The sequence below is a fragment of the Mauremys reevesii genome, linkage group 12 (assembly GCF_016161935.1).
Source record: "Mauremys reevesii isolate NIE-2019 linkage group 12, ASM1616193v1, whole genome shotgun sequence".
In the NCBI taxonomy this organism is placed as follows: Eukaryota; Metazoa; Chordata; order Testudines; family Geoemydidae; genus Mauremys; species Mauremys reevesii.
In genome coordinates this window covers 38,859,010-39,000,903 of record NC_052634.1, presented here as the reverse complement: position 1 = coordinate 39,000,903, position 141,894 = coordinate 38,859,010, and the positions used below count along the sequence as shown (strand labels likewise).

General features: G+C 52.9%; 1 protein-coding gene, 1 long non-coding RNA gene, 7 other non-coding genes and 1 pseudogene across 9 annotated transcripts; 2 read left to right on the top strand and 8 right to left on the bottom strand.

The window, feature by feature from the left end:
- Positions 1 to 35,185: 35,185 nt before the first annotated feature.
- Positions 35,186 to 35,257, bottom strand: TRNAE-UUC. Its single transcript has one exon. It is a non-coding gene; the product is annotated as a tRNA-Glu (tRNA).
- A 3,111-nt stretch (positions 35,258 to 38,368) lies between these two features.
- On the top strand, positions 38,369 to 38,441 carry TRNAY-AUA. The gene has a single exon. It is a non-coding gene; the product is annotated as a tRNA-Tyr (tRNA).
- Positions 38,442 to 41,475: 3,034 nt separating this feature from the next.
- TRNAG-UCC lies at positions 41,476 to 41,547 on the bottom strand. Its single transcript has one exon. It is a non-coding gene; the product is annotated as a tRNA-Gly (tRNA).
- Positions 41,548 to 60,113: 18,566 nt separating this feature from the next.
- On the bottom strand, positions 60,114 to 60,185 carry TRNAA-UGC. The gene has a single exon. It is a non-coding gene; the product is annotated as a tRNA-Ala (tRNA).
- Positions 60,186 to 61,804: 1,619 nt separating this feature from the next.
- TRNAE-CUC lies at positions 61,805 to 61,876 on the bottom strand. Its single transcript has one exon. It is a non-coding gene; the product is annotated as a tRNA-Glu (tRNA).
- Positions 61,877 to 66,117: 4,241 nt separating this feature from the next.
- Positions 66,118 to 69,245, bottom strand: LOC120375403. Its single transcript, XM_039496023.1, is given in 3 exon segments — positions 66,118 to 66,216; positions 67,076 to 68,357; positions 68,359 to 69,245. Coding segments are annotated over 3 exon segments (2,268 nt in total).
- Positions 69,246 to 98,144: 28,899 nt separating this feature from the next.
- Positions 98,145 to 98,238, bottom strand: TRNAI-UAU. Its single transcript has 2 exons — positions 98,201 to 98,238; positions 98,145 to 98,180 (listed from the first exon to the last, which is right to left on the bottom strand). It is a non-coding gene; the product is annotated as a tRNA-Ile (tRNA).
- An 8,199-nt stretch (positions 98,239 to 106,437) lies between these two features.
- TRNAG-UCC lies at positions 106,438 to 106,509 on the bottom strand. The gene has a single exon. It is a non-coding gene; the product is annotated as a tRNA-Gly (tRNA).
- Positions 106,510 to 112,684: 6,175 nt separating this feature from the next.
- On the bottom strand, positions 112,685 to 125,502 carry LOC120375401 (annotated as a pseudogene).
- Positions 125,503 to 129,264: 3,762 nt separating this feature from the next.
- Positions 129,265 to 138,984, top strand: LOC120375415. The gene is made up of 3 exons (XR_005586542.1): positions 129,265 to 129,285; positions 138,461 to 138,574; positions 138,935 to 138,984. It is a non-coding gene; the product is annotated as an uncharacterized LOC120375415 (long non-coding RNA).
- The last annotated feature ends 2,910 nt before the right edge of the window (positions 138,985 to 141,894 follow it).

The window sequence follows — 141,894 nt, the reverse complement described above, 5'->3', positions numbered from 1 at the left end:
AGACTCTGCTAATGCCCCTCACTCCCGACCCGCAGCCCCTGCTATCCCAGTCCTGACCTGCTGTGATGGAGTAGGGGCTGTCTGTGTGGGGGTTGGGAGAGCCAGGGAGGATTTTAGGTGAGGGACAGGTATTCAGCCTGTACCATGAGCTAGGCGGGGGGAGGGGAGGTCAACACCTTTGCCCGGGGAGCTAGACAAAGCCAGGGAGCCGGCTGGAGGGGGTTGGGTCAGTTTCGGTTTGGGGCTTGGGGGGGAGACTTCAGGGAATCCTATGCTGGGATCCCTGCACCCTGAACCCCAGAAGGACTCGATTGAGGGGTCCTGGTTGTGCTGTAGCCTGTATTCCTGTTGTCCAATAAACCTTCTGTTTTACTGGCTGGCTGAGAGTCACTGTGAGTCCCAGGAAGAGGGATGCAGAGTCGGACTCCCCCACACTCCGTTACAACTGGTGGCAGCGGCGGGACCTACTGCACCCCGTGGACGGCGCTTCCTGCAGTTAGTGACTGGGGAGCAGCAAAATGAAGGGGGAACTGATGGGGACCAGGTGGGCTGAAGAGACAGAAAGAGACAGTTTCAGGAGGCGATTAACGCCTGGGAGTGTGTGACCAGAGAGAAGGACTTTGCAGTAACAGGGTCCCCCGGGGGATCGCAGGAGCAGTCCCAGGGGCGGAGGAGTCTGCAGCTCGACCCTGGCAGAGAGGTGGTGACCTGAAGAAGGGCTGGTGCACGAGGGGTCTCCCTGGAACCGGTGGGAAGCTGAGAGCACAGGCCGGCGAGTGGCCAGCAGGAAGATGTTTGCTAAGCACCTTAAGAGCGACCTGGTGGAGCTGTGCAGGCAGAGGGGGCTGCGCATTGGGAGGTCCACCAAAGACCAGCTAATTGCTCAGCTGGAGGAGAAGGATCGCTTGGGTGAACCGAGCCCTGTCCCAGAGGGAAGCCACCCAGTGGACACAGTGTGGGCCCCGGGGCCTGACATGGCTGGGAGGGGCCAGACTGCTGCCGAGGACACCCCGAGACCTGCCCACCTATACCTAGGGGAGGGGTTGGGGGAAGCCCAGCGAATACCGAGGGCACCTGGACTGTGGCGGCCAGCAGGGGATCGTCCCGGCGGAGCTCCCCGTCCCTGGAACAGATGCGGCTGGAATATGACAGGGAGGCGCTCGAGTTCAGGAGGCAAGAACTGAAGGAGCGGGAGAACCAGCGTAAACACGAGGAGAACCAGCGCCAGCGTGAGCTGGCACTGGCCCAGCTGAGAAGCAGCGGGGCCCCGGCTGCGGTGAGTGAGGGGGGACCCAAGCCTACAAAGAGCTTTGATAAGAGCTTCCTGACCCGGCGTAAGGAGGGGGAGGACATAGATACCTTCCTGACGGCCTTTGAGAACGCCTACGAGCTGCACTGGGTTGACCCTGCAGACAGGATCCCGTTTCTCACCCCCTTACTGGACTCCACCGCCGTGGAGGTGTACAGCTGAATGAAAGGGGCAGAGGCAGGGGACTACTAACTGTTCAAACAGGCCCTGCTCCGTGAGTTTGGGCTGACTCCTGAGATGTACCGGAAGAGGTTCCGGAGTCAACATAAAACCCGTGAGGTCACATACCTACAACTGGTCAACCGTGCGCAGGGGTATGCCCGCCAGTGGACAGCCGGGCCCAAACTAAAGAGGACCTGCTTGACCTATTCATACTGGAGCACCTGTATGAGCAGTGCCTGTCTGACCTGAGGCTGTGGGTGATGGACCAGAAGCCGGAGAACCCGCAGCACGCAGGCCAGCTGGCCGACCAATTTGTGGACAGTCGGGCCGGGGATAACAGGGAGGAGTCTCAAGGAGCAGGTCTGCCTCAACGCAGAGAGAAAGTCACCATGGGACCTCCCAGCGGGGCCTATGGAGAACCCCACCAAAGGGGAACATCCAGCGTCAGGTCCATCCGACCCACTCGAGGGGACCCACGAGACATGGGCTGCTTGCACTGTGGCCAATGAGGCCACATACGGGCCCAGTGCCCCAAGCTCAGGGACAGACCGAGCAGACCCAACCCGCAGAGGGTTGACTGGGTCAAGACCCAATCAGATGAGGGCAACATTCCCAGGAAAGGGGGCTGGCCGCGTACCACCTGCGAAGGAGGGAGGAGGGCCCCAGGTCTGCTCCTTTGGGGGGCTGGATGCTCCAGACTCCGGGTTTTTGGTTTACAGGGTGGGCACGGGGCTGCCCCTCCGGAACCAGTGCCTTGTTCCCCTGGAGGTGGATGGGAGGAAGGTCACTGGGTACTGGGACACGGGCGCAGAGGTGACGCTGGCCCGGCCCGAGGTGGTGGCCCCAGATCGGATGGTGCCCGACACCTACCTGACTGTGAGGGGTGTGAGCGGGACCCCATTCAAGGTGCCCGTGGTGAGGGTGCACCTGAAGTGGGGGGCCAAGGAGGGCCCCAAGGACGTGGGGGTACACCCACATTTGCCCACGGAGGTGTTAATGGGGGGGACCTCGAGGACTGGCCAAGCAACGCCCGGGGTGCCCTGGTCGTGACCCGTAGTCAGAGTCGGTGCAGGGCACTGCGCCCTGACAACGGGGAAGGTACTCTGCCCGAGGTGCCGGACCCTAACCTGCTGGGGAGGGAACGCCCAGGGACACGACCCAGAGAGGCTGCTACCTCAGTCCCAGCTGGTGAGAGAGAGCAGGTCCCCTTCCCTGTCCCAGCTGCTGAGTTCCAGGCCGAGTTGCAGAAAGACCCCTCCTTGCGGAAGCTCAGGGACCGGGCTAACCTCAGTGCAGTACAGACCATGAGGAGAGGTTGCAAGGAGAGGTTCCTGTGGGAGAAGGGGTTCCTGTACCGAGAATGGGCTCCCCCCGGGGAAGTAGAGTCATGGGGGATCAGGAGGCAGCTGGTGGTTCCCCAGAAGTTTCGCCACTAGCTCCTGTACCTGGCCCATGACATTCCCCTCGCAGGGCACCAGGGAATCCGGCGCACCAGGCAGAGGCTGCTACAGAACTTTTACTGGCCTGGGGTCTTTACCCATGTTCGACAGTACTGCCAATCCTGTGACCCCTGCCAGAGGGTGGGGAAGGCCCAGGACAAGGGGAAAGCAGCTTTGAGGCCTTTGCCCATCATAGAAGAACCTTTCCAGAAGGTGGCCATGGACATAGTGGGACCTCTCAGCAAGGCGACCCGGTCGGGGAAGAAATACATCCTGGTGGTGGTAGATTTCGCCACTCGCTACCCTGAGGCGGTGGCCTTGTCCTCTATCGAAGCAGACACCGTGGCAGATGCGCTGCTGACCATTTTCAGTCGGGTGGGGTTCCCCAAGGAAGTCTTAACGGACCAGGGGTCCAACTTCATGTCGAGCCTGCTCCAGTCCCTGTGGGAGAAATGTGGGGTCCGGCACAACTGGGCCTCAGTGTATCACCCCCAGACCAACGGGCTGGTGGAGAGGTTAAACGGGACGCTAAAGATGATGCTAAAAACATTTAGGAACCAGCACCCACAGGACTGGGACAAGTACTTACCTCACCTGCTGTTTGCATACAGGGAGGTACCCCAGGAATCTACCGGGTTCTCGCCTTTTGAACTGTTATATGGGAGGCGGGTAAGGGGGCCCCTGGACCTGATGAGAGACGAATGGGAGGGGAAGGCTGCCCGATGGCAAGTCAGTGGTGGAGTATGTCCTGACTTTCCGGGAAAGACTTGCCGAGCTCATGGGCCTGGCCAGGGAGAATCTGGCCTGAGCCCAGAGGAAGCAGAAGGTCTGGTACGACCGCACGGCGCAGGCCCGCGCCCTCGCCACCGGGGGTCAAGTGATGGTTCTCATCCCCGTGAGGAAAAACAAACTCCAGGCTGTCTGGGAAGGGCCCTTCAAGGTTATCAAGCAACTAAATGAGGTAAACTACGTGGTGGAGCTGTCTAACCGGGCTCATCACTGCCGGGTGTACCATGTGAATATGATGAAGCCATACTATGACAGGGGGAATGTGGTGTTGGCCATGTGTGGACATTGGGAGGAGCCGGGAGATGACCCTTTAGTGGATCTATTCCCGGGGACAAAGGCTGGTTCCCCCCTGGAGGCGATTCCCCTCTCTGATCAGCTGACCCTGGCCCAGCAGGCTGAGATCAGAGGGGTGCTACATCTGTACCGACAGCTGTTTTCCAACCAGCCCGGGCGCATTAATTTGACTGTCCACCAGGTGGAGACCGGGTCAACCACCCCCCCCCCCCCCCTACGATGCTCCCCTTTTCAGGTCACAGGAAAAACTGCCCAGGACCTAGAAAGAGAGGTCAGGGACATGCTGGCTTTGGGGGTGATCCAGCCATCTTCCAGCCCTTGGGCCTCGCCTCTGGTCCTGGTCCCCAAAAGGGATAGGTCGATCCAGTTCTGTGTGGACTATCGAAAGCTCAATGCCATCACTGTATCTGATGCCAACCCCATGCCCAGGCCTGACGAGCTCCTAGACAAGCTGGGAGGCGCTCGGTACCTCACCACCATGGATCTTACAAAGGGCTACTGGCAAGTGCCGCTGGACGCAGATGTCAGGCTGAAATTGGCCTTTATCACCGCTCTGGGGCTCTACGAGTTTCTGACCCTGCCCTTCGGCCTCAAGGGAGCGCCGGCCACCTTCCAGCGTCTGGTGGATCAGCAACTGAGGGGGATGGAGAGTTTTGCCGTGGCGTATATTGACGATATCTGCGTCTTCAGCCAGACCTGGGAGGACCATGTGTCCCAGGTTAAACAAGTGCTGGACCAACTCCGAGAGGTTGGGCTAACCGTAAAGGCTGAGAAGTACAAGGTGGGGATGGCTGAAGTATCTTACCTGGGCCATCGGGTGGGGAGCGGCTGCCTAAAGCCGGAACCAGCCAAGGTGGAGGTGATCAGAGACTGGCCCGCTCCCCAGACCAAGAAGCAGGTCCAGGCCTTTATTGGGATGGCAGGGTACTATCGAAGGTTCGTGCCCCACTTTAGCGCCATAGCCGCCCCCATCACTGAGCTGTGCAAGAAGGGGAAGCCAGACAAGGTGGTCTGGACCGAGGACTGCCAGCAGGCTCTCCAGGCGCTGAAGGAGGCTCTGCTCAGTGGCCCAGTTCTGGCAAATTCAGACTTTGACAAGCCCTTTATGGTGTTCACTGACGTCTCAGACACGGGGCTGGGGGTGGTGTTGATGCAGGAGGATGAAAAGGGGGAGAGACACCCCATCGTGTAACTGAGCAAGAAGTTGCTACCCCGGGAGCAGAACTACGCGGCCATCGAGAAGGAATGCCTGGCCATGGTGTGGGCCCTTAAGAAACTGGAGCCATATCTCTTTGGGCACCACTTCACCGTGTACACAGACCACTCTGCCCTGACCTGGCTGCGCCAGATGAAAGGAGCCAACGCCAAGCTCCTGAGGTGGAGCCTGCTCCTGCAGGACTACGACATGGACGTGGTCCACATGAAGGGAAGTGCCAACCTGATAGCAGACACGCTGTCCCGGAGAGGGGGCCCTGAACTTCCCCGGGTCACTGGACAGAGTGACCCCGCTCAGTTCAGTCTCGAAAGGGGGAGAGATGTGATGGAGAAGGGGCTGTCTGTGTGGGGGTTGGGGGAGATGGGGAGGACTTTAGGTGAGGGACAGGTATTCAGCCTGTAACCTGAGCTAGGCAGGGGGGAGGGGAGGTCAACATCTCTGCCAGGGGAGCTAGACAAAGGAGAGAGCCGAGTGGAGAGGGGGAGTCAGTTTCAATTTAGGGCTGGGTGAGGGGAGTTCAGAGAATCCTAGGCTGGGATCCAAGCACCCTGAACCACAGAAGGGCCAGATTGAGAGGTCCTGTCTCTGCCCACAAGCTCTGCTGTAGCCTGTGTTCCTGTGTCCAATAAACCTTCTGTTTTACTGGCTGGCTGAAAATCACTGTGAGTCCCAGGAAGAGGGGTGCAGAGTCGGACTCCCCCGCACTCCAAGAGGCAGCGGGGATCAATGCACGCGTCCTCCTGCGGCAAGGAAGCCGCGGGACCTCTCCTGGCTTTGCTTGGGTTAGAGGAAAGTGGTGAAGATAAGAACGGCCCTCCTGGGTGAGACCGATGGTCCATCTAGGCCACTATCCCGTCTTCTGACAGTAACCGATGCCAGGCGCTTCAGAGGCAATGGCCAGAGCAGGCAATCGTCAAGTGATCTATCCCTGCGTTGTCTTCTGAAGCTTGGTGCTTGTTTCAGGGGCTAACTCTCAGCCCAGACACACTCCAGGGAGGGAGCGTTGGTGTTTGTGCCGAGGAGCGTGGCTGGGACTCGGACCCCCTTCCCCAGCTCTGGGTAGTGCCCCGCCCCCATTTCAGGCTGTGTTCTGCTTAAGGCCACAGAGCCCTTGCCTTTTTTTGCCTGGTGCCTGAGAGTCAGGCCAGCTGCGGGGAATTAGCTCAAGCGGCAGAGTGCTCGCTTTGCATGTGAGAGGTAGTGGGGGACGCTGCCCGCATTCTCCGAGCCTGTTGACTAAGGGCTCCTGATGAGCGTGGTGGACGGGAGAGCCGGCCATCTGACTTTTGGCCTTGCTGCCCGTAGCGGTCAGGCCGAAAAATCAAAAGCCATCCTCCCCAGGCCCACAGCCACCCAGCCTCTGCACCATCTTACCTGAGCGGGTGGAAGTGGAGCCTGGAACTGAGCTGATGCGCTGAGGGTTATTTGCACTGCGCGCTTCACACGGAGGTGAAAACACGGGGCACAGATCTTTGAGCACAACCCTTGTCCTGAGCAATGGGTGAGTGGGGGGGGGGCTGCATAAAGAGAAACCGGCTCTCCCTGGCAGGGCTGCAGCGGCTCTTCACAGGGGCAGTCCCACGGCCAATTGGTACCAGAGTTTTGCCGGCCTCCTTTCGTGGGCTGACCTGGCTCCTCTCTCTCTAGGGCGACTGGTGACCCCAAACTTCCCAGAAACCATCATAGCAAGGCCAACCTGAGCACAGACACCTGCTCAGCACCCCGGGGTGCAGCCCTGAACTCCAGCAATCAGCTACGCTCAGCTGCCCACCCAACAAGCGTTACACGCAGGAGCCTTCCTGCCCCGCGTGTTCAGGTCCCTCCCAGCGCCAGCTTTAAACTCCGCTGCTCAGTTCTAAGCTTTGGCCACACGGGGGCAGCCTGGAGCTCAGCCAACGCCTCCCGGTGCTGGTTGCGTTTCCCGCTCCTCGTGGCAGGTTCACACCCCGCAGGCAGATCTCTGAATCGGAGCCGAACCGTTCCCCAAATCCAGCGCTTTAGCAGCAGCTTTGCTAGGAAAGCGCTGACGTCCCCAAGTAACGTAAGAGCCAGAGCGCTGTGTCCAGGATCTTCTATTGGGCCCCTCACCGTGGTGTCTGTCAGGCGCAAGGAGAAACCAGGGAAATGTTTTCATGGCGTTTAAGGGCAGAAGGGGCCATTAGCTCAGCTAGTCTGACCCCCGAATAACACAGAATTACACCATGACACGTATTGATCCCACAGACCTTAGACAGATCAAAGCGTTTCAGCCCTCAGGAAGGAGGCTAAACTGGGTGCCAGAGGCAGCGAACAAGGGGCCCCCAAGGCAATGGCAGGGAACTGACGAGGTGAAATATGCCCCGATGATCCCAGCAGGCGACCCACCCCCATGCCACAGAGGTGGGAGTCCCTGTTCCTCCTGCCCTTAAGAATCTCTGGTGGTAAGTGGGTCCCCCCAGTTCCCCAGATAAGAATCCTCCATGTGGTTTCCCTGGCTTCACCTCCAGATAAGAACATTGTGTGGAGGGGGTGGGAGGAAGGTTGTCTGGCAGAGATGTAAAGGGGGACTGTGTCTCCCTGTCTGGCCCAGGCTCCTGGGAGGAAGTGATCTCAGTGTGTCTGGCTGTCTCCATTCCTCCCACCCATAAGAATCCCTGGTGTGTGGGTGCACCCTAGACCATTAAGGATCTCGGGTTGGTGGTGTCTCTCTCCCCCTAGTCAGGATCTCTGGGGCGTGGCTGTATAAAAAGAGACTTTGACTCACCCAGGCTGGGCTGCCATCATGGAACAGACCAGGTCCTTCTGTGGAGGGTTTGCGTTCCTCCAAGGACGTGATCTCAGTGTGTGTGGGTGTCCCTGTCCCTGTCCCTTCAACCCTTAACAATCCCTGGTGCGTGGGTGCGCTGGGCCCCATTACAATCCCCGCTGTCTTACCCCCCATGAGGGATCCGGTGGATGTGGGTGTTCTCCACGCTACTGGGGGTGTCTGGTGCCCCTGTCCCTCCTGGTTAATAGTGGAGTGTGTGGGTGTCCCCCAGCTCGTTAAGGATCCGTGTTGTGCGGATGCCCCCATTCTTCTCATTAAGAAGGTGCAACGGAGCATATGGGTGTGTCCCCCACCCCATGAACTAGCTCCCGTGTGTGGTTCCCCTGCCCCCCATCCAGGCTCTGTGGTGTGTGGGTGTCGCTGTTCCTCTTTTCAAGATCCGTGTGCAGGGGGGGGTCCCTCCCCCCAAGTCAGAATCCCCAGCATGTGGGTGCTCCCATCCCCCCCTCCAGGCTCTGCGGGGGGGGGGGGGTCTTAAAAGAGACCGTGTCTCACTGTCTTGCCCAGGCTATGCTGCAGGGGCTACTCACAGGCACAACCCCACTACTGATCGGCACAGGAGTTTTGACCTGCTCTGTTTCCGACCTGGGCCGGTTCACCCCTCCTTAGGCAACCTGGAGACCCTGAGCTTCCCAGGGATCACCCTATTGAGGCCGAGCTTAGTGCGGACACTCAATCGGCACAGCCCCCTGCAGCCCAGAACTCCTGAGCTCAAGTGATCCGCCAGCCTCAGCCTCCCCAGGAGCTGGGATCAAAGGCACCAGCCAGGGAGCCCGGCTTATTTTGCTGCCTGGCAGCTGGAGCTTTAAACTCTGCTTGTGAGCTCTGTGCCTGGGCCAGACGGGGACAGCCTGGAACTGGGAAATGCTCCTGCTTCCCCCGCCCCCGTCTCATGTCGAGCTGCAGGCGCCGCTGTCCTGCCAGGTAAGATCCCGGATGTTTAGGTGCCCCCTTCCCCCACCCAGGAGCCCAGGTGTCCGGGTACCTCTGCCCCCCATACAGAATCCTGGATGTGTGGGTGTCCGTCCCTCTGCAGAGGATCCCGGAGTGTGGATGCCCTTATCCCCCCCTACAACATCCTGGGTGTGTGGGTGCCACTCTCCCCCCCAGCAGATCTCTGGTGGGTGGGTCCCCAGGGTGTGAGTGCTCCCATCCCCCGATATAGGCTGGGGGAGTGGGGGGTATAACTGGCTCTCCCTGTCCTGCCCAGGCGGTGCTACAGCAGCTGTTCACAGGGGCAGCAACCCCACTGTCACCCTGCTGCTTTAACCTGCTCCAGGGGTGACCTGCTTCATCCTCCTGTGGGAGCCTGGGGACCCCGAACTGCCCAGAATCACCTGATTGATGCCGAGCTTAGCACAGAGACCGGCTCAGCATGGCAGGGAGCTGCCCTGAGCCCTGACAATCAGCTTCCCTCCGCCTCCTGCTGCACAGCGAGGATCCCACGTGAGAGCCTTTGTGTCCCGCGTGTCCTGCCAGGTCCGTCCCAGCTTCAGCTTTCAACTCTGCTTGTGAGCTCCTCTCTCCGGCCACACGAGGCAGCACTAACGGCCTCATCTAAATTTGACCCTTCAGACCGCAGATTATAACCCAGCGGGCAGATTATAGCCCAGGAAGCCAAATCCTTCCCCAAATTGACCGTTGAAGCAGAAGCTCCCCTTGGAAAGATCAGGATTTTTGCCTTTAAAAACAAGGAAAATGTGCATTGCCCTCTTCTGTCTACAGCGAGAGATTGAAGAAACTCAATTGATTTCATTGACTGGAGGTTAAGAGGGGATTTAGTCACTGATTTTAAATACACAGTTTTAAAAATTCCCAGAGGGGGGAATATCTGATTTGAAAGGGTTCTTTAATTCACCAGACAAAGGTTGAACACGACCCCATTGGTTTGCAGTCAATGTCACAAAATGCCAACTGGAAATGACCATTTTTTAACTGTGAGGCTAATTATCTAGTGGAACAAGTTCTGCGCAGGAATTGGTTAATTCCCCATCACTGCCCTGTGTAAATCAAGACCGCAGCTCTTGCTGCAAGACACCTGGTGTGTGGGTGTCCCTGTTCCCCCTTCAGAACCTCTGGTACATGGTGCTTCCCTGCTCCCAGTTCAAGATCCCCATCATGTGGGTGCTCCCATCCAGGATCTCCGGTGGGTGTCTCTGTCCCCCACCCCATGAACTAGCTCCAGTGTGTGGTTTCCCCTGCCTACCCCCATCCAGGATCTGTGGGTGTCTCTGTTCCCCTTTTCAAGATATGTGTTGCTTGGGTGCGTCCCTCACCCCAAGTCAGAATCCCCAGCGTGTGGGTGCTCCCATCCCCCCCTCCAGTCTCTGCGGGGGGTGTCTGTATAAAAAGAGACTGTGTCTCACTGTCTTGCCCAGGCTACGCTGCAGGGACTATTCACAGGTGTGATCCCACTACTGATCAGCAGGGGAGTTTTGACCTGCTCCATTTCTGACCTGGGCCGGTTCACCTCTCCTTAGGCAACCTGGGGACCCCAAGCTTCCCCGGGATCACCATATTGATACTGAACTTAGTGTGGACACCTGATCGGTACAGCCCCCTGCAGCCCAGAACTCCTGAGCTCAAGCGCTCCGCCAGCCTCAGCCTCCCCAGGAGCTGGGATCACAGGCACCAGCCACAGAGCCCGGCTTGTTTTGAAGTTTGGCAGATGGAGCTTTAAACTCTGCTTGTGAGCTCTGTGCCTTGGCCAGATGGGGACAGCCTGGAACTGGGAAATGCTCCTGCTCCCCCCGCCCCCCTCTCATGTCGAGCTGCAGGCGCCGCTGTCCTCCCAGGTAAGATCCCGGATGTTTCGGTGCCCCCCATCCCCTGTCCAGGAGCCCAGGTGTCCGGGTACCTCTGCCCCCCATACAGAATCTTGGATGTGTGGGTGTCCGTCACTCTGCAGAGGATCCCGGAGTGTGGATGCCCTTGTCCACCCCCCACAAGATCCTGGGTGTGTGGGTGCCACTCTCCCCCCCTAGAAGATCTCGGGTGCGTGGGTGGGTGCCCCTGTTCGCCCTTACAGCATCCCTGGTGCACGGGGGCCTCCCTCCGTCCCAACTCAGGGGCCCCAGGGTGTGAGCGCTCCCATCCCCAGATACAGGCTGGGGGGGGGTATAACTGGCTCTCCCTGTCCTGCCCAGGCGGTGCTACAGCAGCTGTTCACAGGGGCAGCAACCCCACTGTCACCCTGCAGCTTTAACCTGCTCCAGGGGTGACCCATGCGGGTCGGGAGTGAGGGGCACCAGCAGAGCTGAGAGTCTGGAGGTCAGGACTGGGATAGCAGGGGCTGCGGGTCGGGAGTGAGGGGCACCGTCAGAGCTGGTTGACGCCTAAGGGGCTGCGGGTAGGGAGTGAGGGGCACCAGCAGCGCAGTAACTGGGGAGCTCAGCGAGGAATCGAGGGGGCTGCGGGTCGGGAGTGAGGGGCACCAGCAGAGCTGTGAGGCTGGAGGTCAGGACTGGGATAGTAGGGGCTGCGGGTCGGGAGTGAGGGGCACTGGCAGCGCAGTAACTGGGGAGCTCAGCGGGAAATCCAGGGGGCTGCGGGTCGGGAGTGAGGGGCACCAGCAGAGCTCTTGGTGTGGAGATCAGGATTGGGATAGGAGGGGCTGCGGGTCGGGAGTGAGGGGCAGCAGCAGAACTGTGAGTCTGGAGGTCAGGACTGGGATAGCAGGGGCTGTGGGTCAGGAGTGAGGGGCACCACTAGACCTGGGGGGAACCCAGGGGTCTGTGGGTCAGGAGTGAGGGGCACCGGCAGCACAGTGACTGGGGAGCTCTGCGGGAAGCCCAGTCGCTGCAAGTCGGGAGTGAGGGGCACCAGCAGAGCTGTGGATCTGGAGATCAGGATTGGGATAGGAGGGGCTGCGGGTCGGGAGTGAGGGGCAGCAGCAGAGCAGGAGGGAGACCAGGGGGCTGCGGGTCTGGAGTGAGGGGCACCAGCAGAGCTGAGAGTCTGGAGGTCAGGACTGGGATAGCAGGGGCTGCGGGTCGGGAGTGAGGGGCACCGTCAGAGCTGGTTGACGCCTAAGGGGCTGCGGGTCAGGAGTGAGGGGCACCAGCAGCGCAGTAAGTGGGGAGCTCAGCGAGGAATCGAGGGGCTGCTTGTCGGGAGTGAGGGGCACCAGCAGAGCTGTGTGTCTGGAGCTCAGGACTGGGATAGTAGGGGCTGCGGGTCGGGAGTGAGGGGCACTGGCAGCGCAGTAACTGGGGAGCTCAGCGGGAAATCCAGGGGGCTGCGGGTCGGGAGTGAGGGGCACCAGCAGAGCTCTTGGTCTGGAGATCAGGATTGGGATAGGAGGGGCTGCGGGTCGGGAGTGAGGGGCAGCAGCAGAACTGTGAGTCTGGAGGTCAGGACTGGGATAGCAGGGGCTGCGGGTCAGGAGTGAGGGGCACCACTAGAGCTGGGGGGAACCCAGGGGGCTGCGGGTCGGGAGTGAGGGGCACCGGTAGAGCTGAAGGAAGCCCAGGGGTCTGTGGGTCAGGAGTGAGGGGCACCGGCAGCACAGTGACTGGGGAGCTCTGCGGGAAGCCCAGTCGCTGCAAGTCCGGAGTGAGGGGCACCAGCAGAGCTGTGGATCTGGAGATCAGGATTGGGATAGGAGGGGCTGCGGGTCGGGAGTGAGGGGCAGCAGCAGAGCAGGAGGGAGACCAGGGAGCTGCGGGTTGGGAGTGAGGGGCACCGTCAGAGCTGGTGGACGCCTAAGGGGCTCCGGGTCGGGAGTAGGGGGCAGCAGCAGAACTGTGAGTCTGGAGTCAGGACTGGGATAGCAGGGGCTGCGGGTCGGGAATGAGGGGCACCGGCAGAGCTGGAGGGAGACTAGGGGGCTGCGGGTCAGGAGTGAGGGGCACCAGCAGAGCTGTGAGGCTGGAGGTCAGGACTGGGATAGTAGGGGCTGCGGGTCGGGAGTGAGGGGCACCAGCAGAGCTCTTGGTGTGGAGATCAGGATTGGGATAGGAGGGGCTGCGGGTCGGGAGTGAGGGGCAGCAGCAGAACTGTGAGTCTGGAGGTCAGGACTGGGATAGCAGGGGCTGCGGGTCAGGAGTGAGGGGCACCACTAGAGCTGTGGGGAACCCAGGGGTCTGTGGGTCAGGAGTGAGGGGCACCGGCAGCACAGTGACTGGGGAGCTCTGCGGGAAGCCCAGTCGCTGCAAGTCGGGAGTGAGGGGCACCAGCAGAGCTGTGGATCTGGAGATCAGGATTGGGATAGGAGGGGCTGCGGGTCGGGAGTGAGGGGCAGCAGCAGAGCAGGAGGGAGACCAGGGGGCTGCGGGTCTGGAGTGAGGGGCACCAGCAGAGCTGAGAGTCTGGAGGTCAGGACTGGGATAGCAGGGGCTGCGGGTCGGGAGTGAGGGGCACCGTCAGAGCTGGTTGACGCCTAAGGGGCTGCGGGTCGGGAGTGAGGGGCACCAGCAGCGCAGTAAGTGGGGAGCTCAGCGAGGAATCGAGGGGGCTGCGGGTCGGGAGTGAGGGGCACCAGCAGAGCTGTGAGGCTGGAGGTCAGGACTGGGATAGTAGGGGCTGCGGGTCGGGAGTGAGGGGCACTGGCAGCGCAGTAACTGGGGAGCTCAGCGGGAAATCCAGGGGGCTGCGGGTCGGGAGTGAGGGGCACCAGCAGAGCTCTTGGTCTGGAGATCAGGATTGGGATAGGAGGGGCTGCGGGTCGGGAGTGAGGGGCAGCAGCAGAACTGTGAGTCTGGAGGTCAGGACTGGGATAGCAGGGGCTGCGGGTCAGGAGTGAGGGGCACCACTAGAGCTGGGGGGAACCCAGGGGGCTGCGGGTCGGGAGTGAGGGGCACCGGTAGAGCTGAAGGAAGCCCAGGGGTCTGTGGGTCAGGAGTGAGGGGCACCGGCAGCACAGTGACTGGGGAGCTCTGCGGGACGCCCAGTCGCTGCGAGTCGGGAGTGTGTGGCACCAGCAGAGCTGTGGATCTGGAGATCAGGATTGGGATAGGAGGGCTGCGGGTCGGGAGTGAGGGCAGCAGCAGAGCAGGAGGGAGACCAGGGGCTGCGGGTCGGGAGTGCGGGGCTCCGTCTGAGCTGGTGGACGCCTAAGGGGCTCCGGGTCGGGAGTAGGGGGCAGCAGCAGAACTGTGAGTCTGGAGTCAGGACTGGGATAGCAGGGGCTGCGGGTCGGGAATGAGGGGCACCGGCAGAGCTGGAGGGAGACTAGGGGGCTGCGGGTCAGGAGTGAGGGGCACCAGCAGAGCTGTGAGGCTGGAGGTCAGGACTGGGATAGTAGGGGCTGCGGGTCGGGAGTGAGGGGCACCGGCAGCGCAGTAACTGGGTAGCTCAGCGGGGAATCCAGGGGGATGCGGGCCGGGAGTGAGGGGCACCAGCAGAGCTGTGGGTGTGGAGATCAGGACTGGGATAGCAGGGGCTGCGGGTCAGGAGTGAGGGGCACCACTAGAGCTGGGGGGAACCCAGGGGGCTGCGGGACGGGAGTGAGGGGCACCGGTAGAGCTGAAGGGAACCCAGGGGTCTGTGGGTCAGGAGTGAGGGGCACCAGCAGAGCTGTGAGTCTGGAGGTCAGGACTGGGAAAGCAGAGGCTGCGGGTCGGGAGTGAGGGGCACCGTCAGAGCTGGTGTACGCCTAAGGGGCTGCGGGTCGGGAGTGAGGGGCACTGGCAGAGCTGTGAGTCTGGAGGTCAGGACTGGGATAGTAGGGGCTGCGGGTCGGGAGTGAGGGGCACCAGCAGAGCTGTGAGTCTGGAGGTCAGGACTGGGAAAGCAGAGGCTGTGGGTCGGGAGTGAGGGGCACCGGCAGAGCTGTGGGTGTGGAGATCAGGATTGGGATAGGAGGGGCTGCGGGTCGGGAGTGAGGGGCACCGGCAGCACAGTGACTGGGGAGCTCCGCGGGAAGCCCAGTCGCTGCAGGTCGGGAGTGAGGGGCATCAGCAGAGCTGTGGGTCTGGAGATCAGGATTGGGATAGGAGGGGCTGCGGGTCGGGAGTGAGGGGCACCAGCAGAGCTGTGAGGCTGGAGGTCAGGACTGGGAAAGCAGGGGCTGCATGTCGGGATTGAGGGGCACCGTCAGAACTGGTGGACGCCTAAGGGCCTGCGGGTCGGGAGTGAGGGGCACCAGCAGAGCTGTGGGTGTGGAGATCAGGATTGGGATAGCGGGGGCTGCGGGTCGGGAGTGAGGGGCACCAGCAGAGCTGTGAGGCTGGAGGTCAGGACTGGGATAGTAGGGGCTGCATGTCGGGAGTGAGGGGCACCGGCAGCGCAGTAACTGGGGAGCTCAGCGGGAAATCCAGGAGGCTGCGGGTCGGGAGTGAGGGGCACCAGCAGAGCTCTTGGTCTGGAGGTCAGGACTGGGATAGCAGGGGCTGCGGGTCAGGAGTGAGGGGCACCACTAGAGCTGGGGGGAACCCAGGGGGCTGCGGGACGGGAGTGAGGGGCACCGGCAGAGCTGTGAGTCTGCAGGTCAGGACTGGATAGCAGGGGCTGCGGGTCGGGAGTGAGGGGCACCGGCAGAGCTGTGAGTCTGCAGGTCAGGACTGGGATAGCAGGGGCTGCGGGTCAGGAGTGAGGGGCACCACTAGAGCTGGGGGAACCCAGGGGGCTGCGGGTCGGGAGTGAGGGGCACCGGTAGAGCTGTGGGGCTGGAGGTCAGCACTGGGATACCATCCAGCCTGATGGTAAGTGATGCCCAGCTGAGCCCATGGCCAGTACGTCCTGCTCCACCCACGGCCGGGCTGGGAGCCAGGACTCCTGGTTCTTCTCCCCAGCTGTGGCAGGGCAGTGCAGGCTAGTGGTTAGAGTGGGGGTTGGGAGCTAGGGTATCCGGGTCCCACCGCTGGCTCTGGGAAGGGAGTGGGGCCAGTCTTGTGCACCCCCCGGCTTGAAGTGGTTTCCATCCTGTGCAGGGTTTACAGTTTTGTTCACTGGCTCTCAGCACCTCCCGCTATACAAATTGTCCCAGTGCCGCTGGGTCTAGTGGTTAGAGCCGGGGAGGCCGGGAGCCAGGCAGGGGCGGTGGGTATAAAGGGCCCGGGGAGGCACCTGGCCCGTGCTCCACCCAGAGGCCCTGCTCCCGCGCGTCCTCTCCCCCGCAAGGCCCCATCCTCACTTCGCCCTTTCCCAAGCTCCATCCGGCCACAGGGGGCCGTGGGGGGAGAGGCGGGGGGTGCAACCGGCAGTGTGGCTGGTGGGGGGGGCCTGGGGGTGGGGGCGAAGAGGCACAAGTGGCAGGGCCTCGGGGGAAGAGACGTGAGAGGTGGGCGGGGTCAGGGAGTGGAACAAAGGGGTCCTGAGGGGGTGTGGGCGGGGCTGAAGGGGGCGTGTGGGCGGGGCTGAAGGGGGCGTGTGGGCGGGGCTTTGGCAGGAGGAGGCTGAGTGGCAGCAGGCCTTGGGGCAGGGCCACAGTCCGGGCCCGCCCAGCCTCCCCAAGTGGAGGAGTCCCAAGCTGCCCATGGAGCCAGGACTCCTGGGTTCTATTCCTGGCTCTCCCGCAGACTCCCACTCTGAGCTGGTGCAGCCCATCTCGCCCTCCCTGGTGCCTCAGTTTCCCCCGTGTGAGACGGGTCCCAGTGTGAACGGCTGCAGCGCCGTGGAGAATCTCGTCCCTTCTCCTGGCGGCTCCTTGGTAGCCCTGGGGAAGCAGCCAACTGCTGCAGCCCTTGGCTCCCGTCTGGGCAGCCCGGGGTGGGGGTGGGATCTGGGCAATGGGAAGAAGGAATCCCCCCTTCCCCCACCCCACCCCGGGGACATGGGGGGAGGCTGGTGCTGCGGGGGCAGGGAGTCCTGCAGCCCTCGCAGGAGAAGGGCAGGTTCCCGGCTTGGCTGCTGATGGGGACGGGGTGGGGGGCACTGCTGGACTGGGGGCTCCCCCCTGCGGGGTGGAGATGGAGCACGGCCTGCTGGGAGCGGACGTCTCCTCTGGATGGGGGAGGGTGACACTGGCCAAATTGTGGGAGCCCCTGTCCCCCCCCCCCAGACAAGGGAGGGGCCTCTCAGCCTTGCCGGCTCGTCTCTCTTTCACCAGGATCTGCCCAGCACCTGGCCTGGCCCAGACCCCCCTTCCTCAGCGCCAGCAGCTGCCCATTGTGGGGAGAGGAGCGGCCGGGGTGGGGCCTCTCAAGCCCCGGGGCGCCGGGCCGGGCCCCGGGGGGCCGCGGCTGCGCGGGGGGGCGGGGGGGGGGAGCGAGGTCGGGGGGTGAAGCTGGGACTCAGGGGGGGAATGGGGCAGGCTGCAGGGAGGAAGTGTGGGGCCACCGGAGGAGCTGGGGGCTGGGAAGCTGCGGGAGGGACACAGCCGGGGGTAGTTGTGACACCGCAGGGGGGGCTGCTCAACAGGCAGTGGGCTGGGGGGCAGGGTGGGAGCTCGGACAGGGGTGGGGGGGTCAGGCTATTGCGGGTCTCCCTGTGAATGGCACCAGACTGCAGGGAACCCCCGGCCAGCAGCCCCCCTGCTGGGGTCTGGTCAGTGCAGCCCCGATGCACCCTGCTGGGGGTCTAGTCACTGCAGCCCCCGCTGCACCCTGCTGGGGTCTGGTCACTGCAGCCCCGATGCACCCTGCTGGGGCTCTGGTCACTGCAGCCCCCGATGCACCCTGCTGGGGTCTGGTCAGTGCAGACCCCCTGCTGCACCCTGCTGGGGCTCTGGTCACTGCAGCCCCATGCACCCTGCTTGGGGCTCTGGTCACTGCAGCCCCCCCCGCTGCACCCTGCTGGGGGCTCTGGTCACTGCAGCCCCCACCCGATGCACCCTGCTGGGGGCGCTGGTCACTGCAGACCCCCCCGATGCACCCTGCGGGGGGCTCTGGTCACTGCAGCCCCCGCTGCACCCTGCTGGGGGGTGTGGTCACCGCAGCACCCCCCCCCGATGCACCCTGCTGGGGGCTCTGGTCACTGCAGCCCCGATGCACCCTGCTGGGGGTCTGGTCAGTGCAGACCCCCGCGCTGCACCCTGCTGGGGGCTCTGGTCACTGCAGCCCCCCCCGATGCACCCTGCTAGGGGCTCTGGTCACTGTAGCCCCCGCTGCACCCTGCTGGGGGCTCTGGTCACTGCAGCCCCCACCCGATGCACCCTGCTGGGGGCTCTGGTCACTGCAGACCCCCCCGATGCACCCTGCTGGGGCTCTGGTCACTGCAGCCCCGATGCACCCTGCTGGGGCTCTGGTCACTGCAGCCCCTGATGCACCCTGCTGGGGCTCTGGTCACTGCAGCCCCAACCTCACACTGGAACTGGGCGCCGCCCCAACACCCCGAGCTCCCTCCCCACTGCCGCCCATCCCCTCTCTGCCCCGCCCCCAACCCCTGAGCTCCTCCCCACTGCCGCCCTCCCCACCCTGCCCCGCCCCCAACCCCCTGAGCTCCCCTCCCCGCTGCCGCCTCCCCTCTCTGCCCCGCCCCAACCCCTGAGCTCCCACCCCGGTGCCGCCCCTCCCCTCTCTGCCCCGCCCCAACCCCTGAGCTCCCCTCCCCAGTGACGCCCATCCCCTCTGCCCTGCCCCAACCCCGAGCGCCCCTCCCCACTGCCGCCCATCCCCTCTCGGCCCGGCCCCAACCCCCTGAGCTCCACCTCCCCACTGCCGCCCATCCCCTCTCTGCCCCGCCCCAACCCCTGAGCTCCCCCTCCCGGTGCCGCCCATCCCCTCTCTGACCCCGCCCCAACCCCTGAGCTCCTCCCCACTGCCGCCCATCCCCTCTCTGCCCCGCCCCAACCCCTGAGCTCCTCCCCACTGCCGCCCATCCCCTCTCTGCCCCGCCCCAACCCCCGAGCGCCCCCACCCCACTGCCGCCCTTCCCCTCTCTGCCCCGCCCCAACACCCCCGAGCTCCCTCCCCACTGCCACCCTTCCCCTCTCTGCCCCGCCCCCAACACCCCTGAGCTCCCCTCCCCAGTGCGGCCCCTCTGCCCCCACCCCAACCCCCGGAGCTCCCCTCCCCAGTGCCGCCTCCCCTCTTCTGCCCCGTCCCCAACACCCCCGATCTCCTCCCACAGTGCCGCCCATCCCCTCTCTGACCCGCCCCAACACCCCCTGAGCTCCCTCCCCCCAGTGCGGCCCCCTCTGTCCCCGCCCCAAACACCCCTGAGCTCCCCTCCCCAGTGCCGCCCCTCCCCTCTTCTGCCCCGTCCCCAACACCCCGATCTCCCCTCCCGGTGCCGCCCCTTCCCTCTCTGCCCCCGCCCCAACACCACCCCGAGCTCCCTCGATGCCGCCCATCCCCTCTTCTGCTCCGCACTCAAACACCCCGAGCTCCCCTCCCCAGTGCCGCCCATCCCCGTCTCTGCCCCACCCCCAACACCCCGAGCTCCCTCCCCAGTGCTGCCCATCCCCTCTCTGCCCCGCCCCTAACACCCCCAGCTCCCCTCCCCAGTGCCGCCCATCCCCTCTTCTGCCCCACCCCAAACACCCCTGAGCTCCCCTCCTCCAGTGCCGCCCATCCCCTCTCTGCCCCGCCCCAAACACCCCTGAGCTCCCCTCCCCAGTGCCGCCCATCTCCTCTCTGCCCCGTCCCCAACACCCCTGAGCTCCCCACCCGAGTGCCGCCCATCCCCTCTCTGACCCCGCCCCAAACACCCCTGAGCTCCCTCCCCAGTGCCGCCCATCCCGTCTCTGCCCCGTCCCTAACACCCCAAGCTCCCCTCCCCAGTGCCGCCCATCCCCTCTTCTGCCCCAACCCCAAACACCCCCGAGCTCCCCTCCCCAGTGCCGCCCATCCCCGTCTCTGCCCCGTCCCCTAACACCCCCAAGCTCCCCTCCCCAGTGCCGCCCATCCCCTCTTCTGCCCCAACCCCAAACACCCCCTGAGCTCCCCTCCCCAGTGCCGCCCATCCCCTCTTCTGCCCCTGCCCCCAACACCCCCTGAGCTCCCCTCCCCAGTGCCGCCCATCCCCTCTCTGCCCCCGCCCCAACACCCCCGACCTCCCTTTCCCCTCTCTGCCCTGTCCCCAAACACCCCGAGCTCCCCTCCCCAGTGCCGCCCATCCCCCTCTTCTGCCCCCGCCCCAAACACACCCCGACACTGCTCCTGGTTTTGGGAGGGGAACAGGAGAAAGGACAAAAGAAGCAAGAGATGAAGAGAAAGGAGGGAGGGAGGGATGGAGGAAAAGGTGAAACAAAAAGAACAAACCCTAATGTCCCCAGTGATTTTAAGGGACAAAATCCCAGGTACGGAATAAAATTCTGCCTCCTTAAGCTTGTGTTTTCCATGCCTAGAATTCAACTGTCACCAGATGGATCAGACTGAACAGGTTTCAAACCTCGAGGAGGCTCTTACCTTCTAAACAGGGACGGCTGTTTTCTAGTAAAATCAGGAAAAGGGAAGGAGAAAACTCAAAAGAGGTTCCTCCTGGCGCTCACGTACGTGAACCCGAATACTCTCTCAGTCCTCAAAGAGAGACCTGGAGAAGGAGACTTGCTGAAGCAAAGCCACAGGGGTCTCTGAGGTTTCCCTGGCCCCTCGCCCCTGTCCTGCCTGGCTGATGTCAGCATCTCTCTGTGAGGTCACCACCTCCCCACCACCTTGGACCAATAGTCTGAGGTCCTGCAAAAGGCCTTTGTGATGTCACTGCCACACCCCTCCCTTCCTGTGCTAATGTCCTGCCCCTGGCCAGGCACTGTGGAGGTTTGAGCTACTCCCTGTGGATCACCCCACTCAAGGAGCGTTCGTTCTAGGCAGCAAGCCGGCTAGACAGGAAAACATCAGACGCTGCTCCCAATACTACACTCAGTTTTTCAGAAATTAGTCGACTTTATGACCAGAAGAGACCATTAGAGCATCTAATCTGACCCCCTGCATATCACAGGCCTCCTGTATGACACAAGAGCTACTTTTGAGGCCAACACATTCCAGAAGGGCATGTGGTCTTCATTAAATGACATTAAGAGATGGTGAATCCACCTCTTTCCTTGGTAGCTTGTTCCTGTGGTGAATCATCCTCGCTGTTGAATATTTGTGCCTTAGTTGTAATATGAATTTGTCTCTTTTCACCTTCCAGCCACTGGGTCTTGTTATGCCTTTCTCTCCTAGATTCAAGAGCCCTTTAATACCCAATCTATTCTCTCCATGAAGGCCCTTCAACACTTCAATGAAGTCACCTTTCAATCTTCTTTTGATAAGCTAAAGAGGTTGAGCTTGTTCAATAGCTCACTAGAAGGCATTTTTCTCCATCCCTCAGAACATTTATTGGCTCTTTGGTCATCAGACTCCTGAACTGTAGCTGGATGTGGTTCTTGTTCTTCTGCACAACACAGCTCCTGGAGAAGAGGGATCTTCAAATGTACATTCCTATGATACCTTTGTTTAATTGATGAAAACATAAACTAGACAGTTAGAGGATTGGAACTGATTTCAGCTGATGGACAGCTTTGCTAGGTTTTTGTGCATTTGGACAGTGAAATGTTGAGTGTTTACATTCATATCAAGCACCCCCGTATAGTGGAGCTCCTGAACATAATGAAGAATGGAAATGAAAATGTTTTCCTTTTTTTAAAAAAAAGAAAGAAGGTTATAAGAGAACACTGGGGCTTGAATCAAGGATCACTTGATCTACCATCAAGCACTGTACCACTAAGCTATACCCCCATGACCATGGACTCATGATCTCCAAGACTTTGAAGGACAGACCCTGCTTCCTCGAGATCCTTTGCCATTCCCAGACCAGAAGTGGTTTTAAAAATGGGGTTTGATTAAACTTCTTAAATGTGGTGAACACCACAGCTTGCGCACCCACCGATATAGCTTCTCCCACTGACATAGCTGCCACCTCTTGGGGAAGTGGATTAACTGCACCCACATGAAAACTCTCTCCCCTCAGCATAGAGCAGTGGTTCTCAAACTGAGAGTCAGGACCCCAAAGTGGGTCATAACCCTGTTTTAATGGGGTCACCAAGGCTGGCATTAGACTTGTTGGTGCCTGGGGCTGAAGCCAAAAGTCTGAGCTCCACCACCCAGGGCTGAATCCCTCAAGCTCTGGTTTTGCCCTCCCCCAACTGGATAAGAGGGCACAGTGTGAAATGTTTGGGGACCACTGTTTTAGGATGACGTTCTCAATCACTTCTATGAAGTCCAATAAAAGCTATTCCTCACCCACCTACCCCTCCATCAGGACCGACTAGGTATGTTCTGCTGCCCTTCACTCATGCAGGAAGGATAATAACATTTCATTCCACTCAATCCTAAAGTGATTTGTAACCCGCCACCAGCCAAAACTGGTCATTCTGGGAAAGCGGCCCCATCATGCTGCATAGCTAGGCAGAGTAGGTGTGTCTGTGCAAACACCGTCTGTTCCTGAAGTCTTTCCCCCAGCTCCTCACTAGATGTGAAGGGGGAGCTCATTCAGCCTCTGCTTCCGCTTAGTATTTAAAAACTCCTTATTGTCCCTATCTCTGCTGACATTAGATTTCTCCTCCTGTCTTTTCCTTGATAGTTCTGATGAGGTGGCTGAGTGGTTAAGGTGATGGACTGCTAGTCCATTGTGCTCTGCATGCGTGGGTACAAATCGCATCCTCATCGGATGCATTTAGTCATTACTCCTCCTTTGTAGACAACCATGTCCCCGTTTGGTATGATGTTGCTTCTTGCAAACAAAAACCTTCTCAGAAACTCAGAACTCTCTTGCTTTAAATAAAATGTCTAAATCCCAGATTTCTTAAAAAAAGAAAAATTCTCTAGTCCTGTATTTCTTAATTTATATCTCAAAAGGTAACATCCTCGTCATCTCCTCCAAACACCCTGGGACCTGCCCAAATTATTAAAATACCCTCAACCCGAGCAAGGCCAGAGCAGTGAACCAGAGCTAGTGTCTAGGCCAAGCTGTTCTGAAGGAGGCAACTCAAACATTTTCTCCCTGCTTCCCTTGGCAAGGTCTGACTGGGAAAAAAAATTCCCCAAACTGAAAAACCAGTACTAATCTGTTTGGGGACTTTGGTTTGAAAGTATTATTGTTATTATTCTCTTCTGAATCAGTTCAGTTGAGTCTTTGTCCTCCAGGTGTGTTTCCAGCTAAAACCACATTGAGGGTACTGGACCGCTGACCTATCAGCTCTTAACACCCAAACTTTCAGTAACTCTTTATCAGTGACTGCGAGTGTAATTTAAACCATAGGTTCATCTAGCTCTGAATCTTGTCTTCTGACAGTAGCCAATACCAGGTGCTCCAAAAGCCAGTCTTTAAGGTACCACCGGGAGTTGAACCCAGGGTCTCTTGTTTACAAAACAGGTGCTTTAACCAGCCAAGCCATGGTACCTGCTGTTACTTAAAGCAGTGTGTTTGCTCACACCTGACTCTCTGCCAATCCCCACTGGGCCCTTACAAGTGTTGCTCGTGTTTGGCTTCTGTAAAGCAGAGGAGCAGGTGAAGTTTTGCTCCCAAGGTGTGTGTGCGATTCTTTGGACAGGTCTACACTATGAAATTAGGTTGGTGTAATTACATTACTTAGGCTGGCAATGCAGTTCTATCAACCTAATCCCGGAGTAGATAGCAGCTCAGCTGTCAGAACTTTCTGGAGCTATGAAAGGAGAGAGGTCCGGCCTCTGTAGCAGGAATGCAGGGCAGGCGAGTTCATGGTGGGATACTGGTGGAGACCAGTTATGGTGATATAATGACCAGCAGCATTTACACTGACAATTTGGCACAAAGCTCTAGGCCTCTTGTCGAGGTGGTTTTATTTTGTCGCCAGACGTGGCATTGCAGTGTGTGCACCAGCCAAAAGCTGCCGACCGAGGGAGCGTTGTGTGTTTTTCACACAGCTGAGCAATATAATGATGCTGAAATAACTTTGTAGTGCAGACCTGGCCAAAGATTCACTCACACACAGCTTGCAAGGAAAACCTCACCTGCTCCTCTGCTTTGCAGAATCCAAACACAAGCAAAGCTTGTCAGGCCCCAGTGGGGATGGCAGGGAGTCAGGTGTGGGCAGAGAGTGTCCCTGAGCCACAAGCAGGCACCATGGCTTAGCTGGCTAAAGCACCTGTCTTGTAAACAAGAGATCCTGGGTTCAACTCCAAGTGGTGCCTTGTTGAGTACCTCTTGGAGCACCTGGTATTGGCAGCTGTCAGAGAACTAAATGGGCCTTTGGTCCAGCCCAGTAGGGCTGTTTCAATTACACTCACAGGCACTGATAACGGAATTACTGAGAGTTAAGAGCTGATAGGTCAGTGTTCCAGCCTGTCACAGATAACTCCCCTCCCTCTGGGACAGGGGCAGGTCTGGGCTCTCACACTAAATGCTCATTGTGGCTGCCAGAACCTGTGGGCAGCTCATTTAGTTTGCACTGAGGGTTGAGTCCTGCTTCATGCACCATGTGTGAGAATGAAAATCCTAAACCACCCTTTGAAATAACAGATGCAGCAGGACGTGTTATTGTCCCTGCCCCAAAGCAGACAGACCAATGGAGAAATGCCATCGAGTCCAGGGTAATACTCCACTGCCAGTTTATCTTTTTTGCTTGCTAAACTCCCTTCCAACCTTGAGGGCTCCCAGAGCCCAATATTGAGCTTGAGCTGAGATGTCTACAGTGCAAATTTACCACCCCACAGCCCTAGCCTGGGAGCCTGCACTGGCACAGGAAAGCCATGAGTGTTTCATTGCAGTATGGACATAGCCCCAGCCCAATCAGCTTTGGAACCCATGTCCCCTGCCTAGCAAGTGCTATTTAACTGAGGGTGAATCCCTCAATCAGGGTCTGCCAAGCACAGTTGTGCTGCCCTTGGTTCACACAACAAGGATAACAACCCTTTATTTCTCCTGCCCCTGTAACATGGAGACTGGGAATCCAACACCAGCCACCAGTGATCATTTCGGCTAGCAACCCAACCTATTTCCAACATACTGTAAAATCCACATGCAGACTCATACACGAAACCTTGCAAGAAAATCTTCCTGAGGGGGTCTGAAGCACCTGCTGCTGGAGGGAAGTAGGGAGCTGTGGGTTGGGATTGAGGAGCAGCGGGAATAGGAGGGGGCTGTGGGTTGGGACAGAGGAGAAGGGTGAAGAGGAGCAGGCTCTGGTTGGGAGTGAGGAGCAGTGAGCATAGGAGGGACTGAGGGTTGGGACTGAGGGGCACTGGGAAAAGAGGGGACATGGGTTTAGGCTGAAGAGCATCTTCATTTGGGGATCCAGCAGGACAGGGGAAGGCAGCAGGTGATTCTAATTCCTTAGGGATATTCTGTGTGTTTGTGTGTGTCTGTGTGTGTGTGTGTGTGTGCAGGGGAGGAACATGCTATATGCCCAGAGGCCTTTATTCCTCCAGGCTGCAAGGACAGAGGGGCTGTCAGGAAGTTGCCCCTTCAAACCCACACACAAAAAGGCCCTTCTGAGGAAAGAGAAAATCCTGAAGAGAAAAAGTAACATCAAAGAGGACATGGGAAAGACAGTGTAAGATCTTGGTGAGCAGTTTATCACCTGACCAGGGACTTGAACCCTGGACCTTCAGATTAAAAGTCTGATACTCTACCAACTGAAAGCAGCAAAGAGTCCTGTGGCACCTTATAAACTAACAGATGTTTTGGAGTATGAGCTTTCCTGGGTGAATACCCACTTCAGCTAGCCAGGCTCATGAAGAAAAAGAGCAAGTTGGTGCAGAGGAGAAACTAGTAAAGAAAACAAGAGCGGGAAACAATATGGGAAACCTGCTGCTCTCTCTGGCCCGGTCAACACTGTGAGTTTATATCGAATTTAGCAGCGTTAAAGGGCATTAACCCTGCACCCATCCACACAACGAAGCCCTTTATATCGATATAAAGGGCTCTTAATACCAATATCTGTACTCCTCCCCGACGAGGGGAGTAGCGCTGAAATCGGTATTGCCATGTCGGATTAGGGTTAGTGTGGCTGCAATTCAATGGTATTGGCCTCCAGGCACCATCCCACAGTGCACCATTGTGACTGCTCTGGACAGCAATCTGAACTCGGATGCACTGTAAAATCGGAATAATCCCGTAGTGTAGACATACCCTGTGATTAACAACATTGGTGGCTAATTGAAAGGCTGATGGTTGAAACCCAAGTGAAGATGGAGGTGGTTTTTTTTAGTCATGAGGGTTTTTTTTAGTGATGAGAATCCAGTACATTTTAACAGGCAGAAAAATCTCTTCAACGCTGGTCTAACCTCATTAGGCAAGCATAAGTGCCACTTTTGCCAGATGCATTGGTGGTATAGTGGTGAGCATAGCTACTTTCCAAGCTAGTTGACCTAGGTTCAATTCCCAGCTAATGCAATGATGTGATGTTTTCTCTGCTGGGAAGTGATTTAATTTCAGTCACATTGTATCAGTTTATCAATGGAATGAGAGAATCCATGTGCTGCAGGTCATTCAACACACAATGGAGGAAAAAAGGGGCAGGACTATACAATGAGCTGTTGGAGTTATCCTGATATTACAATGTTTGGTTTATTTTTTAAAAAACTTCCTTTACTTCCATCTCCCTTTTAGACTCAGAGGCTTTAAGGTCAGAAGGGACCAGTGTGATCATCTAGTCCGACCTGCTGCACCTTGCAGGCCAAAAGACCCCACCCACCCACTCCTGTAATAGACCCGGGAGGGGAGGCAGCTCTGTGCTCTGCCCCTCCCCCAGGCAGCACATGGAGGCCCTCTGCTCCCCTCCCCCCATGGGTGTGCAGAAATGTGCCAGCAGCACTGAGGTGGCTCCCTGCCCACTCTGCCTCCGTCCCTCCGTGCCACTCTCAGAAATGGCCGGCATGTCCCAGCATCCCCTGGGGTGGGCGGAGTGTCTCCATTCACTGCCCCTGCCCTGAGTACCAACTCCACAGCTCCCATTGGCCAGGAACTGCAGCCAATGGGAGCTCTGGGGGCAGCGCCTGCAGGCAGCGGCGCACGGAGACTCCCTGGCCCCGCCCACCTAGGAGCTGCTGACGCAGGGTTGTGTGTACGGGTCAATTTGGGAGCTGCAGTGCCCAGGGTAAGCGCCACCCCTCCTGCACCCCAACCCCCTCCCCCAGCGCAGAGCCAGCACCGTGCACCCAAATTTCCTCCCAGAGCTTTGCTTGTCTTCCTTTCACCCAGAACTGTCCTTCTCCTGGGCTGCAAGTAGCCATCCCTGGGAAGCCAAGAGGCAGGCACAGGATTCTACCTCCCAGCAGCCAACCGCACCTCCCCAGGCTTTGCAGAACGAATGGTGGCGCTCTACTAACCCCACTTAGCCGCACTGAGACACTTAGCTTCTGCCCTGCCTTCCTCAGCTTGACTTTCCTCTTTTGCCCCATCCCTGCCTCACTCCCTCCTTTGGCAAGTCACACAGAGGAGCCAGCAGGAAGAGCCGGCCGCCATAGGCCAACCTCCATGTGCAGAGGAGACCAAGCCACAAGGCTTCAAAAGGTGACAGGCCAAGATCCTCTAGCTTTCCCCTGATGATGCCAAGGCTTTTTCCTCAGCTCATTTCATCACCCTCTGTCCTGCAGGGGTTGGGGTTATCGCAGGTGTTACCCAAAATTGGGTCAACTAGTAAGTGTAAGGAGGACAAATGACCCACCAGAGTTTGGCAGAAAGCAGCACATTTGTTATACTGACAGCTAAGCTCAAAATAAGCGGGGGCAGGGGGTGTCACACTCGCACTCGCATACTCACACTCCCAGGACGGGCACAGCACTGGAGATGTCAGGATTCTGCAAGGTAAGTGTCCCACAGCGCAGCTATGGACGGTGCGATGAAGGTAAGTCTCCCTGAGGCACAATGAAATGCAACGCAGAGAACCACTGGCCAGGCGGTCCGGGCGAAGGGCATTCACTGGAGGTACAAGCTTGTGAGTGCTCTCCTGAGCACAGGGTCCCTTCCCCTTTTAAGGGCCTGCACCTCATGGCCTGCGACCAGAGATGACTTGGCTGCATCTGGTTGGTCACACTCCACCTTGGGCAGTGTCCATGCTCTGGGTGTGTGAGTGCTGCCTAATTAGAGTCCCAGACACCTTGTCTACCTGGGAGCTCTTCTGCTCTTCAACCAGCCCATTCATCCCACAAGCATTCCAGGAGGGAGCGGGAGGGGAAAAGCCACTTCACAGGCATTCAGAGAGGGAGAGGAGACAAAAGTGGGAGTATAACAGACCTTCTGAGCATAGAAATCACTGCTGCTCCTACAACAGCAGGGACAGGTCAGTAGGAGCTGGGAAAGTTAAACCAGCATGTTTCTGCCTGGTTTCAAACTAGGGACCTTTTGCATGTTAGGCAAACATGATAACCACTACACTACAGAAACTCTGTTGTGGGGCTCTGCCCCTCCCTTCATAAGAACATAAGAATGGCCATACTGGGTCAGACCAAAGGTCCATCCAACCCCACATCCTATCTGCCAACAGTGGCCAATGCCAGGTGCCCCAGAGGGACCGAACCTAACAGGTAATGACCAAATGATCTCTCTCCTGCCATCCATCTCCACCCTCTGACAAACAGAGGCTAGGGACACCATTCCTTACCCATCCTGGCTAATAGCCATTCATGGACTTAACCTCCATTAATTTATCTGCAAAAAGAACAGGAGTACTTGTGGCACCTTAGGGACTAACAAATTTATTTGAGCATAAGCTTTCGTGGGCTAAAAACCACTTCATCGGATGCATGCAGTGGAAAATACAGCAGGAAGATACATATATATATATATATATATATATATATATATATATATATATATATATATATATATATATATATATATATATATATATATATATATACATGGGCGCCAACTTATATGGGCTCGTGGAGCTAAAGCCCCAGGAATAGTCAAAATCAGGGGCTCTGCTCCACCAATATTTGGAGCTAGGGTTTGCCCCTTTAAATCCCAGCCGCGGCCGGGAATCAGAGGGCTCTGGGCTGCCTGCAACCGCGGGGAGCCCAGAGCCCTGTAAATCCCAGCCGTGGCTGGGAATCAGAGGGCTCTGGCCTGCCTGCAACGGCAGGGGCCCCAGAGCCCTTTAAATCCCAGCCGCGGCCGGGGCTCAGAGGGCTCTGGGCTGCCTACACGCGCGGGGAGCCCAGAGCCCTATAAACCTCCGCCGCGGCTGGGAATCAGAGGCTCTGGGCTGCCCGCAGGGGCAGAGAGCCCAGAGCCCTTTGAATCCCTGCCGCGGCGGCTGGGATTTAAAGGGCTCAGGGCTCCCGCGGCTGCTAGCAGCTCAGAGCCCTTTGAATCCCAGCCCTGGCCGCTGATTGCCCCCTCCCAGACCCCTGCCCCAACTGCCCCCAGGACCCCACCCCTATCTAAGCACCACTGGTCCTTGTCCCCCGTTACCCACTCCTGAGACAACTGCCCCTAACTGCCCCGTGGGACCCCAGCCCCTATCTAAGCCTCCCTTCTCCATGTCCCCAACTGCCCCTCCTGAGACCCCACCCAACTTTCCCCCAGGACCCCACCCCCTACCTGTCCCCAGATAAACCCCCAGGACTCCCATGCCTATCCAATTGCTGCCTGTCCCCTGACTGCCCCTCCAAACCTCTGCCCCATCCAACCCCCCCTGCGCCTTGTCCCTTGACTGGCCCCTGGAACCCCCTACCCCTTCTCCAACCTTGTAATCTTGTGGCACTGACATGTTGTAGCTTCATTTTATATCGGCTTACAGGGCGGGAGTGGGGGGGGCACCACCATTTTGGGCCCCACCAAAAATTATACAAACCTGCCGCCTATGTATATATATACACACAGAGAACACGAAAAAATGGGTGTTGCCATACACACTATAATGAGAGTGGGCAGTTAAGGTGAGCTATTATCAGCAGGAGAAAAAAACCTTTTGTAGTGATAATCGGGACGGCCATTTCCAACAGTTGACAGGAAGGTGTGAGTAACAGTAGGGGGACAAATAAACACGGAGAAATAGTTTGACTTTGTGTAATGACCCATCCATTCCCAGTCTTTATTCAGGCCTAATTTAATGGTGTCCAGTTTGCAAATTAATTCCAATTCAGCATCTCTCGTGGGAGTCTGTTATTGAAGGTTTTTTGTTGTAATATTGCGAATTTAGGTCTGTTATCAAGTGACCAGGGAGATTGAAGTGTTCTCCAACTGGTTTTTGAATGTTATAATTCTTGATGTCTGATTTGTGTCCATTTATTCTTTTATGTAGAGACTGTCTGGTTTGGCCAATGTACATGGCAGAGGGCATTGCTGGCACATGATGGCATATATCACATTGGTAGATGTGCAGGTGAACGAGCCTCTGATAGTGTGGCTGATGTGATTAGGTCCTATGATGGTGTCCCCTGAATAGATATGTGGACAGAGTTGGCAACGGGCTTTGTTGCAAGGATAGGTTCCTGGGTTAGTGTTTTTGTTGTGTGGTTGCTGGTAAGTATTTGCTTCAGGTTGGGGGCTGTCTGTAAGCAAGGACTGGCCTGTCTCCCAAGATCTGGGAGAGTGAGGGATTGTCCTTCAGGATAGGTAGTAGATCCTTGATGATGCGCTGGAGAGGTTTTAGTTGGGTGCTGAAGGTGACGGCTAGTGGGGTTCTGTTACTTTCTTTGTTGGGCCTGTCCTGTAGTAGGTGACTTCTGGGTACTCTTCTGGCTCTGTCAATCTGTTTCTTCACTTCAGCAGGTGGATATTGTAGTTAAGAACACTTGATAGAGATCTTGTAGGTGTTTGTCTCTGTTTGAGGGGTTGGAGTAAATGCGGTTGTATCTTAGAGCTTGGCTGTAGACAATGGATCGTGTGGAGTGGTCTGGATGGAAGCTGGAGGCATGTAGGTAAGTATAGCGGTCAGTAGGTTTCCAGTATATGGTGGTGTTTATGTGACCATCGCTTACTAGCACTGTAGTGTCCAGGAAGTGGATCTCTGGTGTGGACTGGTCCAGGCTGAGGTTGATGGTGGGATGGAAATTGTTGAAATCATGGTGGAATTCCTCAAGGGCTTCTTTTCCATGGGTCCAGATGATGAAGATGTCATCAGTGTAGGGCAAGTAGAGTAGGGGTGTTAGGGGACGAGAGCTGAGGAAGCGTTGTTCTAAGTCAGCCATAAAAACGTTGGCATACTGTGGGGCCACCCATAGCAGTGCCGCTGACTTGAAAGTATACATTGTCCCCAAATGTGAAATAGTTATGGGTGAGGACAAAGTCACAAAGTTCAGCCACCAAGTTTGCCGTGACATTATTGGGGATACTGTTCCTGACGGCTTGTAGTCCATCTTTGTGTGGAATGTTGGTGTAGAGGGCTTCTCCCTCCATAGGGGCCAGGATGGTGTTTTCTGGAAGATCACCAATGGATTGTAGTTTCCTCAGGAAGTCAGTGGTGTCTCAAAGATAGCTGGGAGTGCTGGTAGAGTAGGGCCTGAGGAGGGAGTCTACATAGCCAAACAATCCTGCTGTCAGGGTGCCAATGCCTGAGATGATGGGGCATCCAGGATTTCCAGGTTTATGGATTTTGGGTAGCAGATAGAATAACCCTGGTCGAGGTTCTAGGGGTGTGTCTGTGCAGATTTGTTCCTGTGCTTTTTCAGGGAGTTTCTTGAGCAGATGGTGTCATTTCTTTTGGTAACTCTCAGTGGGATCAGAGGGTAATGGCTTGTAGAATGTGGTGTTTGAGAGGTGCCTAGGAACCTCTCGCTCATATTCCGACCTATTCATGATGACGACAGCACCTCCTTTGTCAGCCTTTTTTATTATGATGTCAGAGCTGTTTCTCAAATACATTTGTTAGTCTGTTAGGTGCCACAAGTACTCCTCATTCTTTTTGCTGATAAAGACTAACATGGCTTCCATTCTGAAACTTACTAATTTATCTAGTTCTCTTTTAAACCCCCTTATAGCACCAGCCTTCACAACCCCATCAGGCAAGGAGTTCCACATGTTGACTGTGTCTGTGTGAAGAAGAATTTCCTTGTATTTGTTTTAAACCTGCTGCCTATTAATTTCATTTGGTGGCCCCTAGATCTTATATTATGGGATCAAGTAAATAACTTTTCCTTATTCATTTTCTCCTCACCACTCATGATTTTATAGACCTCTATCATATCCCCCCTTAGTCTTCTCTTTGCCAAGCTGAAAAGGTCTAGTCTCATTAATCTCTCCTCATATGGGACCCGTTCCAAACCCCTAACCATTTTAGTTGCCCTTCTCTGAACCTTTTCTAGTGCCAGTATATCTTTTTTGAAATGAGGAGACCGCATCTATATGCAGTATTCAAGATGTGGGTCTACCATGGATTTATATAAAGGCAGTAAGATATTCTCTATCTTATTCTCCTTTTTTTAATGATTCCTAAAATCCTGTTTGCTTTTTGACTGGCACTGCACACTGTGTGGTCGTCTTCAGAGAACTATCCATGATGACTCCAAGATCTCTTTCCTGATTAGTTGTAGCTAAATTAGCCCCCATCATATTGTATGTATAGTTGGGGTTATTTTTTCCAGTGTGCATTACTTGACATTTATCCACATTGAATTTCATTTGCCATTTTGTTGCCCAATCACTTAGTTTTGTGAGATCTCTTTGAAGTTCTTCACAGTCTGCTTTGGTCTTAACTATCTTGAGCAGTTTAGTATCATCTGCAAACTTTGCCACCTCACTGTTTACCCTTTCTCCAGATCATTTATGAATAAGTTGAATAGGATTGGTCCTAGGACTGACCATTGGGGAACACCACTAGTTACCCCTCTCCATTCTGAACACACAGATGGGCCAACCTGGAGAAAGTGGTGGCAGTCCTCGATAGATCAGCTGGTAGAGCAAAGGACTGGAGCCGGCACTCAGGAAGTCATCCTTATGTCACCCTTCTGACTCCAGCTTGAGGCAGAGCTTCTTTTTCTTCCCCTTGCTGAGAAAGAGCAAGAGAAGAAAGGTCAGGTGGGCCAGCTCGGTGCACAAGTCCATGCTGTCTTTTCTTGCTTGGGAGCCCAAAATAAGGAACTCATGGTGGGTAAAGGCACTGCTGTGCTTCCAGAAAACATCCCACCACAGCACACAAAGGGACCAAAAGAGCATGCCAAAGCCTGGGATTGAACTAGGGAACCTCTAGCTCTCCAATGCTGAGCTATTTCAGCATGTAAATGGCACTTTTTTGGTCTGCTGTTTCTCTGTCTGGGATGTTTTTGTCAGCCCTGGCACACAAAAAGGGCATCACTGCGAGTGCCCACGAAGGCGAGATGAATTTTTGCCTGCTTTGCTCAGCTTGACTTGCTTCCTCACCCCATTCCTGCCTTAGATCCTGGGTCACCTGGTGGCTGAAGATGGTCCATTGTCTCAAGCGGTGCCAGAGCCTGACACAGTGCCCCGGGCAGCCTTTGCTGTGCACATGCCGGCCGTGCAGATTTGAAAATACTTTAAAGCTCCTGTCAGTAAGTTCTGGGGACAGTTGCTCACCTTCAGAGGAAGCTCCCTAAAATTGGCCTGTCTCACCCAGTGGTACATTGACCTCTGTTCAGACTGAGCCAAAGGGGAGGGGGCGGGGCTCGCTGCTGTGGCCGCCGCTGCTGTGAGAGCGGCCGCTGTTGCGGATGAAGCCATCCTGCAAGCACTTTCCACCTAGCCACCCACTGAAAATCCTGTAGGATGTAAGGTGGGAATAGAAGAACATCGGGAGAGGAGGGGCTTCCTAATCTCCTCCCCCTTCTGCCACCATCAGCCATTCCATACCCGGTGCTGCACCCAGTGGGGTAAAAAGAAAATGTGGCCATATCGGAAGAGTCAGTTGCGTTCTTTGCGGTTGCCCCGCCAGTCCCCTCGGGCCTGACCTGCCCTCCAGCTCAGCCACTCACTGAAAATTGAAACACAAAACAGTAGAGCCGTAAAAGGCTTCAAGGCCCACCAGGCCCAACCCCCCTTCTCATACGGCAGAAAAGCCACATTTCACCTAACAAGGTAGGGACGTCCTATTGCCCCGCAAGAGGTGGAAGGCCATCGTGTTTGGTCTCAGCAGTACTCGTGGAGCAGGGGGAAACACCTGGCTGAGGAAATTCCCCACAGGTGGATCTTGAGCATGACAACCTTGTAGGTAATGACAAGGTCCACTTACGGCACCGGCTGAGCCATTCCTCACAGGCCAGCAACCATTTCTCCCAGTTCGCGTTCCCCACCTCGTCCCCAACCGAACACTAGAAGGCCCAGCCATCAACCTGCCCACTCTTGCAGCCCTCCTCTTCCGCCCTGACTGATAGGGGGGAGTATTAAGCCTCCCTTCCTTTGGCCCTTCAGCATCCCTGGGGAACACCAACACCGCCCAAGTGACTTTGGGCCAGTAGGTCAACCAATAGGGCTGCCTCCCAGGCCAGGCTGCAGCCCAGCTTCAGGACTCAGAGGAAATGGAGCTCACATCCCTACCTACAGGACTCCAGGCACAGCCAGGCTTCTGGATCAAATGTCCCCTCTTGTGCTCAAGTCACAACAGCTAGCGGGCAAAAGACAGGCTTTCATGGCATTGGAGAAAGCAAGATAGAGCCTTGGAAGAGCCCTTCTATCTGCAGCAGCATTAGCCTGTGTCAGTGATTAATGAGGTGGATCTAGTTGTAGATTGTTATTCATTCCCCACCTTGACAATTCACACAGTCCCTTTCCCACTCAATCCCCAGCACCTCAGTGATCCTGGTAGCAGGGGTTGGGGCCTGAGATTTTCAGGGTCCTTTTTACCCTCCACCTGGAGTGAACTCAGCTTTTCCCCCATCCCAGACTATCCATGAAATAACAACAGAGGCATAAAGAAAGAGGGGAGGGAACATGTCACGGCCAGGGCTGGATGTGCCCAGGGCCCCCTGCTTGTCCATTGTTTCCATGGAATTTGGCCCCCTGCTTTGCACAAGGGACAGAGAAAGATCTTGCTTTTCCTGTGTCTGTGCAAAGAAAATTGTGCTTCTGTATGAAAGAGAGGAGGGAAATGGCCCCATGGTGGGACAATATCCTCAGGATTAAGACCTAAGAACTCAGGCTGAGAACTGATAGAACTGCACTCATCTGGGATTTAACAAATTGTCTTCCATGGAGCAGGGCCAGTTCCAGTGTTTTTGCCACCCCAAGTGGAAAAAAAATAAAAAAGCTGCAATCAACTGCAGCTCTACCTCTGCTGCTTTTGGCCACAAGTCCTTCCCTCTGAGAGGGACGAATTGCTGCTGAAGCCTCCCCTTTCCATTGGCCGCCCCAGGCACCTGCTTGCTGGGCTGGTGCCTGGAGCCAGCCCTGCCATGGAGACACTGGGAAGATGGGGGAATCAGGAAAACACCACAGATTCGTTTATGTTGTAAGTGAAGAATAACAAAAGCAGTTCTGGTTTAAAGTCACTTTTCCCTGACTGGGAATTGAACCCAGGCCTTGGTAGTGAAAGTACCAAATCCTAACCACTAGACCACCAGGGAGGGGCAGATGCTGTTTTTCTTCTCACTTATGTTACACTTTCTTAGGCTACTTTCTATCCAATTTCTGAAGTTGCTCCATTGTCCATTCCCTGAGGGGCTAAGAGCAGAGAGTGCAGGAATCCCTGTACTCAGGGTCACAACCTGAGCCCAACTCAAGCTACTGAAACAAGCACAAATGATGCTTCCTCCAGCAGGATCACAGAGCCACACAAAGAAAGCCCATGAGGAACAATCCTCCTCTGCCTTCATTTACCCCATTGCAACCCTCTCAGCAGCCAACTCTTGCGGGAAGGACACTGAACTGATAGGAGCTCTGGCATAGAGACCAAGGGAGGGGAGTTGCACCCCTTCAGTGAGAGCTGGTCACATTCTGACTCTGGAGGAGGAGGGAAAGGCCATGGCCACATGATGGGGCCAGTATGTACCACAACATGGTTCTTTTATGTGGGATGACTCTGAACATTGACTGATCTCCACTCCCTTGGATTTGAAGAGATGTTTAGTTGGGCACTTAGGAACCTATAAGGCTGAAGCAATGTTATGGATGGTGACACTACGATTGAAGGGTTATTTAATGTTGTAGAAATTGTTAAAAACACTGAGCTTTAACTGGAACTGCCTGTTGTTAAAGGCTGGTTTCTCCACGTCAGTTCCATAAGCTCTGCTAGAAACACCCTGGGTTCTCTCCTGCCTCGGTGGGAACTGCAGGGAATTGTCCCCTGCTGCCCTTGGCTCCAGGCTGGTTTTTCTGGGGAGGGGGCGTGGAATTGATTTGTTCGCTGTTGAGAAGGGAGCCGGGCCAGTTCTCAGGGAACGAGAACTCCCAGCATCTTCCCAGCCCAGCCCAGGCTGCTGCCCTGTCCCAGCCTCTGTTCCCCTGGGGGCCCTGCGTGTTTGACTCTAGAGCAGGCCGGGAGCAGCAGCTGAGGCAGAGGACAGCCTGGGCCGGGCAGATAAGAAGGAGTTTAGCAAGCAAAAAAGGTAAAATGGCAGGGGAGTGTTACCTTGGACTCGACTGCATTTCTCCATTGGTCTGTCTGCTTTGGGGCAGGGACAATAACACGTCCTGCTGCATTCGTTATTTCAAAGGGCGGTTTAGGATTTTCATTCTCACACACGGTGCACAAAGCAGGACTCAACCTTTGCTGTAAACTAAACAAGCTGCTCACAGATTCTAGCAGCCACAATGAGCATTTGGGTGAGAGCTCAGACCTGCCCCTGTCCCAGAGGGAGGGGGTCATCTGTGTGGGGACTGGACCACTGACCTACCCGCTCCTAACTCCCAAACGTTCAGTAACTCTATTATCAGTGCCTGTCAGTGTAATTTAAACCATAAGAAAAACCACACTGGGCTGGACCAAAGGCCCATCTAGCTCAGAAACTTCTCTTCTGACAGTAGCCAATACCAGGTACCCCAACATCCAGCCAACAAGGCACCACTGGGAGTTGAACCCAGAATCTCCTGTTTACAAAACAGACGCTTTAGCCAGCTAAGACATGGTGCCTGTGTGTGGCTAAAGCACTCTGTGTGCCCACACCTGACTCCCTGCCATTGCCACCAGGGCCTGAGAAGCTTTGGCTTGTGTTTGGATTCCGCAAAGCAGAGGAGCAGGTGACGTTTTCCTTGCAAGCTGTGTGTGAGTGAATCTTTGGCCAGATCTGCACTACAAAGTTGTTTCAGCAGAATTATATTGCTCTGGTGTGTGAAAAACACACAACACTCCCTCGGTCGGCAGCTTGTGGCTGGTGCACACACTGCAATGCCACGTCTGGCGACAAAACTGCCCTGTTTTGGTGACAAACTAAAACGACTTCGATGAGAGGCCTAGAGCTTTTTGCAGCAAACTTAAAGTAACAGAGTAAACGCTGCTGTTCATTATATCACCATAACTGGCCTCCTCCAGTATCCCACAATGCCCACCATGAACTCGCCTGCCCTGCATTCCTGCTACAGAGGCTGGGCCCCTCCCCTTTCATCGCTCTGGGAAGTTCTGACAGCTGAGCCTGCTGCTCTGCTCCAGCAGCCAGGAGCAAATCACTGTCGTGGATGCTGCTCTCTCCCGCCCTGCGAACACAGAGCAGGTGGCGAGAGTTTCCTTACAGTGTAGGGGGGCCACTGAAATCCGAACTGTGACATGCCCAGGACATCCCTTCCCTCGAGGAGGCTCTTACCTTCTACACAGGGACATGTGTTTTCTAGTAAAATCAGGAAAAGGGAAGGAGAAAACTCGGAAGAAGTTCCTCCTGGCGCTCACATACGTGAACCCAAATACTCTCTCAGTCCTCAAAGAGAGACCTGGAGAAGGAGACTTGCTGAAGCAAAGCCACAGGGGTCTGTGAGGTTCCCCTGGCCCCTCACCCCTGTCCTGCCTGGCTGATGTCAGCATCTCTCTGTGAGGTCACCACCTTCCCACCACCTTTGACCAATAGTCTGAGGTCCTGCAAAAGGCCTTTGTGATGTCACTGCCACACCCCTCCCTTTCTGGGCTAATGTCCTGCCCCTGGCCAGGCACTTTGGAGGTTTGAGCTACTCCCTGTGGATCACCCCACTCAAGGAGCGTTCGTTCTAGGAAGCAAGCCGGCTAGACAGGGAAACATCAGATGCTGTTTGGATGGACAGGGTGGGTCTCAGGGGAGAGGCAGAGAGGGTGCGGGGGGGAACTGAACGCAATGCCCCAGATGTGGCCTCACCAGTGCTGATTAGAGGGGAATAATCACTTCCCTCGATGTGCTTGCAATGCTCCTACTAATCCAGCCCAATATGACCAGTTACCCATATTGAATGCAGACACAGCAATATTTGATACATTGGTTCCTGTCCATTCAGGAGGTTATTTCCCACCTATTCATAAATAATGAAGATGCTCTAAGCGGAGGGGAGAGAACTGTCCCGTCTGTGCAGTTAACCCATCTCCCCGAGAGGTGGTAGCTATGTCAGTGGGGGAAGCTATGTTGGTGGGTGTGCAAGCTGTGGTATCTACATGTGTATATAAAGTTTAATCAAACCCCATTTTTAAAACCCCTGTGGCCTGGGAATAGAAAAGGAGCTCTCTGAGGCAGAGCCCATCCTTCAAAATCCTTAAGATCACTGACTTGCCAATGCAAATGTTATGGGGGTATAGCTCAGTGGTAGAGTGTTTGACTATAACTCAAGTGGTCCTTAGTTCAAATCCAAGTATACCAATTTCTTAAATAAAAATAATTCTATTTCCAGTATGCTCAGGAGCTCCACTAAATAAGGATCCCTGAAATGAATGGACACACTCAATGTTTTCCTGTGCAAATGCATAAAAACCTAGTAAACATGTCCCCAGCTTAAATCAGTTCCAATCCGCTAAGTGTCTAGTTTTGTTTTCATCAACTAAACAAAGGCACATGAAGACACATTTGCAGGTCCTTGGCCTCCATGGGCTACAATGTGCAGAAGAACAAGAACCACATCCATGTGGGAGGCATGGCCTAGTCTGTATTACATTTGGTAAGTAAGTTGCCATTGGGACTGAAAACTCTACTGGGGGTGGACAGGAGCCTGTTACAAAACTAAAATAACCAAGATTTACAAACTCCCTGTTACACATTCAATCCTCTCTTTGTGCACACGGCATCAACTGGGGCTCTAGTAAATGGCAGCCTTCCTTTAACACAGATCGTTGTTCCTTGTGACTTTCAGATACATTCGAATGGCAGCTGTTCAGAGGTCATGTGCTGCTAGTTCAGAGCAGCAGCAGAGTCTCTGTACGTTTACCAACCGTAGAGCTGGGTGTGTCTGCATCCAAGTAACTGCAGAGTCAGTGTAGTCCCAGCCAGTTAATTGCACAGTCTCACTTTCTGGTCTCATTGATCATTTGGGTAGAAACAGCAACGGTTTGGTGGGTTTTGGTTTTTTCCCCCTTCATTTTCTCCTAAGGAATGTGTGATCTTGAGCATGTTAGTTTAAGTTCCCTGCGGGTCAGGAAAATTCCATCTCTTTGAAATAGCTGGGAAGTGACCTGTTTGTATCACCTAGAATAAAGGAGCTTTTGTAAAGCAGTTTTGCCTTTAAATATACTGGGATAAAAATAGTAAATAGTAAATTCCACAGCCAGACACCAGGCCAGGATCAATGGATGGGGCCAGGATCAATTAATTACAGAAGAAACAAACTCTTGGGAAGTAAATGTAATTTGTCCCCAAACCTTTCCTTGTTCTCATATGCTATCAGGGATTCTCTTCTAGAGGGCAGAGTTAAGGTTATCTGGGCATGTACCCTTACTCTGTATTCCCTGTTTTTCCAGAGTTTGAGTTTTACTGAAGTTGATGTTCTGGAAGGTAAGAGATAGTCACAGTCAAAGTTAACTCTCTGTTAACAAAGGTTTTGTTATTGACAAATAATGAGACTAATCCTTCACTGCAGTAATTCCACTGACTTCCTCTTTCCTCATTTCTAGTTCCAAAAAAATAAGCAAATTAAAACAATATTGAGAACTAAAATGCTGTGAGAAAATGGAAATTTTAGTAGCTCAGATTTCAGTTTCTTCTGTGTCTTGTGCGTGTGTAAATGGCACAACATGTTAATTTATAAGCACATCTTTCTTAACTTCTTTAAATATTCTGTAGTACATTAACTATATCCAGTGGGTTGTTCAATGCAGTGAGGTTTTCATGCATTGACCAAAACATATTTTTCATGTTATGTAAATGAACACAACTCATTGAACACAAAATTGTGTATTTCATGCTGTGAACTGTGTCGGTAGCTCAGATTAATAGGTTTGTTTTTTCTCTCTCTCTCTCCATGAAAAAAGGAAGAAACCGTGAAAATACCCATGGGAGAGAGGGGGTTTCTGAGAGCTGGGAAAGATATGGAGATATTTATGAAAGCGGGAGAGGCCAAAGTAGGGCCTTAGCTGGAGCAAAGGGGGAGGTTTTTTGTGCAGGTTCATTTCAGCCAGCCTCACATCCTGTAGTCCCTACTTCCCCACCCCCCCAACAAAGCCACCTGTGACTCCTGAGACAGCCCCACTGCAAAAACTGCAGAGCCTCCAGCACTCCCTCTCCTAGCTGGATCCCCTGGCAGCCAGAGCTGTCCGCAGAACTGCTGTGATTGCTCCCCTGGGTCTCTGGTCAAGGACGGCTACCGGCTTCTCCTGAGAATGCAGCTGAGAAATGATTCACCCTTCTCTAGATTCTCGCCTGTGGGCTGTGAGAAGCAAGATGGGGCCTGTATGATAAAGTCCAGGCAACATTCCCCTCACATCCCAGCCCTGGTATGTCACCAGTAGCTGCTGTCCCTGCATAGCAGCAAAGGATGTTTCTCGTCATTCAGGAGATCCAAGCTTGGGACTAAAGTCAGGGAGGTGCGGTTGGCTGCTGGGAGGCAGAATCTTGTGCCTGCCTCTTGGCTTCCCAGGGATGGCTACTTGCAGCCCCGGAGAAGAAGGATGGTTTTGGGTGAAAGGAAACAAGCAAAGCTATGGGAGGAAATTTGGGTGCGGGGTGCGGGCTCTGTGCTGGGGGGGTTGGGGTGCAGGAGGGGTGGCGCTTACCCTGGGCACTGCAGCTCCCAAAGTGACTGGGACACACAACCCTCCGGCAGCAGCTCCTAGGTGGGCCATGCCAGGGGGTCTCTGTGCACCGCTGCCTGCTGGTGCCGCCCCCAGAGCTCCCATTGGCTGCAGTTCCTGGCCAATGGGTGCTGCGGAGTTGGTACTCGGGGCAGGGGCAGTGAATGGAGACACTCCCCCCGCCCCAGGGGATGCTGGGACATGCCGGCCATTTCTGGGAGTGGCACGGAGGGATGGAGGCAGAGTGGGCAGGAAGCCACCTCAGTGCTGCTGGCACATCTCTGCACACCCATGGGGGGAGGGAGCAGAGGGCCTCCATGTGCTGCCTGGGGGAGGGGCAGAGCACAGAGCTGCCTCCCCTCCCGGGTCTATTACAGGAGTGGGTGGGTGGGGTCTTTTGGCCTGCAAGGTGCAGCAGGTCGGTCTAGATGATCACACTGGTCCCTTCTGACCTTAAAGGCTCTGAGTCTAAAAGGGAGAGGGAAGTAAAGAAATTAAAAAAAAAATAAACCAAATATTGTAATACCAGGATAACTCCAACAGCTCATTGTATAGTCCCGCCCCTTTCTTCTGTGTTGAATGACCTGCAGGACATTGATTCTCTCATTCTATTGATAAACTGATACAACATGACTGAAATTAAACCAATTCCTAGCAGAGAAGACATCACATACCTGCATTGGCTGGGAATTGAACCCAGGTCAACTACTTGGAAGGCAGCTATGCTCACCACTATACCACCAATGCATTTGGCAAAAGGACCACTTATGCTTGCCCAATGAGGCTAGAGCAGCATTGAGGAGATTTTCTGCCTGTTAAAATGTACTGGATTCTCATCACTAAAAAAAAAACCTCCATCTTCACCTGGGTTTGAACCATCAGCCTTTCATTTAGCCACCAAAGTTATTAATCACAGGGTATGTCTACACTACAGGATTATTCCGATTTTACAGAAACTGTTTTTTGGAAACAGATTGTATAAAGTCGAGTGCACGCGGACACACTAAGCACATTAATTCAGCGGTGTGCGTCCATGTACCGAGGCTACTGTCGATTTCCAGATCGTTGCACTGTGGGTAGCTATCCCATAGCTATCCCATAGTTCCCGCAGTCTCCCCCACCCATTGGAATTCTGGGTTGAGATCCCAATGCCTTATGGGGCAAAAACAGTGTTGTGGGTGATTCTGGGTAAATGTCAGTCAATCCTCCCTCCGTGAAAGAAATGGCAGACAATCATTTCACGCCCTTTTCCCTGGAGCCCGTTCAGCCTTTTTTCACTGTCACCGTATCTCTACTGGATGCTGCTGACAGACGCGGTACTGCAGCGCTACACAGCAGCATCCCCTTGCTTTTTGCAAGTTAGCAGAGATGGTTACCAGCCATACCGTCCCACTGCTGCTTTGCAAGTTGACAATGACAGTTGCCAGTTATACTGTACCGTTTGCTGCTGTCATGGGTGCTCCTGGCTTGCCTTGGTGAGGTTGGCTGGGGGTGCATGGACAAAAATGGGAATGACTCCCCAGGTCATTCACTTAAGTTTTGTCTAAAGGGAGGGTCAGTCCTGTCTAGACTATCAGACAAGCCTACAAAAGAACCAGAGAAGCAAACGGCCGCTCCAGGTCAGAGCCCCAGACATCCCGCAGAAATGATGAGCTGCATGCCATTCTAGGGGTGCCTGCAATAACCCCACCCATTGCTTCCTCCTCCCCACCCCTCCTGGGCTACCGTGGCAGTTATCCGCCCCTTTGTGTGATGAAGTAATAAAGAATGCAGGACTTTGAAACAACACTGACTTTATTGCCTCTGCAAGTAGAGCTCAAAGGTGGGAGGGGAAGGCAGCCTCCAGCTGCTATGATATTCCAGGCAGGACTGAATCTCCATTAGACAAAGCTTAAAGAAGAGAATGACCTGGGAGTCATTCCCATTTTTGCCCAGGCACCCCCAGCTGACCTGACCAAGGCCAGCCAGGAGCACTCACGGGATGACAATGACAGATATCAGTCCTACCATAACATCAGTCCTGTAGTACCGGGAAGGGAAGGGAGGGGATGGTGTTGTGTAGCGCTGCAGCACTGCGTCTGCCAGCAGCATCCAGTAGACATACGGTGACACTGAAAAAAGGCGAGAAATGATTTTTTTCCCTTTGCTTTCACGGGGGGGGGGGGGGACGACATATACCCTGAACTACCCGCAACAATGTTTTTGACCCATCAGGCTTTGGGAACTCAGCCAAGAATTCAAATGGTTTTCGGAGAGTGAGGGGAACTGTGGGATAGCTACAGCTCCTTAAGTTTCAGCACTGTATTGAGTCCCTGTTGTGGCCTCTGTCTATCATGGCCTTGGAGATTTTGTCAAATGTTTAGGCATTTTGTCTTTTGGAACGGAGTTCTGATAGAACAGATTCATCTCGCCATACAGAGATCAGCTTCAGTATCTCCTGTACGGTCCATGCTGGAGCTCTTTTTGGATTCTGGGACTGCATGGTCACCTGTGCTGATCGGCGCTCCACGCTGGGCAAACAGGAAATGAAAATCAAAAGTTCATGGGGCTTTTCCTGTCAACCTGGCCAGTGCATCCGAGTTCAGATTGCTGTCCAGAGCGGTCACAATGGTGCACTGTGGGATAGCGCCTGGATGCCAATACCGTCGAATTGTGGCCACACTAACCCTAATCCGACATGGCAATACCGATTTCAGTGCTACTCCCCTTGTCGGGGAGGAGTACAGATACCAGTATTAAGAGCCCTTTAGATCGATATAAAGGGCTTCGTTGTGTGGATGGGTGCAGGGTTAATGTGATTTAACGCTGCTAAATTCGATATAAACTTGTAGTGTTGAATGAGGCTAATCATCTAGTGGAACAAGCTCCGCAAGGGATGTGGTTAAATCCCCATCACTGCCTTGTGTAAATGAAGACCGCAGCTCTTGCTGCAAGACACCTGGTGTGTGGGTGTCCCTGTTCCCCGTTCAGAACCTCTGGTACATGGTGCTTCCCTCCTCCCAGTTCAAGATCCCCATCATGTGGGTGCTCCCATCCAGGATCTCTGGTGGGTGTCTCTGTCCCCCACCCCATGAACCAGCTCCCGTGTGTGGTTTCCCCTGCCTGCCCCTATCCGGGATCTGTGGGTGTCTCTGTTCCCCTTTTCAAGATCTGTGTTGCTTGGGTGTGTCCCTCCCCCCAAGTCAGAATCCCCATCATGTGGGTGCTCCCATCCCCCCTCCAGGCTCTGCGAGGGGTGTCTGTATAAAAAGAGACTGTGTCTCACTGTCTTGCCCAGGCTACGCTGCAGGGGCTATTCACAGGTGCGATCCCACTACTGATCAGCATGGGAGTTTTGACCTGCTCCATTTCTGACCTGGGCCGGTTCACCCCTCCTTAGGCAACCTGGGGACCCCAAGCTTCCCTGGGATCACCATGTTGATGCCAAGCTTAGTGCGGACACCTGATCGGCACAGCCCCCTGCAGCCCAGAACTCCTGAGCTCAAGGGATCCGCCAGCCTCAGCCTCCCCAGGCGCTGGGATCACAGGCACCAGCCACAGAGCCCGGCCTGTTTCATAACCTGGCAGCTGGAGCTTTAAACTCTGCTTGTGAGCTCTGTGCCTTGGCCAGACGGGGACAGCCTGGAACTGGGAAATGCTCCTGCTTCCCCTGCCCCCATCTCATCTCGAGCTGCAGGCGCCGCTGTCCTCCCAGGTAAGATCCTGGATGTTTCGGTGCCCCCCATCCCCCAGCCCAGGTGTCCGGGTACCTCTGCCCCCCATACAGAACCCTGGGTGTGTGGGTGTCCGTCCCTCTGCAGAGGATCCCGGAGTGTGGATGCCCTTGTCCCCCCCTACAAGATCCTGGGTGTGTGGGTGCCACTCTCCCCCCACTAGATCTCTGGTGGGTGGGTCCCCAGGGTGTGAGTGCTCCCATCCCCGATACAGGCTGGGGAGGGTATAACTGGCTCTCCCTGTCCTGCCCGGGCGGTGCTACAGCAGCTGTTCACAGGGGCAGCAACCCCACTGTCACCCTGCAGCTCTAACCTGCTCCAGGGGTGACCTGCTTCACCCTCCTGTGGGAGCCCGGGGACCCCGAACTTCCCAGAATCACCTGATTGATGCCGAGCTTAGCACAGACACCGGCTCAGCATGGCAGGGAGCAGCCCTGAGCCCTGACAATCAGCTTCCCTCCGCCTCCTGCTGCACGGCGAGGGTCACACGCGAGAGGCTTCGTGCCCAGTTTGTTCAGGAGTGTCCCAGGCCTGGTCTACACTAGGACTTTAATTCGAATTTAGCAGCGTTAATTCGAACTAACCGCTCAACCGTCCACACCAGGAAGCCATTTAATTCGAACTAGAGGGCTCTTTAGTTCGAATTTGGTACTCCACCCCGGCAGGTGGAGTAACGCTAAATTCGACATGGCTAGCTCGAATTAGGCTTGGTGTGGATGCTAATCGAACTTAGTAGCTCCGGGAGCTATCCCACACTGCACCACTCTGTTGACGCTCTGGACAGCAGTCCGAGCTTGGATTCTCTGGCCAGCCACACAGGAAATGACCCGCGAAAATTTGAATTCATTTTCCTGTCTGGGCACTTTGAATCTGACGTCCTGGTTGCACATCGGGGCGAGCTCCGCAGCACCTGCAACGATGCAGAGCTCTCCAGCAGAGGAGTCCGGGCAATCCCAGAATAGAAAGAGGTCCCCAGCATGGACTGACCGGGAAGTCATGGATCTGATCGCTGTGTGGGGCGAGGAGTCTGTGCTCTCGGAGCTGCGCTCCAGCAAGCGGAATGCAAAGACCTTCGAGAAGGTCTCTAAAGCCATGAAAGAGAAAGGATACAGCCGGGATGCGATGCAGTGCCGCGTGAAAGTGAAGGACCTAAGACAAGGGTATCAAAAAGTCAGAGCGGCAAACGGACGCTCCGGAGCACAGCCCCAGACATGCCGCTTCTACGAGGCACTGCATGCCATTCTAGGTGGGTCTGCCACAACTGCCCCAACAGTGACGGTGGACTCCGGGGACGGAATAGTGTACCGGGACAGTTCCTCCTCGATGTTCGCCGATGGGGAAGATGAGGAAGGGTCTTTTGAGGACGGCGCAGGCGACAGCGAACACACTCCCGCTTTCCCTGACAGCCAGGATCTCTTCATCACCCTCACAGAGATCCCTACCAACCTCCCCTGCCATTAACCCGGACTCAGAATCAGGGAAGGATCAGGCGGTAAGTGCTACACACGTATAAACATTTATTTTTATAACATTGTTATAGAAAAATAGAAACAGTATTTACAAAATTCTAAATATTAAACTATATGAAAAGAAGGTCCACACAAATGGGGATAGAATAATAATCCTCTATCGACAATTCCACGAAGGTGTCATTCAGTTCCTCGCAAAGCCTCCGCAGGAGGTTCGTCGGAAGAGGTGCTTTGTTGGGCGCTCCGTGGAAGCAGACTCTTACACGCCAGGACATCCGAATATAGAGAGGACTCATCGCCTCTACTAGCATTGCTGCATATGGTCCTGGTCTGTGCAGTGCGTCCCGTAACATCCTGTCTTTCTGGGCACGAGTGACCCGCTTCAGGGTGATCTCGTTCTGCAAATATCAGAGGGGTAGCCGTGTTAGTCTGGATCTGTAAAGCAACAAAGAATCCTGTGGCACCTTATAGACTAACAGACGTTCTGCAGCATGAGCTGTGGGTGAATACCCACTTCTTCAGATGCAAGTGGTGGAAATTTCCAGGGGCAGGTTTATATATGCAAGCAAGAAGCAAGCTAGAGATAACGAGGTTAGTTCAATCAGGGAGGATGAGGCCCTGTTCTAGCAGTTGAGGTGTGAAAACCAAGGAGGAGAAACTGGTTCTGTAATTGGCAAGCCATTCACAGTCTTTGTTTAATCCTGAGCTGATGGTGTCAAATTTGCAGATGAACTGGAGCTCAGCAGTTTCTCTTTGAAGTCTGGTCCTGAAGTTTTTTTGCTGCAGGATGGCCACCTTAAGATCTGCTATTTTGTGGCAATGGAGGAAGAAGTGTTCTCCTACAGGTTTTTGTATATTGCCATTCCTAATATCTGATTTGTGTCCATTTATCCTTTTCCTTAGAGACTGTCCAGTTTGGCCGATGTACATAGCAGAGGGGCATTGCTGGCATATGATGGCATATATTACATTGGTGGACGTGCAGGTGAATGAACCGGTGATGGTGTGGCTGATCTGGTTAGGTCCTGTGATGGTGTTACTGGTGTAGATATGTGGGCAGAGTTGGCATCGAGGTTTGTTGCATGGGTTGGTTCCTGAGCTAGAGTTACTATGGTGCGGTGTGCAGTTACTGGTGAGAATATGCTTCAGGTTGGCAGGTTGTCTGTGGGCGAGGACTGGCCTGCCACCCAAGGCTTGTGAAAGTGTGGGATCATTCTCCAGGAGGGGTTGTAGATCCTGATGATGCGCTGGAGGGGTTTTAGCTGGGGACTGTATGTGATGGCCAGTGGAGTCCTGTTGGTTTCTTTCTTGGGTTTGTCTTGCAGTAGGAGGCTTCTGGGTACACGTCTGGCTCTGTTGATCTGTCTCCTTATTTCCTCGTGCGGGTACTGTAGTTTTGAGAATGCTTGGTGGAGATTTTGTAGGTGTTGGTCTCTGTCTGTGGGGTTAGAGCAGATGCGGTTGTACCTCAGTGCTTGGCTGTAGACAATGGATCTAACCCTATTGTCATAAACAGATAGCTAAGGGTTAAAGTCTGTTTTACCTATAAAGGGTTAACATGCAGTACCTGGTGACCACCTGACCAAAGGACCAATCAGAGACGAGATAATTTCAAATCTCTGTGGAGGGAAGCCTTTGTCTGTGTTCTTTGTTAGTACTCTTTTTGAATCTAAGAGAGACAGTCATGTCTCCAAGTTCTCCTGGAGTAGTTTCTACTAATTAATAGTGAGTATTAATTAGAAAGGTGAATTAGTCTTATGATTTGTTTTCTACATTTGCAATTGTGTGTTTGCTAAAGGAAATGCTTTATTCCTGTTTGCTGATATTGCTTTTTACTGAGAAAGGGGGAGGGGGGATTCTCTCCAGAGATTGATAAGGTTATTCCCTATGAGTGTCCAGCTTGGGCTCATAGAGATTCTGTATTTTCTTTTTAGGCTTTAATAAATTCTTTTCTATTAAGGACTTGTTTGGTCTTTCCTTGGGTGGATTCTCAGGGAAAGATAAGGGGGAGGTATCCCTCTGTAGTTAGATCCCGGTGTCTCTCCTGAGAAAAAGGAAGGGGGGAGGAAGCAGGGGGAATGGTTTGTTTCTCCTGGGTGTAAGAACTCCATGGATTTGGGGCTCTTGGAATCCCCTAGGATTTTGGGGAAGGACTGTGTCTCAATCCACATTTCCTGATTGAGTGGTGGCAGCTTACTAGATCTAAACTAGAATTTTAGTTTAGAGGGAAACCAAGTCAGGTCCCCACATTGGAGCCCAACAGTTCCAAGTGGGGGTGAGACCTTTGACATGGTGGCAGCGGAGTTTCGAACCCATTGTTAGAAGGAGTTTTTTTCAGCTGGGCTACGCTGAAGGAAGCTATTCTCTTCTTCTAGAGCAGGAAAGCAACCTGAGAGAAGAGGGAATTAAGTTTTCCAGCAGGCTTTGTTCAAAGCAGTTTTCTTTCGGGTGGCATAGAAAAGCACCTTGGAGGAAAAGGAGGTGTGTGCATTCCTTAGGTGGGGGGAAGTGCCCTCACAGGTTTGCTGGGGAGATAAGGATTCTCAAGCCAGAGGTTTTTAGCTCTGGTTGCAAGGAGGTGTGTCCCTCCTTTGTGTGATCAGGATTCCTTGGGTGGGGGGAGGTGCTCCTGGGAGCTCACCCCGTCCAACAGGGAAAACAGGTTTGGTGAGGAGAGAGAGCTCCTGCAGCCAGATTTTTTTCCCTGTGTCTTTTGAAATCCTCTGGAGCCAGGGAATACAAATCCCTGAGAGGATTTACTAGACTTTTCTCGCAGGTACTAAGTAGCACCAGCCGGTCAGCTGGGCTTATTAGTACCACAGCTCAGAAGGAGAGGAAGATTGTTTTTTTGGAAACAGATTTTCAGCTGGGTTTAGCTGGGGGAAATAAGGTTTTCTAACGGGCTGTGTTAGAAAAGGATTTTTTTTCTTCTTCTTTTCTTTTTTCTTTCTGTCCGCTTAAAAACAGCTAGGAAAGAGGTGCAAGTTTCTAGGAGGCTTGTTAGAAAGGACCCCCACTGTGAGGTACTTAGCAAGTGCTAGAAACAGGACAAACCAGTTTTTTTTTGCTCTTCTCAGTATATCAGCAAACAGCAGCTACACAAATGCAAATACAAAGTTTTGTTTTTTTTCTATTCAGTCTCTTCGTGAATAGAAAGGGTTAGGAATTGGGGAAACCAGTTCACTGACTGCAGAGGGGTGTGGCCAGCACCAAAAAGCAACACCAGCAAGCCACACATAAAATTCACTGACTGCAGAGGGGTGTGGCCAGCACCAAAAGGCACTGTTCCCCATCCCAAGAAATTTCCCACCTACATGGCAGGTGAGAACACTGAGGCCTTCTTGAAAAATTTTAAAAGGACCTGCCATGGGTACAGCATCCCTAAAGACCAGTACAAGGACTGGTCAGGGACGTGGACTTTTGCTGTCTATGACAATTATTCTGTCCCCATGATCCTGGGCAACCACTTGGCCCATCACGTTGAGCCGCCAGAAACAGAGGGAGTGGTTACACGCAGCCAAGCCAGACGAGCTGCTGCACCCATCCCTGTTCCTGAGCCATCCACCAGGACCCCGTCTGTGTTACCACAGACCCAGACAGAGGTGGTGGAACCGGATCTCATGCCAACAACTACAGCAGCCATAGTACATCCAGTCCCAGGACCGGAACTGGAAGAGCAACCAGCGGAAGAACCAGCGCCAGCACTGACGCCAGCGCTTGCAACTCCACCGCCAGGGGGCGCCAACGGGCCTAAACTGGCAGAAGCAGCAGGTGTTGGTCTCTGTCTGTGGGGTTAGAGCAGATGCGGTTGTACCTCAGTGCTTGGCTGTAGACAATGGATCTAACCCTATTCTGCAAATACTGCATCTAAGTAGGGCAATTAGTGTAGTGTTACTATTTTTAATGGTTTAAAATTAGGTTGCATAACAATGACCCTCGCCTAACAGCCACGTGCTAGAGGCCACAGAGAACAAGCATCCATTGATCGTTCCCGTGCACTGGCGGGAGGGGCTGCAAAAGGCTAATCCTTTCTGCTTTGCACATTGCCTTTAGCAGGAGAGCACAGCTATCCACTAACTGATAAGCAGTATGTACTGTAAGGCTTACCAGGACTTTGTGCAAGAGGGATGCAGCTGTCTTTCCTCGCTTGTGCGCTCTCCAGTGCAATGGCGCCGCCAATGAGAGCGTATTCCAAAATCTCGAACTGGTTCTGAGATCTCCTGAGACTTGGTGCCCTGTATGGTCTTGTTCACTGAAACTGACTAGACTGTGTTCACTGTTGGCAAACATGTATGTGTTCAAGGAAATCACCTACTTTTTCGCATCACACAGCTTCGGCTCTTTCCCGGACTGCCCCGGCATCCCCCTCGCAGAGGCTGGCTCAGATTAGACGGCGAAAGAAAAAGACTAGGGACGACATGTTCCAGGAACTGATGGCCTGCTCCAGAGCGGAGGCGGCAGAGCAGAGACAGTGGAGGGAGACCCTGTGTCAGCAGCATCGCACACACCTGGAACGGGAGGATAGGTGGCAGCAGGAAGACCAGCAGGCGACTAAAACGCTGCTTGGTCTAATGAGGGAGCAAACGGACATGCTCCGGCGCCTTGTAGATGTTCTGCAGGACCGCAGTCAGGAGGAGAGAGCCCCCCTGCACTGCATCTGCAACCGCCCTCCAACGCCAAGAAGTCCTGTCCCCCCCTCACCCAAAGTTACAAGAAGGAGGGGCAGTAGGGGCCGTGAGAACTGTCACTGCACCGCAGCAGAGCGCTAATGTTCAAGACACCTCTCGCGCTGTAAATTTGTACAAGTTCTTTCCTTACAGCATCACCCAGTCCCAACTCCAAGTTTCAACCCCCCACTGTGTACTACATTATTAAAAGCGGTTTGGTGTTACTCACTGTTTCCGTCACGTTTCTCGTGTCAGAAGACTTTCTGTGTGTGTGTGGGGGAGGGGAATTGTAATTTCAGTGCATAGCCCACAGTACCATGGTACAGACTTGGGGGCAGGGTCAACTGCAGGGCACACACAGACTGCAGTCACTAGGCACCAGGGTCAGTCTGTGTGGTGTATGCTGCCCGGTCTTTCGTTGATGTGTATGCTTGTCCAGGGTCCTGGTGCCTGCCACCCCGAATGTAAAGGCAGGCTTCCTTCACATGCACTTCGACCGTAGCCACGATCCTCCCGCTGCCCTGAGCCCCAAAGAGCCCTCATCCAGGGACAGATACTCACCCTTCCCCACACCCTCACCTTCCAACGCCCAAACCCACAGCCCACAGCCGTCATGCAAACCCCTATCCAAAGACGGCACCCCTCGCCCCTTCCTGCAAACCCACCCCTTCCTGCAAAACCCCTACATGCACAACCACTGTAAACCGTCCCCCACCCCACAGACCTATGTAGGAGCAGGAGGCTGTCCGTCCTGTTTTGGACAACCGGTCTGTACATCAGTGCACACCGAACCCAGCACAGTATGCTTCCGTGTTTCAACCAAGAAACAGAAATGCAAAGTCAACGAAAGATTTATTATTAATTACTGTAACATTTCATTAGTTTTAAATCGTGCTTTGCAAGTGGGGGAAACTTGGAGAACCGGGTTTGTGAGCTCAGATCTAACTCGACCCATACAGACACAGGCCCATGATCAGGCTCTCTTAAAATCAAGTGGACAGTCACAGGTTACCCTGCTCTGCGAGGAAACTAGCTTTCAAAGCCTCCCGGATGCACATCGCTTCCCGCTGGGATATTCTCGGCACGGGTGTCTGGCTGATCGTAAACAGCAGCCAGGCGATTTGCCTCAACCTCCCAAGTGGCCAAAAAGGTCTTGCCCTTGCTCTCACAGAGATTGTGGAGCACACAGCAAGCAGCAATAACTACGGGGATATTTTTCGCTGATGTCCGAGCGAGTCAGTAAGCTCCGCCATCTCCCCTTGAGACGTCCGAAAGCACGCTCCACCACCATTCTGCACTTGCTCAGCCGATAGTTGAAGAGTTCCTTCTCACTGTCCAAGGCGCCTGTATAGGGCTTCATGAGCCAGGGCATTAGTGGGTAGGCCGGGTCCCCGAGGATCACTGTAGGCATCTGCACATCCCCAACAGTTATTTTGTGGTCCGGGAAGAAAGTACCTGCCTGGAGGCGTTTGAACAGACCAGAGTTCCTGAACACACATGCGTCATGAACCTTGCCCGCCCACCCGACGAAGATGTTGGTAAAACGTCCCTATGGTCCACCAGAGCTTGCAGCACCATTGAAAAGTAGCCCTTTCGGTTAATGTACTCGCTGGCCTGGTGGGCTGGTGCCAGGATAGGGATGTGAGTCCCATCTATAGCCCCACCGCAGTTTGGGAATCCCATCGCGGCGAAGCCATCTATGATGACCTGGACATTTCCGAGAGTCACTATCTTTGAGAGCAGTTGCTCAACGATTGCGTGGGCTACTTGAATGACAGCAACCCCCACGGTAGATTTGCCCACGCCAAAGTGGTTCGCTACTGATCGGTAGCTGTCTGGCGTTGCTAGTTTCCAGAGAGCTATGGCCACTCGCTTATGCACACTCAGGGCTGCTCGCATGCGTGTGTCCTGGCGCTTCAGGGCAGGGGACAGCAAGTCACACAGTTCAAGGAAAGTGCCCTTACGCATCCTGAAGTTTCGCAGCCACTCTGTGTCATCCCAGACCCGCAGCACTATGCGGTCCCACCAGTCTGTGCTTGTTTCCCGGGCCCAGAATCGCCGTTCCACACCATGAACGTGACCCATTGCCACCATGATCTCCACTGCGCGGCGTACCCTGCTTTCTGAGAGGTCTGCGCCACTCTCCTCACCGCGCTGCCGGAGCCTCCTCGCCCGGTTTCTCAGCAGCTGACTGTGGAAGAGGTGGACGATAAGGTGCGAGGAGTTGACAACGGCCATAAGTGCAGCGATGATCGCAGCGGGCTCCATGCTCGCAGTGCTGTGGCGTCCGCGCTGTAACCGACCAGACAAGGGCGCGAACAGATTTCCCGCTGGCGCTTTCAGGGAGGGAGGGCGTGATTGACGGTTCAATGACGACAGTAACCCAAAACCACCCTCGACACAATTTTTCCCCCAGCAGGCATTGCGAGCTCTACCCAGCATTCCAATGGGCAGCGGGGACTGCGGGAACTGTGGGATAGCTTCCCACAGTGCACCACTTCCAAAGTCGACGCCGGCTCCCTTAATGTGGACTCAGAAGTTCGAATTACTGTATTTAGTGTGGATACACAAATTCGACTTCATAAGGTCGAATCCACAAATTCGACTTAAGTAGATTCGAAATAGTCTTGTAGTGTAGACAAGGCCCCAGGCTCCAGCTGTAAACTCTGTTGGTCAGTTCTAGTCTTTGGCCACACGGGGGCGGCACTAACGGTCCCATCTAAATGCTGTTTGCGTTCGACCCTTCGGATCGCAGATTGTAACCCGCAGGCAGATCTCTGAGTGCAGCCAAATCCCTCCCCAAACTGAACATTGAAGCAGCAGCTCCCGTTGGAAAGATCAGGATTTTTGCCTTTAAAAACAAGGGAAATGTCTACAGTGAGAGACTGAAGAAGCTCAATTGATTTCATTGACTCCATGAATGTTCCTCTGTGTCCCCCTAGGAGTCATGCCCCACGTTTTGGGGACCACTGAACCCTACTCGCTAATCATGGGCTAGTGATGCCAAAGCCCAGGGAAAGGGAGAACAAGTGTGGGGCTCCCAGCACTGGAAAAAAGGGGGGCACAGGAGGGGGCAGGAGTTAGGGGTGAAGGAGGCGCAAGGGTTGGGAGTGCAGGAGCTAGCGGTAAAGGGGGAGGGGATCATCCAGGGGCAATGGGGAAGTGCCAAAGTACAAGCTTTGCCCAGGGCACCATTTCCCCTAATGCTGGTCTGAGCAAACAATTGGAAATGACCCTTCAGTGAGACCAGAACCATCATGTAGAAAAGTCCCTTTGTTAAGTGGTGGTGGCTGAGGGCTTAGGGAGATGGGTTAAAAAGCAACAGGCACTTGTCTGTGGAGGTTTGATTCTTGCCTGCTAGGCAAGACTGGTGTGTGGTGTCTTCATGGCTGTACTTTCAGTGTCTGATCTACCACAGGGAGCCAAGTCTAGACATACTCAGAGGCTCTATGCCAGGGTTCCTCAAACTTCCTTTCACTACAACCCCTTTTTGCCAAAAAAAAAAAAACCAAAAAACTTACTACATGACCATAGAAAGACGCACCAAGCCCCTCTACACTGAGCACAGGCAGAGGAGACAAAGCCTGAGCCCTGCCCCAGTTGGGGGAGGGCAAAACCAGAGCTTGAGGGATTCAGCCCTGGGTGGTGGGGCTCAGACTTTTGGTTTCAGCCCCAGGCACCAACAAGTCTAATGCCAGCCCTGGCGACCCCATTAAAACAGGGTTATAACCCACTTTGGGGTCTTGCCCCACAGTTTGAGAACCACTGCTCTAGGCTGATGGGAGAGAGTTTTCCTGTGGGTGCAGTTAATCCACTTCCCAAGAGGTGGCAGCTATGTCAGTGGGAGAAGCTATATCGGTGGGTGTGCAAGCTGTGGTGTTTGCCACATTTAAGAAGTTTAATCAAACCCCATTTTGAAAACCACCTGTGGTCTGGGAATGGCAAAGGAGCTCGATGAAGCAGGGTCTGTCCTTCAAAGTGCTGGACATCATGATTCCATACTCCTGTTGTCATTGGGGATATTGCTCAGTGTTAGAGTGCTTAACTGCAGTTCAAATAGTCCTCAGTTCAAACCCCCATGTTGTCTTATAACCTTCTTTCTTTTTTTTTAAAAAGTTAAACATTTTCATTTCCATTCTCCATTCTGTTCAGGGGCTCCTCTATACAGGAGTGCTTGATAACAATGTAAACACTCAACATTTTGCTGTCCAAATGCATAAAAACCTAGCGAAGCTGTCCATCAGCTGAAATCCGTTCCAATCCTCTAAGTGTCTAGTTTATGTTTTCATCAGTTAAACAAAGGTATCATACGAATGTACATTTGCAGATCCCTCTTCTCCGGGAGCTATGTTGTGCAGAAGAAGAAGAACCACATCCAGCTGCAGTTCAGGAGTCTGATGACCAAAGAGCCACAAAGTGTTCTCAGGGCTGGAGAAAAATGCCGTCTAGTGAGCTATTGAACGAGCTCAACCTGTTTAGCTTATCAAAAGAAGATTGAAAGGTGACTTCATTGAAGTGTTGAAAGGCCTTAATGGAGACAAAAGATTGGGTATTAAAGGGCTTTTTAATCGAGGAGAGAAAGGCATAACAAGAGCTTGTGGCTGGAAGGTGAAAAGAAACAAATTCATATTAGAAATAAGACACAAATATTCAACAGCAAGGATGATTCACCACAGGAACAAGCTACCAAGGAAAGTGGTGGATTCTCCATCTCCTGATGTCATTTAATGAAGACTAGATGCCTTTCTGGAATGTGTTTGCCCCAAAAGTAGCTCTGGTGTCATACAGGAGGCCTGTGATATGCAGGGGGTCAGATTAGATGCTCTAATGGTCTCTTCTGGCCATATAGTCGACTAATTTCTGAAAAACTGAGCGTAGCATTGGGAACTGTTTCCGATGTTTTCCTGTCTAGCCGGCTTGCTTCCTAGAACAAACGCTCCTTGAGTGGGGTGATCCACAGGGAGTAGCTCAAACCTCCAAAGTGCATGTGCAGGGGCAGGACATTGGCACAGCAAGGGATGGGTGTGGCAGTGACATCACAAAGGCTTTTTGCAGGACCTCAGGCTATTGGTCAAAGGTGGTGGGGAGGTGGTGACCTCACAGAGAGATGCTGACATCAGCCAGGCAGGACAGGGGTGAGGGGCCAGGAAACCTCAGAGACCCCTGTGGCTTTGCTTCAGCAAGTCTCCTTCTCCAGGTCTCTCTTTGAGGACTGAGAGAGTATTCGGGTTCACGGACGTGAGTGCCAGGAGGAAGCTTTTTCGAGTTTTCTCCTTCCCTTTTCCTGATTTTACTAGAAAACAGCCGTCCCTGTTTAGAAGGTTGAAGCCTCCTCGAGGTTTGAAACCTGTTCAGTCTGATCCATCTGGTGACAGTTGAATTCTAGGCATGGAAAACACGAACTTAAGGAGGCAGAATTTTATTCCGCACCTGGGATTTTGTCCCTTAGAATCACTGGGGTCATTAGGGTTTGTCCTTTCTGTTTCACCTTTTCCTCCATCCATCCATCCCTCCCTCCTTTCTCTTTGTCTCTTGCTTCTTTTGTCCTTTCTCCTGTTCCCCTCCCAACACCAGGAGGGGTGTGCGTATGTGTCTCAAGGGAATGCTCTGCAGCTCCCACTGTAGGAGGTCCACCCGAAAATGTGGGGCTGAAATAGTGCTCGGGCAGTGATCCCCACCGGTGACCTGGGCCATCCTTTGGGCTCTCTGGTGAGAACCCTCAGCCTCCCGTCCTCAGTCTCTACCCTGATTGGCTGAGCAGGGGGTTATTGACAGGGAGGAGACTCAGGTCCTTGTTGTTCTCTTTTAAGCCCAAGGAAATAAGTCATAACCAGTCATATGTTTGATGAATTTTGCTGCTTCGCTGCATTAATGGTCTCTGAGCAGTTCATGATTCTCTCTAACATTGCAGTTCTCCTCAAATACTTGCTGAATAATTACTGTGCACTGTTGTTGGTCTGGAGCTCATCTGAGAGCACTTTATTCAGGTCATTCAGTGTCTGAAATTCAAGATCCGATGGTTAGTTTGAAAATCAGGGCTCTTGGGTCCTATTCCCAACTCTGCCACTGACTGGCTGTGTGACCTAAGACAAGTCAATTCTCCTTTCTCAGCCTTAGCTTCTTCCTCTTTCAAGTAGGGATAATAATGATCCTCTCCTACCTACCTCACGGTGGGTGGGGATCCATTGGAGAGTGTCACTAGGAGTAGTGCATAATATGCGGTGTCCTATCACGTTTACTCAGAGCAGATTATGACATAATAGAATAGCTGAAATAGTCTATTTGATTTGTATTTTTTTATTTTGAAATTGTTAAGAGCAGCAATTACTTAGCTCAGACTGAAGCATCTTATCTAATGTTTGAGATCTAAGTGTCTCCTCTTTGTGCGACGAGACAATTTAACACACTGTGACAAACAGGAGATGCTTTTGTTTTGCAACAAAATATTTTTGCAAAGAACTTTCATCTCACTTGTTTTGATTTCGAGAAACAAACTGGTTTAGTCTGAAGGGGATTTTCTGACAGAAATGGTTTCAATGAAATTTCCCCACCATCTCGATTCCTGGGCGCTATCCTTTTCTCTGGGTTTTTTTTTTTTGTCCATTAGAACAGGAGTCAGGACTGTTGGCTTCTCTTTCTGGCTCTGTCACCACCTCGCTGTGTAGGCCCTTGGGAAGGTCACTTCCCTTCTTTGTACTTCAGGCTTCTCCCCATCTGTCCAATGAGAACAGGGACAGTTCTCGAACTCTGGGCAGTCATTTTCGGCCGGGCCCCGGCAGGGATAACTAAAAATTTATATAGATATAGATATATATATATGTATATATAAAAAAGACTTTCATTCCTTAGGAACCGGTTCCCTATAAAAAGTTCTGATTTAAGGGATGTGCCACAGTATGTATTTTTTGTACCAATAGCGTTACCATGCGTCCGTATTTTCCCAGGAGGAATTTTTAAATTTTAAAAATTCCTCCCAGACAGTGATTTAAGAACCAAAAAGCCTGACATGTCCAGGAAAATACGGGTGTATGTTAACCCTACCTAAAGTTCTTTTTTAAAAAGATGGGCCTGAACCAGAAACGAATTCCGTTTCACATGTGTGGGTCCCTGCCACTCCCTGGGGCTGTGCTAGGGTGACCAGATGTCCTGATTTTATAGGGACAGTCCCAATTTTTGGGACTTTTTCTTATATAGGATCCTAATAACCCCCACCCCCATCCCGATTTTTCAAACTTGCTGTCTGGTCACCCTACGGTGTGCACATGTGTGGGTTCCAGCTGCTCCCTGCCCCCCTCATTGAAGCAGGTGTGCAGGGTTACTGCCCTGGGAACTGCAGGCACCAGTGGACATGGGGCTGGCTGGAGGCAGGGCAGGGGCTGACTGGAGGTAGGGTCTGGCTGCAGGCAGGGCAAGGGGTGTGGGGCTGGCTGGAGATGGGGTGTGCAGGACTGGCTGGCTTCAGGCAGGGGGGTGCAGCAGGGGTTGGCTGGAGACAGGGCAGGGGGTGCGGGGCCGGTGGTGTAGGGCTGGTGCAGGCAGGGGTGTGTGGGGCTGGCTGGCTTCAGGCAGGGCCGCAGGGGCATGCGGCAGGGATTGTCAGGGCTGGAGATGGGGTGTGCGGGACTGGCTGACTTCAGGCAGGGGGGTGCAGCAGGGGTTGGCTGGAGACAGGGCAGGGGGTGCGGGGCCGGTGGTGTAGGGCTGGTGCGGGCAGGGGGGTGTGGGGAGCTGGCTGGCTTCAGGCAGGGCCGCAGGGGGTACGACAGGGGTTGGCTGGAGACAGGGCACGGGGTGCAGGGCTGGCTGCAGGGGGTGCGGGGCTGGTGCAGGCAGGGTGTGCAGCAGGGACTGGCTGTGAGCAGGAGGTGCAGAGCTGGCTGGAGACGGGCTGGCTGCGGGCAGGACAGGGGGTGTGGGGCTGGCTGGAGATGGGCTGGCTGCAGGCAGGGGGTGTGGGGCTGGCTGGAGGCAGGGGCTGGGGCAGGCAGGGCAGGGGGTGAGGGGCTGGAGGCAGGGCAGGGGGTGCAGGGCTGGCTGGAGATGGGCTGGTGCAGGCAGGGGGTGTGAGGCTGGCTGTGGGCAGGGGCTGGTGCAGGCAGGGCAGGGGGTGCAGGGCTGGCTGGACATGGGCTGGCTGCAGGCAGGGGGTGTGGGGCTGGCTGGAGGCAGGGGCTGGGGCAGGCAGGGCAGGGGGTGAGGGGCTGGAGGCAGGGCAGGGGGTGCAGCAGGGGCTGGCTGCAGGCAGGGGGTGCAGGTACAGAGGGTACAGCCCACCCTGTACGGTAAGTGCCCCCTCCTCCCTCCCTCAGCACCGGGGTAGCAGCAGCAGCCCGGGGCTTGGGGGCTATTTACATGGCCCAGGGCTCCCATTTCCACTGCCCCGGCCCTTTAAATAGCTGTGGGAGCCCTGGGGAAGCGGCGGGGCTCTGGGGGCTATTTAAAGGGCTGGGGCGGTAGAAGCAATGGGAACCCTGGACTTTTTAAATAGTCCCCAGCGCCCTGCAGCCCTACCCCAGCCCTATCCCAGCCCCTGCTGGGAGCCCCAGGCCCTTTAAATTGCCCCCTGGGGAAGCTGGGCCACCCTGGTACAGTGCACCAGTTCTTGCCAGTACGCAGTACCAGGGCTTGGGCACGGGGCCCTCTTAGGGGTGGGGCCCAATTCAGGGGAATCGGGAGAATCGGCCTAAAGCTGGCCCTGTGTGGGGGTGGGGTGGGGTGGGGTGGGGCAGGACTTGCTCCCATTCTGGGCACCACCAAAAATTATACAAACCTGCCGCCCCTGTCCAGCCCAACCTTCTGCTGACGCACCTCAGCCCACACCCCTGCAGGGTTTGAAGCTTCCATTGCTTAAACTCCAGGACACTGAGGGATTTCAGCTCCCCTTAGCCCAGCGGGAACCTTCACCCCACTCCCAGCCAGGTTCTTGTCCATGGGATCACTGTAGGGGGGCTGGGTCCCGCTGTGTCTTTTCTCTCTCTGTGACGGGCCAGGGTGCAATAACTGGGGCATCTGAGCACCCAGGACCTTCTGTGGGGCTGTCGTTCCCCTTCCCCTTCTGTGGTCTCATCAGTCATTGACTCCAGCCTTTTTTCTATCCATCGTCAGCACCATCCCAAGCAAGCTGCACTCGCCTCAGAAAGAGAGTGTCCCCTGGTGGGTGTAAATCACTGACCTCTCTCCTCTCTGAGCACTGACTGCCCCTCTGTTTCCTGGCCTCTGAGTCTGTACAGATGGGACCTTTCCCTCCAGTGCTGGAGGATTCACCCTTCTCATCTACCCTTGTCCCAAGCAGCACAGCTGGTGGGAATCTTACATGTACTGAGGTGACTTAGGAGCAGAAACCCCCCCAGACCTTCCATGCAATTGGCACTTGCCCCTCACTGAGCAGGATTGAAACTCCTGTAGGGAGATTGCTGGGCCACATCCCCTCTGGGCATGAGCAAAGCAGCAGGGTGAAAAGAGCTTGGAGATGCTGAGGATTGAACCCAGGACCTCATACATGCAAAGCATGTGCTCTACCACTGAGCTACATCCCCAGATAGTCTTTGCTTGCTATGGGTTACACCAGGGGTAGGCAACCTATGGCACGTGTGCTGAAGGTGGCACACGAGCTGATTTTCAGTGGCACTCACACTGCCCAGGTCCTGGCCACCAGTCTTGGGGGCTCTGCATTTTAATTTAATTTTAAATGAAGCTTCTTAAACATTTTAAAAGACCTTATTTACTTTACATACAACAATAGTTGGTTATATATTAGAGACTTATAGAAAGAGACCTTCTAAAAACATTAAAATGTATCACTGGCATGCGGAACCTTGAATTAGAGTGAATAAATGAAGACTCGGCACAGCACTTCTGAAAGGTTGCTGACCCCTGAGTTACACTCAGAGCCCTCTTGTTTCCAGAGCACCCAGTGGCCTAAGAGCAGCATGGGGGACACATTCCCTGCTCTGAGGGCCAAACCTGCTGTCCTGGAGATTGCTGGTTCTTAGGGTCACTTTGCAGCAGGGCCAGATTCGATGTGTGGGGCAGAGAGAGTGGGTGCCCTGCACTCAGGGTGCAGAGATACAATCAGGCCTCTCCCCTGCATTGGGTGAGGGGTGCTGCCACCCCCTGCTGGAAGGTAATGGGAGGGGAGGGGGCACTGTGAGTCGCTCAACACCTGACCCTGGTGGCAAGAGTGGTGTGGGGAGCTCCAGGTGTTTCTAGGATCTGCTTTTTCCACCTGCCTGTGAAGTCCAGCTTTCCCCAGCACATTCACTGCGCTGCAATTGGGTCACTGTTTCCATGGCTGAGCAGCAAAGAATTTCTCCCAGTTTCCCTTCTATCGGCGGCAGGATTAGCCTGTGTCAGTGATTAATGAGGTGGATCTAGTTGTAGATTGTTATTCTTTCCCCACCTTGACTATTCACACAGTCCCTTTCCCATGCAGATTCCCAGCACCTCGGTGATCCTGGTAGCAGGAGTTGGGTCCTGAGACTTTCACGGTTCTTTCCCCCTCCACCTGGAGTGAACTCAGCTTTTCCCCCATCCCAGACAATCCATGAAATAACAACAGGGGCATAAAGAAAGAGGGGAGGGAACATCTCACGGCCAGGGCTGGATGTGCCCAGGGCCCCCTGCTTGTCCATTGTTTCCATGGAATTTGGCCCCCTGCTTTGCACAAGGGACAGAGAAAGATCTTGCTGTTCCTGTGTCTGGGCAAGGAAAATTGTGCGTCTGTATGAAAGAGAGGCGGGAAATGGCCCCATGATGGGACAATAGCCTCAGGATTAAGACCTAAGGACTCAGGCTGAGAACTGATAGAACTCCACTCATCTGGGATTTAACAAATTGTCTTTCATGGAGTAGAGCCAGTTCCAGTGGTTTTGGCACCCCAAGCGGAAAAAATAAATAAAAAAGCTGCAATCAATGGCAGCTCTACCTCTGCTGCTTTTGGTGGCAATTCCTTCCCTCTGAGAGGGACTGAGAGGGCCGAATTGCCGCTGAAGCCTCCCCTTTCCATTGACCAGCCCAGGCACCTGCTTGCTGCGCTGGTGCCTGGAGCCAGCCCTGCCATGAAGACGCTGGGAAGATGGGGGAATCTGGAAAATAAATGGATTTGTTTACATTGCAAGTGAAGAATAATTGAAGCTTTTCTGGTTTAAAGCCACTTTTCCCTGGCTGGGAATTGAACCCAGGCCTTGGCAGGGAGAGTACCAAATCCTAACCACTAGACCACCAGGGAGGTGATGATGGTGTTATTCTTCTCACTTATGCTACACTTTCTTAGGCTACTTTCTAGCCACTTTCTGAAATTGTTCCACTGTCCACTCCCTGAGGGGCTAAGAGCAGAGAACCCCTGTGCTCAGGGTCACAACCTCAGCCCAACCCAAGTCACTGAAACAAACTCAAATGATGCTTCCTCCAGCAGGATCACAGAGACACACAAAAAAAAAACCCATGAGGAACAATCCTCCTCTGCCTTCATTTACCCCATCGCAACCCTCTCAGCAGCCCGCTCTTGCGGGAAGGACACTGAGCTGATAGGAGCTCTGGCTTAGAGACCAAGGGAGGGGTGTTGCTCCCCCTGGGTGTGAGCTGATCACATTCTGACTCCATGTAACGGGGCTCTGAGCTTTGCCATCTTGTGAGTTCTGAGCACTGAGCCCCCCGGACCCTTCTGCTGGGAGCATGGGGATTGCACAACAGCTGCAAGCCCTTTTCCCGTCTCCTTGTCCTCCTCGGCTTCCCCAGACCTTCCCCACAAATGGTTCTATCAGATGATGGAGGGATCTACGGACCTGCAGGTTTCCCTCACCCACCTCTTAAGGCAAACAGTGATTCCCTTCTCTGACACTCCTGGGCCAGGCTTCTTTTAAGTTTTTCCTCAGGGGACCTGATTCCCTGTGAAAATGTGTGTGTGGGGAACTGGCTTGTCTACCCCCTCTCTGGGAGCTGAGAAGCTTTTTCAGACTCTCCCCCACTAGATGAGTCCAACAGCACCTCCCACTGGTGGGAGAATCCTAAATTCCACCCTCCCCGCTGGTTACTCTGACCAGCTGATGGCGACAGCATGTTAAATCAACCCAGCTCTCTGGGCTAGAGAGCAGCATCTAACCAGCCTTGTGACAGCTCCGGTTTTCTCGCTGGAGACATAATGAACCAGGAAAGAAGGCAAATGTCAGACAGGGAACCTCAGCTCCGCAAATAAATGCCCTCAGGGCTCCTTCTACACTGCGACTGGGCACTTTACTGACTTCAAATCCGGCCAGCCCAGTTGGTAGAGCATGAGACTCTTAATCCTACCAGCATAAGTTTAAGCCCCATATTGGGCAGCAGCAACAGCTCTTAGGTGTCACTCTTATGCTTATAGTCACAGCCCAAAATGAAATAAATTCTCTGTCCGCTCTACAATCTAAGGCAGATCAGGTTCCTTCCTCTCTGAGCTTCAGTAAAACATGAAGTAAGAACAAATAGAATTTTCTCCTCTTCCATTCTACCCCAGGCAAGAAGAGGGGATAATAACCATTTAATGGATGACTGCAGAGAGAAAAGTTTGGTCTTTATAAATAGGACAATGATCAATTGTTCTCCATGTCCACTGACAGTAGGACAAGAAGTAATGGGCTTAATCTGCAGCCAGGGAGTTTCTCGTTAGATGTTGGGAACAGCTTTCGAACTCTGAGTGTAGTTAAGCTCTGGAATAGGCTCCCAAGGGCATCTGTGGAGTCTCTGTCCTCGGAGGTTTTTAAGAACAGGTTGAACAAACCTCTGTCAAGGATACTCTCCATATACTTGGTCCCATAGACAACCTGCTCTGGCTCTGGTTCCCTCCTTCTGCTCCCTGCCTGGGCCAGCTGCTGTGGGCACTTGATCCCACATGGCCCTGACGCATCGTCTCTGCTTGGCCCTGCCTCAGCAGAGAGGGCTGGATTTCATGACCTCTCCAGGGCCGTTGCAGCCGTACAGCTCTGTAATTCGATGCCATCGCAATATAATATAAACAACAACAAAAGTGGAAACACCCCAATCTAACATCTAACAATTCAGCGTGAACTGACATTCCACAGCACAAAGTGACAACACGTAGGAGTGCAAAGCCCGACAATTCAGCACCATGCAAATGAACGCCCCAGGGGCAAAATGACACACTGCAAAAGAGCTCAGCTCAAACCAACGCAACACAAGGCGGTGCAAAGACCATACAACATGAAGCAATGCATCAGAGTGCAAAGTGACACTGTGCAAAACAGCTCAGCATGGAACAATGACACAGCACAAACCCCCACAACAGAATCATATAGAAAGGTGGGGCAGGGAAGGACCCCGAGAGTCAGGGCCAAGTCTCCCTAGGCCACCCCGACAGGTGTTTGAAGAACAGGGAAACAAAGGGCACCAAGAACTCATGTTTTTTGAATGAGTGAAGAAAAGGGAACAGCATTGTCCCCCTCGGGCAGCCCCTGTTCAATTCCAGGTCAGAAAGCAAAACTCTTCTGCAAGAATATCCAAAAAATGTTGTGTTTCACTTCACTTCATAAGTACAGTTGTGTGGCAATTAAGTGATGACCCTAAAGTTTCATAAAAGTGTGGGAAATACGGACGTATCTGAGAAAATGGCTTGGAATGAAGGAAGACAAAAATTGATGGGTCGAGAGAACAGGCCCTGTTTCCCCCTGGTTTGGAGCTTCTCTCACAACTACTGGAATAGCAAAGCTAAGCAAATGGGGTTCTATTGTTGCAAAGGAGATTGAAGTGAGGCCATTTTCTCCAGATAGAATTAAATGGTAAAATGTCAGGAGTGGGATGTTGTTGTTGCCCACAAATTAGCCCAAGGTACTCTGTAAGAACGAGACCGACTCCACACTGAGAGTAATTGGTTTTTAATGAAGGATACCGTGACACACCGGCAACGGGGACTCCGCTCGTTGCGGCCACTGATATGGGGATCCCAGCACCCTACCAGTCGGCCTGGGTCGAAGTCCAAACTTAATAAAAACAAGCTTCTATTTAATCCCACTAGCAGCAAAGCAGCATAGACATAATAAAACATAACTCTCTACTTCACACACCTGTTTCCCATGGCCCACCGCCAAGGACTCTTCACTTGGCAGTCTAAACCGGTCATACTTGGCTAGAACTGATACAAAATGACCGATAATAACCGGAGCTGAGAAAGCGAGCATAAACAATGCCTAGCTCTGCCGTAACAATTTCTTCCGCAGCTCCCTGCTCTGCTACAATCCTCCCCTCGCTTTCTCCAGCGACTCCAAGGACCAAGAGGGCCTTACCAGGGCGTGGGCCATACCACAACAACGTCTACTACATAGGCAACATACATACAAGCAAGCAAGGCTAAACAGACATATAATACCAAGTATTACACCCTGAACTATATGAGCAGTCCATCCACGCAACGATGATGACAACCAGGACCACAGCCAGGAATCCTCCTGCTGCTGACGAATGCCGTCTGCCAAACGCTGAAGGTGCTTTACATCCTCATTAACTGCAGGCTCTACATCTGTAATATTAAAACAACACATGCCAGCAAAATCCATACAGGAATGACCATGTCTCAATAACAAATAATCAATAGCCATACGATTCTGCAACACCCCTCGTCGAACTTCTCCAAGTTCCTGTGTCAATAAAGCAAGAGCAGTAGAGGTTAAATTAAGAGCCTTGGCCACAACACAAGCAAGATGCACTATAGCATGATAATTATGTGCTACCATGCCTGGAAGACCAATCAAGGTAAAAGTAAGGGCTGCCGCCTCTTGTTCTGAAAACAAAGTAACTTCTGCCTTACAGGTGGAATCTAGAGGAATACTCCCCCGCCGATAACGGTATCGGCCTTTAGCACTTTCCTCCGGATGGGGAAAAAGAAGGGGGGCTACTCGACCAATAGCACATGGACCCCCAGAACTATTGGCAGGAACATATGTAAACGCAGTACGGCCGCACAGCAAAAACCAGCCTGTAGGTAATTTCATATGCCCATATGCAAAAGATGCCTCACTTTTATGGCGGCAAATTAACTCATTATTGGTGTGATTCACTGCCACCTGTCGAGCATTCACAAAATACACACACATTCCAGCGGTTGTCACATTGGCTAAGCGAAAGGAATACATGCTTGCATCCATGGTGTATGTAGCAGCTCCAGGACCTAGGGCATACAAATTCTTATATGACCAATCTTTGGGAATTGCATACAGCCACGAGTGTTGTCTTAACACATCCAAATCAGTACAAACACCCACAAAACAAGTTTCCATAAGGGCCCCCACAGCATACACTCGAGGGAGGCAAAAGGCAGTTGCATTCACAGCATTTTGTGCCAACACCATCCAGGCATTCTCAGATAATGTATCACTGTAAGCAGTGCTGCCCCTTACAAGGAGCGCTGTGACAAACGTGGTAATGAAACCATTCGGGGATAATCCTCTCCGTCTGGTAAAATATAAGTCCAGCCATCTCCTGTTGCTAGAACCACGGCAGCTTGCGGATCGCGTTGTGGTATCGTCCACCACACGCTTGCCAGAACGTGCCATGCTGTATCACTCGGGGCTTGTAACTCCACACCTGCAGGAGGTAACGGAATAAGTTTACATAATGCCTCCCCTTGCTCCCATTGCACAGGCTCAGTGCCCTCATTCGCACATGTAAAGCAACTTAAGGAGCGATCAGTGCTCAGCCAATACGGGGGATAGCACCTTATATCCTTAACAATCGGTGATACATAAAACAGGCAGGGAGGGGTACACCACAACTGCGACTGATCAGGCCAGGGGACCACTGTGTGTCCCACCGGCACAGTACAGGTGCTCTGGGCATGTAACACCACTATACCTTGCGTTGGGTCTACAACTCCTGGTGTATTCTGGAGTTCCATCCGCAAAACAGTTGGTATCTGGGGGGCCACTGCTAACCGCTGAAAAGGTGTTTGGCCTCCCCCCAGCAGGCGATTATTAAGCAACCAGATCGCCTGCTCCAACACCCCCGTCCACCCTCGTAGTGTATGAGTGGGTGTAAGACGGCGAATTTGGTCCTTCAAAAGCCCATTGAGACGTTCTATGAGACCACTTGCAGTTGGCGCATACGGAAGATGGTAGTGCCAGTCAATACCAACATCAGCAGCCCAGGTACGAACAGACTGAGCTGTAAAATGGGTACCTTGATCACTTTGCAATGAATGAGGGGTCCCATAACGAGAGCACAACTGTTGCAGCACAGTCAATGTAGTTGTTGCTGTTGCTGATGCGCTTGGGTGCACAAATAACACTCCAGTATAGGTATCCACTGCTGTCAGTGCATAACACCAATGTCGTTCCCGGGGCAACGGACCAACATAATCTACCTGCCAATCTTGGCAGGGGCCGGTGGCCCGATAAATGTGGCCGGTTGGCCCCGGAAGGGCCAGGGGCGTTACATGGGAACATACTGAACAACTCGCACGGGCAGTACGGCATGCGGCCAGTGGGAGATAAACGCCATGTCTTGATGCTGCATATCGGGTTGCATGGGCTCCGCGATGGCCCCCCTCCACATGGTAGCGCTCTGCCATCTGAACCGCCTCACTACGAGTCATTTCATCAGCTGCGGCATTCCAGTGGGCCTCCGTTGTATCAGCTTTGGTATGAGTGTCCACATGACGTACAGCCAGAGGGGCTCGTTTGGCATACTCTAACAGCTGCTGCCAAAGAGTCGCCCCCCACAAAGGCCGGCCAGCTAGTTCCCAATCTTTAGCTTCCCAGGCTGTTATCCAAGTACGGAGACCTTTGTACAGCGCCCAGCTGTCAGTGTATAAATACACACGTGGCGGGGACCCTTCAATAGCCAAGGTCGCCGCCCTCAATTCCACCCACTGGCTGGATCCAGCTGTTCCCCATGCCATAGCCACAATGTCCGCGTATGGGGCATACGCAATGGCTCTCCATCGCCGGGTCCCCTGGGCAGTGTAGGCTGCTGATCCGTCTGTAAACCACACATAACAGCGTTCTTCAACCGACAGCTGGTCCACTGACGGGGCCTCCGTTACAGGTGAGGGGGGTGCTGGGTCCTCCACGGGGGGCAAATCATCCGTAAGGGAGGGCACATGTTCAAAAGTAACCGCCCCCAACAATATAGCATGGGGGGTGGAGATTGCAGGTCGGCCGAGCAACATGCGCTTTTGCAGGTAATGCTGCCACTTAAAATGAGTGGAACTTTGCGCCACGCCAGTCTGCACTTGGCCGGAATCCTCTTGCACCCAACGGCCCAACGGGATGGGCGTCCGCACCACTACTGGCGTGGGGCCGGTTATGCGCTCGGTATCCTGTAGCGCCCACACAACTGCCAAAATTTGCTTTTCCAACGGAGTATATCCAGGTTCTGCCCCTTTTAGGGTTCGGGACCAAAAACCTATTGGCTCTTTCTGTTGGCCCCCCACTGGCTGCCACAGCCCCCAGGACGCCACATCTGCCACAGTGGTAACCTCCAACTCAAAAGGAACCCCTGGCAAGGGGGCGTGGAGCCGGGCATGTGTTAACAACGCATCCTTGCACAATTCAAATGCAGTCTGATGGCTGCGCTCCCACTTCCAGGGAGCTGCTTTACGAACGAGGGTCTGCAGTGGCCGCATCAAAAATGCAAGGTGAGGAATAAAAGCCCGCCAAAACCCCAAAAGACCTAGAAACGCTTGTAATTCCCTCTTGGTCTGCGGCGGGGTATCCCTGGACCGTTTGCCGCACCTTCTGGGGAATTTGCCGCTCCGTTCCTGCCCACATAATCCCCAAGAAAATAACAGTCTGAGCCGGACCCTGTATCTTCTGTGGGTTCAGGGTCCAGCCTCGACCCTCCAAGCCGGTAGCTACTGCATGCAAAGCATCGGCCACTACTTCCCGGGAGGGGCCAGAGACCATAACATCATCAATGTAATGGTAACTGTGGGTCATAGGAGGTAGTTGCACTCGGGCCAAATCCGCACTGACCAGCTGGTGACAAATTGTGGGGGAGTGCTTCCATCCTTGGGGCAATACACAAAAGGTATACTGACGAGCTTGCCATAAAAAAGCAAACTGATCCTGACAGCTGGGGGCAATAGCAATTGAGAAAAAAGCATTAGCAAGGTCCACAACAGCATGCCATGGCTGGGCAGCTGCTGCTATATGCTCTATCACGGTTACTATGTCCGGCACAACAGCTGCCAACGGGGGAGTCACTTTATTAAGCTCTCTATAATCCACTGTCATTCGCCACGTTCCATCTGGCTTTCTCACTGGCCAAATGGGGCTGTTGTAGGGGCTCAACGCAGGTCTAATAATCCCAGCGTCTAGCAAGGCATCCACTGTCTGGGTAATTTCTTCCTCCCCTCCAGGGAGACGGTACTGTTTCCTGTAAACCACAGCTGTTGGGGGTGGTAAGATCACCGGCTCCCAGCGTGGAGCACCCCGCAGAATAGTCAGTAATCGCACTTCTTGTATTCGTGCTGCATTCACATACCGAGGGTGGCCAAAGGCGAAGAGACCGTACTGCGTATCCACAGACCGGCCTCGCAAAACATCAATACCCAAGATATACTCCCGTATAGCTGCAGCTAGAATTGTGGCCCGAAATGGGGGTGCCTTCCCCATAGTCAACGTAACAGTAACTTCATATGCCTGAATCTCGGCCCCTCCAAGGCCCCTCACCATGGCCACACGGCCGTGAGTCTGCGCTGAATGCAGAATAGTGACCTCAGCCCCTGTATCAATCAATGCCAATACATGCTGCACACCTCCCCTCGGCCAACGTATCGTGAGAGGTACATAGGGGCGTTGGTCCCCCGCCTCCCTCCCTGGTGCGACCGCTGCCACACGCGGGGCGGAGGACCCGCCCCCACCTCAATAGGGTCTCGGGAGTCGCCATTCAGCTGGTGGAGGGGGCAACTCACTTGTATCAGTGTGATCCACTCCCTTTTCCCCCTCGGCCCCAACGCTTCTCTTCGAGGGGGGCAGCTGCATCCACCGTTTGTATAAGTCTACGGTCGGCTTGCCATTAATATCATCCCTGGAAACACCAGCTCGCAACAGGTCTTGCCACAAAATCTTCTGGGGTACCCGCACCTCCCCTTTTTCCTGCCCCCCCCGGCGGGCTCCTTCCCTTGCTGTCCTTTAGAAGCCCGAACGGCTCGCGGCCGCGTTCCGGCTAACGCCGTTTCTAACTGTGTAAAAGTAATCGCCAATTCACCCACTCGCCCATCTGCTGCCATAACGACCGCAAGGAGGGAGGGCTTCAATTAATCCGGGGCTAAACGTAGAAGAGTGGCTTTAGTCGATTTAGAGACCGGAATGTCGTCAGGTCCCTCTGTGCCCCCCATCCCGACAGCCCACGCCATTCCCAACTGTCGGAGGGCCCGCACCCCTTCAATCATGGTCTTCCAGGGAGTTACTAGAGCCTCTAGCTCGCCCACTGACGGATAGGCTACATCTACCGCCACCGCTAGCCAGCGGTACAGAGATGGGGCTTCTATCTCAATCCCGTTCTCCTGGGGTTGCGGGGGATTTGACAGCTGTGCGCGTACCTGTGAGTCTTGAGAAAGGACTCCTAGCTGCTGCAACTCCATCTGGAGAAGTAGGACCGTGTTCCCCGCGCAGTCCCACACTCTGACCAGCCAGCCTAAGACATTCTCACCCGGCTCTTGTCGAAATGTTTTCACAATCTCCTGTAACTCCGTTGTTTTGTACGTCCGCCAGACCGGGGGCTGCAGCTGGTCACCTTCTGCCCGCAACTCCCGTACCGGACGGGCGCGGGCTATCATAAGTTTTGATTCCCCCTCCTCCTCATCTGATGAGGAGGAAGAGTCCCATATATTACCATCCCAGGTGGCGGGGTCCCAAGAAGGGGCCGCAGTCACCGCCCGCACCTGCGCCGTGGTCACCGGCCGGCGCCCCAACTTAAGCCGCCGCTTATTCGCCATGCGGGCCACCAGCACTTCGCATCGTCTTGTCAACTCCTGGGCTCGTTCTGCTTGGGAGGTAACAACCTCCTGAGCCACAGCACGAGCTTCAACTAAAGCCGTGCACTCGGACGTTTTCCCCTCCAGGGCCCGCCGCAAGCGGAGCACCTCTTCGTCCTGAGCCCGGAGCGCGGTAAGGAGGAGCCATCCCAGCTCCCCCATTGCTCGCCGCTCTGTCCCAGACCGCCGGCCTGTCCGCAGCCGCTGCAACCCCTCGAGTAACCGCTATGGGGTAACCTCAGCCGACTTCTGGAACTCCGGCCAATCGGCTGGAGCCGCCCAGCCTGCCAAAACCCGCGCAACCGGTCCCCAACGCTCCGACTGGGGCCACCCCGGTATGCGCTGTAGGGACAGCGACGGCTTCCCTACCTCCCCTGCCTTCGACCAAAACGGCATCGTCTCACAGAGTACCCTGCTCGCTGCGCCACTTGTTGTTGCCCACAAATTAGCCCAAGGTACTCTGTAAGAACGAGACCGACTCCACACTGAGAGTAATTGGTTTTTAATGAAGGATACCGTGACACACCGGCAACGGGGACTCCGCTCGTTGCGGCCACTGATATGGGGATCCCAGCACCCTACCAGTCGGCCTGGGTCGAAGTCCAAACTTAATAAAAACAAGCTTCTATTTAATCCCACTAGCAGCAAAGCAGCATAGACATAATAAAACATAACTCTCTACTTCACACACCTGTTTCCCATGGCCCACCGCCAAGGACTCTTCACTTGGCAGTCTAAACCGGTCATACTTGGCTAGAACTGATACAAAATGACCGATAATAACCGGAGCTGAGAAAGCGAGCATAAACAATGCCTAGCTCTGCCGTAACAATTTCTTCCGCAGCTCCCTGCTCTGCTACAGCAGAGATAGGGACAATAAGGAGTTTTTAAATACTAAGCGGAAGCAGAGGCTGAATGAGCTCCCCCTTCACATCTAGTGAGGAGCTGGGGGAAAGACTTCAGGAACAGACGGTGTTTGCACAGACACACCTACTCTGCCTAGCTATGCAGCATGATGGGGCCGCTTTCCCAGAATGACCAGTTTTGGCTGGTGGCGGGTTACAAATCACTTTAGGATTGAGTGGAATGAAATGTTATTATCCTTCCTGTATGAGTGAAGGGCAGCAGAACATACCTAGTCGGTCCTGATGGAGGGGTAGGTGGGTGAGGAATAGCTTTCATTGGACTTCATAGAAGTGATTGAGAACGTCACCCTAAAACAGTGGTCCCCAAACATTTCACACTGTGCCCTCTTATCCAGTTGGGGGAGGGCAAAACCAGAGCTTGAGGGATTCAGCCCTGGGTGGTGGAGCTCAGACTTTTGGCTTCAGCCCCAGGCACCAACAAGTCTAATGCCAGCCCTGGTGACCCCATTAAAACAGGGTTATGACCCACTTTGGGGTCCTGACCCACAGTTTGAGAACCACTGCTCTATGCTGAGGGGAGAGAGTTTTCCTGGGGGTGTAGTTAATCCACTTCCCCAAGAGGTGGCAGCTATGTCAGTGGGAGAAGCTATATCGGTGGGTGTGCAAGCTGTGGTGTTCACCACATTTAAGAAGTTTAATCAAACCCCATTTTAAAACCACCTGTGGTCTGGGAATGGCAAAGGATCTCGAGGAAGCAGGGTCTGTCCTTCAAAGTCTTGGAGATCATGAGTCCATGGTCATGGGGGTATAGCTTAGTGGTACAGTGCTTGATGGTAGATCAAGTGATCCTTGATTCAAGCCCCAGTGTTCACTTATAACCTTCTTTCTTTTTTTTTAAAAAAGGAAAACATTTTCATTTCCATTCTTCATTATGTTCAGGAGCTCCACTATACAGGGTGCTTGATATGAATGTAAACACTCAACATTTCACTGTCCAAATGCACAAAAACCTAGCAAAGCTGTCCATCAGCTGAAATCAGTTCCAATCCTCTAAGTGTCTAGTTTATGTTTTCATCAATTAAACAAAGGTATCATAGGAATGTACATTTGAAGATCCCTCTTCTCCAGGAGCTGTGCTGTGCAGAAGAACAAGAGCCACATCCAGCTACAGTTCAGGAGTCTGATGACCAAAGAGCCAATAAATGTTCTGAGGATGGAGAAAATGCCTTCTAGTGAGCTCAACCTGTTTCACTTAGCAAAAGAAGATTGAAAGGTGACTTCATTGAAGTGTTGAAGGGCCTTAATGGAGAGAAAAGGTTGTGTATTAAAGGACTCTTTAATCTAGCAGATAAAGGCATAACAAGACCCAGTGGCTGAAAGGTGAAAAGAGACAAATTCATATTACAAATGAGACACAAATATTCAACAGCGAGGATGATTCACCACAGGAACAATCTACCAAGGAAAGTGGTGGATTCGCCATCTCCTGATGTCATTTCATGAAGACTAGATGCCTTTCTGGAATGTGTTTGCTCCAAAAGTAGCTCTTGTGTCATACAGGAGGCCTGTGATATGCAGGAGGGTCAGATTAGATGCTCTAATGGTCTCTTCTGGTCATAAAGTCGACTAATTTCTGAAAAACTGAGTGTAGCATTGGGAGCAGCGTCTGATGTTTTCCTGTCTAGCCGGCTTGCTGCCTAGAACGAACGCTCCTTGAGTGGGAGGATCCACAGGGAGTAGCTCAAACCTCCAAAGTGCCTGGCCAGGGGCAGGACATTAGCACAGCAAGGGAGGGGTGTGGCAGTGACATCACAAAGGCCTTTTGCAGGACCTCAGACTATTGGTCAAAGGTGGTGGGGAGGTGGTGACCTCACAGAGAGATGCTGACATCAGCCAGGCAGGACAGGGGCGAGGGGCCAGGGAAACCTCACAGACCCCTGTGGCTTTGCTTCAGCAAGTCTCCTTCTCCAGGTCTCTCTTTGAGGACTGAGGGAGTATTCGGGTTCACGGACGTGAGCGCCAGGAGGAACCTCTTTTGAGTTTTCTCCTCCCCTTTTCCTGATTTTACTAGAAAACAGCCGTCCCTGTTTAGAAGGTAAGAGCCTCCTCGAGGTTTGAAACCTGTTCAGTCTGATCCATCTGGTGACAGTTGAATTCTAGGCATGGAAAACACGAGCTTAAGGAGGCAGAATTTTATTCCGTACCTGGGATTTTGTCCCTTAAAATCACTGGGGACATTAGGGTTTGTTCTTTTTGTTTCACCTTTTCCTCCATCCATCCCTCCCTCCTTTCTCTTTGTCTCTTGCTTCTTTTGTCCTTTCTCCTGTTCCCCTCCCAAAACCAGGAGCAGTGTCGGGGTGTGTTTGGGGCGGGGGCAGAAGAGGGGGATGGGCGGCACTGGGGGACGGGGAGCTTGGGGGTGTTGGGGGCGGGGCAGAGAGGGGATGGGCGGCAGTGGGGAGGGGAGCTCGGGGAGTTTGGGGGCGGGGCAGAGAGGGGATGGGTGGCACTGGGGAGGGGAACTCGGGGGTGGTTGGGGTGGGGGCAGAGAGGGGATGGGCGGCACCGGGGTTGGGGGAACTCGGGGTTGGGGCAGGGCAGAGAGGGGATGGGCGGCACTGGGGAGGGGGAGCTCGGGGGTGGTTGGGGCGGGGCAGAGAGGGGGATGGGCAGCACCGGGGGTGGGGGAGCTCGGGGGGGGTTGGGGGCAGGGGCAGAGAGGGAGATGGGCGGCACTGGAGGAGGGGGAGCTCGGGGGGGTGTGTGGGGTGGGGGCAGAAGAGGGGGATGGGCGGAACTGGGGAGGGGAGCTGGGGGTGTTAGGGGCGGGGGCAGAGAGGGGATGGGCGGCACTGGGGAGGGGAGCTCGGGGGTGTTGGGGCAGGGGCAGAAGAGGGGAGGGTGGCACTTGGAGAGGGGAGCTCAGGGGGTGTTTGGGGCGGGGTCAGAGGGGAGGGGCGGCACTGGGGAGGGGAGCTCAGGGGGTGTTTGGGGCAGGGGCAGAGGGGATGGGCGGCACCGGGAGGGGAGCTCAGGGGGTTGGGGACGGGCAGAGGGGATGGGCGGCACTGGGAGAGGGGAGCTCAGGGGGTGTTGGGGGCGGGGGCAGAAGAGGGGAGGGCGGCACCGGGGAGGGGAGCTCGGGGTGGGGTTGGGGCGGGGGCAGAGAGGGGATGGGCGGCACCGGGAGGGGGAGCTCAGGGGGTTGGGGCAGGGCAGAGAGGGGATGGGCGGCACTGGGGCAGGGGAGCTCGGGGATGTTGGGGGCAGGGGCAGAAGAGGGGAGGGCGGCACCAGGAGGGAGCTCAGGGTGGGTGTTGGGGCGGGGGCAGAGAGGGGATGGGCGGCATTGGGGTGGGGAGCTCGGGGTGTGTTGGGGCGGGGCAGAGAGGGGATGGGCGGCAGTGGGGAGGGAGTTCAGGGGGTTGGGGCGGGGACAGAGAGGGGAGGGGCGGCAGTGGGGAGGGGAGCTCGGGGGTTGGGGCGGGTCAGAGAGGGGATGGGCAGCAGTGGGGAGGGGAGCTCAGGAGGGGTTGGGGCGGGGCAGAGGGGATGGGCAGCAGTGGGGAGGGGAGCTCGGGGGTTGGGGGCAGGGAGGGGAGGGGCGGCACTGGGGAGGGCAGCTCGGGAGGGGTTGGGGCGGGGCAGAGAGGGGATGGGCGGCCCTGGGGAGGGAGCTGGGGGTTGGGGCGGGGCAGAGAGGGGAGGGCGGCAGTGGGGAGGGGAGCTCGAGGGGGTGGGGGCGGGGCAGGGAGGGGGAGGGGCGGCAGTGGGGGAGGGGAGCTCGGGGGGGTGTTTGGGCTGCTCAGGAGCCGCCTCGCGAACGCTTCAAGGCCACGTGACGCCCTCTCGGAAACTCCGCCTCTCCCGAGACAGCCAATAGGAAGAGGAGGCAGAGCCCTGACCAATGGGAGCGCGAGAAGAAACCTTCCCCCCCCCCGCCCAGTTCCAGTGTGAGGTTGGGGGCTGCAGTGACCAGAGCCCCCAGCAGTGTGCATGGGGGGGGTGCAGTGACTAGACCCCTTCTTCCCATTGCCCAGATCCCACCCCCACCCCGGGCTGCCCAGACGGGAGCCAAGGGCTGCAGCAGTTGGCTGCTTCCCCAGGGCTACCAAGGAGCCGCCAGGAGAAGGGACGAGATTCTCCACGGCTCTGCAGCCGTTCACACTGGGACCCGTCTCACACGGGGGAAACTGAGGCACCAGGGAGGGCGAGATGGGCTGCACCAGCTCAGATTGGGAGTCTGGGGGAGAGCCAGGAATAGAACCCAGGAGTCCTGGCTCCATGGGCAGCTTGAGACTCCTCCACTTGGGAGGCTGGGCCTGCCCGGACTGTGGCCCTGCCCCAAGGCCTGCTGCCACTCAGCCTCCTCCTGCCAAAGCCCCGCCCACACGCCCTCCACCCCGCCCACACTCCTTCAGCCCCGCCCACACGCCCTTCAGCCCCGCCCACACGCCCCCTCAGGACCCCTTTGTTCCACTCCCTGACCCCCGCCCACCTCTCACGTCTCTTCCCCGAGGCCCTGCCACTTGTGCCTCTTCGCCCCACCCCAAGGCCCCCGCCTGCCTCTCTGCCGTTTGCACCCCCGGCCTCTCCCCCCACAGCCCCATGTGGCTGGATGGAGCTTGGGAAAGGGCGAAGTGAGGATGGGGCCTTGCGGGGGAGAGGACGAGTGGGAGCAGGGCCTCTGGGTGGAGCACGGGCCAGGTGCCTCCCCGGGCCCCTTATACCCACCGCCCCTGCCTGGCTCCCGGCCTCCCCGGCTCTAACCACTAGACCCAGCGGCACTGGGACAATTTGTATAGTGGGAGGTGCTGAGAGCCAGTGAACAAACCTGTAAACCCTGCACAGGATGGAAACCACTTCAAGCCGGGGGGGGGGCACCACGACTGGCCCCCACTCCATTCCCAGAGCCAGTGGTGGGACCCGGATACCCTGGCTCCCAACCCCCACTCTAACCACTAGCCTGCACTGCCCTGCCACAGCTGGGGAGAAGAACCAGGAGTCCTGACTCCCAGCCCGGCCGTGGGTGGAGCAGGACGTACTGGCCATGGGCTCAGCTGGGCATCGCTTACCATCAGGCTGGATGGTATCCCAGTGCTGACCTCCAGCCCCACAGCTCTGCTGGTGCCCCTCACTCCCGACCCGCAGCTCCTTGGTTCCCCCCAGCACTGACGGTGCCCCTCACTCCCGACCCGCAGCCTTGGTTCCCCAGCACTGGCGGTGCCCCTCACTCCCGACCCGCAGCCCCTGCTATCCCAATCCTGATCTCCAGACACACAGTTCTGCTGGTGCCCCTCACTCCCGACCTGCAGCGACTGGGCTCCCCGCAGAGCTCCCCAGTTACTGTGCTACCGGTGCCCCTCACTCCCGACCCGCAGCCCCTCCTATCCCAGTCCTGACCTCCACACCCACAGCTCTGCTGGTGCCCCTCACTCCCGACCCGCAGCCCCCTGGTCTCCCTCCTGCTCTGCCGGTGCCCCTCACTCCCAACTCGCAGCCCCTGCTATCCCAGTCCTGACCTCCAGACTCACAGTTCTGCTGCTGCCCCTCACTCCCGACCCGCAGCCCCTCCTATCCCAATCCTGATCTCCACACCCAGACCTCTGCTGGTGCCCCTCACTCCCGACTTGCAGCGACTGGGCTTCCCGCAGAGCTCCCCAGTCACTGTGCTGCCGGTGCCCCTCACTCCCGACCCGCAGCCCCTACTATCCCAGTCCTGACCTCCAGACTCACAGCTCTACCGGTGCCCCTCACTCCTGACCCGCAGCCCCTGCTATCCCAGTCCTGACCTCCAGACTCACAGTTCTGCTGCTGCCCCTCACTCCCGACCCGCAGCCCCTCCTATTCCAATCCTGATCTCCACACCCAGAGCTCTGCTGGTGCCCCTCACTCCCGACCCGCAGCCCCCTGGATTTCCCACTGAGCTCCCCAGTTACTGCGCTGCCAGTGCCCCTCACTCCCGTCCCGCAGCCCCTACTATCCCAGTCCTGACCTCCAGACTCACAGCTCTGCTGGTGCCCCTCACTCCCGACCCACAGTCCCCTCGATTCCTCGCTGAGCTCCCCAGTTACTGCGCTGCTGGTGCCCCTCACTCCCGACCCGCAGCCCCTTAGGCGTCAACCAGCTCTGACGGTGCCCCTCACTCCCGACCCGCAGCCCCCTGGTCTCCCCCCAGCTCTGCTGGTGCCCCTCACTACCGACCCGCATGGGTCACCCCTGGAGCAGGTTAAAGCTGCAGGTTGACAGTGGGGTTGCTGCCCCTGTGAACAGCTGCTGTAGCACCGCCTGGGCAGGACAGGGAGACCCAGTTATACCTCTCCCCCACCCCAGCCTGTATCGGGGGATGGGAGCGCTCACACCCTGGGGCCCCTGAGTTGGGACGGAGGGAGGCCCCCGTGCACCAGGGATGCTGTAAGGGCGAACAGGGGCACCCACCCACGCACCCGAGATCTTCTAGGGGGGGAGAGTGGCACCCACACACTCAGGATCTTGTAGGGGGGGATAAGGGCATCCACACTCCGGTATCCTCTGCAGAGGGACGGACACCCACACATCCAGGATTCTGTATGGGGGGCAGAGGTACCCGGACACCTGGGCTCCTGGACAGGGGATGGGGGGCACCGAAACATCCGGGATCTTACCTGGGAGGACAGCGGCGCCTGCAGCTCGACATGAGACAGGGGCGGGGGGAGCAGGAGCATTTCCCAGTTCCAGGCTGTCCCCATCTGGCCAAGGCACAGCGCTCACAAGCAGAGTTTAAAGCTCGAGCTGCCAGACAGCAAAACAAGCCAGGCTCTGTGGCTGGTGCCTGTGATCCCAGCGCCTGGGGAGGCTGAGGCTGGCGGATCGCTTGAGCTTAGGAATTCTGGGCTGCAGGGGGCTGTGCCGATCGGGTGTCCACACTAAGCTCAGCATCAATATGGTGATCCCAGGGAAGCTTGGGGTCCCCAGGTTGTCTAAGGAGGGGTGAACCGGCCCAGGTCAGAAACAGAGCAGGTCAAAACTCCTGTGCTGATCGGTAGTGGGATCACACCTGTGAATAGCCCTTGCAGCGTAGCCTGGGCAAGACAGTGAGACACGGTCTCTTTTTACACAGACACCCCCCGCAGAGCCTGGAGGGGGGATGGGAGCACCCACACGCTGGGGATTCTGACTTGGGGGGAGGGACGCACCCAAGCAACACGGATCTTGAAAAGGGGAACAGAGACACCCACAGATCCTGGATGGGGGCAGGCAGGGGAAATCACACATGGGAGCTAGTTCATGGGGTGGGGGACAGAGACACCCACCAGAGATCCTGGATGGGAGCACCCACATGATGGGGATCTTGAACTGGGAGGAGGGAAGCACCATGTATCAGAGATTCTGAAGGGGGACAGGGACACTCACACACCAGGTGTCTTGCAGCAAGAGCTGCGGTCTTCATTTACACAGGGCAGTGATGGGGATTTAACCAATTCCTGCGCAGAACTTGTTCCACTAGATAATTAGCCTCACGGCTAAAAATGGTAATTTCAGTTGGCGTTTTGTGACATTGACTGCAAACCAAGGGTCGTGTTCAACCTTTGTCTGGTGAATTAAAGAACCCTTTAAAATCAGATATTCCCCCCTCTGGGAATTTTTAAAACTGTGTATTTAAAATCAGTGACTAAATCCCCTCTTAACCTCCAGTCAATGAAATCAATTGAGTTTCTTCAATCTCTCGCTGTAGACAGAAGAGACCAATGCACATTTTCCTTGTTTTTAAAGGCAAAATTCCTGATCTTTCCAAGGGGATCTTCTGCTTCAGCTGTCAGTTTGGGGAAGGATTTGGCTTCCTGGGCTATAATCTGCCCGCTGGGTTATAATCTGCAGTCTGAAGGGTCAAATTTAGATGAGGCCTTTAGTGCTGCCCCCGTGTGGCCGGAGATGGGAGCTCACAATCAGAGTTGAAAGCTGGAGCTGGAACGGACCTGGCTGGACACGTGGGGCACAAAGGCTCTCGCGTGGGATCCTCGCTGTGCAGCAGGAGGCGGAGGGAAGCTGGTTGTCAGGGGTCAGGGCCATGGGCGCCAACTTATATGGGCTCGTGGAGCTAAAGCCCCAGGAATATTCAAAATCAGGGGCTCTGCTCCACCAATATTTGGAGCTAGGTTTTTCCTCTTTAAATCACAGTCGCGGCTGGGAATCAGAGGGCTCTGGGCTGCCTGCAACCGCGTGGAGCCCAGAGCCCTTTAAATCTCAGCCGCGGCTGGGAATCAGAGGGCTCTGGGCTGCCCGCTGCTGCAGGGAGCCCAGAGCCTTTTAAATCCCAGCCGCGGCTGGGAATCAGAGGGCTCTGGGCTGCCCGCTGCTGCAGGGAGCCCAGAGCCTTTTAAATCCCAGCCGCGGCCGGGAATCAGAGGGCTCTGGGCTGCCTGCAGCCGTGGGAGCCCAGCGCCTTTAAATCTCAGCCGCGGCCGGGAGTCAGAGGGCTCTGCACTGCCCCAGGGGCAGAGTGCCCAGAGCCCTTTGAATCCCAGCCAGGAGGCGGCTGGGATTTAAAGGGCTCAGGGCTCCCGCAGCTGCCAGCAGCCCAGAGCCCTTTGAATCCCAACCCTGGCCGCTGATTGCCCCTCCCCAGACCCTTGCCCCAACTGCCCCCAGGCCCCCACCCCATCTAAGCACCACTGGTCCTTGTCCCCGATTACCCCCTCCCGAGACCCCTGCCCCTAACTGCCCCTTGGGACTCCAGCCCCTATCTAAGCCTCCCTTCTCCTTGTCCCCAACTGCCCCCTCCTGGGAGCCCACCCAACGTCCCCCAGAACCCCTCTACCTGTCCCCTGATAAACCTCCTGGACTCCCATGCCTATCCAATTGCTGCCTGTCCCCTGACTGCCCCTCCGAACCTCTGCCCCAGCCAACCCCCTGCTCCTTGTCCCTTGACTGCCCCCCGGAATCCCCTACCCCTTCTCCAACCCCAAACCGCTTACTGTGCCACTCAGACCAGCGTATCTGGCTCCATGCAGCTCCAGACAGTTGCTGCCATGCTCCCCCATGGAGCCCACAGCCCTCTCCCACCCCCAGCACCTGCCTTCCAGATTTGAACACCTCAAAATTCAGGAGTGCTCAAGCTCGGTTTGGGCAGCTTTTACTTCATTTCTCCCAAATCAGTTTCCCCTGCAAGGTGCCAACCGAAGGTGTTGGAGAACAGAGAGATCGGGTGGCTTCCTAATGCCTGGAAAAGAGACAAAGGCCGGAGGAGGGAGTGTCAGAGCCTGTGCGGACTTCTGGGAAGTGCATGGTGTGGAAGGGGATGCTGTGATGCTTTGGAACAACTCCATACAAAGCCAGTCAGGACTCTGGGGGAGCCTCCTCTCTTGGAGCATACTGTCTCCAGGGCAAGAAGCTTACACCTTCCTGGGTCTGACCTCCGAGCATTCAGCATGTCCTTCCACATCATGCACTTTCCACAGCAAGTCTGCCCAGGCTAGTCCTGGGGCAGCCAGAGGTCCCTGCACCCCCAACTCCGCAGTCAGATGTGACTCTCAGCCAGACAGTAAAACAGAAGGTTTATTAGATGATGGGAACACAGTTTAAACAGAGCTTGTAGGTACAGAAAACAGAACCCCTCTGTCAGGTCCATCTTGGGGGGTGGGGTGCCCAGAACCAAGTTCTGGGTCTCTCCCCATTTCCCCAGCCAGCTCCAAACTGACACTCCCTCCTCTGGCCTCTGTGTCTCTTCCGGACAAGGAGGCCACCTGATCTCTTTGTCCCCAACACCTTCAGTTGGCATCTTGCAGGGGAAACTGAGGCACCCATACAGTATTCAGAGAAAATATTAAGGACATTTCCACTTCATCACAACAGGTGTAACAAAATATAATACTGTATATTGAAGTAGGCAAGTGCTGCTTCTGACTTTCCACTTTTAATTGACCTTTGTAATCTTGTGGCACTGATGCTTTGTAGCTTCATTTTATATCGGCTTACAGGGCGGGAGGAGTGGGGGGGCACCACCATTTTGGGCCCCACCAAAAATTATACAAACCTGCTGCCTATGGCTGTAGCACCGGCTGGGCAGGACAGGGAGAGCCAGTTATACCCCCTCCCCAGCCTGTATCGGGGATGGGAGCACTCACACCCTGGGGACCCACCCACCAGAGATCTGCTGGGGAGAGTGGCACCCACACACCCAGGATGTTGTAGGGGACAAGGGCATCCACACTCCGGTATCCTCTGCAGAGGACGGACACCCACACACCCAGGATTCTGTATGGGGGCAGAGGTACCCGGACACCTGGACGGGGATGGGGCACCAAACATCCGGGATCTTACCTGGCAGGACAGCGGCGCCTGCAGCTCGAGATGAGACGGGGGCGGGGGGAGCAGGAGCATTTCCCAGTTCCAGGCTGTCCCTGTCTGGCCAAGGCACAGAGCTCACAAGCAGAGTTTAAAGCTCCAGCTGCCAGGCAGCAAAATAAGCCGGGCTCCATGGCTGGTGCCTGTGATCCCAGCACCTGGGGAGGCTGAGGCTGGTGGATCGCTTGAGCTCAGGAGTTCTGGGTTGCAGGGGGCTGTGCCGATCGGGTGTCCGCACTAAGCTCGGCATCAATAGGGTGATCCCTGGGAAGTTCAGGGTCTCCAGGTTGCCTAAGGAGGGGTGAACCGGCCCAGGTCAGAAATGGAGCCGGTCAAAACTCCTGTGCTGATCAGTAGTGGGGTTGTGCCTGTGAGTAGCCCCTGCAGCATAGCCTGGGCAAGACAGTGAGACACGGTCTCTTTTAAGACCCCCGCAGAGCCTGGGTGGGGATGGGAGCACCCCCATGCGGGGGATTATGACTTGGGGGGGGGGCCCCCCCCTCCACACGGAGCTGGCAAAGAGGACCAGCGACACCCACACACCACAGAGGCTGGATGGGGCAGGGGAACCACACACGGGAGCTAGTTCATGGGGTGGGGGACACACCCATATGCTCCATTGCACCATTCTTAATGAGAAGAACGGGGGCATCCGCACAACACGGATCCTTAACGGGCGGGGGGACACCCACACACTCCACTATTAACCAGGAGGGACAGGGGCACCAGACACCCCCGGTAGTGTGGAGAACACCCACATCAAATGGATCCCTCATGGGGGGTAAGACAGAGGGTATTATAATGGGGCCCAGCGCACCCACACACCGGGGATTGTTAAGGGTTGAAGGGACAGGGACACCCACACACACTGAGATCACGTCCTTGGAGGAACACAAACCCTCCACAGAAGGACCTGGTCTGTTCCATGATGGCAGCCCAGCCTGGGTGAGTCAAAGTCTCCTTTTATACAGGCACGTCCCAGAGATCCTGACTAGGGGGAGAGAGACACCCACCCCCAGATATCCTTAATGGTCTAGGGTGCACCCACACACCAGGGATTCTTATGGGTGGGAGGAATGGAGACAGCCAGACACACTGAGATCACTTCCTCCCAGGAGCCTGGGCCAGACAGGGAGACACAGTCCCCCTTTACATATCTGCCAGACAACCTTCCTCCCACTCCCTCCACACAATGTTCTTATCTGGAGGTGAAGCCAGGGAAACCACATGGAGGATTCTTATCTGGGGAACTGGGGGGACCCACTTACCACCAGAGATTCTTAAGGGCAGGAGGAACAGGGACTCCCACCTCTGAGGCATGGGGGTGGGTCGCCTGCTGGGATCATCTGGGCATATTTCACCTCGTCAGCTCCCTGCCATTGCCTTGGGGGCCCCTTGTTCGCTGCCTCTGGCACCCAGTTTAGCCTCCGTCCTGAGGGCTGAAACGCTTTGATCTATCTAAGGTCTGTGGGATCAATACGTGTCATGGTGTAATTCTGTGTTATTCGGGGGTCAGACTAGCTGAGCTAATGGCCCCTTCTGCCCTTAAACGCCCTGAAAACATTTCCCTGGTTTCCCTTTGTGCCTGACAGACACCACGGTGAGGGGCCCGATAGAAGATCCTGGACACAGCGCTCTGGCTCTTACTTTACTTGGTGACATCAGCGCTTTCCTAGCAAAGCTGCTGCTAAAGCGCTGGATTTGGGGAACGGTTCGGCTCCGATTCAGAGATCTGCCTGCGGGGTGTGAACCTGCCACGAGGAGTGGGAAACGCAACCAGCAACGGGAGGCATTGGCTGAGCTCCATGCTGCCCCCGTGTAGCCAAAGATTAGAACTGAGCAGCGGAGTTTAAAGCTGGAGCTGGGAGGGACCTGAACACGCGGGGCATGAAGGCTCCTGCGTGTAACGCTTGTTGGGTGGGCAGCTGAGTGTAGCTGATTGCCGGAGTTCAGGGCTGCACCCCGGGGTGCTGAGCAGGTGTCTGTGCTCAGATTAGTCTCGCTATGCTGGTTTCTGGGAAGTTTAGGGTCACCAGTTCCCCCTCGGGAGAGGGGAACCAGGTCAGCCCAGGAAGGGAGGCTGGCAAAACTCTGGTACCCATTGGGCAGTGGGACTGCCCCTGTGAAGAGCCGCTGCAGTATATGTTAAAGAAAGTGTAGATTCAAATGAAGTAAAAATCTTAAGCGAATCCACAGGTTCCATAGAGTCTCTATGGATAGAAATTTCATGCTCTAGTAAAAATATAACATTAGGGATCTATTATCGACCACCTGACCAGGACAGTAATAGTGATGATGAAATGCTAAGGGAAATTAGAGAGGCTATCAAAATTAAGAACCCAATAATAGTGGGGGATTTCAATTATCCCCATATTGACTGGGAACATTTCACTTCGGGACGAAATGCAGAGATAAAATTTCTCGAGACTTTAAATGACTGCTTCATGGAGCAGCTGGTACGGGAACCCACAAGGGGAGAGGCGACTCTAGATTTAATCCTGAGTGGAGCGCAGGAGCTGGTCCAAGAGGTAACTATAGCAGGACCGCTTGGAAATAGTGACCATAATACAATAGCTTTCAACATCCCTGTGGTGGGAAGAACACCTCAACTGCCCAACGCTGTGGCCTTTAATTTCAAAAGGGAACTATACAAAAATGAGGGGGTTAGTTAGACAAAAGTTACAAGGTACAGTGACTAAAGTGAAATCCCTGCAAGTTGCGTGGGCCCTTTTTAAAGACACCATAATAGAGGCACAACTTCAATGTATACCCCAAATTAAGAAAAACAGTAAAAGAACTAAAGAGCCACCATGGCTTAACAACCATGTAAAAGAAGCAGTGAGAGATAAAAAGACTTCCTTTAAAAGTGGAAGTCAAATCCTAGTGAGGCAAATAGAAAGGAGCACAAACACTGCCAACTTAAGTGCAAGAGTGTAATAAGAAAAGCCAAAGAGGAGTTTGAAGAACGGCTAGGCAAAAACTCCAAAGGTAATAACAAAATGTTTTTTAAGTACATCAGAAACAGGAAGCCTGCTAAACAACCAGTGGGCCCCTTGATGATCAAAATTCAAAAGGAGCGCTTAAAGATGATAAAGTAATAGCGGAGAAACTAAATGGATTCTTTGCTTCAGTCTTCACGGCTGAGGATGTTAGGGAGATTCCCAAACCTGAGCTGGCTTTTGTAGGTGACAAATCTGAGGAACTGTCACAGATTGAAGTGTCACTAGAGGAGGTTTTGGAATTAATTGATAAACTCAACATTAACAAGTCACCGGGACCAGATGGCATTCACCCAAGAGTTCTGAAAGAACTCAAATGTGAAGTTGCGGAACTATTAACTAAGGATTGTAACCTGTCCTTTAAATCGGCTGAACCCAATGACTGGAAGTTAGCTAATGTAACGCCAATATTTAAAAAGGCTCTAGGGGTGATCCCGGCAATTACAGACCGGTAAGTCTAACGTCGGTACCGGGCAAATTAGTTGAAACAATAGTAAAGAATAAAATTGTCAGACACATAGAAAAACATAAACTCTTGAGCAATAGTCAACATGGTTTCTGTAAAGGGAAATCGTGTCTTACTAATCTATTAGAGTTCTTTGAAGGGTCAACAAACATGTGGACAAGGGGGATCCGTGGACATAGTGTACTTAGATTTCAGAAAGCCTTTGACAAGGTACCTCACCAAAGGCTCTTACATAAATTAAGCTGTCATGGGATAAAAGGAAAGGTCCTTTCATGGATTGAGAACTGGTTAAAGGACAGGGAACAAAGGGTAGGAATTAATGGTAAATTCTCAGAATGGAGAGGGGTAACTAGTGGTGTTCCCCAAGGGTCAGTCCTAGGACCAATCCTATTCAATTTATTCATAAATGATCTGGAGAAAGGGGTAAACAGTGAGGTGGCAAAGTCTGCAGATGATACTAAACTACTCAAGATAGTTAAGACCAAAGCAGATTGTGAAGAACTTCAAAAAGATCTCACAAAACTAAGTGATTGGGCAACAAAATGGCAAATGAAATTTAATGTGGATAAATGTAAAGTAATGCACGTTGGAAAAAATAACCCCAACTATACATACAACATGATGGGGGCTAATTTAGCTACAACGAGTCAGGAAAAAGATCTTGGAGTTATCATGGATAGTTCTCTGAAGATGTCCACGCAGTGTGCAGAGGCGGTCAAAAAAGCAAACAGGATGTTAGGAATCATTAAAAAGGGGGATAGAGAATAAGACTGAGAATATATAATTGCCCTTATATAAATCCATGGTACGCCCACATCTCGAATACTGTGTACAGATGTGGTCTCCTCACCTCAAAACGATATTCTAGCACTAGAAAAGGTTCAGAAAAGAGCAACTAAAATGATTAGGGGTTTAGAGAGGGTCCCATATGAGGAAAGATTAAAGAGGCTAGGACTCTTCAGTTTGGAAAAGAGAAGACTAAGGGGGGACATGATAGAGGTATATAAAATCATGAGTGATGTTGAGAAAGTGGATAAGGAAAAGTTATTTACTTATTCCCATAATACAAGAACTAGGGGTCACCAAATGAAATTAATAGGTAGCAGGTTTAAAACAAATAAAAGGAAGTTCTTCTTCACGCAGCGCACAGTCAACTTGTGGAACTCCTTACCTGAGGAGGTTGTGAAGGCTAGGACTATAACAATGTTTAAAAGGGGACTGGATAAATTCATGGTGGCTAAGTCCATAAATGGCTATTAGCCAGGATGGGTAAGAATGGTGTCCCTAGCCTCTGTTCGTCAGAGGATGGAGATGGATGGCAGGAGAGAGATCACTTGATCATTGCCTGTTAGGTTCACTCCCTCAGGGCACCTGGCATTGGCCACTGTTGGTAGACAGATACTGGGTTAGATGGACCTTTGGTCTGACCTGCACGGCCGTTCTTATGTCCTTATGTTCTTATGCAGCCCGCCAGGGGAGCCGGTCTCTTTATGCAGCCTCACCCATTGCTCAGGACGAGGTTGTGCTCAAAGATCTGTGCCCCGTGTTTTCACCTCCATGTGAAGCACACAGTGCAAATAACCCTCAGTGCATCAGCTCAGTTCCAGGCTCCACTTCCACCCGCTCAGAGCGCAGAGCTCCCAGGCTGAGCCTGAAGTTGGAAGCGGGAGACCCTGTAACCAGCCGGGCCCTGTGGCTGGTGCCTGTGATCCCAGCTCCTGGGAGGCTGAGGCCAGCGGATCGCTTGAGCTCAGGAGTTCTGGGCTGTAGGGGGCTGTGCCGATCAGGTGTCCGCACTAAGTTCAGCATCAATATGGTGATCCCGGGGAAGCTTGGGGTTCCCAGGTTGCCTAAGGAGGGGTGAACCGGCCCAGGTTGAAAACAGAGCAGGTCAAATCTCCCATGCTGATCAGTAGTGGGATCGCACCTGTGAATAGCCCCTGCAGTGTAGCCTGGACAAGACAGTGAGTCTGCATGTGGATTTTACAGTATGTTGGAAATAGGTTGGGTTGCTTGCTGAAATGATCACTTGTGGCTGGTGTTGGATTCCCAGTCTCCATGTTACAGGGGCAGGAGAAATAAAGGGTTGTTATCCTTGCTGTGTGAATCAAGGGCAGCACAACTGTGCTTGGCAGACCCTGACTGAGGGACTCACCCTCAATTCAATAGCACTTGCTAGGCAGGGGACAGGGGTTCCATAGCCAAGTGGGCCGGGGCCTGGGTCCCAACACTAAAATGTAGGTGTCAGACCAACGTTAGGACAGGGTGGCTGTGGAGGGATGAGTGAGTCCCTAGACACCATAGTGAGTACGGTGCCTTCTTATTTTCCCCCTTTTCCACCCAGGATGGCAGGTGAACTCTACAGAGGCACCTCAGGGCTTGCACTGACTAAGGACAACAGCTGTGAGTGGGGTACAGAGAGGGGATGGCTCATGTTAAAGGACTTTTGGTTGCTGGACTTATGAACCGTAGGGAGAAGGACACTGCCCAGCTTATTTGGGGGTGGGACTTTCCCTTGTGGTTTATGTTTATGTGTTGGGGCTGCTGACATGACTTCTGCTAACCCTGGGCTTACATTGCAGTGTAGACATACCCTGAGAGGGCATCTATACTGTGATAAAATCCCACTGGCCTGGCTGGCCTGGATGATCTGATTTGGGCTCCTGGGGCTCATACTGGAGCCCAGGCTCGGAGACCCTCACCCCTCGTGGGGTCTCGGAGGCTGGGCTCAAGCCCAAGTGTCTACACTGTAATTTTATAACCCTGCAGCACAAGCCCCACAAGCCTGAATCAACTGACCCAGGGTTTGAGAATAGTGACTTGGGTGTGTTAATGGCAGTGTAGACATAATGCTAGGCTATGTCCACACTGCAATGAAACACCCACGGCTGTCCCGTGCCAGTGCAGGCTCCCAGGCTAGGGCCGTGGGGTGGTAAATTTGCAGTGTAGACATCTCGGCTCAAGCTCAATACTGGGCTCTGGACCCCACAAGGTTGGGAGGGAGTTTAGCAAGGAAAAATGGTAAAATAGCAGTGGAGTATTAGCCTGGACTCAATGGCATTTCTCCATGGGTCTGTCTGCTTTGGGGCAGGGACAATACCACGTCCTGCTGCATTTGTTATTTCATAGGGCGGTTTAGGATTTTCATTCTCACACACGGTGCACAAAGCAGGACTCAACCCTCGGTGCAAACTAAATGAGCTGCCCACAGGATCTAGCAGCCACAATGAGCATTTGGTGTGAGATCCCAGACCTGCCCCTGTCCGAGAGGGAGGGGGTCGTCTGCGAGGACTGGACCACTGACCTATCAGCTCTTAACTCCCAAACTTTCAAGAAGTCTGTTATCAGTGGCTGTGAGTGTAAATTAAACCATACGAACAGACACACGATCTATGGGGGTCTCCCTACACAGGTGTGAAGCCTCCTACCTATGGAAGGGCTAGAGTTCTACTTGCTGTAGTGCCGCCATATACTTGGTGCCATGTGGAGCTGGGATTGGCTTCACCTCTAGGCAAATCTACCCATAAAATGTGACAGTATCACCTCCCTTCAGAGTAGAGACGCGAGGGAACAGAAGAATTCCTCCACTGAGCTAGCGCTGCCTGCACCAGGGCATAGGGCCGCTGAACCACATTGCTCAGGGTGGTGGGTTTCTCACCCCCTGAGAGGCAGAGCTAAGCCAACAGATGTTTCTAGCATAGACCAGCCCTTAGATCTCTCTTAGGTTAGGTCTACACTGGGGAGGTCGACCTAAGATATGTGAATAGTGTAGCTGAAGTCGGAGTATCTCAGGTCGATTTACCTGGCCATGAGAATGGGGGCAAGTCGACCGCTGCCGCTCCCCACTTGACTCCGCTTCTGCCTCTCACCACGGTGGAGTTCTGGAGTCGACGGCAGAGCGATTGGGGATCCATTTTATTGCCTCTATACAAGACGTGTTAAAATGGATCCCTGATAGATCAATCACTACCCACTGAAGAACATAAATCCACACCATAGCGAGGTCAAGCATAGGAGTTTATTACACACAGCACTGGCGGAGTGTCACCTGGCTTATTAGGCTCAGAGACACTGCCAACCAATTGATTACAATAGAATATATAAGTTTTCCATGGGCGGGGGAAAGTGACGGGGTAGGCAGTTCCACTCCCCAGAATAGGTTTTGCAACAAGACAAGATAGCACATTAGCCAGTGGTTAACAGGTTACATAATGTGTCCGCCCATGGTCTCAAGTTAGCAAGTTAACATTTAATGAATACTTTGATAAAATGTTATTAGTATAAAATATAAATGTTGAATTCTGATTTGGGGTCCATAGGAATGGAGCAACTCCTTTGATTGTCCACCAGGTACATTCCTAGGGGTTAAAACAAAGAAACAGTGAAAGTATATGGCAATAAAGATTGTTTTTTGTGTGTCTAAAGGCAGGAATTGGTTCCTGGAAGGATGCCCTATCTTATACTGACATGTGCCAACTTTTCCTAAATGTAAGGCTGTATCTGTGGGAAGAACGTCTCCCTACAGGAGAGACTAACACAATAGGAACAGGGATCCTTTGTTCAATTTGCAACTCTGAATAAGATACAATTATTTAGTTCTTAGCTCCAACACCTGGCAATTTGCTGACCAGGCCTATCTTAGCAAGCAAGGCTTTCTGTTTACCCAGCTTTCTCTTAGCTGATCACTATTTGCTAGGTCTCTGGTCCCTTGACCATACTCTGGACTTTGGGCCTGGAAAAGAGCTGGCACAATCCATAGACCAGGTGGTTATATAAAATGCACATGGATTTTAACCCTTCACATACAGTAATGGTGAAGTTCTTGGTTCAGGCTGATAGCAGTGATGGAATAAACTGCAGGTTCAAATCAAGTCTCTGGAGTCCATCCACAGCTGGGATGAGTCATTCAGTCCTTTGTAGAGAGCTTCAGTTTGTAGCAAAGTCCCTCCAGAGGTATGAAGTAGGATTGAAGATGAGACATCAGCATTTTATAGTCTCTTGCCATGTGATGTTTGCTTTTTTTGTCCCAAGGACACTCTATCCAGCATGTGCCTTAGAAAAACTTTAGAGTTCTGTCCTCAGGCAGGTCCCTGCTTACCTTGCTGAGTCACAAGTGTATCTGCCTTCTCTCAATGGGTTGATTGTATAGCTGATGGTCCTTAATGAGCCATCAAGCAGGCTAGGTAGAACTGACACCAACTTGTCTGGGGTGTTCCCTGGAAGCAGAGCACAACTTTGAAATACGGTCAGCATAGAGCCAATATTCATAACGTCAACTACAAAATGATACACATCTAGAGATAGCATAATTATAATCAGCCAAATCATAGCCTCTCCTTAGACCCTTTACACGACAACGTATCTACAATATTGGCTGCAAATATAGAACAGTGGTTGCAATGGTGATCTATACAGTTACAGATTATGTCAATAACGTCACAGGAGGTGACACGGCATCAGTGAGACTGATACTGGAATACTGCCTCCAGTTTTGGTGTCCTCATTTGAAAAAGATGTTGTGACATTGGAGCTGGGGCAGCAAAGAGCCACCAAATGTTCTGAGGGCTGGAGAAAATGCCTTCTAGTGAGCTATGAACGAGCTCAACCTGTTTAGCTTATCAAAAGAAGATTGAAAGGTGACTTCATTGAAGCGTTGAAGGGCCTTAATGAAGAGAAAAGATTGGGTATTAAAGGGCTCTTTAATCCAGCAGAGAAAGGCCTAACAAGACCCAATGGCTGGAAGGTGAAAAGAGACAAATTCATATTACAACTAAGGCACAAATATTCAACAGCGAGGATGATTCACCACAGCAACAAGCTACCAAGGAAAGTGGTAGATTCGCCATCTCCTGATGTCATTTAATGAAGACTAGATGCCTTTCTGGAATGTGTTTGCCCCAAAAGTAGATCTTGTGTCATACAGAAGGTCTGTGATATGCAGGGGTCAGATTAGATGCTCTTCTGGCCATCAAGTCGACTAATTTCTGAAAAACTGAGTGTAGCATTGGGAGCAGCATCTGATGTTTTCCTGTCTAGCCGGCTTGCTTCCTAGAACGAATGCTCCTTCAGTGGGGTGATCCACAGGGAGTAGCTCAAACCTCCAAAGTGCCTGGGCAGGGGCAGGACATTAGCACAGCAAGGGAGGGGTGTGGCAGTGACATCACAAAGTCCTTTTGCAGGACCTCAGACTATTGGTCAAAGGTGGTGGGGAGGTGGTGACCTCACAGAGAGATGCTGACATCAGCCAGGCAGGACATAGGCGAGAGGCCAGGGAAACCTCAGAGACCCCTGTGGCTTTGCTTCAGCAAGTCTCCTTCTCCAGGTCTCTCTTTGAGGACTGAGAGAGTATTCGGGTTCACGAACGTGAGCGCCAGGAGGAACCTCTTTTGAGTTTTCTCCTTCCCTTTGCCTGATTTTACTAGAAAACAGTCATCCCTGTTTAGAAGGTAAGAGCCTCCTCGAGGTTTGAAACCTGTTCAGTCTGATCCATCTGGTGACAGTTGAATTCTAGGCATGGAAAACACGAGCTTAAGGAGGCAGAATTTTATTCTGCACCTGGGATTTTGTCCCTTAGAATCACTGTGGTCATTAGGGTTTGTCCTTTTGGTTTCACCTTTTCCTCCATCCTTCCCTCCCTCCTTTCTCTTTGTCTCTTGCTTCTTTTGTCCTTTCACCTGTTCCTCCCAACACCGGGAGGGGTGTGTGTGTGTTTTGCGGGAGCAGTGTGGTTTTTCCCATGTAGCCAGCACCAGACCTGGCACCATCCCCAGCTCTGCCCCCTTCCTGCCACTGTGACCCCATCTCACCTCCTGACCCTGGCTGGGCGCCCCCGGCCCCTCGTAGCAGGAGGATGCAGAGGGGTCTCCTTGTAACCATGAGTGGATGTCTGGTGGGTGCTGTCACCTCCACCAGAAACCCCCAAGAGACTCACTAGGTTCCTCCACATGCGGGGAGGGGCTCCTACTTTCTGATTTGGGTGGGGGAGATTCCGTGATGTCAGAGCCCTTGGGGGGAGAGGATTGAATCATAGTCTGGAGTGGCAGGGCAACCCCCTTCCCCAGTCAGATTCCACTAGGGGGCTGGGCTGGGATCTGTAGGGAAGGAGACACAGGAAAAAATAGCCACCACTATGGAACCCAGGAGTCCTGGCTCCCAGTTCCCCTGCTCTCATCTCTAGACCCCCCTCCACTCCCAGAGCCAGGGATAGAACCCAGAGGTCCTGGTGCCCAGCCCCCTCCCTGCTCTGACCACTCGACACCACTCCCCTTTTAGGCTCGCTGCCTCTTCTATCCACCCAGCCCACCTGTCCATCCCTTTGCTGCAGGTGTCTGGGGTGTCACCCCTGCTCTGCACTCCCCCCGTGCAGCCCAAGGCTTTTCCTCCCCAACCACACATCCTCACCCCTCGTGCTGGATCATCTGCTTGGCCCCTGCCCCTCTCGGGGTGCGCTGCGGCGTGGCTGGGGATTGTGAAATGGCCTAGCACCAGGCAACACAGGACGTAAACCACAGGCCCGGCCCGGCCCGGCCCTGCCCCACCCCACCGGAGCGGCCTTCCAGGTGCATCGGAGCCCAGCGCCCTGCACCTGTGCCCTCCTGCCCCAGGAGGGGTGAGCTGCATCCCCACCATGCTCTGCAGAGGGGAGAAGGATCAAGCCAACCAGCCCATTTAGGATGGGGGAATCAACACCCTTTTTTCTGCACAGCCACTGACCATCAGCGGGATTCCTCCTCCTCCTCCCTTCTGTGCCTCATGTGACTAAATCTCCACACCTAGACAGCCGGTCCATCCGCTGCACCTCAATCATCCATGCTTGAGCCTCCCTGCCAAAGCCCTGCACCTGGCTCCATAGAATTAAGTCTCACATCTGGCTGGGAACGCCACTTCTTGTGCCCAGAGAGTCTCAACAGCCCTCAGTAGATGACCCGAGTCTGAGAAACACAGGGTCCGTCTTCTCTAAAGAAGTTCTTGGAGAGATCTTTTTTTCTTATGTGACCACGTGGCCTAATGGAGAAGGCATCTGGCTTCGGATCAGGCGATTGAAGGTTCAAGTTCCTCGGTGGTTGTGTTTCTGCAGTTTTACCATTGTGCTGAAAGTCCTGCTCCCTTCAGGGCTGGAACCTCTTCTTGGCCGCTCAGGCCAATGCTCTGGCTTCAGCTAGAGCTCTGGGAAGGAGCTGGGGGTCGGGCATCACAAAGGATGGGGCATGAGCCCCAGGTGCTTCCAGTCTCGCCTTTGCCATTCCTGACTTGCCAAAGAAAATGGGCAGCTTCCCAGGCTAGAGTGTGGAGCACTTTCCCTCTTCCAAGTGTGCGCCTGTCCCTGTGCTGGAGGGGGTTTGCTACATAGCGCCTTGGGAGCCTGGGTGTTTCTCTGCTTCTTGCCAGCTGGGGAAAGCCTCTTGGGGAAAAATCTCCTGCCCCACTGCAAAAGTGACCACCTATAGCACGAACGGTCAGAGGCCCCACCAGGGGGGCTGGCCCTGCTTTCCTACCATCTTCTGATGGTGGCCACAGAGCATCAGCAGCCGCCTCGCATGCTGATCTGTGGGTGGCTTTCAGTGGGTGTTTGGCATGGCAGGGAGCAGGCTGGCTAGGGGTCTTTGTCGCTGCCTGCTGGCCACACATAGGCATGGTCCTGCCCTCCTCTGAACAGCCAGAGTTAGTCTGTGCTTAGAAAGCAGAGACACAGGAGACTCAAGACAAGAGGGTGAGAAAGATTGAGAAAGGACCTATGAAGACAGCCCACACTACAGGGACGCTGCCTGGTTAAGGGATGTGGCGGCAATTGAAATGTGCTTGGGAGGATGGTGATGAGGGATTGAAAAAATGAAAGATGAGACGAAATGAGGGAAGCTGAATGGCAGCTCCACGTAGGGTCATTGTGATCAAACACCCCACCCATGGGCACCTCGAACTGTGCTAGACACACAGAAAAGGCAAAGAGGGATCCAGCCCCTGAGTGATCCTCTTCTGGGAGAAGAGCCCCTGGATAATTAGGAGGTGGGTTGGGAATGGAGTGGAAGGTCCCTCAGGACGAGGAGAGATGAAGGCCTCAGAGCTAGGGACACTAGGCAATACGAGTGAAAGGGCTTCACACCCTCCAGCAGCAACAGCTGAGGGCTGCAGGTTCGGCCTGAGATCCCGGGGAATGTCTCCACCCCCATCTGGAGTTGGTTTAGATTTAAACAATGATGCAGCCTCTGCTCCTGAGCAAAAGCACCGGAACTTCGGTAGAAGTGGGGGAGCCCCGAGGCCCTGCCCTTCTCCATGGCCCCAACTCTCTTCTTCCCCTGGAGGCCTTGCCCCCAAGCCAGGACAGACACTGAAGTCGGGCCATGGTAAAAGCCACCTAGGGAGCCCAAGGCTCTGTGGGGAGCTCCAAACCCTCCACCTGCCCTGGGCTAGGGGCCGGGGTGCCGAAGAGCCTGTGGTCATCAGCTGAGGCAGCCAGGAATGCAGCGATGAGTCAGCCCAAAGGAGGGAAGGCATCTCTAGCTGGATTCTCGGGTTCAATAGCAGGGGGCCATCTGGACCAAAGATCTCCCTTGAGTGGGCATTAGTAACCCAGCAGGAGGGAAAAGAGAGACTTTTGTGCAATTGGGAAGCTGAGCAGTAGGGCCTCCAGGGCTTCGTAGCAATACGACGCAGCTCCAGCAGATCCTGCCAAGCTCTGAACTGGGACTGTGAGAGTCAGAGTCGCGAGGGCCGACCATCACCCCACGGGACCAGCTGGCTGTGGGTTTTCTGCAGATCACCTGTGACCACTAGTATTCACATGGCAGACTTGTCCACTGCGCTCCTTGGTTCTCTCCAGCTGTTCCCTCCCTCGAGACCCTGTCTCCTCCCCCATCTCTAGTTCTCGTCTCTGCTCTCACCCCCTTTGTTCTCTCAGGGGCCTACCCCCACATTGCTGTGTTGTCCACTATCCCGTTTACCCTTCCAGATCGGCTGGGCCAGGAGCACATTCCCAGGGGGTTTTCCCCTAGGCAGAGAGCAGTGATGTCTGGTGTGTCCTCACGGGAAACCAGCTCCCAGAAACAGAGCCAGGAGCTGGTCCCAGCGCATCCCCCATCCGCTGCGAGGAGAGAAAATCACCCCCAGCCCAAGGCCCAGTTGCAAAGCTCTTGCTGAATTACAGGCTGTCTTGGAAGCCCACTGCACTGTGCTGGGCCCACAAATCCATCTCCCAGCCACAGGGGACTTCAGTGTCATCGAAATCAGAGCCGTGGGGAAGGAAGCAGACAGGGTTAAAACCTGTGGTGCTTATGGCCCACCACATGCACTGGCCTCCCCTCAGGCAGGGGACTTATAGGCCCTGGATCCCCTGCACCCTATAGCCTGGATCTCTGACACCCCCAAACCCAACTGGGTAGCTGCTGCTGCAGCCCCTCTGGGAAGAAGTGAGTCATGCTCTCCAGTGGCAATAGTTCAGAGGTGGCCACAGACTCTGTGACTCAGGAAGATGGGGGCTTGGCTCTGTATCTCCCTAGCAGGAAGAACAGAGGCTGAGGTGGGCACAAGAAGGGGCCAAGGTGACAAACAGGAACAGGGGAGATTTTCTTCTTGTTGAAATTCATCAAAATCTCATCCCTGGAAAGCTCCAGCACGGGGGAACTCAGCCCACCAACCACTCAGTGAGCTACATAGATACAGGGCCGTCCTTACCCATATGCAAACTACGCAGCTCTGTAGGGCGCCAGGAAATCTGAGGCACCAAATTGCCCCAAATTTCCTGGTGCCCTACGCAGCTGCGTACTTCTCCAGCGGCGGACTCGATCCCCTGGCTGGCTGAGCCAGGAAAGCTGCCTCTGCCTCTGCTCCGCCTCTTCCCCAAAGCCCCCTCTGCCCACACCCCTCTTCCCACCCCTGCTCCACCCCATCCCCACTCCGCCCCTTCCCTGAGCTACATCCCGGTGGACGGCAGGAGGGATCAGGCGCACCCTGCACTCACCGAGCAGTGGGAAGTGGAACGACCTGGCCCCAGCCTGCTCTGCTCCACCAGCTCCCAGCCCCGCCACTGGTGAGTGCTGGGGGGTGTTTTCCCCCACCCCCAAGTTCCAAGGCTGGGAGCAGAGTGCAGCAGGCTGGGGCCGGATCACTCCACTTCCCGCCGCGCCATGAGTGTGGGGTCAGGCCTGCCCTGCAATTACTGGGTGGCGGGAAGTGGAGTGACCTGGCCCCAGCCTGCTCCGCTCTGTCAGCTCGGGCTGGGGGACGGGGGTGCCGTGTAGGGCACCAAAATGTCTAGGGACAACCCTGAATAGATCATTTTCCCACAGGGGCCGATGGCTGTTAGAATAGAGATATTCAGGCTGCCTGCACAGGCCTAGACTTTAAGAACTTAGGTGTATTTTTATCACTTAGCTAGTGACAGGGGTATAAAACAAAGACCCAAAATCCCAGTCTGCCTGTGTCTGGGCCTTCTCTCCCTCGGAGAGTCTGAGCCTTGTTCGTAGGCTAAGGCCTTTGGCTAAGCAGCAGGGGCAGCCATAAGCTGGGAAGCGAACGGTCCCATCCTCACCTCCCAAACCCGTCACACTGAACTAAGGTGGGGTTGGGCTGTTAGGAAGACGATCCTGTCCCGATAGTGCCCATCACCACCAGATAACGAAACAGATCTTAAGAGAGCATCCGGTCTGGCAAGAAATCCTTTCTCAATGGTTGTGGTTGGGAAACCCTCATTTCTGTAGGGTTTATCTTTCTGGCCCCCACTTTTCTAGTGTCAATCTCTCTGGTTCTCTAATTGTTTCTGGCTGATGCCGAGTTAATTTTGCTGGGTGTAAGTTAATTAGGGGAGTGGGATGTAATTGGTTAGAGAATTCTGTTACAATAGGTTAGAATTGGTTAGTTACAATGATTGGTTAAGGTCTAGCTGACAATATTACTGTGTAAACTGGGGTCAGACAGGAAGTGGAAGAGGAAATTGGAATCATGCTAACGGGGGGGGGGGGGATGGGAATAGGGAACGGGGAACAGGGACACAGCCAAAGCTCTGCGGTGTCAGAGCTGGGAAGGGGGACATGGGGTAAACACGCTGCAGTGTCAGAGCTCATAGACTCATAGACTTTGTCAGAAGGGACCATTATGATCATCTAGTCCGACCTCCTGCACAACGCAGGCCACAGACTCTCACCCACCCACTCCTGTAACAAACCCCTGGCCTATGTCTGAGCTGTTGAAGTCCTCAACTCGTTGTTTAAAGACTTCAAGGTCAGAGAATCCTCCAGCAAGTGACCCGTGCCCCATGCTGCAGAAGAAGGTGAACCCGCCCCCGCCCCAGGGTCTCCGCCAACCTGCCCTGGAGGAAAATTCCTTCCCAACCCCAAATATGGGGATCAGCTAAACCCTGAGCATGTGGGCAGGACTCACCCGCCAGCACCCAGGAAAGAATTGTCTGTAGGGATGTGGGGTAAATGCTCTGCAGTGTCAGAGCTGGGAAGGGAACAACGTGGAACAGACTCTGTCGGTGTATAGAGATAAGCCCGACTGGTGTGAAGGGCTTTGAAATCTGCTGGCTTGGAAACTAACCCCAGTAAACATCCCTTTGTCTGCGCTTCCGACTTCTGGTCTGTTGCTGCTTGCTGTCTGTGTGACAAGAGCCAGGAAGTGGGTGGGGAGGAAAGCCCTGTAACAATGGCTCCTTGCTCCTCTCCCTCCAGGCTCAGGGGTCAAGGATGGGCAGGACTCCAGGCTCCGCTTGAGGATCCTGGCACAGGTGCTGGGGTGGGGAGAAAGGATGGTAGATTCTGACCTGCGCTCCGGAGAGGAGGTAATAAGTGAAGGGGGCATTTTGACTCCTCCTCAGTGTCCCTGGGCTGGAATTGTACATTTCACAGGGCCAAATAAGGGGGTGAAGCCATTTGGCTAATGAAAACCAGTGCTCCAGGTGAGGTTTGAACTCACAACCTCAGCATAGCTCCTCTCAGCACTGCCCTATAAGTACTGTGCGCTAACCAATTGCACCACTGGAGCACCTATAAATTGTTGGCCTCCCAGTCCCATAGGTTGATACAGGCAAGGAGTGACCCCAAAACATTCTCAGTGGGGCTGAGAGCAGGTAGCGACAAGTGTTGTACTTGGTGGGGTGGATTCTTCTTAAGGGTTCCAGGCACCATCTGACCCTTTTGTTCTTTCCTGTGTAATAACAGAGCTGGTTAAGACTCAATGGAGAGTCTTGCTGCAGACCAACAGAGCTGAAATCACTGAGAATCAGCTCTAAGCATTAGTCCTGCTTTGGGACAGTGTCTCTCATGCAAGAAACTGCCCAGTCTGCGCTAGCAGTGAGGCTCCCTCACTAACAGCTGAAATCAGGGAGAGCTGTGTGAAGTGCAGGGCCCCAGGGGTGCCTGGACAGGGGGGAACAACACCCCAGGACTTTTAAAAATGGGAGGGCTCTGCCTTGCCACTTTGTCATGCCCGTACGGGCGCGCGCGGGGGGGCGGGGACGGAGCGCAGGGAGCGGGCGGGGGGGGCTTGGGGGGAAGAGGCAGCGTAAGAGTGGGGTCTTGGGGAGAGGGGTGGTGCAGGGGCGTGGCCTCGAGTGGAAGGGGTGGGGCTACTGTTCGGGCTCTGGCGGCTGCTACTTTTAGGGAGCCTGTTCTGTTCCTGGTGGGACCACAAGACGTCCCAGAGCAGAGAGGGTGGCCAGCAGAGCAGTGACGGGGGGAACAGCAAGTGGCTGGCAATGTGGCCAGACAGCGGAGGGAGAAAGGGGCTTTCCCCCCGGGAGGTGAGAGGTGAACTCTGGGTTTTCAGTGACCCAGGACAGCAGCTGTGGGTGAGGTGCAGTGAAGGGAGGCACATCCACAGAGCTTCTGGTGTCTGGATTTAGGAGCCCGAGGCAAAAGGCCACTGCCCAGCGCACTGTGGGGGGGTGTTTTGCTCATAGTGTTGTGTTATGAATCCTGATTGTGGTGTTTTCCCAAGTTAATACAAGGTGATTTTCCTCCTTTTTATTAAAGTTTCTTTTCTACACTCAGTGGTTGTGAGTGGGGAAAGTATCGCCTCTTAGGGGCACCCAGTGGCCAGGATTAGTTTCCCCAGGTTACTGGGTGGGGGCTTAAGCAGATTGTGTGTTGTATTGTTGAAGAGGAGCCCCAAGCACCCAAACAGGGAACTGTAACTTCAACCTTCAGAGTAAGAGCCAGAGGTGCTGCCAGCTGAGCTAGCCAGGCCGCCTAAACGTATTAACCCCTTTCACCGCAAGAGCAAACACCGGGTACTTCTGTGCTTCTCAGCAGCTGGGAAAGAGCCTCTTGGGGAAATATCTCCTGCCCCACCGCCAAAAGAAGCCCATTGAGTGGGACCGGTCATAGGCCCTACCTGCTTTCCAACCACCTTGTGATGCTGGCTGGCTGCAGAACGAATGCTGGTCTGTGGGTGGCCTTCAGTGAGGGTTCGGCATGCCAGGCTGTCTGCTGGCTACTCATAGGCATGCTTCTCCCCTCCTCTTGCCCTGCCCCTGGTTGCTCTGTGGCTTTTAAGCCTTCCCTTGGAGCTGTCAGCACCACGAGCCGCCTCTGCTCCAGGTGCCCAGAGGAGGAGAGGTGTGTTGGGCTCCAGCCTGGGACTCTGCCTCCCTCCTGCCTTTCCCTGACTATGAAGCCTGGCCTTGGCCCTCCTTCCTTTGAATGCCATGTGGGCAAGCAGAAGCATGTGGCATGTGGCAGCTGCAGGGATCAAAGTTGTGGACATCAGGTGAAGCAGCGAGAAACAACCATATGATCAACCCGCAGGAATCTCTAGCCAGACTGTTAAGTTCTGGGACCCCAACCTATAGCCGCCAGCCCATTGAACCAGCCAGGCCAGTGGGCATCAGTCACCCAGCGTGAGGGGAAAAAAACTCACTCTAGTTCACCTTGAGAGAAGGTAACCAAACACATTGAGCTCCAGGGCTTTGTAGCAAAGCAACATATATCTAAGAGGTCCCACTGAGATTTGAATTCAGATTCCAGGATTCAGAGTCCTGAGTGCTGCCCATTACACCATGGGACCTGCTGCTATTTCATTTTCTAGACCCCTGTGACTCTCAGCTGGCTGGTTTGCACTCTGCACTTATTGCTTCCAACCAGCAGCTTCCTCTCGCGGGACTCTCTCTCCTCCTCTATTGACTCATCTCCTCGAACTCGGCCAGCTGTTGTTTGATCCAGTCGTACAGTCACACACTGACTGGCTCCCCCAGGGCTGCCCAGAGGATTCTGGGGGCCTGGGGTCTTCGGAGGTGGGGGGCCCCCGCTTCAGCGGTAATTCGGTGGTGCGGGGTCCTTCTGCTCTGGGACCCGCCACCGAAGTGCCCCGAAGACCCGCGGCGGAGGCCCCCTGCCGGCGAATTACTGCCAAAGCGGACCCGCCGCCGAAGTGCAGCCAGGTCTTCAGGGCACTTCATTGGCAGGTCCTGGAACGGAAGGGCCCTCATCGCCGAAGACCCGGCTGCACTTCAGTGGCGAGTCCCAGCCGGCGAAAACTGGGAGCAGAAGAAGCTCTGGGGCCCCTGGAGCGAGTGAAGGACCCCACTCCAGGAGCCCCAAAAAACTTAGCTGTGGGGAGTAAGAAGTGGCTGTTGGCTGACAGGGCCTGTCCCCGAGGAGCTGGAACAGCAGCTGCCGCCTCCCCCTCGGCTCCAGGCTGTGGAAATGCTCATTGCCTGGCTGCATGGGCAGCTGCTGCCCGTGCTCTGGAGAGCGTCTGTATTGCTCTGTCAACCCCCCGTCTTCACTGAGCCGGTCTGGTAAGGTCCCAAGTGCCCCCTCCGGCCTGGCAGCTGAGAGTCTGTGCAGACATCAGCCCCCCTGCCAGCCCCACAGGCAGCAGCAGCGCCAGCCCCCCCAGCACCACAGGGGCACTCGAGGCACTTCCTGTGGGGAAATGGCCTTGGCGTCCAGCTGCTAGAGTGAGAGCCAGGAGAGAGCAGTGTCTGGCTCACCGTGGGGGAGAGAAGAGACCTGGTGAGTGCGGATCTCCCTCAGCCTCCCCCGCAAGGCTGGTCACTTCTATTGTCACTGTGATAGTCGGTGCTTCCCTTCAGGGCCGGCCCTAGAGGGGTGCAGGGCCCAGGACAAATCCCCCCTTTCCACCCCAGGTCCTGCCCCCACTCCACCCCTTCCCCCACACCCCCACCCCTGTCCCATCTCTTCCCGCCCTGCACCTTCCTACCCCATTCCTCTCCCTCCCCCACCTCTGCTCCTCCCCATCCCCTGCCAGCGCCTCCTGCACCCCACTGAACAGCTGATCACTGGCAGGTGGGAGGCACTGAAGGGGAAGAGGAGGAGCTTGTCAGCAAGGCCTGTAGTGGCGGAGTGTGGGGGGGAGGTGGCTGCCAGTGGGCGCTGAGCTCCTATTTTTTCCTCTGTTGGTTCTGCAGCCCCGTAGCTCCCATGGAGTCGCTGACTTGGCTCCTTTCGCACTCTAGAGAGAGGAGCAGAACCAGGGCTATGGCTGATCAATGGGGCACCAGGTGAGTGGCAGAGGCTTCAGGCGCTGAGAGTTTGCCTGACCCCTCAGGGACACAGTGTGAGGGGGTGTCCCAGGGATCTCTATGAAAGGAGCAGAACAGGATTTACTTGGGGTGGGGAGAAAATTGAGTGTGTCTCAGGGGGGTGTACAGAGGTATTGCCCGGGTGAGGGACTGGCTAAAACACAGGCCTCGCTGTGAGCAGGATTTGAACCTGGACTTCAACTCCAACACCTTAACCACTCGGCCATCACAGCTGTGAGCACAAAACTGCTCCAATGCCAGAGAAACTGGTAGAGAATCCCAATGCCCAGGTGTGAAGTCATCTGAACTACAGAATTCCCACCGCAAACCTGGCTCCCAAAGCACAGGGGGGATTTGGGGTTTGTTCTCTTTGCTTAGCCAGGTGCAGTTGCTCATGCTCCAATACGTCTGTTAGTCAATAAGCTGCCACAGGACTCTTTGCTGCTTTTACAGATCCAGACTAACATGGCCCCTCTGATACTCCTAGTGACACTCTCTAATGGATCCCCATCCTCCACCCACCGTGAGGTAGGTAGGAGCGGATCACTATTATCCCTACTTGAAAGAGGGAGACGCTAAGGCTGAGAAAGGAGAATTGACTTGTCTTAGGTCACACAGCCAGTCAGTGGCAGAGTTGGGAATAGGACCCAAGAGCCCTGATTTTTCAAACTGACTGTCAGATCTTGAATTTCACACATTGAATGACCTGAATAAAGTGCTCTCAGATGAGCTCCAGACCAACAACAGTGCACAGTAATTATTCAGCAAGTATTTGAGGAGAACTGCAATGTTAGAGAGAATCATGAACTCCTCAGAGACCATTAATGCAGCAAAGCAGCAAAATCTGTCAAACATATAACAGGTTATGACTTATTTCCTTGGTCTTAAAAGAGAACAACAAGGACCTGAGTCTCCTCCCTGTCAATAACCCCCTGCTCAGCCAAACAGGGTAGAGACTGAGGACAGGAGGCTGAGGGTTCTCACCAGAGAGCCCAAAGGATGGCCCAGGTCACCGGTGGGGATCACTGCCCGAGCACTATTTCAGCCCCACATTTTGGGTGGATTCCCACAGTGGGAGCTGCAGAGCGCTCCCCCGCAACACACACATACACATCCTGTTCCCGGTGTTGGGAGGGGAACAGGTGAAAAGACAAAAGAAGCAAGAGAAAAAGAGAAAGGAGGAAGAGATGGATGGAGGAAAAGGTGAAACAAAAAGGACAAACCCTAATGACTCCAGTGATTCTAAGGGAAAAATCCCAGGTGTGGATTAAATTCTGGCTCCTTAAATTCGTGTTTTCCATGCCTAGAATTCAACTGTCACCAGATGGATCAGACTGAACAGGTTTCAAACCTAGAGGAGGCTCTTACCTTCTAAACAGGGATGGCTGTTTTCTAGTAAAATCAGGAAAAGGGAAGGAGAAAACTTGAAAGAGGTTCCTCCTGGCGCTCACGTACGTGAACCCGAATTCTCTCTCAGTCCTCAAAGAGAGACCTGGAGAAGGAGACTTGCTGAAGCAAAGCCACAGGGGTCTCTGAGGTTTCCCTGGCCCCTCGCCCCTGTCCTGCCTGGCTGATGTCAGCATCTCTCTGTGAGGTCACCACCTCCCCACCATCTTTGACCAATAGTCTGAGGTCCTGCAAAAGGCCTTTGTGATGTCACTGCCGCACCCCTCCCTTGCTGTGCTAATGTCCTGCCCCTGGCCAAGCACTGTGGAGGTTTGAGCTACTCCCTGTGGATCACCCCACTCAAGGAGCGTTCGTTCTAGGCAGCAAGCCAGTAGTTTTGGATCATCTGCAAAATTTTTCAGCTCACTGTTCAGCAGATCGTTTATGAATATGTTTACTAGTCCTGGTCCCAGTACAGACACCGCTAGTTACCTGTTTCCATCCTGAAAACTGACCATTTATTCCTACCCTTTGTTTCTTGTCTTTTAACCAGTTCTTGATTCACGTGAGGACCTTCTGGAGGTGAAAGTAAGCCGGTATGTTCCGGTATGGGGTACCGGCAAGAGCCAGTACGCTGTGCCAGCCCCGCCCGGCTTCCCCAGGCTGGTGATTTAAAGGGTCCAGGGCTCCCTGGAGCGGCCGGAGCCCCAGGCCCTTTAAATCACCTCCTGAGCCCCCCTGCCAGAGCCCCGGGGAGCAAATCACTGCCATGGATGCTGCTCTCTCCCGCTCTGCCAACACAGAGCAGGGGCGGCAGAAGCTTCCTTACAGTGGTGGGGGGGCACCGTTGTCTGAACTGTGGCACCCCCATGACACCCCTTCCCTAAGGACCCCACTCACAGCACCTCTCCCCGAGGCCACACCCACAGACGCCTCTTCCCCAAGACTGCACCTCCCACCCCCATCATTTGTCCTAACAGCCAGTAAAGAGTGGTGGGGCCATGGCCCTCTAAACCCCTGTTCCAGCACCCTGACACAGAGCTAAGCAGGCAGCAGTGTGTGTGTGACAGAGCTGTGCTGAGCTGAGGCAGTGAGAGAAGGGGGGCTGATGTCGGGCCTGTCCCCTGCCTCAGGACTGGTTGCTTCCAGCAGCTGTCTAAACTTAGAGGCAGTGTGCGACACACTCACTCTTCCGCAACGCACACACTGTCTCTCCCCCCCCCCCACACACACACGCTCTCTACCCCACCACGCACATTGCAGTTGAAAAGCAGCTGGCAATCTAGTAGGATGCCCATGGAACAATGGGATAGAAACCTGCATCATGTGATGCTGTACCAGCCTGTGAGGCATTGCAAACCCTTCCCAAAGCACCCTGCAGCCAGCTGCACAGTGGGATGGCTACCCACAATGCACTGCTCTCTGTGGCAATCCAAGAGATGCTAGCATGGATGTGCTCTGGTGACACAGGGGCATAGGGTGGACATGCAACAGCTGTTCAATTAAAATTCTATAACTAAAGCCATGTTACTCTTTCATTTAGTCATTTATCCTCCCCTGGAATGCTCGTGGGATGAATGGGCTGGTTGAAGAGCAGAAGAGCTCCCAGGTAGACAAGGTGTCTGGGACTCGAATTAGGCAGCGATCACACACCCAGAGCATGGACACTGCCCAAGGTGGAGTGTGACCAACCAGATGCAGCCAAGTCATCTCTAGTCGCAGGCCATGAGGTGCAGGTCCTTAAAAGGGAAGGGGCCCTGTGCTCAGGAGAGCACTCACAAGCTTGTACCTCCAGTGAATGCCCTTTGCCCGGACCGCCTGGCCAGTGGTTCTCTGCGTTGTATTTCATTGTGCCTCAGGAAGAGTTACCTTCATCACACCATCCATAGCTGTGCTGTGGGACACTTACCTTGCCGAATCCTGACATCTCCAGTGCTGTGCCTGTCCAGGGAGCGTGAGTATACAAGTGTGAGTGTGACACCCCCCACTTCTTCTTTTGAGCTTAGCTGTCAGTATAATAAATGTGCTGCTTTCTGCCAAACTCTGGTGGGTCATTAGTGCTCCCTATGCTTACTAGCTGGCCCAATTTTGGGTAACACCTACGATAAACTCAACCCCTGCAGGGCAGAAGGTGGTGAAATGAGCTGAGAAAAAGCCTTGGCATCAGCACGGGAAAGCTAGAGGATCTTGGCCAGTCACCTTTTGAAGATTTGTGGCTTGGTCTCCTCTGCCCTTGGAGATTGGCCTATGGCGGCCGGCTCTTCCTGCTGCCTCCTTTGTGTGACTTGCCAAAGGAGGAAGTGAGGCAGGAATGGGGCAAAAGAGGAAAGTCGAGCTGAGGATGGCAGGGCAGAAGCTAAGTGCCTCAGTGTGGCTAGGTGGGGTTAGTAGAGCACCACCAGTCGTTCTGCAAAGCCTGGGGAGGTGCGGTTGGCTGCTGGGAGGCAGAATCCTGTGCCTGCCTCTTGGCTTCCCAGGGATGGCTACTTGCAGCCCAGGAGAAGAAGGATGGTTCTGGATGAAAGGAAGACATGCAAAGCTCTGGAGGAAATTTGGGTGCGGGGTGCGGGCTCTGCGCTGGGGGAGGGGGTTCGGGTACAGGAGGGGTGGCGCTTACCCCGGGCAGTGCAGCTCCCAAAGTGACCAGTACACACAACCCTCTGGCAGCAGCTCCTAGGTGGGCGAGGCCAGGGGGTCTCCGTGTGCCGCTGCCTGCAGGCGCTGCCCCCAGAGCTCCCATTGGCTGCAGTTCCTGGCCAATGGGATCTGTGGAGTTGGTACTCGGGGCAGGGGCAGTGCATGGAGACACTCCCCCCACCCCAGGGGATGCTGGGACATGCCGGCCATTTCTGGGAGTGGCACGGAGGGACGGAGGCAGAGTGGGCAGGGAGTAACCTCAGTGCTGCTGGCACATCTCTGCACACCCATTGGGGGAGGGGAGCAGAGGGCCTCCATGTGCTGCCTGGGGGAGGGGCAGTGCACAGAGCTGCCTCCCCTCCCGGGTCTATTACAGGAGTGGGTGGGTGGTGTCTTTTGGCCTGCAAGGTGTAGCAGGTCGGACTAGATGATCACACTGGTCCCTTCTAACCTTAAAGGCTCTGAGTCTAAAAGGGAGAGGGAAGTAAAGGAAAAAAAAACCCAAATACTGCAATACCAGGATGACTCCACCTGCTCATTGTATAGTCCCACCCCTTTCTTTCTCCACTGGGTGTTTAATGAGCTGCAGGACATTGATTCTCTCATTCCATTGCTAAGGTGATACAATGTGAGTGAAATTAAACCCATTCCCAGCAGAGAAAACATCACTTACCTGCATTGACTGGGAATTGAACCCAGGTCAGCTGCTTGGAAGGCAGTTATGCTCACCATTATACCACCAATGCATCTGGCAGAAGTGCCACTTATGCTTGTCCAATGAGGCTAGACCAGAATTGAGGCATTTTACTGCCTGTTAAAATGTACTGGAGTCTCATCACTAAAAAAACCCTACCTCTGTCTTCACCTGGGTTTGAACCATCAGCCTCTCAATTAGGTCACCTAAGTGGTTAACCACAGACACAGGTAACTACCCTACACTTCCCAAGCTTGTCTATGAAGCACTTACAGGGGCACACCTGGCTAGTGAGGGAGGTGCACTGCTGGGGTTATGAGTTCAAGCCTCACCCAAAGCATCGGCTTTCATTAGCCATAGAGCTTCCCCCCCTCACTTTGTCTCAGTCACATGGAAAGTGCCATACGAGGGTGATGAGAGTAAATTCTAAACTCTGAAATGTGGAGGTGGCCCATAGATTGGGATAAGGGGTTTGAAGAGAAAAAGCTCTAAGGATATAAAACCAGACAGGCTCCAGGGGCAGGTACGGTACAACGCCTCAACAGGGAGCCATTCGGGGGAGAGGGTTTCACTTCCTCTGTTCAATGTCCTGAGAGGTATTTTAAGATGAAGATAACACCATGGCTCACAGTTGACTGGCACGTCCTAGGTTAAAGAAAGGAAGGGACTTGGGTTAACAGTCGGAAGATTTGTGTTACCATCACTGTCTGACCCCCCTTCAGTTCAGAGGTTTGTACTTTGTTGGGTGGAATGCACAGACTCCTGGAGAGCAGGGGCAGCTGTTTCCATGGCAGAGAGCCTGGCACTTAGGAGACTATCTTGACTTGCTGTTTTGAAGCAATTCAATAAAATAACAGTGGAGCTGCAATGTCCAGTCCTAAATTTCAGGCCCCCCCCCAGTGCAAAAATGCTATTTTAGGATCTAAACAGGAGGCTTCCGGCTCTAGGGCACCTGACCAGAGAGCTCAGTGGGGGGTGTAAGAGCTGGTGACTCTGAGGGTCCTGGGCTAAATCCACTTGCAGGTGGAAGTGTTTTGATTTATTTGATGGATAATGAGCACCAGCTACCAGGGGAGAAGCCCTGCCAACCTGCTGCCACTCCAGCTGCTGCCCCGGCGGGGGGAGCCCCAGGGGGCCTGCTGCTGCTCCGGCCACCCCAGGAGTGCTGCCGGGGGCCACCGAGCTGTGGCTGCTCCTGCTGCCCGCGGAACCACAGGAGGAAGATGATTTTTGACAGTGACGGATGCCTCATCCTAAAGGTTTTTGTCTGCCCCCTTCCAGTGACTGTTTGGCACAGGAATGCAGCCCTCACTCCTGGGTCTCTCCTGGGGAAATAATGTTTCTGTGCAAAACACCAAAGCTTTTGACAGAAAGGAAGAAAAGGAAATGGCCACACAATGGGACTAGGACATAAGGAATGAAACACAAGATGCTTCTCCCATGTGCATTGACTTTGAACCTTGTTGTTTGCAGTGTTGTTGTATCCATGTTGGTCCCAAGACATGAGACACAAGGAGGAGGGGGTCACATAATATCTTCTAAAGGACCAAGGAAGGGAGTATTATTTACTCCTTCTCATAACACAAGAACTAGTAGGGGTCACCAAATGAAATGAATAAGCTGCAGGTTTGAAATGAACACACTTCCCTCAATCTGCTGGCAATGCTTCTACTAACGCAGCCCAATCTGCTGTTAGCCTTCTTGGCAACAAGGGGACCGTTGACTCATATCCAGCTTCTCATCCACTGTAATCCCCAGGTCCTTTTCTGAAGAACTGCTGCTTAGCCAGTCGGTCCCCAGGCTGTAGCAGTGCAGGGGATTCTTCTTTCCTAAGTGCAGGACTCTACACTTCTCCTTGTTGAACCTCCTCAGATTTCTTTTGGCCCAATCCTCCAATTTGTCTAGGTCACTCTGGGCCCAAACCCTGTCCTCCAGCGCTTGGATTCTTTACGTGCTTTCACAGAGTGAAGAGCACATGTTCCATGATTTCATATGGCAGAGTTTTATGCTATAGGGAGCTTTCCCTGTGTGAATTTGACAGGTGAATCAACATAGAGACATATTGTGACCCTTCTCAGGGAGCTGAGGGCTGAGAGTCTCCTTGTTGCCACCTGCCACTAGGAAGAGGGAGTTTTGCATTTGGCAGCTGGATGTTAGTGACCAAACTCACCCAGCCCTTCAGGAACTCAAGAACCCTCCTCTGAGCTACAGCAGCCACCCTAACCCCTGAGTTCCTTCAATGTGTCTCCCACTGGGGTCCAGCCCAGATCACCAGATACTCAGAGAAATCCCAGATTCTCTCTGCCCAAAGCAATGGTATATCCCCGGTTACTAGTTTTACTGTGGACCACGGCTACTGTATCTCACACAGCACTTGAGTATAGTTATCAAACAAGCAGAAATTTATTTAACAACCGATAGAGATTTAAACAAACAAATGTGAGTGATGGAAACCAACTGTTACCAACTAAACAAAATCAGAAAATGTAACCTACACTTTTTAATAGTTACCTTTCCTATCTAAGTAGATTCTCACCTCACACGTCAGTCAATTTCACTGATTGCTAGTCCCTAGGCGCCATGGCCCTGCCTTTCATGAAGCATCACTGGTCATTAGGAATCTCCTTGGTGAATGGACCCAGAGTGTTTTTCTCCACCCTGTTATGAACTGAATCAGTCTTTTGTCTTTATATTCACAGAAAGGACGATCTACTCATTCTCATATTGTCCTTGTCACTTCCACAGGGTTTCAATGTCTATAATTTGTCTTTGATGGTTTTCTATTGGCTTTTCTGGGTTGGTGCAGAGGCTGACAATGGAGCAATACATCACATAACTGGCTAGCAAGGGAGAGGTGCCAATTCCCTCCCACTGGAATGGGCCGTCCCCAACAAGACCTATGATTGGGGTGACTCACTTTCACAACAATAACATATGGGCATAATTTTCCATGTACTTACATTACCCCTTAACTATGACTTGGACACACCTCTCGCAGTGAGTAGGAGTATCAATAATTTACAAGCTTTCAGTAGAGATCTCACTGCTATGCTTCCTGGATAACTATCATAAAAGCAGTGTATTAGCTCTGGGGAGTTTGTCAGGTCTGACACAGGAGTTGCTTGTGAAGAACAGTGACCCCCTTTGCCAATTGGCACCAATGAGCTTTTGTCACAGATGCACTGAGCTATACAGTCACATCCTGATAGAACAGAAAGGCCAGCACAAAAAACAGAGAGAGGAACAATAAGATACTAAAATGACAATGGCTGGAACTCTCCATTTCTCTCAGTCTTTGCATTCATGGGCACTAAGAGCTGTAGCTACAGTTGAGGAACCAGGTGAGCGGACAGCTGGCTCCCCCTCCATACGAGTAACTTTCTCACATATAGGGAGATGGGTCAAAATTGGAATTGATGTTAAGACTGTCTCTACACTTCAAACACTGGAAATATTCTTCTGACAACCCAACACTGCCTACACTGGGGCTCAGGTCACATTAACGACTTCTCTCAGTGGAGAGGACTTTTCACACCCCTGAGAGATGTGGCTCTGCCAACAGAGCTTTTCTACATCGACCAGCCTTTAGCTGGCTTATTGACCTGAAAGGCAATGGATTTCAGTCTTTTTCTTTATATTGATGGTTGATGAGTGCAGCTGTCCTACCTGCTGGACACATCCTGTGACAGATGTCAGGCCTTTCCTTTGCAAATTAGAGAAGTGGGGAAGACAGTGACCCTTACAGTCTAAGTGGGTAAAAACTTATACAACTTGTCACCTCGAGTAGCTTTCCTTTGAACAGAAATTGACTTCGAAACTAAACAAAATAAATTCTATTTGAAAACATAAAATATTAAAATCTATACTGGGCCAATATTCTCTTATACACACTTTCTCACACACATTCTCCCACCCCAACCTTTGGAGTGAGGTTTTCTACCAGAACCCTTTATATTACAGGGGGTAAATTAAATCAAATTAACTTTTCAAGATTAGCCATCATTTCCTGTACGACTAACAAAACAAACAAAAACCAAGACAACTTTCAGTTTTCCAAAATACTTCAGATTATCACACATTTAGTCTCTTCTTCTTTAACCAATAACTTCACCAATAATCTCATTTTAATAGATGATAAAAACATTAAAAGATCACAAATTGTTATCATATATGTTAGTTTTCTTCTAATGCCCATTGCCAACAACTGAACCTTGGCTCAAGTTGTGGTTTGTCCTAACACTTCTGTGAGTTCATATATCTCAGGATCTTCTGCAGTATGTGTTGGTGGAAGGGGTCTCCTATGTGGGAATCTTTGCATCATGAGGAAAAATCTCTCTCGTGTCACACTTTTAATCTTTCAAAGTGAGAGAAGATAGAGGAGAAGTGATGTAAATGCATAAAACACAAGAGAGAACTGTCTGGTCTACACTAAAGACATTTATCGGTTAACTATATTACTCCGATGTGTGAAAAATCCACACCACTGAGCAATGTAGTTACACAGCCCTAACCCCCTGTGTAGATAGCGATACATCAGCAGCAGAACTTCTCCTGCCAAAAGAGCCACTGCCGCTTGCGAGGGTTGGACTAATCAAGTCCGATGGGAGAAATCTCTCCCATAGGCTGAAAGCGTCTGTAATAGCAGCGCTACAGCAGCGCAGCTACATTGGTGCAGCTGCACCATCAGCTTTATTGTGTAGCCAGAGCATCAGACACAAAACCATAGAATCAGAACTCAACATGCAAGTATCCAGAAGTCTGAAATTGGAGCCTGATACATTCATTGCCTCATTGGTTACCATCATTTCTACAGCCTTGAAGTCCTTGTTACCCAATCAGGCAGCCAGTTTGGGATCCACGGGAAAGGAATGTCCTTTGAAGCACTCTCTCTTTGGATCCAAATGGTGAAGGATGATTGTTCTCAATGTAACCTGGCATCCTCTGGAACTGTAATCAGTGACACTGAACTAGGAAATGGAGTGGTACAAACAATTTTCCTTGGGTCATTGGTCACCATAGCTTCCTTTACTGGGGTGGAAACCAAGAACTGGGTGTGGACTCTTTCAGCCTCAGCTCTTTCCAAATCCTTGGCCTTGGTTAAAAGTAGAATCCTTTACAAAACCACTCCAAATCTCAGCAGTGTTAGTGAGGCTTACCAAAACATGCCCAGCTTTTCTTTAATGTGGTGGCACAGTTCCAGGCAAGGGACTGGATACAGGGCTGGATCACAATCTTCATTAGTAACCAGAGCTGGAGTTTCTATTCAAAAATAGCTATTTTTCTGCAGCTATTAGATTTCCAAAACTGATTTGATTCGATATACATTTTTAGCACCTACAAAGGATAAATTCAACAAAACTCCGCTTCTATTTCCTCAACATCTGCATCATGAAGGGCAGCATCACCGATACAATAAGATTAGCTAGGAAAGATCTTCTGTAGGGCCTGGGTTACAAAGGCTTTGGAACCAAATACATGGGCATTGTGCCTACAAGTGTGGTAATCACTTACCATGGAATTTTCTCCCCAGATCATCTGGGACAATATTGACTTAAACAATTGAACTACACTGTGATCATATGCACTTCCTTCAGTTAGTTGGGGTTTCGCTGATGTTCACCATTTCTGAGTAGAGATTTCAAATCACTGCTGTTTCTTTGTTAGCCTGTCCAGTAAATTGGAGAGTTCTCTAATGCTGACAGAACTGCACTCCAACCTTCTCCATGACATCATGCAGGGATGGGGAAAAAGCAAAGCTGAAGTGAGAAATGATGACTTTAGCAAATAGTCATTTGTCTTAAATTCTCCAATAAATCTGAGCTACATCCTATCAAACTAAACTAATATCCAACTGAGTGACCAAACAGCCTTCAGGAAAGATAGAAACCCACATCACAGAAAGATAGAATACACGGCAATGGAAGTGTGAAGTGAAATTCCAGAGCAGGTTACATCTGATTATTCAGAATCAGGACAAGAGGTTCTCCCATCACATTCTCCTCTGATCCATTCAAACATACTTCACTCAGCACTGTCTCAATAGCCAGTTATGTTATTTACAAAATTTTTAGTATCCGAGCATTGCCATAATGGGGGACAAAACCACTCACCTTGCCAGAAGTGGCTTTACCAATAGATGGAACCTGGGATTTAAACTCCCAATGATCACACTGTGTTTGGGATCCATTTGAATTCCCCTTCCAGGTCTTTGACACTTTCATCTCCAGTCAGAGCGACTCTGAGATAAGATTAAAGAAGTCAAAGCATCATCTCCAAGCACAGACAGCTGAGAACTGTTCCTCACAGGACACTTTGAGAAGTGGATGGATAGAATGTGATGATGATAACCTCTGCATGGCTCAGACAAAAGGTAACAGTTCTGCAGTGATGGGGAAGGAGGGAATCTCTGTGTCTCCCCATCTCCTTCCAGTGTCACAGAGGCTGAAATTACACTTTTTTTCCTGCCCCTGCTCCTCTTCATTTAACTATAATTTGAAAAATTCCCATTGTACCTGCTCTTCAGCACAACCCAGAGCAACGTGAGAACAAGTGGCAATGATACAATCTGTATCAATGGTGACTAACAATAACTTTGAAATAGGAAGAATAGTATAAATGTGATGCTCCCTGGTTCCTGATAGGAAGGGCACACTAGAATTACTCATGGGATAATGGAGTTGATAGAAAGGACAAATGGGTCCACCTCAAAACAGGGCAAACTGCAAAAGGCAAAAATGGGCCCCTCATCTGGTCAAACTGAGGGATAACCATGCTGCAAACAGTTCAAACAGCTTTAAACGTTACTATGTGGGAATCAGGAAAATTATTAGAGAAAAAAACGTATTGATAGCCCTAGAGGTGTTTATGTTGTTGATCTCCCTTGCAGATTCTCTGATGACTAACATGGGCTAAGTGCCCACAGAAGGTTTTCCCGCACTCACTGCATTCATAGGGCCTCTTCCCTGTGTGGATTCTCTGATGCCTAATAAGGTGTGAGCTGGTAATAAAGCTTTTCCCACACTCACTGCATTCATAGGGCCTCTCCCCTGTGTGGATTCTCTGATGTTGAGAAAGGGCTGAGCTGTTAGTGAAGCATTTTCCACACTCACTGCATTCATAGGGCCTCTCCCCTGTGTGGATTCTCTGATGTGTAATAAGGTCTGAGCTGTGACTGAATTTTCCCACATTCACTGCATTCATAGGGCCTCTCCCCTGTGTGGATTCTCTGATGTTGAGAAAGGGCTGAGCTGTCAGTGAAGCATTTTCCACACTCACTGCATTCATAGGGCCTCTACCCTGTGTGGATTCTCTGATGCCTAATAAGGTATGAACTGAGAGTGAAGCAATTACCACACTCACTGCATTCATAGGGCCTCTCCTGTGTGGATTCTCTGATGCCTAATAAGGTATGATCTGTGAGTGAAGCATTTTCCACACTCACTGCAGTCATAGGGCGACTCCCCTGTGTGGCTTCTCTGATGGGGTAGCAGGTCTGAGCTGCGATTGAAGCATTTCCCACACTCACTGCATTCATAGGGCCTCTTCCCTGTGTGGATTCTCTGATGCCTAATAAGGTGTGAACAGCGACTGAAGGTTTTCCGCACTCACTGCGTTCATAGGGCCTCTTCCCTGTGTGGATTCTCTGATGCCTAATAAGGTGTGAGCTGGTAATAAAGGTTTTCCCACACTCACTGCATTCATAGGGCCTCTCCCCTGTGTGGATTCTCTGATGTTGAGAAAGGGCTGAGCTGTTAGTGAAGCATTTTCCACACTCACTGCATTCATAGGGCCTCTCCCCTGTGTGGATTCTCTGATGTTGATAAAGGCCTGAGCTGCTAGTGAAGCATTTACCACACTCACTGCATTCATAAGGCCTCTCCCCTGTGTGGATTCTCTGATGTTGAGAAAGGGATGAGCTGTCAATGAAGGATTTTCCACACTCACTGCATTCATAGGGCCTCTCCCCTGTGTGGATTCTCTGATGGGCAAGAAGGGTTGAGCTTCTACTGAAGTTTTTCCCACACTCACTGCATTCATAAGGCCTCTCCCCTATGTGGATTCTCTGATGTTGAGAAAGGGCTGAGCTGTCAGTGAAGCATTTTCCACACTCACTGCATGCATAGGGCCTCTCCCCTGTGTGGATTCTCTGATGTTGATAAAGGCCTGAGCTGCTAGTGAAGCATTTACCACACTCACTGCATTCATAGGGCCTCTGCCCTGTGTGGATTCTCTGATGCGTAATAAGGTGTGAACTGCGACTGAAGGTTTTCCCACACTCACTGCAATCATAGGGCCTCTCCCCTGTGTGGATTCTCTGATGTCGAGAAAGGGATGAGCTGTCAGTGAAGCATTTTCCACACTCACTGCATTCATAGGGCCTCTCCCCTGTGTGGATTCTCTGATGTTGAGAAAGGGCTGAGCTGCTAGGGAAGCATTTTCCACACTCACTGCATTCATAGGGCCTCTTCCCTGTGTGGATTCTGTGATGCTTTATAAGGATGGAGTAATCACATACATTTTCCCCAAACTCACTGCATGTATTTTTTCTCTTTCTGCTGAGGATTTCCTGTTGTGTTGTGGTTTCCTTGAGGTCCTTTTGAGTTTCCTGACAGGAAATACATTTACCCACTTTCTCCCCTGGCTGGTTTCCCTGCTCTCCTTCTGGTCTGTGCTGAATGTCATGGGATTTTTCCTGCTTATGACTCCAGGACACATTCCTTTTCAATCTTTGCGATAATTCTCTGTGTTTATCCACTTGCTCAACATTTTCCTGCTGAGAATTCTCCTCCTCTTTCTCACATACCATTGCGTCACCTGCTGTGATAGAGACAGAAACCTCAAACAGGGATGGAAAGGGGAAGGCCAAATCAATACAAGTACTGGAGAGAAGTCAAATAAAAATCAGGAACTGAACTCCCCCAAGTTCTTCCCCAAACAGGAGAGAGGAGGGGATCAATTCAGGCTTCACATCCCATCCAAATTCACAGGGGGAAGGGAGGAAGCTACTGCCTGGTGTCTGCTAGTGTCTACAGGAAGCCATGAGCTATATTTACCCTAAGGATACGACCCCTGCTAGGGACAATATTGAACTGAGAGACCTTCCAAGGGCATTGTAGGGCATCCCAGATGTTTCCTTCAGGCATTTACAGATTCTCAGTTGGTTTAATATTTCCTCACCTGTGCAGGGAGCTCTCAGGATCTCTCTTTCCTCTGAACCTTGGAGGTCTGGGACCCATGGCTCTTCCCCTTGTTCCAGCTGGGAGATCACATCAGGTTGGGAAATTGGAAACCCTGCTCAGATGAAAGAAAACAAAGGAGGTCACTTGATTTCATAACTTTGTCATAAAAAACATTCTATTAATTTAACTTCAGTGCTTAGTGTGACGGGTGTGCCTGGGGCAGTCCACACTGAAAATGCCAGGGTCAGGGCAGGCTGAAAAAGGGAGAGCAGATGCTCCCAAAACTGGTGGTTAACACTGAAGTTAAACTCAACGACTAGTCACAAACTATGCTTCTGATCCCACACACGGGTTATCGAGAAGCTGAAAAAAGAAATCACACGGCCCCCTTTATTGCATTCCAGTTCTCCGACTCCCAATCAGCACCTAGGTCCAGTACAGTGAGAGGTTATTTAAAAACTCTGCTCACATACAAAATGTTTTTCTGACCCCAAAAGGTCAGCCACATTACAAGATCACTATAGGTTTGGATCTTACCCAAAAGACCACACTGCCAGCCAATCCTTTAGCATGGAAAGACAAGACAGGACACGACACAAAAAAAGTTGTTAAATGGGAAAGCAGTGAGATGCATTCCAAAATCTATATATCAGGTTATTAGCAGTATTGTTGAGCTGCTGGCTTGAAAGTCCGTCTGGAACACATCCACAAGTTCAATGGGTCTTTCAGTCCTTTGTTCCAGGCTTCAATTTGTAGAGAAGTTGCTCCAGAGGTAGGAAGAGGGATTGAAGACAAAATGGAGATGATGCAGCTGCCCTTTATATTCCTTTTGCCATGTGGCTTGTACTACCTGTGTCCCAAACACAAGCTTCACAGCACAGGGCATGGAAAAGCCTCGGAAGTCTCAGCACACAGACATACCCCTGCATGTCTTGCTGACTCAATAGGTTTATGCCCTTGATCAGGGATGGGCAAATTACGGCCCACGGGCCACATCCAGCAGACAGGACCGTCCTGCCCAGTGCCTGAGCTCCCGGCTGGGGAGGCTAGCCCCTCCCCCGCAGCCACACCACCGTGCGGGCAGCGCTCCTGCGGGGCGGGGCTGTGCGCTCCTGCAGGGCAGTGTGTCTGGCTCTGCGTGGTCTACGTGGCTGCCAGACACGCTGCTCTGAGCAGCATGGTAAGGAGGTGGGGGCGTTGGATAAGGGGCAGGGAGTCCCAGGGGGCAGTCAGGGGACAGTTGGATGGGGCGGAGGTTCTGGGGGGACGGGGGCTGGATAGGTGTGGGAGTCCCAAGGGTCTGTCAGTGGGCAGGGGGGTGGATAGAGGTCAGGGCAGTCAAGGGACAGGTAGCAGCGGGGTTGGGTAGGGGGTGGGGTCCTGGATATGAACCCATATCCACACCCCCACCCCCGACAGACCCCGGGACTCCTACGCCTATCCAACCCCCCAGTTCTCCATCCCCTGACTGCCCGCCCAACTGTCCCCTGCTCCCTGTCCCCTGACTGCCCCCCAGGGCTCTCTGCCCCTTATCCAACCCCCTGGCCCTGGCCCCCTTACCACAGCCACGCAGCCTGCTGCAGCTAGACACGGGGTCCCTCAGGAACGCGCAGACCAGCCCCCTTACCATGCCACTCAGAGCAGTAGGAGCTCGCAGCCCCACCGCTGCAGCACTGCCCAGGAGCGGTGGGCCAGAGCGCTGGTGGCGCGGCATGTTGAGGCTGCAGGGGGACAGCGGGGGCGAGGGGACAGCAGGGGAGAGGAGGGGACGGGGGAGCCTCCCCGGCCGGGAGCTCAGGGGCCGGATGTGGCCTGCGGGCCGTAGTTTACCCACCCCTGACTTACACGTTAGTTTGTAAAAAGAACAGGAGTACTTGTGGCACCTTAGAGACTAACAAATTTATTTGTGGTTTATCTTGCATTTCTTTTGTAAACAATTCTGACTTTTATGACTTGTTACCTGTAGTCACTTAAAATCTTTTTTTTTTTGGTAATTAACAATCTTGTTTTATTGTTTTATCCAACTAGCGTGTTTGGATTAAAGTGTGTTGGAAACTGCATTTGGGATGTAGCGGGGTGGACGTCCGCTCCTGCCCTGAAGGGTTAAAAACAGCCCTGGGAGGGAGCTGTGGCTGGAGAAAGCAGCTTTTAGGCTGGGCTGCTTGGGGGAAGTGGCTGCAGCTGGGGCCACACCCCAAACAGACTCAGCTGGCCAGGGGCAGATAAAGGCAGAGAAGCCAGGGGCAGATAGAGTCTCTCTCTGTTTGTAGAGGGAGATGGGCCCGGCTGCAGGGAGCTGGACACAGGGTACCTGAGTGAAGCAGGGCTGGGGAAAGGCAGAGGAGCTGGGGAGCTCCAGCCTGGAAAGACCCAGGCTGTGGCCTAGCAGAAGGCAATAGGTACTGGGGGGTTGCAGAGGGCAGCCCAGCGGTAGGCAAAGGCAGCAGGTCCAAACCCTCCTTGCCAGTGATGAGTGGCTGATCCTGCAGCCTGCCCCAGGGTGTAGGGCCAGACGATGACTGGCCTTATACTGAGCCGAGGCGGGAATAGTGGGTGGGAGTTCCCTGAGGAGGGGAGACCCCAAGACTGAGGGGTTACTGCCAGAGGGCAGCACCCCAGGTAAAAGGGGCACCAGGTCCAGGGAGGGACACGGGGGGCCAGAGGACAGGCGGATCACCGGCCTGCAGAGGGTGCGCTGGAGCTGGAATGAGCTAATTCCCAGAAGTCACCAGAAGGGGGTGCCGCAGGGGTGAGTCCCCTCATCTACATGGGATAACAAGGCTGGTGCATGTCAGTTTCCACTAATGAAATGACAGACGTCATATGAGCTTGCCTTGTTCAGTAGTGTGCTGGACAGGGAAAGATGCACATTTCTGGGGGAAGTCTGGGAACAGAGACTTTTCTGGGGTTTTCCTGTGCTGCACAGTAACTCCTGAGTCGCTGACTAGCAGCACTAAATACTGTGTAGCTGGGAGCGAGTTACATGCTGGAGACTGTGTGTTAACTGCCCAGGAGTGGCTGCTCTCACAGTAAAACAGAGTAAAAGTCACCCCAGCTTGGGAAACTGAGGGGACACAGCTGTTCAACACTCCAGATTGCACTTTAGTTAATGTCACAGACACTCATTTCAAAGAGGCTCCCAAAACACAGAGAAAGTAAATCCATGTCCCAGAAATCCAAGACTCCAGAGAGAGGGCAAGTCTCCCTGCCACTGCTTCTTGCTGACGGAGAGGTCCAGAGACAATGAGAGAGTCCTGGAGAAGCTGGGAACAGGAAGCATGGGCTGGTGGGGTTCAGTGGAGAAAGGGAACAGGAAGGGCAGGGATAGTACTGAATGCAGGATCTCAGCAGTACTAGATGTCAGGATAGCACATAGTGCAGCCCATTGGAAAACATAATCCCAACTAGACATATAAAATGATGAGGTCTACATTAGCTGTTTCCACTCAAGAGAGAGAACTTGGAGTCATGGATAGTTCTCTGAAAACATCCACGCAATGTGCAGCAGCAGTCAAAAAGCGAACGGAATGCTGGGAATCATTAAGCGAGGGATAGAAAAGACAGAAAATATCATATTGCCTGTATACAAATCTATGGTGCGCCCACATCTCGAATACGGCTGTAGGAGCTGGATTTTATAATGTACTGGGAGAATTTAATGTACGATTTGATTTCATCCTGTCAGCCACCCTGTTTGAATAGCAGAAAGGAATGACAGACCAGAACAATCCTTCTGACTCATTATGGTCACCTTTTGTTTTAGCATAAGTTACACTGTCTACTATGGATTCCTCTATGTATTACAAATTAGGCACTCTAGTTAAATCTACATGTCTTTGTTTTAAGGTTTAGTAAGTAAGAGACAGGATTCACTATTGTGTCTATGTTAAGTAGATTAGAGAAACATTGAAGGCAAGGTTTCATTAGCAATGCCTTTTTGCTCGATATAAAACACTACTGTTTGTACCCTCAGTGGGTTTGTGTGAATGAGGATGTATGCATCAGGAAAAGAGAAGGTGTAAAAGCCATTGTTATAGCCAGAGTCAAGGAAGAAGGAGTCAAGAGACTTAAAGGACATAAAAGAATCAACAACACGCATCCATAAGGAAGGGCAGATTGATGACCCTGAGGTCAAGGCTGGCACCCCTGAGGACAATTGATTAAATGAGAACAAAAGGACAGGTTGACCCTCTCGAAGGTGCACTGGAATGTTTACACCAGTTAAGAAGTAACCGATCACAAACTGATACAGCAAAATCCATAGAGTTCAACAAAGGAAAAAACCCTATAAGAACCAGGGTGCTTGGCCATGGGACTTTGGGTTCATCTTGCCACACTCCCGGAGCATTGGATTGCGACCGACAAGAGCCCAGCCCCACACTCGTGCTCAGTGTAATTGGCCATTAGATTGACTTCATCTACAACAGACCAGTAACTATGAAGAGAGAGAGAGAGAGTGTGTGTGTGTGTGTGTGTAAAAAGCATATGCTAACTGTTATATTCTCAATAAATGCTGTGTATTTACCTTCCTCTATAAAGATCCTGTGTGCTTTGTAGGAGCATAACACTGCATGCAGATGTGGTTGCCCCATCTCAAAGAAGTTTACTTATGCAAACAGGAGATATTTGACACTGTGCAATACTGTTCCTGTGTTCTGCAGCAGGGGAGGGTCTGTGGCAGTGTGTGGGTCACTGGCATATTGGGGTGATGCAGAGACAAGACAGTGTAGAGGTGGCATTGTGGGGCTGGCATGAACCGTATCTCTTCATTTCCCCTTGCAAGAACTGAGGGGACAGGAATCCTTACCCAGCGAGGTCACATTCTCATAGTTCTCCTGCATGACGTCTCTGTAGAGGGCTCTCTGAGCAGAGTCCAGCAGAGCCCACTCTTCCCTGGTGAAATACACAGCCACCTCCTCGAAGGTCACTGGCCCCTGAAAGAGCAAGGGTCCAATACTCAGTACCTGATGTCCCACTCCCACTATTCGTGGGGGAGAGGAGCCAATCAAATGCAAGCTCTGGGTGGATCACAGTCAGAGTCCCACCTCCACCCCTCTCAGAGCATCCTGGAAACACCAGGTTAAGGGGATGAAGCAAGAGCCCCTTGTCTCTCCCAGCAGATCCATCACACACCTACTAGCCACAGACCGATACAGGAGATGGAGCCCCTAGCAGGGACCAGGGAGAACTCCCTGGTAGGAAGCCCAACACCCTCCTCATTGTGAGGAGCTGGATATGAAGGGAGGGGAATCTCCCCTAACCCTCACTGATAGGTGCCCCTTTCCTATCTCACAGCAACCGCTGGTCAGTCAGGTCAGGCTCCAGCACTGGGAGTCTGGTCAGTTTTCCTAGCCCCATGTAGGAGGGTTATTTTCTGTTTCACAAATTGGGGTATTTCCACCTCCTAATCTCATGATTCTGTTCCTAGAATCTAGGCCACTTATTAAACTCCCCCCAGCAGGAATGTCACAAGCTGTCCTCCTCCCTTCCCCACCTTGTGCATTTCCTGCCCTGCTCCAAACCAGACTGTGCAAATATTTTTTTCTTTCTTTTTTATAGTTGGAGATGTACCAATCTCCTAGAACTGGAAGGGACCTTAAAAGGGTATTGAGTCCAGCCCGCTGCCTTCACTAGGAGGACCAATTTTTGCCCCAGATCCCTAAGTGGCCCCCCTCAAGGATTGAACTTACAATCTGGGGTTTAGCAGGCCAATGCTCAAACCACTGAGCTATCCCTCCCCCCTCAATCAACTCTTCCCATCTCCAGTGTATTTGCTGTCCCTCTCCCTCCTGCAGGAACCCACCAGCAACCCCCCCATAATCCCTACCTGAACAGCCTCCTCTGCAGCCATTTCTCTCCCCTGTCCCATGGCAGGATGGGATGAGCTGGAGTGAAACATGGATGTCATTCTGGAGCCTGGGAAGGTGAGAAGGGCAGTTGTGGGGGTTACAGAACAGGCTTTAGTTAATTTCACAGGACGATTCCCCCAGGCCCTTTCCCTGCAGACAGACATCCTAGACTCTGCCATCCTGGGAAAATGCTCAATCTCTTTATTACAGTGTGGAGCTGGCCCCTCCTGCCAGGCTAAGCCCACAGAGAGATTTTTAACCTCCCTTCTCCGTCCCTCCATCTCATAACAAAGTATCTGAACACAAGGCTAGAAAAGAGCAGAACCCAAGGAGTCACTGTGGGGGATTCCCTCGGACACTGACCCCCCGGCAGTCACACCCCAGCAGGGGGAATATGGAGTCAAGAACCAGCTTTTCCTCTGTCTGATCCTTTTCTTGATCACTGGAAAGTGGTTCTGCCCAGGGATGCTGCAATACATGTGTCTGGGTGGACTAGAGAGCTGGAAATCTCTCCCCCCCACTCATTTCTCCCACTGCCCCTTTCAGTCTCTCCTTCCCCTGTCCTCTCTCCCTGCCCCTCTGGCTGGGACAGTCCCATTCCTGGGGGCTTTGCTCTCCCATGGCTGGATTTGCTCCTGGCAATTGCTACTGGGAGGAGAGGCTGTTTGTGCAGAGTCACTTTCTTGCTAGTCCCCAGCACTTTCCCAGAGGACTTTCAGTTACCTGGAGTCTGTGGTAGAATTTGTATTAACGGGGCCCAGGGCTGCCCCAAGGGGCTAGTACCAGCTGCAGAAAGTCATCCCCTGGGCCGGGCAGGGAAGAAGCTTTAATTAAGGTCACATCCCAGCACAGAGCCCCTGCTGGGGGAGCAGCAGCTGCTAAGCCTGGTCTCCCAGATCACAATGGAGGCTACAGCGTCTGACCCAGGAAGCTGAACCCCAATATCCTGAGCAGAGAGGGACAGAGCGTTTGAGCAGCTTCCCTCCTTTAGCTCTCTGTGGAGAGCAGCTAATGAGAGCCCCTCCTCACAGGGAGAACTGCTGATCTCATTTGCCCCACTGTCCATCTGGAGTCACTCCCTGTCTTTCCATACAGTGACTCTGGATTAACAATGGTCTCAATGAAACCAGATTTCAGAATGAATGAGTCCAGAATGCTGTGGAAGAGACCACTGTGTGGCATTTCTAGCCCCCTTCCCACCTGCCGCACCCTCAAGATCTAGTATAAGGACTCGGGGGACAAATTTTCCCAATGGAACTGGAAGGTCCTGGAGTTTTCAAGATGTTTGATAAGTGGCTAGAAAGTTATCACGGTGACTGGGCCTGGCTGGGGAATGCTGGGATGTGCTTGGAGTCAGGATTCTGGCACAAGCTGATCAGAGAGAAGGAGCATGGTTAGTAGCAGCCCCCAGAGCCTCCATCCAGGGCCCCCCAGACACCCCCAGTACCCAGAGCCCAGACCCCGCAGCCAGATATTCCCTGGGACCCAACCCCCAAAATCCCTGAACAGGGACTCCAGATACCCCTCAGCACCCCACTGGCCAGAGAACCCACCAGACCATCACTGGCAGGCTGGGAATCCTAAAGGTTCCCCCCACCAAGAGCCCCCAACAGCCAGGGACCAGCCCCCCAGGGGACCCCTCACTGGGAATTCAGTCCCTCACTGCCTGCCCAGGATTCCCCTACTGCCTGCCTAGGACCCCACCTGTCCTCCAGCAGGACCTGCCAGGCCGTTTGCCTGGGACCCCCTGATGCTTTACAACGGGACCCCTCCCTCTGCTTGCCTGGCATCCCGACCTAGCGCCTGGCACTCCCCCACACAGTTCTGTGCATTGGGCACGACTGAGCCCCTGGGACAGCACCAGGCTCCCTGTAACCCCCTGCCCTGCCTCCCCAAGAGACGCCCACCCTCACTGTTCTGCACCAACAAGTCCCCAGCGATACCCACCTCCAGGACCCACAGCCTCAGGGCTGGGCACATCAGAACCCACCCCCCCCAAACCTCCAGAACCCCCTGCCCAGTCACCCAGAGGCCTCCCCCTCCCACAATGCCCCTTCAGCTCCAGCTGCAATCTCCCCACACAGACACCCCATCCCCTACCCCAGCAACAGTTACCTCACTGTGTCTGCTAAGTGGATAGAAAGTTATCACTGCCCCCTGCTGGCCAGTCACACGGGCAGAGGGATCCCTGGGGGGTGCTGCTTTAACAGGAGAATGGAAGGCCTGGCGGGCAAGAAAGGTCCATGCCCTGTCACTAGCTACATCTTCGCACTGCGGGAAGCAACCCCTCCCAGAGACCATTTGTCATGGGCTTTGAGATACTTCTGGACCCACGTTGCACTCAGAGTGACCTCCTCACCCAGTGCCAGCTGGAGAAAAGAAAAGGGTCCAGCCAAATCTCCTGTTACCAGCTGGGAACCACTGATCCCCCAAACAGGGGGAGGCCTCTGGATTTGACGGGTATTAAATCCGTTTAGAGAGGAAAGTGGAAAATCAGAGGGATTTTATATCAGTTGTTGATACGAGGTAAAATCTGAGTGTTTCACATCAATATCTGATAACTGAATAGAGAGAAAATGGGCAACATTTGCCAACATTTTATATCCATGTTCAGGAATCTGAGAAAAGGTGTAAATTTGAGATTTTCTTAGTATTTTATAATTAGAGAGACAGGGAAAAATCTCAGGCCATAGTCAATTAGAAATAGACAATTAGAGAAAAAGTGGGGCTTAGGATAATTTTTAGATTTGCAGAGAATACATATCAGAAACTACGCAATTGATAACATGAGAGAAGGGGGAGGGATAGCTCAGTGGTTTGAGCATTGAGCTGATAAACCTGGAGTTGTGAGCTCAATCCTTGAGGGGGCCATTTAGGGAACTGGGATAAAAATCTGGGGATTGTTCTTGCTTTGAGCAGGGGGTTGGACTAGATACCTCCTGAGGTCCCTTCCAACCCTGATAGTCTATGAACACCGCCGAGATCTGAGGGGATTTTATGTTGCTGTTAAATAACTAGAGGGAAAAGCGGGACTGTTGGACTGGATTTTATATTACTATCCAATACATATACAGAAAGTGATGGTTCCCCCCAGCCCCACGGGCAGCAGGGAGCCCCTTGAGGAGCTGTTTTAAGAGGGCAAAAGGGGGTGGGGGAGCTGGCAGGTCCCTGGATGAGGGAAGGGGGCAGCAGTGGGGGATGGGCAGGTGACTGGGGACAACGGTGTTGGTAGTTGGGGGCAGTAACTGGGAACAGGAAACCCAGGTCTGGGCAGCCCCCATGGGGGACACGTGCCCGTCCCATCCCTCCGGCAGAGAATGAGCATCTCACCCCCCCCCCCACGCCAGGGGCAGCCACGTGCTGGGGACTGACCCAGGGCAACAATTTCCCACCCGGACAAGGGCAAATTGCTGCAGGTAAAATGGGGGGGGGGCCCATCGGAGAGATTTTAAATTAACACTTGAGAAGTATGGAGAGACCAGGGCACTATGGGGGGAGATCAGAGAGCTGATCATTGGGGGAATCTCCTGGATTTTATAGCCACATACGATAACGAGAGAAAGGGGGGCGGGGGCGGCTGTAGGATTTCCCCGCCTGCCGCCCTCCCGCCGGACACCGCCTCACGCGCGTGCTTGGCGCGCTGGGGTCTGGAGCCGGCCCTGAAGGGGGGAGACCTGACAGACTTTGTATGAGGGAGGACGTGGCACAAACACGGGAGGATTCAGTGAACTGACCCCAACCCAGGGGAAGTTCCTGGCTGCACAAAACAGTTCAAATTACCCGCCCCACTGACCCCCGTGAAACCCCGACCCCCTGCCCCACAGCTCAACTCCCAGCCCGGATTGTGCCCTTTAGCCCCCGCCTCCAGCTGCCTGACCCCTGCTCAGCCCCGCCCCTGGAACCAGCGCCCGGCGGAACGTTCCGGCTGATACGGGCAGGGGGAAGGGCAGCGGCTGTTACTGAGCATGCGCAGTGCTACGGGGAGCGATTTCATACCCCGCCGGGCCCCGGCTCCATCCCCCCGTTCCCAGCAGGGCCGAGGCGGCTCCGAGGCTTCTCCCAGGTTCCCCGGGGCAGAGTCACGTGCCCGCCGCCCCCCCGGGGTCTCTCACTCACCGGCTCACACAGAAGCGGCAGCAGCAGCTTTGTTCTCCCGCCCCCAGCGGGGCTCGCACGGAGCATGCGCAGTTCCAGCTGCTGACCCCTCCCTCACCCGGGCTGGAGAGGGCGGGAACGCCCCGGGGCAGGCTGGGAGATGTAGTTCCGCGCTCTCCCTGGAGCGGAAGTGACGTCGTCTGCGGAGGCGGCGCGGACGCGTCTGGGTTGCTGCCGTTCTGCCTGGCTCGTGCGGGGCCGTTGGAGCCTCTCCCGGGCCAGAGAAGGTTTGTGCCGCTGGGGCTCTGGGCATGCGCAGATCGCGGCGGGAGAGACCTTCATTAACCCCCCCGTGCCCGGCCTGGCCCCGCCCCCGCTGCGGAGCTGCAGCCTCCAGGGGTCGGGCGGTGACTCCGCCCCAGTGTCCGGGGGGGGACCCGGCATCTCGCAGCGGGGGTCCCGGGGGGGCTGGGAAAGGGGCGGGGGGGGGAAGTGTCGGTGCAGCCCGGGGAGCGGGGAGAGAACGGGGGGGGGCTGAGATCCCCTCGGACCCCCCCGCCCCGCCCCCTTTCTCCCTAGAGCCACGAGCAGCCCCAGGGTGACCCCCTCCCCACCCCTGAGAAGTTCCCTGCCCCCCCCGATTGTGCCCCATTTTCTCTGCCCTTCGCCAGTGTCCAGCTCCCCCTGGGGCTGGGGGGGCTCTGGGGGTGTCTGGGGCCCCTGGCCAGGGACTCTGGGGACTGGGGACCAGGGAAGATCTGGCAGGACCCTGGCTGGGGCTGTGGGGGTGTCTGGGGCCCCGGCTGTGGGGTCTGGGCACTGGGGGGTGTCTGGGGGCTGCTGCTAACCCTGATCCTGCTCCCGGATCAGTTTGTGCCACATTCCTGGCTCCAAGCGCGGCCAGGCAGCCCCCAGCCAGGCCCACTCACCCTGGTAACTTTCTATCCACTTACCAAACACTGTCAGGTGAAATCACAGATTTCTCTTTTCTCCCCTCTTGAAAACTGCAGGAACTTCTGGTCCCGCAGGGAATATTCATGCCCCCCACCCCCAGTCCTTGTCCTAGATCTGGGGGGAGCGGCAGGTGAGAAGGGGGCTAGAAATGCCACACAATGGTCTCTTCCACAGCGTTCTGGACTCATTCTTCCTGAAATCTGGTTTCATTGAGACCATCATTAATCCAGAGTCACTGCATGGAAAGACAAGGAGTGACTCCGGATGGACAGTGGGGCAACTGAGATCAGCAGAGCTGCTCTCCCCAGAGAGCTAAAGGAGGGAAGCTGCTCAAACGCTTTGTCCCTCTCTGCTCAGGATATTGGGGTTCAGCTTCCTGGGTCAGATGCTGCAGCCTCCATTGTGATCTGGGAGACCAGGCTTAGCAGCTGCTGCTCCCCCAGTGGGGTTCTGTGCTGGGAAGTGACCTTAATTAAAGCTTTTTTTCTGCCCTGCCAAAGTGATGACTTTCTCCGCTGGTTCTAGCCCCCTAGGGCAGCCCTGGGCCCTATTAATACAAATTCTACCACAGACTCCAGGTAACAGTCCTCAGGAAAAGTGCTGGGGACTGGCAAGAAAGTGACTCTGCACAAACAGCCCCCTCCCCCCCATTTCTCCTCCCATTAGTAGTTGCCAGGAGAAAATCCAGCCCTGGGAGATCAAAGCCTCCAGGAATGGGACTGTCCCAGCCAGAGGGGCAGGCAGAGAGGACTGGGGAAGGAGACACTGAAAGGGGCAGTGGGAGAAATGAGTGGGGGGGAGAGATTTCCAGCTCTCTAGTCCACCCAGACACATGTATTGCAGCATCCCTGGGCAGAACCACTTTCCAGTGAACAAGAACAGGCTCAGACAGAGGAGAAACCAGTTCTTGACTCCATATTCCCCCTGCTGGGGTGTGGCTGCCCTGGGGTCACTGTCTGAGGGAATCCCCCACAGTGACTCCTTTGGTTCTGCTCTTTTCTAGCCTTGTGTTCAGAGACTTTGTTACGGGGTGAGGGGAGGGAGAAGGGAGGTTAAAAATGTCTCTGTGGGCTTAGCCTGGCAGGAGGGGCCAGGTCTACACTGTAATTAAAGAGATCAAGCATGTTCCCAGCATGGCAGAGTCTACGATGTCTGTGTGTAGGGAAAGGGCCTGGGGGACTCGTGATGTGAAATTAACTAAAGCCTGTTCTGAAACCTCCACAACTGCCCTTCTTGCCCTGCCAGGCTGCAGAACGACGTCCATGTTTTTCTCCAGCTCATCCCATCCTCCCATGACACAGGGAAGAGAAATGGCTGCAGTGGAGCCAGCTCAGGTAGGGATTATTTTTTTGAGGGGGGGTTGGTGGGTTCCTACAGGAGGAAGAGGGACAGCAAATACAGCGGAGATGGGAAGGTTTGCATAGTCTGGTTTGGAGGTTGGAGCAGGACAGGAAATGCACAGGGTGGAGAAAGGGAGGAGGGCAGCGTGTGACAAACCTGCTGGGAGTTGTTTAATAAGTGGCCTAGATTCTAGGAACAGACCCATGAGGTTCGGAGGTGTAAATGCTCTAGTCTGTGGAGCAGAAAATAACCCACGTGAATGGGGCTGGGAAAACTGACCAGACTCATAGTGCTGGAGCCTGACCCGACTAACCAGTGGCTGCTGTGAGATATGAAGGGGGCACCCACCAGTGAGGGTTAGGGGAGATTCCCCTCCCTTCCCATCCAGCTCTTCAGAATGGGGAGGGTGTTGGGCTTCCTACCAGGGAGCTCTCCCTGGTCCCTGCTAGGGGCTCCCTCTCCTCTATCAGTCTGTGGCTAGTAGGTGTGTGATGGATCTGCTGGGAGAGATAAGGGGCTCTCTCTTTGTCCCCTCACTCTGATGTTTCCGGGATGCTCTGACCAGGGTGGGGGTGGGACTTGGTTGACTGCAAGCCACCCAGGGCTTCCCTTTGATGGGCTCTTCTCCTCACAAGTAGTGGGGCTGTGAATGGGGCAGCAGGTATTGAGTGTTGGCCTTTTGCTCTTTCAGGGGCTGGTGACCTTCGAGGAGGTGGCTTTGTATTTCACCAGTGAAGAGTGGGCTCTGCTGGACCCCACTCAGAGAGCCCTCTACTGGGATGTCATGCAGAAGAACTATTCTAGCACTAGAAAAGGTTCAGAAAAGGGCAACTAAAATGATTAGGGGTTTGGAGAGGGTCACATACGAGGAAAGATTAAAGAGGCTAGCACTCTTTAGCTTGGAAAAGAGGAGACTAAGGGGGGATATGATAGAGATATAAAATCATGAGTGATGTTGAGAAAGTGGATAAGGAGGAGTTATTTACTTATTCCCATAATACAAGAACTAGGGGTCACCAAATGAAATTAATAGGCAGCAGGTTTAAAACAAATAAAAGGAAGTTCTTCTTCACGCAGCGCACAGTCAACTTGTGGAACTCCTTACCTGAGGAGGTTGTGAAGGCTAGGACTATAACAATGTTTAAAAGGGAACTGGATAAATTCATGGAGGTTAAGTCCATAAGTGGCTATTAGCCAGGATGGGTAAGGAATGGTGTCCCTAGCCTCTGTTCATCAGAGGATGGCGATGGATGGCAGGAGGAAGATCACTTGATCATTGCCTGTTAGGTTCACACCCTCTGGGGCACCTGGCATTGGCCACTGTCGGTAGACAGATACTGGCCTAGATGGACCTTTGCTCTTACCCGGTACGGCCTTTCTTATGTTCTTATGAGAATGTGACCTCACTGGGTAAGGGTTACTGTCCCCTCGGTTCTTGGAAGGGGAAATGGAGAGAGAAGATTTACGCCAGCCCCACAATGCCACCTCTACTCTGCCCTGTTTCAGCATCACCCCAATATGCCAGTGACACACACACTACCAGAGACCCTCCCCTGCTGCAGAACACTTTGGGAACAGAGCACAGGAGCCGTATCGCACAGTGTCAAATATCTCCTGTTTGCTCAAATAAAACTGAGGGTTAAGTGCAGCATAATCAACAGAAGATTCCTAGGGATCACCAGATGAAATTAATAGGCAGCAGATTTAAAGAAAATAAAAGGAAGTTCTTCTTCACGCAGCGCACAGTCAACTTGTGGAACTCCTTGCCTGAGGAGGTTGTGAAGTCTAGGACTATAACAGCGTTTAAAAGAGAACTGGATACATTCATGGTGGTTAAGTCCATCAATGGCTATTAGCCAGGATGGGTATGGAATGGTGCCCCTAGCCTCTGTTTGTCAGACGATGGAGATGGATGGCAGGAGAGAGATCACTTGATCATTGCCTGTTAGGTTCACTCCCTCTGGGGCACCTGGCATTGGCCACTGTCGGTAGACAGGATACTGGGCTAGACGGACCTTTGGATCTGACCTGGTACGGCCGTTCTTATGTCATGTATGTACGTGTGCATTTGGTGCAAGGCGCTCCTGGCCCTCAGAGACCGTGTGAAGGCTTTGGAGGCCAGGGTGTTGGAACTGGAGGAGCTAAGGGAGGCAGAGAAGTATGTTGATGAGGCTTTCCAGGACACTATAGAATTGTCCCAACTCCGGTCAGACAGCCCCCCCATACTGTTGAGGAGGATGAAAGGCCCAGGGAATGAGAGCAGTCAACGGGAGCAGAGGGAAAGCTTCTCATAGTTGGGACCCTCACCCCAACACTATCTGGAAGAGCCTCTTGCACTGAGGTTACCTCACCGCGGGAGGGAACTCCACTCATTAAGAAAAGGCAGCTGTTAGTAATGGGAGATTTGATCATTAGAAACAAGGATATCTGGGTTTGTGATGACCGGGAGAACCGTATGGTGACTTGCCTGCCTGGTGCGTAGGTTGCGGATTTCTCAAGGCATCTAGATAGATTTATGTGTAGTGCTGGGGAGGAGCCAGTGGCATGGTACATGTAGATACCAATGACATAGGGAAGGGTAGGTGAGACGTCCTGGAGGCCAAATTTAATCTGCTAGGAAAGAGACTGAAATCCAGGACCTCTATGGTGGCATTCTCAGAAATGCTCCCAGTTCCACACGCAGGGCCAAGTAGGCAGGCAGAGCTTCGGAGTCTCAATGCGTGGATGAGATGATGGTGTAGAGAGATGGGGTTTAGATTTATTAGGAACTGGGGAAACTTTGGGGATGGGGGAGCCTATACAGGAAGGATGGGCTCCACCTAAACCAAAGTGGATACAGACTGCTGGCACTTAACATTAAAAAGGTTGCAGAGCAGTTTTTAAACTAGGAGATGCGGGGAAAGCCAATGGCTGCAGAGGAGCACGTGGATTGGACAGAGACTTCTCTTAGAGGAGAGTGTAGTGATAGAGATTTTTCTAGTTTTAGTCAGGAAGAGAGGCTGGAAGAGGATAAAGTAGGGGCCAGATCAGCCGAGAAGCATTCACACACAAAAGAATCTAACACATCAGAAAAGGGCAGACAAATAAACAGTGACAAGTTTTTAAAGTGCGTGTACACAAATGCTAGAAGTGTAAATAATAAGATGGGTGAATTAGAGTGCCTCGTGTTAAAAGAGGATATTGACATAATAGGCATCACAGAAACCTAGTGGAGTGAGGATAATCAATGGGACACAATCATTCCAGGGTACAAAATATATCGGAAGGACAGAGCAGGTCATACTCAGGGTGCGGGGAGGGGAGTGGCACTGTATGTTAAAGAAAATGTAGACTCAAATGAAGTAAAAATCTTAAATGAAACCGCATGTTCCATAGAATCTCTCTGGATAGTAATTCCAAGCTCTAATAAGAATATAACAATAAGGATCTATTATCGACCACCTGTCAAAGACAGTGATAGTGAGGATGAAATGCGAAGGGAGATTAGAGAGGCTATCAAAATAAAGAACTCCATAATAGTGGGAGATTTCAATTATTCCCATATTGAGTGGGTACGTCACCTCAGGACAAAATGCAGAGACAAAATTTCTCGATACTTCAAATGACTGTTTCTTGGAGCAGCTGGTACAAGAACCCGCAAGGGGAGAAGCAACTCTCCATTTAGTCCTGAGTGGAGCGCAGGATCTTGTCCAAGAGGTAACTATAACAGGACCGCTTGGAAATAGTGATCATAATATAACCAAATTTAACATTCCTGTGGTGGGAAGAACAGCTCAACACTGTGGCATTTAATTTCAGAAAGGAGAACTATACAAAAATGAGGGGGTTAGTTAAACAGAAATTAAAAGGTACAGTGACTAGAGTGAAATCCCTGCAAGCTGCATGGACACTTTTCAAAGACACAATATTAGAGGCCCAACTTAAATATATACCCCAAATTAAAAAAACACAGCATAAGAACTAAAAAGAGCCACTGTGGCTTGGCTTAACCATGTAAAAGAAGCAGTGAGAGATAAAAAGTCATCTTTTAAAAAGTGGAAGTCAAATCCTAGTGAGGTGTATATAGAAGGGAGCATAAGTACTGCCAAATTAAGTGTAAAAATGTAATAAGAAAAGCCAAAAAGGAGTTTGAGGAACAGCTAGCCAAAAACTCAGAAGGTAATAACAAAATGTTTTCTAAGTACATCAAAAGCAGGAAGCTGCTAAACAACCAGTGGGACCCCTGGACGATTGAGATACAAAAGGAGCCCTTAAAGATGATAAAGTAATTGCGGAGAAACTAAATGCATTCTTTGCTTCAGTCTTCGTGGCTGAGGATGTTAGGGAGATTCCCAAACCTTTTGTGGGTGACAAATCTGAGGAATTGCCACAGATTGATGTGTCATTAGAGGTTTTGGAATTAATTGATAAATTTAACTGTAACAAGTCACCGGAACCAGATGGTATTTACCCAAGAGTTCTGAAGGAACTCAAATGTGAAATTGGGGAACTATTAGCTATGGTTTGTAACCTGTCCTTTAAATCAGCTTCTGTACCCAATGACTGGAAGATTGCTAATGTAACGCCAATATTTAAAAAGGGCTCTAGGGGTGATCCCGGCAATTACAGACCGGTAAGTCTAATGTCTGTGCCAGGCAAATTAGTTGAAACAATAGTAAAGAATAAAATTGTCAGGCACATAGAAGAACAAAAATTGTTGGGCAAAAGTCAACATAGTTTCTGTAAAGGGAAATCGTGCCTTACTAGTCTATTAGAGTTCTTTGAAGGTGTCAACAAACATGTGGACAAGGGGGATCCAGTGGACATAGTGTACTTAGATTTCCAGAAAGCCTTTGACGAGGTCTCTCACCAAAGGCTCTTACATAAATGAAGTTATCATGGGATAAGAGGGAAGATCTTTTCATGGATTGAGAACTAGTTAAAAGACAGGGAACAAAGGGTAGGAATAAATGGTAAATTTTCAGAATGAAGAGGAGTAACTAGTGGTGTTCCCCAAGGGTCAGTCCTAGGACCAATCCTATTCAACTTATTCATAAATGATCTGGAGAAAGGGGTAAACAGTGAGGTGGCAAAGTTTGCAGATGTTACTAAACTGCTCAAGATAGTTAAGACCAAAGCAGACTATGAAGAACTTCAAAAAGATCTCACAAAACTAAGTGATTGGGCAACAAAATGGCAAATGAAATTCAATGTGGATAAATGAAAAGTAATGCACGTTGGAAGAAATGACCCCAACTATACATTCAATATGATGGGGGCAAATTTAGCTACAGCTGATCAGGAAAAAGATCTTTTTGTCATTGTGGATAGTTCTCTGAAGACATCCAGCAGTGTGCAGCGGAAGTCAAAAAAGCAAACAGGATGTTAGGAATTATTTAAAAAGGGATAGACAATAATACAGAGACTATCTTATTGCCCTTATATAAATCAATGGAAATAACTAATTTAGAGCCCATCATTTTATATGCATATTTGGGATTATGTTTTCCAGTGGGCTGCACTATGTTATCCTGACATTTAGTAGTGCTGAGATCCTGCATTCAGTAATATCCCTGCCCTTCCTCTCCCCTTTCTCCACTGAGCCCCACGCTTATGTTTCCAGCTTCCCCAGGACTCTCTCTTTGTCTCTGGACCTGTCTGTCAGCAAGAAGCAGAGCCAGGGAGACTTGCCCTCTCTCTGGAGACTTCAATTTCTGGGACATGGATTTACTTTCTATGTGTTTTAAGAGACTTTGAAATTGAGTGTCTGTGACATTAAGCACAGTACAATCTGGACTGTTGAACAGCTGTTCCCTCAGTTCCCCAGGCTGGGGTGCCTTTTACACTGCTCTACTGTGAGAGCAGCCACTCCTGGGCAGGTAACACGCAGTCTCCAGCGTGTAACTCGCTCCCAGCTACACAGTTTTGAGTGCTGCTAGTCAGCAACTCCCGAATTACAGTACCCCACCGGAGAACCCCAGAAAATTCTCTGCTCCCAGACATCCCCCAGAAATGTGCATCTTGTCCTGTCCAGCACACTACTGAACAGTGGGAGCTCATATGAAATCTGTTATTTCATCAATGGAAAATGACATGCACCAGCCTTGTTATTCCAAATGGAGTTTCCAACACACTTTAATCCATCCACACTGGTTAGATAAAACAATAAACCAAGATTGTTAACTACTGAAAAAAAAAAAGATTTCCAGTGGCTACAAGTAATGAGGCATAAAAGTCAGAATTGTTTACAAAAGAAATGCAAGATAAAGCACAAACTAACGTCTAAGTTAACCAGCTAAAACGGATTTAAAACAAATGTTTCTCTCACCATCTGCTGAGACAGGCTGGCTTTCCTTTCAGCTGGGAATCCCTCTAACCTGCCCCTGCTGCCCACATTCAGTTCTTCAGGAGTTGTCATGAGCAGAGGGAAGGGGAGGGGGGGAGAGAGAGAGAGAGAGAGTCTCATGCATTTTCCTCACATCTCTTTATAATTCAGTCCTTTGTACTAGAAACAAATCCAGTTCTCAGCTGAATCATGGAGACAGGCTGTCATAGATATGAGCTTCAAGTGGTCCCTGTGATGGAATGTAAATGTCTTCTTCACGCCTTCCCCCTCCTGGAGAATGGCTATTTGACCAGCTTTTGCCTTGCTATCTCTGAGGAACTTGGGGTTAGGGTTGCAACTTTTTCAGTAATATCATACCATAAAATCTCATAACTTTACATACAATGTTGCTACACATTTTAAGGAGGATATTCAGTAGATTGTCTTCAAATGATACCTCACAAGCCATATAGTGATAAATGAAGGGGAGGGATCTCCCTTTTATAAACACCCAGACAGCCAGATTGCTGTAAAATCCTTGGTGGTGTGACTTCTCTGCTTGCTTTACCTGTAAAGGGTTAACAAGGCCATAGGTAAAAGAAAAGGAGTGGGCACCTGACCAAAAGAGCCAATGGAAAGGCTAGAACTTTTTTAAATGGGACAGTAACTTTCCCTTTGTCTGTTGTTCTCTGGAGAAGGCGACACGGAGTAGCAATGCTGTGTGTGGCTTGAAGCAGGTTGGAAAATTCATCTTCCATCCCTAGAAGAAATGTTTTGGACAGGGAAGTTTAGACAAACACAATCAGATTTATATTTTTTATTTTGGCTTTTGGAGCTCCTCTGTGCTATCCCAGATGCTTTTTTTTGCTTCTAAGGGTACGTTTACACTTACCTTCCTGGTCGACGGTGAGTTCGACTTCTCGGAGTTCGAGCTATCGCGTCTGATCTAGACGCGATAGTTCAAACTCAAGAAGCGCCGCGGACGACTCCAGTACTCCACCACTGCAAACGGCGGTGGTGGAGTCGACGGGGGAGCCGCGGAGTTCGACCCCGCCACGTCTGGACGGGTGAGTAGTTCGAATTAGGGTACTTCAATTCAGCTACGCTATTCCCGTAGCTGAATTTGCATACCTAATTCGAACCCCTTTTAGTGTAGACCAGGCCTAAGCTTTAAGCTGAACCCCCAAGAAAGCTATTTTGGGTGCTTACAACAATTGTTTCTTTTAAGATCTAGCAAAAGCCTAAGTTCCAGATTTATTGTTTTCCTTTTCAATTTTAATAAAATTTACCTCTTTTAAGAACAGGGTTGGATTTTTGGTGTCCTAAGAGGTTTGTGCATGTTGTTTGATTAGCTGGTAGCCACAGCTAATGTCCTCTGTTTTCTTTCTCAGCTCTTTCCCGGAGAGGTGAAAGGGCTTGAGGCTACCCCAGAGGCAAGAATTCTCAAGTGCTCCTTCCTGGGTCCAAGGGTTTGGGTTTTTTTGCATTTGGGTGGTGGCAGCATTTACCAAGCCAAGGTCAGAGAAAAGCTGTAACTTTGGGGGTTTAATACAAGCCTGGTTAAAGGACAGGGAACAAAGGGTAGGAATTAATGGTAAATTCTCAGAATGGAGAGGGGTAACTAGTGGTGTTCCCAAGGGTCAGTCCTAGGACCAATCCTATTTAATTTATTCATAAATGATCTGGAGAAAGGGGTAAACAGTGAGGTGGCAAAGTTTGCAGATGATACTAAACTGCTCAAGATAGTTAAGACCAAAGCAGATTGTGAAGAACTTCAAAAAGATCTCACAAAACTAAGTGATTGGGCAACAAAATGGCAAATGAAATTTAATGTGGATAAATGTAAAGTAATGCACATTGGGAAAAATAACCCCAACTATACATACAACATGATGGGGGCTAATTTAGCTACAACAAGTCAGGAAAAAGATCTTGGAGTAATCGTGGATAGTTCTCTGAAGATGTCCACGCAGTGTGCAGAGGCGGTCAAAAAAGCAAACAGGATGTTAGGAATAATTAAAAAGGGGATAGAGAATAAGACTGAGAATATATTATTGCCCTTATATAAATCCATGGTACGCCCACATCTTGAATACTGTGTACAGATGTGGTCTCCTCACCTCAAAAAAGATATTCTAGCACTAGAAAAGGTTCAGAAGAGGGCAACTAAAATGATTAGGGGGTTAGAGAGGGTCCCATATGAGGAAAGATTAAAGAGGCTAGGACTCTTCAGCTTGGAAAAGAGAAGACTAAGGGGGGACATGATAGAGGTATATAAAATCATGAGTGATGTTGAGAAAGTGGATAAGGAAAAGTTATTTACTTATTCCCATAATACAAGAACTAGGGGTCACCAAATGAAATTAATAGGCAGCAGGTTTAAAACAAATAAAAGGAAGTTCTTCTTCACCCAGCACACAGTCAGCTTGTGGAACTCCTTACCTGAGGAGGTTGTGAAGGCTAGGACTATAACAATGTTTAAAAGGGGACTGGATAAATTCATGGTGGCTAAGTCCATAAATGGCTATTAGCCAGGATGGGTAAGAATGGTGTCCCTAGCCTCTGTTTGTCAGAGGATGGAGATGGATGGCAGGAGAGAGATTACTTGTAAAGCCTGTTAGGTTCACTCCCTTTGGGGCACCTGGCATTGGCCACTGTCGGTAGACAGATACTGGGCTAGATGGACCTTTGGTCTGACCCAGTACGGCCTTTCTTATGTTCTTATTAGAGTTGCACAAATTAATTTTTAGAATCCTGGTGGGCCCCCACTTTCTGCACTCGGAGTGACAGAGTGGAGATTCAGCCATGACACATACTATGAACAAAATTGATCATAATTTTCTAGAAGAGTGAACATAGGGGCACAGACACAGACTTGCACAGTGTCCGTCTGTGTGTTCCCAACATATATGTGGGTATTTCAATCCTTCACAAGCAAGGTGTTCGGCATCTTCAAACACCTGGGGAACCAGTCCTGGGAATTCACTGGTTTATTAAGTGACACTCTATGGAATTGAGAGACATTTTATATTATTATTATTTTATTATAAATACCAATATGATGAAATTGCAATGAATCGTGCTAGATATGCCATGTAAGGTGTCAATGAAAATGTTATGATTTTCCAAGTTTGATAATCTTGTGTCTATCTTTGTATTGTGAGTTATTGATATGTAGGGTATATCTGTATTCCAGACTTGTGTAGTGTTTCTGAGTGACACCCCCAGACATATTGGCATCAGTGCTGCCCAGCCTGTTCGATGGCCCATCCGGGGTCATCAGCTGTACAATGAACCCATTGAAAGGATCAAGGGGAGACACCTATTGAGTCAGCAAGACATGCAGGGATATGCCTGTGTACTGAGACCTCCAAGGCTTTTCCATGCCATGTGCTGTGAAGCTTGTGTTTGGGACACAGGAAGTAGAAGCCACTTGGCAAAAGGAATATAAAGGGCAGCTGCATCATCTCCATTTTGTCTTTAGTCCCTCTTCCTACCTCTGGAGCAACTTCTCTACAAACTGAACCCTGGAACAAAGGACTGAATGATGTGGGGGGAGGGATAGCTCAGTGGTTTGAGCATTGACCTGCTAAACCCAGTATTGTGAGTTCAATCCTTGAGGGGGCCACTTAGGATCTGGGGCAAAAATCATTACCAGAGAGCCTTTCAAGCCAGAAACTCACCAATACTGCTAAGAACCAGATATATAGATTTCTGAATGTATCTGACTGTTTTCCCATTTTAACAACTTCCTTTTTCTTTCCTTCTTTTATAATAAACCTTTAGTTGAGATGCTTTCTTGCTTATAAACCTTTAGTTTAGATGCTAAGGATTGGCTGGCATCATAGTATTCTGGGTAAGATCCAAACCTATACAGACCTGGTAATGTGGCTGACTCTGGGGTCAGAAGAACACTTTGTTTATGTGATCAGAGTTTTTAAATAACTTCTCACTGTACTGACCTAGGTGCTGATTGGGAGTCAGAGAACTGGAATGCAGTAAAGGGGGCCGTGTGATGTCTTTTTTCAGTTTCTCGATAACCAGTGTGGGGGATCAGAAGCACACTTGGTGACTGATCGGTGAATTTAACTTCCGTGTTAACCACCAGTTTTGGGAGCATCTGCTCTCCCTTTTTCAGTCTGCCCTGATCTTGGCATTTTCAGTGTGGACTGCCCCAGGCACACTGGGTCACAGAAAGCACTGAAGTTAAATTAATAGTGTTTTTTATGACACAGTCATATGAAATCAGCTGAACTCCTTTGTTTTCTTTCATCTGAGCAGGGTTTCCAGTTTCCAAACCTCATATAATCTCCCATCTGGAACAAGGGGATGAACCATGGGTCCCAGACCTCCAGGGTTCAGAGGAAAGAGAGATCCTGAGAGTTCCCTGCACAGGTGAGGAAAGATTAAACCAACTCAGAATCTGTAAGTGCCTGAAGGAAACATCTGGGATGCCCTACAAAGCCCTTGGAAGGTTTCTCAGTTCATTATTGTCCCTAGCAGGGGTCGTATCCTCAGGGTAAATATAGCTCATGGCTTCCTGTAGACACTAGCAGACACCAGGCAGTAGCTTCCTCCCTTTCCCCTGTGAGTTTGGATGGGATGTGAGGGCCGAATTGATCCCCTCCTCTCTCCTGTTTGGGGAAGAGTTTGGGGGAGTTCAGTTCCTGATTTTTATTTGACGTCTCTCCAGTACTTGTTTTGGTTTGGCCTTCCCCTTTCCATCCCTGTTTGAGGTTTCTGTCTCTATCACAGCAGGTGACGCAATGGTATGTGAGAAAGAGGAGCAGAATTCTCAGCAGGAAAATGTTGAGAAAGTGGCTAAACACAGAGAATTATCGCAAAGATCGAAAAGGAATGTGTCCTGGAGTCATGAGCAGGGAAAATCCTGTGAGATTCAGCACAGACCAGAAAGAGAGCAAGGAAACCAGCCAGAGGAGAAAATGGGTAAATTTATTTCCTGTCGGGGAACTCAGAAAAGCGTCAAGGAAACCACAACACAGCAGGAAGTCCTCATGGGAAAGAGGAAAAATACATGCACTGAGTGTGGAAAAACCTTCACTTGCAGCTCAGCCCTTTCTGTTCATCAGAGAATCCACACAGGGGAGAGGCCCTATGAATGCAGTGAGTGTGGGAAAACCTTCACTTACAGATCAGCCCTTTCTCAACATCAGAGAATCCACACAGGGGAGAGGCCCTATGAATGCTGTGAGTGTGGGAAAACCTTCAATTACAGATCAGCCCTTTCTCAACATCGGAGAATCCACACAGGGGAGAGGCCCTTTTATTGCAGTGAGTGTGGGAAAACCTTCCCTTGCAGCTCATCCTTTTCTGTTCATCAGAGAATCCACACAGAGGAGGCCCTTTGATTGCAGTGTGTGGAAAAGCTTCATTACCAGCTCAGACCTTTCTAACCATCAGAGAATCCACACAGGGAAGAGGCCCTATGAATGTCCTGAGTGTGGGAAAAGCTTCTCTAGCAGCTCAGCCCTTTCTCAACATCAGAGAATCCACACAGGGGAGAGGCCCTATGAATGCCGTGAGTGTGGGAAAAGCTTCAATAGCAGCTCAGGCCTTTCTAAACATCAGAGAATCCACACAGGGAGAGGCCCTTTATTGCAGTGAGTGTGGAAAAACCTTCACTTGCAGCTCAGCCCTTTCTATTCATCAGAGAATCCACACAGGAGAGGCCCTATGAATGCCATGAGTGTGGGAAAAGCTTCACTAGGAGCTCAGCCCTTTGTCAACATCAGAGAATCCACACAGGGGAGAGGCCCTATGAATGCCGTGAGTGTGGGAAAACCTTCAGTCGGAGTTCAGGCCTTTCTAAACATCAGAGAATCCACACAGGGAGAGGCTCTTTGATTGCAGTGAGTGTGGGAAAACCTTCACTTGCAGCTCAGCCATTTCTGTTCATCAGAGAATCCACACAGGGAGAGGCTCTTTGATTGCAGTGAGTGTGGGAAAACCTTCACTTACAGATCAGTCCTTTCTCAACATCAGAGAATCCACACAGGAGAGGCCCTATGAATGCCGTGAGTGTGGGAAAAGCTTCATTAGCAGTTCAGGACTTTCTAAACATCAGAGAATCCACACAGGGAGAGGCCCTTTATTGCAGTGAGTGTGGAAAACCTTCACTTGCAGCTCAGCCTTTCTATTCATCAGAGAATCCACACAGGGGAGAGGCCCTATGAATGCCGTGAGTGTGGGAAAAGCTTCACTAGCAGCTCAGCCTTTTCTGTTCATCAGAGAATCCACACAGGGGAGAGGCCCTATGAATGTCATGAGTGTGGGAAAAGCTTTATTACCAGCTCAGACCTTTCTAAACATCAGATAATCCACACAGGGAAGAGGCCCTATGAATGTCATGAGTGTGGGAAAAGCTTCTCTAGCAGCTCAGGCCTTTCTAAACATCACAAAATCCACACCGGTGAGAGACCTTATAAATGCAGTGAGTGTGGGAAAACCTTCAATCACAGCTCACACCTTCTTACCCATCTCAGAATCCACACAGGTATGCAACCCAATGGAAGCAGTGAGTGTGGGAAAACCTTGTCTTGCCACTGAGACCATGTGAGCCATCAGAGAATCTGCAAGGGGGATCAACACCATAAAAACCTCTAGGGCTATCAATACTTTAATACTTTTCTGATTCCCACTTTTAAAAGCTGTTTGAAGCACCGATATCCCTCAGCTTGTCCAGATGAGTGAGTGGCCTATTTTTGCATTTTGCAGTTTGACCTCTTTGAGGTGGACTCATTTATCCTTTCTATCAACTCCATTCTCCCATAAGTAATTCTAGTGTGCCCTTCCTATCAGGAACCAGGGAGCATCACATTTATACCATTCCTCCTATTGCAAAGTTATTGTTAGAGTCACCAGTGCTACAGATTGTATCATTGCCAGTTGTTCTCATGTTGTGCTGAAGAGCAGTTATCATGGGAACTTTTCATATTACATTTAAATGAAGAGCAGGGGCAGGAAAAAATTGTCATTTCAGCCTCTGTGATACTGGAAGGAGATGTAAAAAGCGACAGAGTCCTGTGGCACCTTATAGACTAAAATACGTACTGGAGCATAAGCAATATACAAAAACCTGTAGGAGAACACTTCAACCTCCCTGGACACACAATAGCAGATTTAAAAGTGCCGTCCTGCAGCAAAAATACTTCAGGGTCAGACTTCAAAGAGAAACTGCTGAGCTTCAGTTCATCTTCAAATTTGACACCATCAGCTCAGGACTAAACAAAGACTGTCCCTGGCTAGCCAACTACAAAAGCAGTTTCTCCTCCCTTTGTGTTCACACCTCAACTGCTAGAAGAGGGGCCCATCCTCCCTGATTTAACTAACCTTGTTAGCTCTAGACTGATTCTTGCTTGCATATTTACACCCGCCTCTGGAAATTTCCACTACATGCATCTGACGATGTGGGGATTCACCCACGAAAGCTCATGCACCCATATGTCTGTTAGTCTACAAGGTGCCACAGGACTCTTTGTCACATTTTGCAGATCCAGACTAAGGCCTGGTCTACACTTGTGGGGGGGGGGGGGGGTCATCGAACTACCTTAGTTCGAACTTCTTACCTGTCCAGACGCCGCGGGATCAAAGTCCGCGGCTCCCCCATCAACTCCGCCACCACCGTTCGCGGTGGTGGAGTTCCGGAGTCGACGGGAGCGCGTTTGGAGTTCGAACTATCGCATCTAGATTAGACG